The sequence below is a fragment of the Arachis stenosperma genome, chromosome 4, assembly GCF_014773155.1.
Source record: "Arachis stenosperma cultivar V10309 chromosome 4, arast.V10309.gnm1.PFL2, whole genome shotgun sequence".
Taxonomy (NCBI): domain Eukaryota; kingdom Viridiplantae; phylum Streptophyta; class Magnoliopsida; order Fabales; family Fabaceae; genus Arachis; species Arachis stenosperma.
In genome coordinates this window covers 133,362,706-133,506,884 of record NC_080380.1, presented here as the reverse complement: position 1 = coordinate 133,506,884, position 144,179 = coordinate 133,362,706, and the positions used below count along the sequence as shown (strand labels likewise).

The following is a 144,179-nucleotide window of genomic DNA, read 5'->3' as shown; positions in this document are numbered from 1 at the left end:
CTATGGTCTCATTTTGAGCCTCAGATTCCCATGGTTCCTCATTGGGGAACTCATTGGAGGCTAGTGCACGCCCTTTGAGACCTTCCTCAGTGGCGTCCACTTCCTCTCTTCCCTCTCTAGATTCGGCCATGGTTATGGCTTTGCACTCTCCTTTTGGATTTTCTTCTGTATTGCTTGGGAGAGTACTAGGAGGGAGTTCAGTAACTTTCTTGCTCAGCTGTCCCACTTGTGCCTCCAAATTTCTAATGGAGGACCTTGTTTCAGTCATGAAACTTTGAGTAGTTTTGATTAGATCAGAGACCATGGTTGCTAAGTCAGAGGGGTTCTGCTTAGAATTCTCTGTCTGTTGCTGAGAAGATGATGGAAAAGGCTTGCCATTGCTAAACCTGTTTCTTCCACCATTATTGTTGTTGAAACCTTGTTGAGGTTTCTCTTGATTCTTCCATGAGAAATTTGGGTGATTTCTCCATGAAGAATTATAGGTGTTTCCATAGGGTTCTCCTAGGTAATTCACCTCTTCCATTGAAGGGTTCTCAGGATCATAAGCTTCTTCTTCAGATGAAGCATCCTTAGTACTGCTTGGTGCATTTTGCATTCCAGACAGACTTTGAGAAATCAAATTGACTTGTTGAGTCAATATCTTGTTCTGAGCCAGTATGGCATTCAGAGTGTCAATCTCAAGAACTCCTTTCTTCTGACTAGTCCCATTGTTCACAGGATTCCTTTCAGAAGTGTACATGAATTGGTTATTTGCAACTATTTCAATTAGTTCTTGAGCCTCTGTAGGCGTCTTCTTAAGATGAAGAGATCCTCCAGCAGAGCTATCCAAAGACATCTTGGATAGTTCAGAGAGACCATCATAGAAAATACCTATGATGCTCCATTCAGAAAGCATGTCAGAGGGACATTTTCTGATTAATTGTTTGTATCTTTCCCAAGCTTCATAGAGGGATTCTCCATCCTTCTGTCTGAAGGTTTGGACTTCCACTCTAAGCTTACTCCATTTTTGAGGTGGAAAGAACTTTGCCAAGAAGGCATTGACTAGCTTTTCCCAAGAGTCCAGGCTATCTTTAGGTTGTGAATCCAACCATATTCTAGCTCTGTCTCTTACAGCAAAAGGGAATAGCATCAGTCTGTAGACCTCAGGGTCAACCCCATTAGTCTTGACTGTGTCACAGATTTGCAAGAACTCAGCTAAAAACTGATGAGGATCTTCCATTGGAAGTCCATGGAATTTGCAATTCTGTTGCATTAGAGAAACTAATTGAGGCTTAAGCTCAAAGTTGTTTGCTCCAATGGCAGGGATAGAGATGCTTCTCCCATAGAAGTTGGGAGTAGGTGCAGTAAAGTCACCCAGCACCTTCCTTGCATTGTTGGCATTGTTGTTGTTTTCGGCTGCCATGTGTTCTTCTTCTTTGAAGAATTCGGTCAGGTCCTCTAAAGAGAGTTGTGCTTTGGCTTCTCTTAGCTTTCTCTTCAAGGTCCTTTCAGGTTCAGGGTCCGCTTCAACAAGAATGCCTTTGTCTCTGCTCCTGCTCATATGAAAGAGAAGGGAACAAGAAGATGTGGAATCCTCTATGTCACAGTATAGAGATTCCTTGAGGTGTCAGAGGAAAAGAAAAATAGAAGAAAGAAGGTAGAAGAATTCGAACTTGATGAGATAAAGTTCGAATTGTGCATTAAGAAGGAGTAGTACTCCATAAATAGAAGGATGTGAGAAGGAGGGAAGAGAATTTTCGAAAATTAATTAGAAAGATGTCAAAAACATTTTAAAAATTGATTGATAATTTTCGAAAATTGAAAGTGGAAAAGAAATCAAGTGATTTTTGAAAAAGATTTTGAAATTAGAAGTTAAAAAGATTTGATTGAAAACTGATTTTGAAAAAGATGTGATTAAAAATATATGATTGAAAAGATTTGATTTAAAAACAATTTTAAAAGATATGTTTTGAAAACAATTTTTTTTTTTAAAAGATTTGCTTTTGAAAATCAATGACTTGTCTAACAAGAAAAGATATGATTCAAACATTAAACCTTCCTCAACAGAAAAGGCAACATATTTGAGATGTTCAATCAAATCATTAATTGTTAGTAAGTATCTTTGAAAAAGGAAAGGAATTGATTTTGAAAACATTTGATTGAAAAGATATGATTTGAAAAAGATTTGATTTTGAAAAGCTTAGAAAACTTGAAAAAAAAATGATTTGAAAAACAAAATCTTCCCCCTTTGCCATCCTGGCGTTAAACGCCCAGAATGGCCTCCATTCTGGCATTTAACGCCCAAAATGCTACCTCTTTGGGCGTTAAACGCCCAACCAGGTGCCCTGGCTGGCGTTTAAACGCCAGTCTGTCTTCTTCACTGGGCATTTTTGAATGCTCAGCTTTTTCTGTATAATTCCTCTGCAGCATGTTCTGAATCTTCAATTCTTTGTATTATTGACTTGAAAAGACACAAATTAAAAATATTTTTGGATTTTTAATAATCAAAATGCAACAAGAATGAAATAACAATGCATGCAAGGCACCAAACTTAGCAGTTTGTATACTACTGACACTATATGAGACACATAAACACTCAAGCCAAAAGAATTCAAAGATCAGAGTAAGAAATCATCAAAAATTACTTGAAGATCCTTAAGATACATGAATGAATGTATGCAATTGACACCAAACTTAAGATGAGACTAGTGTTTCAACAAGGAACATAACATATTTTTGGTTTTTTTTTATGAAATTTTTGATTTTTTTTTTGTGTTTTTCGAAAATTAAGTGGAAAAAGATATCAAAATTCTTAATGAGAATTCCAGGAATCAGTGCAATGCTAGTCTAAGACTCCGGTCCAGGAATTAGACATGGCTTCTGATGAGCGGATATTTTATACGCTTTTTGGGGGTAATTTCATGTAGATTTTAGCATGTTTTAATTGGTTTTTAGTTAAATATTATTAGTTTTTAGGCAAAAATCATATTTCTGGACTTTACTGTGAGTGTGTGTATTTTTCTGTGATTTCAGGTATTTTCTGGCTGAAATTGAGGGAGCTGAGCAAAAATCTGACTTGGGCTGAAAAAGGACTGCTGATGCTGTTGGATCCTGACCTCCCTGCACTCGAAATGGATTTTCTGGAGCTACAAGAGTCCAATTGGCGCGCTCGCAACGGCGTTGGAAAGTAGACATCCAGGGCTTTCCAGCAATATATAATAGTCCATACTTTGCGCGACGATAGATGACGTAACTTGGCGTTTAACGCCAAGTTCATGCTGCTGTCTGGAGTTAAACGCCAGAAAAACGTCATGATCCGGAGTTGAACGCCCAAAACACGTCATAACCTGGAGTTTAACGCCAAGAAAGGCCTCTACTCGTGGATAGCTTTAATCTCAGCCCCAGCACACACCAAGTGGGCTCCAGAAGTGGATTTCTGCACCAATTATCTTAGTTTACTCATATTCTGTAAACCTAGGTTACTAGTTTACTATTTAAACAACTTTTACAGACATTCCTTATACCTCATGATATTTTCAGATCTGAATTACATACTTTGTGACGGCATGAGTCTCTAAACTCCATTGTTGGGGGTGAGGAGCTCTGCAGCGTCTCGATGATTTAATACAATTCCTTTGTTTTCCATTCAAACACGCTTGTTCTTATCTAAGATGTTTATTCGCGCTTAATTGTGAAGAAGGTGATGATCCGTGACACTCATCACCTTCCTCAACCCATGAACATGTGTCTGACAACCACCTCCGTTCTACATCAGATTGAATGAATATCTCTTAGATTTCCCAACAGAATCTTCGTGGTATAAGCCGGATTGATGGCGGCATTCATGAGAATCCGGAAAGTCTAAACCTTGTCTGTGGTATTCCGAGTAGGATTCCGGGATTGAATGACTGTGACGTGCTTCAAACTCCTGAGGGCTGGGCGTTAGTGACAGACGCAAAAGAATCAATGGATTCTATTCCAACCTGATTGAGAACCGACAGATGATTAGCCGTGCTGTGACAGAGCATAGGAACGTTTTCACTGAGAGGATGGGAAGTAGCCACTGACAACGGTGACACCCTACATAGAGCTTGCCATGGAAGGAACTTGCGTGTGAGAAGAGGATTTCAAGGAAGAGTTGAAGTTCAAGGACAAAGCATCTCCAAAACTCCAACATATTCTCCATACTGCACAACAAGTAACGCTGTTATTCCCTATTATTTAACTTACAACTTTAAGTAGTTTGTAGTTTGGCTTTTTACAAATAAATCCAAATAACTTCCTTAGCCTCCTGACTAAGATTAATAAAATAACATTGATTGCTTCAAGCCAATAATCTCTGTGGGATCGACCCTTACTCGCGTAAGGTATTACTTGGACGACCCAGTGCACTTGCTGGTTAGTTGAACGGAGTTGTGAAAAGAAAGTAATCAGTTAGTTGAATTAGTTCTTTTTGGCACATGCCAAAGAGCCATTAATTAAGGATCACAATTTCGTCCACCAAGTTTTTGGCGCCGTTGCCGGGGATTATTGAGTTTGGACAATTGAAGGCTTATTTTATTTCTTAGATTAGGAATAATTTATTTTTGTTGTTACAGAGTCATTAAATTTTGATAGGATAGTTTCTTTTCAAAAATTTCTTGTTAATTTTTCGTGAAGTTTAGTGTTTTATTCTAAGTTTGGTGTTAATTGCATATTTCATTTTCTTTAAAATTTCGTGTTAGTGTTCTTGGTTCTTCCTTGATTTTTAAGTTGTTCTTGATAATTGGTTATACCCTTTGGAACCTTTTTCAAAAATATATCTTCTTTGATTTAATCTTGTGCCAAACTTCAAGTTTGGTGTTTTCTTGTTAATATTTTCATATTTTTTCGAAAACTTTATTAAAGTTTCTAAAAATTTTAAGTTTGGTGTTCTTCCTTTGTTCTTGGTGTTCTTGTGAATCTTCAAAGTGTTCTTGAGTTTTCTTGTGTTTGAATCTTAAAATTTTTAAGTTTGGTGTTCCTTGGTGTTTCCCTCCAAAAATTTTCGAAAATAAGGAACATTAGATCTAAAAATTTTAAGTCTTGTGTCTTTTGTGTGTTTTTCTCTTTCATCATAAAATTCAAAATTCAAAAAAAAAAATAAATAAATATATATTTATTTTTTCTAACTAATTTTGAACTACTTTTTTTCGAAAATTTTATATTAAAAATTCAATTTTCAATTTCAAAATATTTTCACTTTCATTTATTTATTTCGTTTTTATTTTATAAAATTTTAATTTTATAAAATAAATAATACCAACATATTCCACAATCCTTTATAAACAAATAACTATTGTTCAATATGGAAGCAAGTGGGAATGAACAGTCCAAGAGGACCCTGGGGTCATATGCTAACCCCACTACTGCTTCATATGGGAGCAGTATTTGTATACCCTCATTGGAGTTAGTAGCTTTGAGCTGAATCCTCAGCATTATCATGGTGCAGCAAAACTGCCAGTATTCCGGTCTTCCACATGAAGAACCTACAGAGTTCCTGGCACAATTTCTGCAAATTGCTGATACAGTACATAAGGAAGTAGATCAGGATGTCTACAGATTATTACTGTTTCCATTTGCTGTAAAAGATCAAGCTAAGAGGTGGTTAAATAACCAGCCTAAGAGCAGCAAAAACATGGAAACAGCTGTCAAAAAAATTCCTGAATCACTATTTCCCTCCCAAACGGATGACACAGCTAAGGCTAAACATCCAAGGCTTCAAACAAGGAGATAATGAATCCCTTTATGATGCCTGGGAGAGATACAGAGAGATGCTAAGAAAATGCCCCTCTGAAATGTTTTCAGAATGGGTGCAATTAGACATCTTCTACTATGGCTTACAGAAAAAGCTCAGATTTCTTTAGACCACTCAGCTGGTGGATCTATACACATGAGAAAAACAATTGAAGAAGCTCAAGAGCTTATTGATACAGTTGCCAGAAATCAGCATCTGTACCTAAGCAGTGAATCCTCTATGAAAGAAGCTAAAACAGTAACTGCAGAACTCAGTCTAGTGGATCAGGCTAATGAATTCAATCAGCAATTAGATTTTCTAACTCAGCAACTAGCCGAATTCAAGGAAATATTACAGGAAACAAGAATGGCTAACAGGAACATGGAAGTGCAATTAAAGCAGACAGAAAAGCAACTGTCAAAACAAATAACAGAAGAATGCCAAGCAGTTCAATTAAGAAGTGGGAAAACATTAAATACCTCACTTCAAAGCAGCAGGAAACCAAGAAATGAACAAGAGGATACTCAAAATCCCTCTGAGGACAATCAGAGCCCAGAGAGGAACAAAGCTGGCGCTGAACGCCCAGACCATGCTCATTCCTGGCGTTCAACGCCAGAAACAAGCATGAATCCGGCGTTGAACGCCCAAAGGGAGCATGGTTCTGGCGTTCAAATGCCAGTGACAAACAAGGAAGTGGCGTCTAACGCCACTCCAGCTCCTACCACTGGCGTTCAATTGCCAGTGGGGAATCAGTTACATACAAGTACTGATAACAACCCTTCTAAAAAGGCTTCCCAACCCACTGTAGGTAATAAACCTGCAGCAACTAAGGTTGAGGAATACAAAGCCAAAATCCTTATCCTCAAAACTCCGCCAAGCGGAACAGGATAAGCAATTTGCTCGCTTTGTAGACTATCTCAGGACTCTTGAAATAAGATTCCGTTTGCAGAAGCACTTGAGCAAATACCCTCTTATGCTAAGTTCATGAAAGAAATCTTAAGTCATAAGAAGGATTGGAGGGAAACTGAAAAAGTCTACCTCACTGAAGAATGCAGTGCAGTCATTCTGAAAAGCTTACCTGAAAAGCTTAAAGATCCTGGGAGCTTTATGATACCATGTACATTAGAGGGTAATTGTACCAAGCAAGCTTTATGATCTTGGGGCAAGTATCAACCTAATACCTGCATCTACTATCAGAAAGCTTGGTTTAACTGAAGAAATTAAACCAACCAGGATATGTCTTCAACTTGCTGATGGCTCCATTAAATACCCATCAGGCGTGATTGAAGACATGATTGTCAAGGTTGGCCATTTGCCTTTCCTACTGACTTTGTGGTGCTGGAATGGAGGAGCACAAGAGTGCAACTCTCATTCTAGGAAGACCTTCCTAGCAACTGGCCGAACCCTCATTAATGTCCAAAAGGGGAAGTAACCTTGAGAGTCAATGAGGAGGAGTTCAAGTTAAATGTTGTCAAAGCAATGCAACATCCAGACACCCCAAATGACTGCATGAGTGTTGATATTATTGATTCTCTGGTAAGAGAGGTCAATATGGCTGAGAGTTTGGAATCAGAGCTAGAGGACATCTTTAAAGATGTTCAGCCTGATTTGGAGGAGTCAGAGAAGATAATAGAACCTCTGAAAATCCCTCAGAAGAGGAGAAACCTCCAAAACCCGAACTCAAACCATTACCACCATCCCTAAAATATGCATTTCTGGGAGAAGTGATACCTTTCCTGTAATATAAGCTCTACCTTAGAGCACAGGAAGAGGAAGCACTAATTCAGTGCTAAGAACGCACAAGACAGCTCTTGGGTGGTCCATTAGTGATCTTAAGGGCATTAGCCCAGCCAGATGCATGCACAAAATCTTGCTGGAGGATGACGCCAAGCCAGTGGTTCAACCACAAGGCGGCTGAATCCAGCTATGAAAGAAGTGGTGCAGAAAGAGGTCACTAAATTACTAGAGGCTGAGATTATTTATCCTATTTCTGACAGCCCCTGGGTGAGCCCTGTCCAAGTTGTCCCAAGAAAGGAGGCATGACAGTGGTTCATAATGAAAAAAATGAACTAGTTCCTACAAGAACAGTTACAGGGTGGCGTATGTGCATTGATTATAGAAGGCTCAATACAGCCACCAGAAAGGATCATTTTCCTTTACCATTCATAGACCAGATGCTAGAAAGACTAGCAGGTCATGAATACTAAAGCTTCCTGGATGGATATTCAGGTTATAATCAAATTGCAGTAGATCCCCAGGATCAGGAGAAAACGGCATTCACATGCCCATCTGGAGTATTTGCATACAGAAGGATGCCATTTGGCCTGTGCAATGCACCTGCAACCTTTCAGAGGTGCATGCTCTCCATTTTCTCTGATATGGTGGAAAAATTTCTGGAAGTCTTCATGGATGACTTTTCAGTATTTGGAGACTCATTCAGCTCCTGCCTTAACCATTTAGCACTTGTTCTGAAAAGATGCCAAGAGACTAACCTGGTTTTGAACTGGGAAAAATGTCACTTTATGGTGACTGAAGGAATTGTCCTTGGGCACAAAATTTCGAACAAAGGAATAGAGGTGGACCAAGCTAAGGTGAAGTAATTGAAAATTGCCCCACCTGCTAATGTCAAGGCAATCAGAAGCTTTCTGGGGCATGCAGGATTCTATAGGAGGTTTATAAAGGATTTTTCAAAAATCGCCAAACCTCTGAGCAACCTGCTAGCTGCTGACATGCCATTTATCTTTGATAAAGAGTGTTTGCAGGCATTTGAGACCCTGAAGATAAATTGGTCTCAGCACCATCATCTGCACCAGACTGGACATTACCATTTGAATTAATGTGTGATGCCAATGACCATGCCATGGTGCAGTATTGGGACAAAGGCATGACAAGCTTCTGCACGTCATTTACTATGCTAGCCGTGTTCTAAATGATGCACAGAAAATTACACAACCACAGAAAAGAGCTACTTGCAGTGGTTTACGCCATTGATAAATTCAGATCCTATTTAGTAGGATCAAAAGTGATCGTGTACACTGATCATGCCGCTCTTAAATATCTACTCACAAAGCGGATTCAAAACCCAGACTCATCAGATGGGTGTTGCTTCTGCAAGAGTTTGATATAGAATAAGAGAGAAAAGGGACAGAAAATCAAGTAGCAGACCACCTGTCCCGAATAGAACCAGTAGAAAGGGCGTCCCTCCCTCTCACTGAGATCTCTGAAACCTTCCGGATGAGCAACTGTTCGCCATCCAGGAAGTGCCATGGTTTGCAGACATTGCAAACTACAAGGCAGTGAGATTCATACCCAAAGAGTACAGTAGGTGCAATCAAAAAAATTAATCACAGATGCAAGTACTCTTTGGGATGAACCTATCTCTTCAAGAATGTGCAGACGGAGTAATCCGTAGATGTGTGCCCAAGAGGAAGCACAAAAGATCCTTTGGCATTGCCATGGATCACAATATGGAGGACATTTTGGAAGTGAGCGAACAGCCACAAGAGTCCTCCAAAGTGGCTTCTATTGGCCCACTCTCTATAAAAATTCCCGAGCATTTGTGCTAACTGTGACAGTTGTCAAAGATCAGGCAACCTACCTCACATTATGCCATGTCAACAAGGAATCTTGAGATTGAGTTGTTTGATGTATGGGGTATTGACTTCATGGGACCCTTCCCACCATCATACTCAAACAACTATATTCTGGTGGCAGTGGATTATGTATCCAAATGGGTGGAGGCTATTGCAACACCCACTAATGACACTAAAACAGTGTTGAAATTCCTCCAGAAACATATCTTTAGCAGATTTGGTATCCCTAGAGTGTTAATCAGTGATGGGGGTACTCATTTCTGTAATAAACAGCTTTACTCTCTCTGGTACGTTATGGAGTCAACCACAGGGTGGCTACTCCATCATCCACAAACTATGGGCAAGCTGAAGTCTCAAATAGAGAACTCAAAAGAATCCTGGAACGGACTGTAATTAACCGTAGAAAGGATTGGGCAAGAAGCTTGGATGATGCTCTGTGGGCATACAGAACAGCATTTAAGACCCCTATAGGAACCTCTCCATACCAGCTTGTGTATGGAAAGGCGTGTCACTTGCCAGTGGAACTGGAACACAGGCCTACTGGGCAACCAGATTCCTGAACCTTGATGCCAAGTTAGCTGGAGAAAGACGATTACTCCAGTTAAATGAGCTAGAGAATTTAGACTCAATGCTTTCGAAAATGCAAAAATTACAAAGAGAAAGCAAAAAGATGCATGATAAGAAATTGTCATCCAGAGTCTTTGAGCCAGACAGAAAGTTCTGCTATTTAATTCAAGGCTCAAATTATTCCCTGGGAAATTAAAATCCGGTGGAGAGGTCCATATGTAATTACAAGTGTAACCATATGGATACATAAACTTCAGGATAGTGACTCTAACAAAAAGTTCATTGTTAATGGACAAAGAGTCAAACATTATCTTGAAGGCAATTTGAGCAAGACTGCTCAAAGCTGAGACTCGAGTAAAAACTCAGTGATAGTCCAGCTAATGACAATAAAGAAGCGCTTGCTGGGAGGCAACCCAGCCATTTACAAAGTTTAATTACTAATGAAATAAATTTTCTCTTTTTTACAGGTTTAAGTCCAAGTATCTCCAAGGTAAATAGCAATAGTTGGATTCAGAGTTATAAAGGAAATTGGAAGCTTACTGGCGTGAAAAAGCCAGTAAGAAACATTTTGGGCGTTGAACGCCCAAAAGAAGCACCCACTGGGCGTTCAACGCCAGTAAGGGTAGCCTTCTGGGCGTTAAACGCCAGAAAAAGCACCTTCTGGGCGTTTAACGCCAGTTTGGCAGCATCCTGGGCGTTTAGAAAAAACGCCCAGTAACAAAGGACTTCCTGGCGTCAACGCCAGAAAGATGCAGCAAATGGGCGTTGAACGCCCAGGAGAAGCAACTATTGGGCGTTAACGCCCAACACATGCATCATGTGGGCGTTTAACGCCAGGATGGTGGGAGGAGGTAAAAATTCGTTTTTCTTTACAAATTTTCTAAATTTTTAAGTTTCAATTCATGATTTCTTGCATAAACATGTTTCAAAATGTCATCCTTCAAAATCAAATTGGTTTTCTAAGAACCCTAATTTCTAAAATCCCTACTTTCAAAATATCAAATGTATCTTAATTCATAAACACAAATCTTTTTCCAATCCAATTCTTTTTCAAATATTTTTAATTTCTTCTCATATCTTTTTCAACTCATCTTATCTTTATGTGAAAATGCCTTTCCTTCTACTCCTCTCCTTTCTTTTTTTGCTTGAGGACAAGCAAACCTCTAAGTTTGGTGTGATTTGCCATGATCACTGAGCTAAAACTCATTAAGATCATGGCACCTAAGAGAACAGGAAGAGCAAGGATGTGAACTTAAGGGAGCTGAAGCGTCAGAAATTTATTCTTGAAGGCACCCCACAGACTGAGGAACACACTTCCCAAAATACAGGTTGTTAAGTTCTAATTCCAGCTTTAACTCTGTGATAGATTATTATAGGATTTTATCTTAGGAGATATTTAGTTTGTCTATTTTGATTTTATTTCCAATTAAAGCTATAATTTATTTTTCTCATCATCAGGCATGAATAAAGTAGTAGAATTTTTTTAGAATAAAGAAGTAATCTATTTATGAGTTCTTAGATAAAGACTATAATTAATTATATGTGGTGGCAATACTTTTTGTTCTCTGAATGAATGCTTGAACAGTGCATAAATTGTACTTTGAATTTGATGAATATTGGCTCCTGAAAGGATGAGGAACACGAAAATATTATTGATGATCTGAAAAATCATGAAATTGATTCTTGAAGCAAGAAAAAGCAGTTTAAAAAAAAAAAAAAAAAAAAAAAACACAACAAGCCATGAGCACTAGCCAAGAGTAAAAAAGGGATCCAAGCTTTGAGCATCATGGATAGGAGGGCCCAAGGAAATAAAATCCAGGCCTAAGCGGCTAAACCAAGATGTCCCTAACCATATGCTTGTGGCATGCAGGTCCAAGTTACAAGCTTGAGACTGAGTGGTTAAAGTCGTGATCCAAAGCAAAAGAGTGTGCTTAAGAGCTCTGGACACCACTAACTGGGACTTTAGCAAAGCTAAGTCACAATCTGAAAAGGTTCACCCAGTTATGTGTCTGTGGCATTTATGTATCTGGTGGTAATACTGGAAAACAAAGTGCTTAGGGCCACAGCCAAGACTCATAAAATAACTGTGTTCAAGAATCAACATACTACGTTAGGAGAGTCAATAATACTATCTGAATTCTGAGTTCCTAAGGATGCCAATTATCCTGAAAATTTAAAGATACAGGGGGATGCCAAAACTGTTCAGAAACAAAAAGCTACAAGCCCCGCTCATCTAATAAGAATATGAGCTTCATTTAAAACTCTAAAATATTATTACTTATTAATTTCTGCTAAATCCTATTTTATTTATCTAGTTGCTTGAGGACAAGCAACAGTTTAAGTTTGGTGTTGTGATGAGCGGATATTTTATACGCTTTTTGGGGGTAATTTCATGTAGATTTTAGCATGTTTTAATTGGTTTTTAGTTAAATATTATTAGTTTTTAGGCAAAAATCATATTTCTGGACTTTACTGTGAGTGTGTGTATTTTTCTGTGATTTCAGGTATTTTCTGGCTGAAATTGAGGGAGCTGAGCAAAAATCTGACTTGGGCTGAAAAAGGACTGCTGATGCTGTTGGATCCTGACTTCCCTGCACTCGAAATGGATTTTCTAGAGCTACAAGAGTCCAATTGGCGCGCTCTCAACGGCGTTGGAAAGTAGACATCCAGGGCTTTCCAGCAATATATAATAGTTCATACTTTGCGCGAAGATAGACGACGTAACTTGGCGTTTAACGCCAAGTTCATGCTGCTGTCTGGAGTTAAACGCCAGAAAAACGTCATGATCCGGAGTTGAACGCCCAAAACACGTCATAACCTGGAGTTTAATGCCAAGAAAGGCCTCTACTCGTGGATAGCTTTAATCTCAGCCCCAGCACACACCAAGTGGGCCCCAGAAGTGGATTTCTGCACCAATTATCTTAGTTTACTCATATTCTGTAAACCTAGGTTACTAGTTTACTATTTAAACAACTTTTACAGACATTCCTTGTACCTCATGACATTTTCAGATCTGAATTACATACTTTGTGATGGCATGAGTCTCTAAACTCCATTGTTGGGGGTGAGGAGCTCTGCAGCGTCTCGATGATTTAATACAATTCCTTTGTTTTCCATTCAAACACGCTTGTTCTTATCTAAGATGTTTATTCGCGCTTAATTGTGAAGAAGGTGATGATCCGTGACACTCATCACCTTCCTCAACCCATGAACATGTGTCTGACAACCACCTCCGTTCTACATCAGATTGAATGAATATCTCTTAGATTTCCCAACAGAATCTTCGTGGTATAAGCCGGATTGATGGCGGCATTCATGAGAATCCGGAAAGTCTAAACCTTGTCTGTGGTATTCCGAGTAGGATTCCGGGATTGAATGACTGTGACGTGCTTCAAACTCCTGAGGGCTGGGCATTAGTGACAGACGCAAAAGAATCAATGGATTCTATTCCAACCTGATTGAGAATCGACAGATGATTAGCCGTGCTGTGACAGAGCATAGGAACGTTTTCACTGAGAGGATGGGAAGTAGCCACTGACAACGGTGACACCCTACATAGAGCTTGCCATGGAAGGAACTTGCGTGTGAGAAGAGGATTTCAAGGAAGAGTTGAAGTTCAAAGGACAAAGCATCTCCAAAACTCCAACATATTCTCCATTACTGCACAACAAGTAACGCTGTTATTCCCTATTATTTTAACTTACAACTTTAAGTAGTTTGTAGTTTGGCTTTTTACAAATAAATCCAAATAACTTCCTTAGCCTCCTGACTAAGATTAATAAAATAACATTGATTGCTTCAAGCCAATAATCTCTGTGGGATCGACCCTTACTCGCGTAAGGTATTACTTGGACGACCCAGTGCACTTGCTGGTTAGTTGAACGGAGTTGTGAAAAGAAAGTAATCAGTTAGTTGAATTAGTTCTTTTTGGCACATGCCAAAGAGCCATTAATTAAGGATCATAATTTCGTCCACCAGCTTCACAGCCAGCCAAGCTTTCAAAGAAAGCTTCGGTCCAAGACACTAGACATGGCCAAAGGCCAGCCAAGCCTTAGCAGATCACTGCTCCAAAAGCAAGATTGATAAAAATCAACAAGCTCTTGTGATGATAAGTTGAAACCTCGGTCCAATGAGATTAGACATGGCTTCTCAGCCAGCCAGATTTCAACAAATCATCATGAAACTCTAGAATTCATCTTCAAGAATTTCGAAAAAAAAATACCTAATCTAAGCAACAAGATGTACCGTCAGTTGTCCAAACTGAACAATCCTTGGCATTGTTACCAAAATCTTGCTCAAAACTTGAACAATCCCCGGCAACGGCGCCAAAAACTTGGTGCGCGAAATTGTGAACAATACTTTTCGCAACTCTCATAATCCCCGGTCATGAACCCCAAAAACTTGGTGTTCAATCCCATGGCATTACACAACTTCGCACAACTAACCAGCAAGTGCACTGGGTCGTCCAAGTAATACCTTACGTGAGTAAGGGTCGATCCCACGGAGATTGTTAGTATGAAGCAAGCTATGGTCATCTTGCAAATCTTAGTCAGGCAGACTCAAATGTATATGGTGATGAACGAAAATAACATAAAAGATAAAGATAGAGATACTTATGTAATTCATTGGTAGGAACTTCAGATAAGCGCATGAAGATGCCTTCCCTTCCGTCTCTCTGCTTTCCTACTGTCTTCGTCCAATCCTTCTTACTCCTTTCCATGGCAAGCTCGTGTAGGGTTTCACCGTTGTCAATGGCTACCTCCCATCCTCTCAGTGAAAGCGATTGCATATGCTCTGTCACAGCATAGCGGAATTCAGCTGTCGGTTCTCGGTCAGGCCGGAATAATATCCATCGATACTTTTGCGTCTGTCACTAACGCCCCGCCTGCTAGGAGTTTGAAGCACGTCACAGTCATTCATTCATTGAATCCTACTCAGAATACCACAGACAAGGTTTAGACCTTCCGGATTCTCTTGAATGCCGCCATCAGTTCTAGCTTATACCACGAAGACTCTGATCTCACGGAATGGTTGGCTCGTTTGTCAGGCGAGCACTCGGTTGTCAGGCGATCAACCATGCATCGTGCAATCAGGAATCCAAGAGACATTCACTAGAGCCTTGGTTGCTTGTAGAACAAAAGTGGTTGTCAGTCACCTTGTTCATAAGTGAGAATGATGAGTGTCACGGATCATCACATTCATCAAGTTGAAGAACAAGTGATATCTTAGAACAAGAACAAGCGGAATTGAATGGAAGAACAATAGTAATTGCATTAATACTCGAGGTACAGCAGAGCTCCACACCTTAATCTATGGTGTTAAACTCCACCGTTGAAAATACATAAGCATAAGGTCTAGGCATGGCCGAATGGCCAGCCCCAATGATCTAAGATAGCATAAATGAAGAAGCTACCAAAGTCCTCTAATACAATAGTAAAAGGTCCTACTTATAGATACTAGTAGCCTAAGGTTTACAGAAATGAGTAAATGACATAAAATCCACTTTGGGCCCACTTGGTGTGCTTGGCTGAGCATGAAGAATTTCGTGTAGAGACTCTTCTTGGAGTTAAACGCCACTTTTATGCCAGTTGGGCGTTTAACTCCCATTTGGGTGCCAGTTCCAGCGTTTAACGCTGGGATTTCTTGAGGTGACTTTGAACGCCGTTGGGCCATCAAATCTTGGCAAAGTATGGACTATCATATATTGCTGGAAAGCCCAGGATGTCTACTTTCCAAAGCCGTTGAGAGCGCCAATTGGGCTTCTGTAGCTCCAGAAAATCCACTTCGAGTGCAGGAGGTCAGAATCCAACAGCATCTGCAGTCCTTTTCAGTCTCTGAATCAGATTTTGCTCAGGTCCCTCAATTTCAGCCAGAAAATTTCTGAAATCACAGAAAAACACACAAACTCATAGTAAAGTCCAGAAAAGTGAATTTTAACTAAAAACTAATAAAAATATACTAAAAACTCAACTAAAACTACCAAAAACATACTAAAAACAATGCCAAAAAGTGTATAAATTATCCGCTCATCAAGTACCCGGATTATCATCAGTATTTTGATGCTGATTTTCTGCAACGTGTGCTTGATTGTTATTCACCATTTTGAATCTACAATCTGCTGCTTTGTGTCCATACTTTCCACAATGAAAGCAGTTGAAATTGGTTCTTTCTTGATGAAAATTTCCTCGACCTCTTCCTCGGTTGACAGGCCTGAAATTCGTTCCACCTCTTCCTTGATTAGGTGGTGTAAAATTATTGTAACTTCCTTGGTTGTAATTGCCACGACCTCTACCTCTGAAACTTCTTCTACCTCTACTTTGAAAATTAAAACCACGACCTCGTCCTTCTTGTGTACGGTTTGATTCTGCAACGTTGTTGAAATTCACTCGGCTTTTCAGGGCTTCCTCGGTTGATTTTTCAGACTTCTCTAGTATTCTACTGATGTGGCTTTCCATGGTTCCTTGCAACTCTGCAATCGTCATGGTGTCCATATCGTGTGACTCTAGTATCGTAGTCACCACATGGTCATACTTCATCGGCATGGTGCGAAGAATTTTCTCCACCACTTTGCTATCGGGCATATCTTCTCCATAGACTCTCATCTTATTGACAAGATCTGTAACACGAGTAAAATATTGCTCAACAGTTTCTGAGCTCGACATCTCGTACATTTCATATTCTCTTCTCAAAGACTGTAGCTTTGCTTTTTGAGCTTTATCTACGCCTTTGTATGACAGCTTCAACGTGTTCCATGCTTCCTTTGCACTTTTGACATTTGCTATTTTGCCAAATACCGTATAATCTACTCCTTGATGAATTTGAGACAGCGCCAATTGATCTCTCCTTTGTTGGGCAGCATCTGCTCCTTCTTGCAAACCCGGTTCAATGAAATTCCACAAGTTCTGGGCCTTCAAATGGGTAGACATCAAAGTCTCCCAATAACTATAATCGAGTTTCCCATCTAATTTGGGACCGGACCACACAATATTGAAAGTGTTTGCCATACCGACTCTATGAATCAACAACTATGTGAGAACTCTCCCACACCTCGCAAACTCTCACACACCAGGCGCTGGATTAACCAGCTCTGATACCAAATGTTAGTATAATACCCACAACTAATTGGCCCTAGGATCACTCACTCATATAAATGACACTATCATATTTTTCATCTCTCAAACTCACTAACACTCATAAAACAAGGAGAGAATTTCAAAACATACTCATTTCATTATGGAACACACACATACAATACACAAGGCATATGTGCCTTTATATAGGCAATGCTTCCTACTAAAATAATAATTTATGAATCACAAATCAATTTTGTAATGACTACCATTTATGACTTGGTTTCATGAATCTTCTTTCAATTTGCATTGTAGCTTCTATAATCTTCTAATTTCAATTCAATTTGATTTTGAATTCTTCAATGTTGTAGAATGTTGTAGTTATACTACTCTCTTGAATGTTCTTGGTTATTCTCCAAATTTCCAACATCTTCTAGTAAATTAATGATTATTGTTTTCAATTCAAACTTTGCTTCTTCAATTCTTTAACCATGCTTCATGAAAATTTTAATCTATGCAAGTTGATTTAAAATTTTTAATCAACAATAGATATAATATTTGCTCATTAAGTTGTAAAACTCATCCTATTATATTCTTATATTTTTTAGATATAGGTATCATTCTAGGTTTTATTCCACCTGCCCCTCAATAGATCTTAGTAATTTTGGTGAGTCCTTCTTTGTTTCAAGAGCTATGTGTTTACATAATGGAACCTTTGCACAAAACGCTTATGTCAATGCTCCATATGTCACAAGTAGTTAAGATCTTCTTATGAGTTATGTTATTTTGAATCTCGAACTGTTTAGATAGTTATTATAATTTGGTTATGTAAGACGTATGAATTTAACTATATACTTTAGTTAACAACTTAATATATATAATGCGACTTTTAACATGTTTGATTGTAAATATAATTAAAATATGTTGTTGTTATTATCTTTGAAAACAGATATTTATTATTGATATAGAAAAATAATATTCATGTTGATAAAATTTTAGAAATAAAAAGGATTCTATCCATTTTTCGGACAATTTAATCGCTTGACTTGTCGAGAAACTTGTCACTTGAAAAACAGTTGTAGCTTCGGCCACGACAGCCTTAAATCTCAAATATCAATAAAATTGATAGTCAGTATAAGACTTTAGACAGCTTAATAATTGAGTTAAAGATTTCTTATTCAAAACTCATTAAGGTAGAAAAACACCTTAGTAAGTAAAGTAAGGATTAGCTTTATATAAAAAGACAGATAATGTTATTCTTCTGATACTGGTGGTTAAAGTAGTTACTGGCTGTGGCACAAGTCACTGTATCTAACTGCACTCTATAGTCTATATACGTGGGCTCTCATTAGAATCAATCATCAAGTCACCACCAATCTAATTCACTCTTAATCTTATGAATCTCACTCATTTTCAAGACACTTAGGCGGTGTTTAGTGAAAAGACAGAAATAAAAAAATTGAGACTGAAAGACAGAGACTAAAAGATATAAATTGAAATAAATTTTAGTATTTTGTTTGGTGTAAAGTAAAAGATAGAAATTGAAACAAGAATAAAACTCTAATTTAATTTGTACAAAGAGTAAAATTAGAATTAATTAATTGAAATGGGAGTATTTTAGATATAAAATGTTATTAAAATTTTCGTCTCTATTTTTAAAAATTTTAGTCCTTTCTGTCTCTACTTTTTAAAAGTACTAAAATATTAAAATTTTAGAGAAAAAAACAGAAAATTTAGTACTAGTCTCTAAACTAACAAACATAATATTGAATTCCAATCTCTCCGTCTGTGTCTTATTACCTCAAAATAAACGCTATTTTAAGGAAAAGCAAACTTTAACACGGTTAAAATTGTGGCTAAGACTGGGGGAGAAAAAACCGGTGCTAACACATTAGCCACGTCTAAGGCAGAGTAATTAAACAGGTGTTTCTTTTACTATTTGTTACCGTTTGAGTTTTAACAACAACTAGAAAGAGTCTCGCGCATCGGTAAATTAATGATAGTATATAATAAATATTAGAGTAAAGTATATTTTTGTCCTTAAAATTTGATAAAAATTTTAAAAATATTCCTTAGTTTTATTTTGTTTCAATTTTATCCCAAAAGTTTTCGATTTGCATCAAATATATTCCTAACGGCTAATTTTAAGACCAATTTAACAACAATTTCATAAGAACAACCCTCAACACAAGCAAATCAAGCATAATTTTCATGCATTATTGTTAGATTGGTCTTAAATTTTTTGAAAATTTAGCCGTTGAGGGTATATTTGATGCAAATCGAAAACTTCTGGAACAAAATTGAAATAAAATAAAACTTAGTAGTATATTTAAAATTTTTGCCAAACTTTAGGAACAAAAACTATACTTTACCCTAAATATTAAAAATGGTTATATTTTATAGAATTAAATTAAATGTGTAAATTAAAGTTAAATTTAAAAGGTATTTTATTTAAAATAATTTGTAGTACAAAAGATTTGGATATTAGAGTTGTATGTACAAAATGACATTTTTATTTGGTGGTTTGATTTTTACATTTGTTTTAGTTGATGAACTTAGTCTTCTTATGTGGCGCTCGTCTTCCTTTTTTTTTTATTGGTTGTTGTTAGAGTTGTTACTTTCTTCTTTCTGTGTAGGTTATTGTGAAGACATGTTCTTTATGAATTGTTGAGTTATATGTACTTTCTATTGTGTTGTTTGTTCTATTTTTGCAAGTGTGTTCTTCTTCCGAATATGTGTCTTGTATTTGTATAGTTTTCTTTCTCCTTAATCTCTTAATGGGTATGTGATCTTCTTCTAATGATATTAGTGTTGGCGAAATTAGTTCCTATAATCAATGAATAATTTAAATTAGAAATAAAAATGATGTCTAAGATAACTAAAATAAGTGATTTTTTTAGTAATACCTGTTTTATTTGTTGTAATGAGTATTGAGGTTAGTGTTTTTTGTTGGAACAAATGTCTTGATAAAAGTGTATTGTTTAAAACTTTCTTTAAGAATAAAATCATTTACATTGACTTCAAATATAAGTGAGGTTGTACAAATATTTCAATTGAGGTGGTGTTTCAATGTCATTACTTTTCTGGAGTGCCATTAGATTTGAAACAGTTGTACCCAACAATTTTTTTGCTTCGCCATCAAATAGTAAAAAAGTTGTTGTACCACTTTGATTTGAAACTTTTAATTGAATTTCGAACCTAAAATAAGTATTGAGTTAGTAACTAATAATTTGATAGATGTGATTATGAAAAATATATAGAGTTGCCTTATTGTTGGATAGTATGGTGTTTGATTACATGTGCCACAAATGTAGTTATCTCCTTTTTCATATGCTTTCTTCTTACACTTTTTACATTCAACATCATTATATCCATTGAGTAAGTTTGAGATGGTGTGTAGTTAAGAAAAAAAAATTTTGTGCTAAATTTGATGTTATTTGAAGGAATAGTAATAAAAGACTTATTACATTGAATGAGTTATTTATAAAAATTAATAAATTAATTATTAGAATTATAAATTTATTGTATTGTTTAAAACGGTAAGATATAATAAATATAGAAATATGGATTTAATGTCTTTGTAAGTTACAAATTTAGTTAGACGCCATTAATTTCTAATTATTGTTGTTGATAATTATTGTATTGTTTTTTGTATATTTTGTTTTTTTTTTTTTTTGCTAATTTGGAAATAATAGATGATTTGGCAAAAATTGAGTGGTTGATTCTAAAATTTTGCCAAGTAAGCGATGTTACTAACATAGCATTAGTAGGAAAAGAAAAATGTCTTAAAAATAATATGGATAAACTTATGTATCTACTTTTATATATTAACAAGTGTATTAACCCGTGCCATGCACGTGATAAGATTGAAATTATAATTTTAAATTATTTTATTAAGATTAATTTAAATTATAATAGTTTGATTAATAAAAATATAACATGTGATGTATTATTTGTTTTTTCTTAAGTTAATGTTAAATATATTAATTCTAAAATAGTTATTAATTGGTTTTAGTAATCTACTTTTTTCAATAAATCAAATATATATACTCAATGTGACCATAAATAACTTAATAATACTTAGACCCACCAACAAATTTTTATATGTTGTTTTACTGTCAAGTAAGAACATATCAAAATTAGCTCAAAATAAATAATAAATTATTAGAAAATTCTAATGCACAAAATTCTCTAATAAATAATAAATAATTTAAATCTACTAAAAAATAACTCAACACTTTTCTTTGATGCCTGCAAAACATATACCTGAAATAATATTATATCAATGTTAATATACAGTTTTACAATCATCGACCGTATTTACTATACATGATTCGATTCCTTCTTAAAAAGTTATTCTATACACGTGTGTAGTCGGAAGATAAATCACTGGACTTTATTTTATTTTTCTAAATTATTATAATTATGCATTATTCATTAAATCCTAATTGTAATATTGTAATATAATTATAATAAATATATTTTTCTAAAATAAATTTAGAAGAGAGAATAATACTTTCATTTTGGAGGGAAAATGAATTCATGAGGAATTGACACCTCACTTTTATTAGTTGATAATGTATTAAATATTGATTTTATATAATTATAATAAAAATATTTCTCTAAATTAGTATAATCATGCATTATTCGTTAAATGTTAATTGTAATATAATTATAATAAATATACTTTTTTTAAAATAAATGTAGAAAAGAAAATAGTAATTTCATTTTAGAGAAAAAATGAATTCATAAAGAATTAACACCTCACTTTTATTAGTTGGAAAAAAAATACAGTTTTAATATATTTTGTCATTATTATACATTTTTCTCTAATCATATATCCACTATTTTCTTTTCTTTGTTTCAGCATTTTGAACTTGGGTTTAACTTCTCGTAGTTCTCACTTCTCAGTCATTCTATTAGATGTAGTTGATAACTATTGAAATTCTTTGATTAATATAGGAGAAACATATATTATTATATGATAGAATTAATATGAGTATATTTTATTATTAAATAAATAAGTTAATATAAAATAAAATTATAAATAAAAAAGCAAAGAAAATAAAATTAAAATAGTGATAAAAAGATTATTTTTATAATTTTGTTTTGTCATTTTTATGTATAGAAGATTAGAAAATAGTAAATTTTTAACTAAATTAATTTATATTTGTTGTATTCAATTTAAATAAGTAATAAATTATCTTATTTTAATTTATTCCTTAAATTTATATATCATAAAAATTAAATCAAATAATTAATATACATAATTTTAAATTGTGTGATACTTAAATATCTATTCAAATCAATTAGTTGATATAATTAATTCATCATAATGAATTAACTTTAATGAGTTAAACAAAATAAAGTAGAAGCATGCTACGTTGATTTTATCATTAAAGGTAAAAATTCGATTTTTATATAATAGAATAGATAAAATAGATATAATAGACGGCGAGAAAGAGAAAGATAAATATTTTAGATCCTAAGTTATTTTATTTGGATGTTGCAATGTGGGTATCACATTATTTTACTTATTCTATCCTATAGACCCTTTTGTAACTTTATTTTAATGAAATTTCACTACCTTTGAGTACTAAATTAAAATTCAAAATGAAACTGAAAAAAAAGTAAAGAGTATAAAATTATTGATTGAAAAATACTTTAAATAATAAAAAGCCAAATTAACTTTAATATTAAATTCATTAATATAATTTTAATTTTATATAATAGTTAAAAAATAGATTAGTAAAAGCAAATGAAAGAATGGCTTTAATTAGTATTTGATAAAATATTTATTTAGAATAATTAAAAAATATAAAATTATGATATTATTAAAAATAATACATTTTTATGTTAAAAATTATATTTAAATAAAATATTTATAAAATATAAAATTTAGAGTAACATAGCTTCATGAACATTAATCATTAATCAATTATGAACTAACATAAAATTATAATATAATTTATTTATGAAAAAATAATCAATAATTAATATTAATAAATATAAAAATCATCAAAATACTTTGATTAAAAGTATGAGTGGTTAATTATTATTCATTATTAATAATATTTTGTTCATAACAAAAACTGAAAATATAATTATTCAGATTTAGATTTTAGAAAAATAAACGTATAAATAACAAATGATCTATTTTATCATGTATATTATAAATTAATAAATTAAACTAACTAATATAATAAATTATAATTAATTAATTGGTATAAATTATAATAAATTATATGATATTTAAAAAGAAAATAAAATGAATAAAAAAATAGAAGAATAGAAGACTACAATAAAATAAATTGAATGTAAGTTTTTTTTTTTCTTTTTACAAATTTTATATCACATCTGCTTCAATAATAATAAATAAAAATACATCAACTTAATATCTAAGAAAAAATGATAAGATAAAATCATAATACAATTATAAAATAAAAGCTTAAATTAAACTATAATATCATTGTACAACACAAATTAAAAGTAATTTCACACTATAATATACCATACAAATAGGTAAATGACTTAAGCTTAATTACGGATTTTTTTATTTATGCAAACATGATAACACTATGGTCTATAAATGCTTAATGGATCACATATCATATATTGCTCTGAATGATGAGCATGGGAGTTGAAGAATGTGTGCTGATTTGTGTCCATGATAGTTGCCTTCTTGTGACGACGCTTCGTAGGAAGAAAAAAAATTGTTGTAAAAGCTACCCAATAAAATAGTAATTGGTAAATGAATGATATTTTCTTCTAGCATATATGATCTTTTATAGTGATAAAATAAAAATAGAATGAATAAAATTTTGTATTTTTATATTAAAAATAGAATTTGATATTTATCCTAATAGAATTAAATAACTAATTAGTTATATTTAAATAAATAAAATAAATTAAACAAAAATATTTTTAAGAATTAATCAAATCAATTAGTCAATACAAATAATTAGTATAATTAATTTTATTTAATTTATTGATTTCAAAAAATAAATTAGAAAATAATTGATTGAATTAATTAGTTGATATAATTAATTTATTATAATTGATTGGATTTAATGAATTAAAAAAATAGAAAAATATAGGAGACAATAATTTTTTTAACTAAATTAATATGTATTTATTGTATTTAATCAGTATAAGTAACAAATCATCTATGTTATTATGTACCTTATAAATTAATGAATTAAAATAATTGATATAATAAATTATAATTATTTGATTGATATAAATTATAATAAATCGTGTGATATTTAAATACCTAATCAAATCAATTAGTTGATATAATTAATTTACTGTAATAAATTGTATTCAATGAGTTATAAAAAATAATTTAAGAAACACGCTAAAAAGTATGTCACGCCCATCATGAAGTGCAGAAATTTAATTTTTATATAATAAAAATATACATTCTTATATATGTTAGAGAAATATGATTTGATTCCATGAACTTGCTTATTTTTTTTTAACTTGCCACCAATATTCAGCATGGAATTTTAATTTTTTTTTAAATAAATTTAGAAGAGAGAATAGTACTTTCATTTTAGAGAAAACATGAAGAATTGACACATTGCTTTCATTAGTTGATAATGCATTAAATATTAATTTTATATAATTATAATAAATATATTTTCTTAAATTAGTATAATCATACATTATTCATTAAATGTTAATTGTAATATAAATATAATACAGATATTTTTCTAAAATAAATTTAGAATAGAGAATAGTGCTTTCATTTTAGAAGAAAAATGAATTTATAAAAAAATTGACTCCTCATTTCAATTAGTTAGGAAAAATACAATTTTAGTATACTAAGTAGAAGTATATATTATTATTATTATTATTATTATTATTATTATTATTATTATTATTATTATTATTATTATTATTATATTATTATTATTATTATTAAAAATATTTTTGATTGATAATTGATAAGTAGTTTACTAATGTATTAAATATAAATTTTATATAATTATAATAAAGATATTTTCCTAAATTAATATAATTATGCATTATTCATTAAATGCATTTATTTTGGAAGGAAAATGAATTCACGAGGAATTCACACCTCACTCTCATTAGTTGAGAAAAAATTCAATTTTAATATATTAAGTAGATTATATAAATAGAAATACTTGCTAAGTATATATAAAAGAGGAGATATATAATTATATATAATATAATTACTATATATGTAACAGATATAAATTGTTATAATTATAGAGACTTATTATAATTATATTAAATTTAATTATGAATGTAAATAAATAAAAGTAATAATAATTAATATTATTTTTTTTGGCAACTCACCTAAATAAATTGTTTCACCTTTAAAATTACGTAAATACATTGTTTCCAAAACGAAGACGCAAATGCATTGTTTTACATATCTATGGAAACCGCTACTGGTAGTAGCGGTTTACACAAACACAGAATCTGCTGCTGCCAGCCGCGGATTACGTTGAGTTGTGGCAGCATGAAAATCGCTGTTGCCTGCCGCAGTTTTTGCATGATTATGATTGGTCATAAATCGCTATTACCAATAGCGGTTTACGTGCATTGGGACACAGGTAATGTAACACCCTACCACACTAAACTTTACACTTAAGCCGTAAAGCAGAGGTGGTGTGGTATTACGACCTCTAAAATAAAATGAGTACATATAACAGCAGAAGAATTATAATATGCTAGGATCCTTGAAGAATAGGGGAAATAAAAATCGCGAGATAAAAGCGCAACGCTCAAGGAACGAGTTAACTTGCGTGCTAAGAAATCCGTAACTATCAAACATAAGATAACAGAAGTGGGAATAGAGTGCCAACGATACAAAATATCAAGCTCCTAACTCAGCCTGCGAAGTCAAGACTGGCCGGAGAAATATTTACACATATATATACATACATATCCAAAACCCAAAAGTACATATACACAATCCTGTCTCTCCATAAACCTCTAGGAGGATCAAAAGAATAAGTCATGCGGAGAGAAAGCTAAGTACATATATATACATCATAGCATAACAAAATATCCCAGTAACCACTCCGCCTCAAGAGTCCAGACGCCTAACGAGATGCCTCTCGACCTGCATCTGAAAAACAACAACATAGTATGGAAATGAGAACCGGAGGTTCTCAGTATGGTAAAGGTGCCACACACATAATATATAAGGTCCTGGGAATGCCAGAGGCAATCCTAGAACACCGATACTCAGATTATAGAGCTTAAAGTATTAAACAGAAGCCATAAAAGGTGGTTCTCTAAAAATATTTAATCCTAACTTAACTTAACCTTAAATTTAAATCCCATACTGCCAGTCCTCCATACCTCCAACTCCATCATGTATTTTCACAGACAACTAAACAAACAAAGACAAACACAAGAAGGTTACAAGTACTGCAAATAACAAATATACATTTAACATGGTAAGTACATTTAAGCACACCCAGTTAATACACAAGCAAGTAATTCAAGTAATATGCATATGATGCATGCCTGTCCTATGGCTGATGAGGCTCATCTGTCGGTTATCCAGCCAACCCGACAAGTCTGAATTGTACTTAGACTGTCCCCCGACGTGCATCCCCAAGAGTCTATGCATAGCTTTATCTCAAATAATCAATATTGCTCAATGGGGGTAACATTCCCGGGAATTTATATAGTGCCCGGTCACACACTTACGTCGTAGGGTCAACAGAGTATCGAGTTTTCAACCTGATACACGTGGTGGCAAGCCACGACACTTAATCCAGGGAATCTCGTATCTCAGATTATTAAAATTCATAAGCCATATAAATAATTCAATTATAATTCATCAACATCAACATCATTCTCAATCACATTTCATTCATCATCATACATCAATCATATTCAATCCTTATCCTTCACTATCACACCTCCCATTCCATCCATCAATAGTTTCAATTCAAAACATAAGTCATTCTTTTCTAAATGAATCAAACTTAAAACATGCTTATTTTCTTAATAACTCTAAATCAAACCATATACCCTTTGAATTTAAATCTTTTTAGATAATCATATAAACAAAATCTCTAATTTCTATAAAATTTCGGCAGCATCTCCTCTAAAACTCGGATTTTGCCACCCTTTTCGGGTCCAAACCTGCATTCTTTTCAATTCAACATACCCTTCCTTATCATCATAACAATCACCACAATAAATCTACCTCATATCAACAATTAAACTCATACAATATTCAAATCCAACAACCAAAATTCAACTAAGAGTCATAGTTCACAAATCCTAGGCTTTTAACACAAAATACCTCAAATCAATAATTCACCGAATCATTAATTAATCAACAAGCACCAAACCAACCATGTTCATCAACAATAACATTCAACTATAATTCTCTCCAAATTAACATAACAACATTGACCATCCAAAATTAATAACTAATTATCCAATAAACTTCAACCAAATATATATTCATCGATAAATTACTAAATATTAAACATACACCTGCATTCCAACTTATCCTATGGTCATCTAGCCTAAGTTTTCACAGAACATTATATATTAAATGCAAGAAACCTAAATCATACCTTAGTCGATTCCCAAGTATTATTCCAAGAAAATTTTCCTAAAAGAACACAGCCCTCAAAACCTCAACTAATCCGCTTCCTCCAAGTTCCAGTATTCACAATTTCAAGCTCCAATTATCTATTTTCAACCTAATACACATTCATAACACATATATACCCAATTTAATACTCAAAGCTCAAATTTAATGAAAATAAAATATAATTATCGTATCCTCACCTTACCCAAGCTTCACATAAGCAAGAGTGAACGTTTTCCTCAAGCTAACTGGATCCTAAAACATCAAAAATCAAAGAAATTCAACACCCCTTCTCAAAACTCGAAAATTGGGGGAAATGAGAGACTGAAGTGGAATATCAAGTTACCTATGAAATTGTTCCAGTAGAAATGTAGAGCTCAACGCGGTGAATGCGTGGCCGCAAACGGTGCGGCGATCGGAGAAGTTGCGGTGTACGGAAGTTAACGGGAGGGTTTGACGTCCTTCCTTTTCTCTCTTCTGTTGCCCTTCGATGCAGCCAAAATGAGGACAAGAAGGACGTGGCCTTTACTTAAAGGGCTGGTCTGGTTGGGCCCACGGTCCGGTTTGGGCCCGGTTCAACCGGTTCGGCCCGTTCGGTCCAATTTTGGACCGATTTCTTCAAAATTAGTGTCAAAATTCTCGTTTCGATGAGCTCTATCATAATTTAATATAATATTCACATTTCTAATCTTCCTTATTAAAAATTAATTTATTAACTAATTATCTACTAATTTAACCGGGGTTTACATCCTACCCACCTAATAAAGAATTTTGCCCTCAAAATTCAAATCTAGTTACCTGAAAAGAGATGTGGATAGTCCTTTCGCATATCTGATTTGAGTTCCCAGGTATGTTCCTCGATACCAGCTCGACTCCAAGCTACTTTTACCAATGATACTTCCCTTCCTCGTAATCGTTTAACACTGGTGTCATCAATCCTCACCGGAATTACTGGGAGTGTTAGATCTTCTCTCACTTGGATTGGTTCTGGTTCTAGAACATGACTTGCATCAGGGGTATACTTTTGAAGCTGTGATACATGAAATACATTGTGCAAATTCGAAAGGTACGGTAGTAAGGCAATTCTATAAGCCACTGGTCCAATTCTCTTCAGAATCTCAAACGGTCCAATATAACGGGGATTCAGTTTCTTGGTCCTAATAGCTCTTCCCACTCCAGTGGTTGGTGTAACTTTCAAAAAGACATGTTCTCCTTCTTCGAATTCCAAAGGCTTTCGCCTCTGGTCAGCATAGCTCTTTTGGCGGCTTTTGGCTATAAGCATTCGACTACGAATCTTCTTTATCTGTTCAGTAATTTCAGCTATCATCTCAGGCCCTAATAAACTCCTTTCTCCAGTTTCATACCAACATAACGGAGACTGACATTTTCTGCCATACAGAGCCTCATATGGAGCCATTCCGATGCTCGCATGATAGCTATTATTATAAGCAAACTTTACTAATGGCATATACCGATCCCAGCTTGCCGGCTGGTCCAAAACGCAAGCCCTTAGCATATCCTCCAAGGTCTGAATAGTTCTTTCTGACTGACCATCTGTCTGAGGGTGATACGCAGTACTCAAGCTTAGTTGAGTCTCAAATGCACGCTAAAAAGCTCCCCAGAATCTTGATGTAAAACGAGGATCCCTATCAGATATAATGGTAGAAGGCACGCCATGCAACCTGACCATCTGCCGTCTTTCAGGCTCTATAGGAACGAACTGCTCTGATACCATAATGTAACACCCTACCACATTAAGCTTTACGCTTATGCCGTAAAGCAGAGGTGGTGTGGTATTACGACCTCTAAAATAAAATGAATACATATAACAGCAGAAGAATTATAATATGCTAGGAGCCTTGAAGAATAGGGGAAATAAAAATCGCGAGATAAAAGCGCAACGCTCAAGGAACGAGTTAACTTGCGTGCTAAGAAATCCGTAACTATCAAACATAAGATAACAGAAGTGGGAATAGAGTGCCAACGATACAAAATATCAAGCTCCTAACTCAGCCTGCGAAGTCAAGACTGGCCGGAGAAATATTTACACATATATATACATACATATCTAAAACCCAAAAGTACATATACACAATCCTGTCTCTCCATAAACCTCTAGGAGGATCAAAAGAATAAGTCATGCGGAGAGAAAGCTAAGTACATATATATACATCATAGCATAACAAAATATCCCAATAACCACTACGCCTCAAGAGTCCAGACGCCTAACGAGATGCCTCTCGACCTGCATCTGAAAAACAACAACATAGTATGGAAATGAGAACCGGAGGTTCTCAGTATGGTAAAGGTGCCACACACATAATATATAAGGTCCTGGGAATGCCAGAGGCAATCCTAGAACACCGATACTCAGATTATAGAGCTTAAAGTATTAAACAGAAGCCATAAAAGGTGGTTCTCTAAAAATATTTAATCCTAACTTAACTTAACCTTAAATCTAAATCCCATACTGCCATTCCTCCATACCTCCAACTCCATCATGTATTTTCACAGACAACTAAACAAACAAAGACAAACACAAGAAGGTTACAAGTACTGCAAATAACAAATATACATTTAACATGGTAAGTACATTTAAGCACACCCAGTTAATACACAAGCAAGTAATTCAAGTAATATGCATATGATGCATGCCTGTCCTATGGCTGATGAAGCTCATCTGTCGGTTATCCAGCCAACCCGACAAGTCTGAATTGTACTTAGACTGTCTCCCGACGTGCATCCCCAAGAGTCTATGCATAGCTTTATCTCAAATAATCAATATTGCTCAATGGGGGTAACATTCCCGGGAATTTATATAGTGCCCGGTCACACACTTACGTCGTAGGGTCAACAGAGTATCGAGTTTTCAACCTGATACACGTGGTGGCAAGCCACGACACTTAATCCAGGGAATCTCGTATCTCAGATTATTAAAATTCATAAGCCATATAAATAATTCAATTATAATTCATCAACATCAACATCATTCTCAATCACATTTCATTCATCATCATACATCAATCATATTCAATCCTTATCCTTCACTATCACACCTCCCATTCCATCCATCAATAGTTCCAATTCAAAACATAAGTCATTCTTTTCTAAATGAATCAAACTTAAAACATGCTTATTTTCTTAATAACTCTAAATCAAACCATATACCCTTTGAATTTAAATCTTTTTAGATAATCATATAAACAAAATCTCTAATTTCTATAAAATTTCGGCAGCATCTCCTCTAAAACTCGGATTTTGCCACCCTTTTCGGGTCCAAACCTGCATTCTTTTCAATTCAACATACCCTTCCTTATCATCATAACAATCACCACAATAAATCTACCTCAGATCAACAATTAAACTCATACAATATTCAAATCCAACAACCAAAATTCAACTAAGAGTCATAGTTCACAAATCCTAGGCTTTTAACACAAAATACCTCAAATCAATAATTCACCGAATCATTAATTAATCAACAAGCACCAAACCAACCATGTTCATCAACAATAACATTCAACTATAATTCTCTCCAAATTAACATAACAACATTGACCATCCAAAATTAATAACTAATTATCCAATAAACTTCAACCAAATATATATTCATCGATAAATTACTAAATATTAAACATACACCTGCATTCCAACTTATCCTATGGTCATCTAGCCTAAGTTTTCACAGAACATTATATATTAAATGCAAGAAACCTAAACCATACCTTAGTCGATTCCCAAGTATTATTCCAAGAAAATTTTCCTAAAAGAACACAGCCCTCAAAACCTCAACTAATCCGCTTCCTCCAAGTTCCAGTATTCACAATTTCAAGCTCCAATTATCTATTTTCAACCTAATACACATTCATAACACATATATACCCAATTTAATACTCAAAGCTCAAATTTAATAAAAATAAAATATAATTATCGTATCCTCACCTTACCCAAGCTTCACATAAGCAAGAGTGAACGTTTTTCTCAAGCTAATTGGATCCTAAAACATCAAAAATCAAAGAAATTCAACACCCCTTCTCAAAACTCGAAAATTGGGGGAAATGAGAGACTGAAGTGGAATATCAAGTTACCTATGAAATTGTTCCAGTAGAAATGTAGAGCTCAACGCGGTGAATGCGTGGCCGCAAACGGTGCGGCGATCGGAGAAGTTGCGGTGTACGGAAGTTAACGGGAGGGTTTGACGTCCTTCCTTTTCTCTCTTCTGTTGCCCTTCGATGCAGCCAAAATGAGGACAAGAAGGACGTGGCCTTTACTTAAAGGGCTGGTCTGGTTGGGCCCACGGTCCGGTTTGGGCCCGGTTCAACCGGTTCGGCCCGTTCGGTCCAATTTTGGACCGATTTCTTCAAAATTAGTGTCAAAATTCTCGTTTCGATGAGCTCTATCATAATTTAATATAATATTCACATTTCTAATCTTCCTTATTAAAAATTAATTTATTAACTAATTATCTACTAATTTAACCGGGGTTTACATCCTACCCACCTAATAAAGAATTTTGCCCTCAAAATTCAAATCTAGTTACCTGAAAAGAGATGTGGATAGTCCTTTCGCATATCTGATTTGAGTTCCCAGGTATGTTCCTCGATACCAGCTCGACTCCAAGCTACTTTTACCAATGATACTTCCCTTCCTCGTAATCGTTTAACACTGGTGTCATCAATCCTCACCGGAATTACTGGGAGTGTTAGATCTTCTCTCACTTGGATTGGTTCTGGTTCTAGAACATGACTTGCATCAGGGGTATACTTTTGAAGCTGTGATACATGAAATACATTGTGCAAATTCGAAAGGTACGGTAGTAAGGCAATTCTATAAGCCACTGGTCCAATTCTCTTCAGAATCTCAAACGGTCCAATATAACGGGGATTCAGTTTCTTGGTCCTAATAGCTCTTCCCACTCCAGTGGTTGGTGTAACTTTCAAAAAGACATGTTCTCCTTCTTCGAATTCCAAAGGCTTTCGCCTCTGGTCAGCATAGCTCTTTTGGCGGCTTTTGGCTATAAGCATTCGACTACGAATCTTCTTTATCTGTTCAGTAATTTCAGCTATCATCTCAGGCCCTAATAAACTCCTTTCTCCAGTTTCATACCAACATAACGGAGACTGACATTTTCTGCCATACAGAGCCTCATATGGAGCCATTCCGATGCTCGCATGATAGCTATTATTATAAGCAAACTTTACTAATGGCATATACCGATCCCAGCTTGCCGGCTGGTCCAAAACGCAAGCCCTTAGCATATCCTCCAAGGTCTGAATAGTTCTTTCTGACTGACCATCTGTCTGAGGGTGATACGCAGTACTCAAGCTTAGTTGAGTCTCAAATGCACGCTAAAAAGCTCCCCAGAATCTTGATGTAAAACGAGGATCCCTATCAGATATAATGGTAGAAGGCACGCCATGCAACCTGACCATCTGCCGTCTTTCAGGCTCTATAGGAACGAACTGCTCTGATACCATAATGTAACACCCTACCACATTAAGCTTTACGCTTATGCCGTAAAGCAGAGGTGGTGTGGTATTACGACCTCTAAAATAAAATGAATACATATAACAGCAGAAGAATTATAATATGCTAGGAGCCTTGAAGAATAGGGGAAATAAAAATCGCGAGATAAAGCGCAACGCTCAGGAACGAGTTAACTTGCGTGCTAAGAAATCCGTAACTATCAAACATAAGATAACAGAAGTGGGAATAGAGTGCCAACGATACAAAATATCAAGCTCCTAACTCAGCCTGCGAAGTCAAGACTGGCCGGAGAAATATTTACACATATATATACATACATATCTAAAACCCAAAAGTACATATACACAATCCTGTCTCTCCATAAACCTCTAGGAGGATCAAAAGAATAAGTCATGCGGAGAAAGCTAAGTACATATATACATCATAGCATAAAATCCCAATAACCACTACGCCTCAAAGTCCAGACGCCTAACGAGATGCCTCGACCTGCATCTGAAAAACAACAACATAGTATGGAAATGAGAACCGGAGGTTCTCAGTATGGTAAAGGTGCCACACACATAATATATAAGGTCCTGGGAATGCCAGAGGCAATCCTAGAACACCGATACTCAGATTATAGAGCTTAAAGTATTAAACAGAAGCCATAAAAGGTGGTTCTCTAAAAATATTTAATCCTAACTTAACTTAACCTTAAATCTAAATCCCATACTGCCATTCCTCCATACCTCCAACTCCATCATGTATTTTCACAGACAACTAAACAGACAAAGGCAAACACAAGAAGGTTACAAGTACTGCAAATAACAAATATACATTTAACATGGCAAGTACATTTAAGCACACCCAGTTAATACACAAGCAAGTAATTCAAGTAATATGCATATGATGCATGCCTGTCCTATGGCTGATGAAGCTCATCTGTCGGTTATCCAGCCAACCCGACAAGTCTGAATTGTACTTAGACTGTCTCCCGACGTGCATCCCCAAGAGTCTATGCATAGCTTTATCTCAAATAATCAATATTGCTCAATGGGGGTAACATTCCCGGGAATTTATATAGTGCCGGTCACACACTTACGTCGTAGGGTCAACAGAGTATCGAGTTTTCAACCTGGTACACGTGGTGGCAAGCCACGGCACTTAATCCAGGAAATCTCGTATCTCAGATTATTCAAATTCATAAACCATATAAATAATTCAATTATAATTCATCAACATCACATCATTCTCAATCGAATTTCATTCATCATCATACATCATCATATTCAATCCTTATCCTTCACTACACACCTCCCATTCCATCCCAATAGTTCCAATTCAAACATAATTCATTCTTTTCTAAATGAATCAAACTAAAACATGCTCATTTTCTTAAAACTCTAAATCAAACCATATACCCTTTGAATCTAATCTTTTTAGATAATCATATAAATAATCTCTAATTTCTATAAAATTTCGGCAGCATCTCCTCTAAACTCGGATTTTGCCACCCTTTTCGGGTCCAAACCTGCATTCTTTTCATTCAACATACCCTTCCTTATCATCATAACAATCACCACAATAATCTACCTCAGATCAACAATTAAACTCATACATATTCAAATCCAACAACCAAAATTCAACTAAGAGTCATAGTTCACAAATCCTAGGCTTTTAACACAAATACCTCAAATCAATAATTCACCGAATCATTAATTAACAAGCCAAACCAACCATGTTCATCAACAATACATTCAACTAATTCTCTCCAACATAACAACATTGACCATCCAAATTAATAACTAATTATCCAATAAACTTCAACCAAATATATATTCATCGATAAATTACTAAATATTAAACATACACCTGCATTCCAACTTATCCTATGGTCATCTAGCCTAAGTTTTCACAGAACATTATATTAAATGCAAGAAACCTAACCCCTTAGTCGATTCCCAATTATTCCAAGAAAATTTTCCTAAAGAACACAGCCCTCAAAACCTCAACTAATCCGCTTCCTCCAAGTTCCAGTATTCACAATTTCAAGCTCCAATTATCTATTTTCAACCTAATACACATTCATAACACATATACCCAATTTAATACTCAAAGCTCAAATTTAATAAAAATAAAATATAATTATCGTATCCTCACCTTACCCAAGCTTCACATAAGCAAGAGTGAACGTTTTTCTCAAGCTAATTGGATCCTAAAACATCAAAAATCAAAGAAATTCAACACCCCTTCTCAAAACTCGAAAATTGGGGGAAATGAGAGACTGAAGTGGAATATCAAGTTACCTATGAAATTGTTCCGGTAGAAATGTAGAGCTCAACGCGGTGAACGCGTGGCCACAAACGGTGCAGCGATCGGAGTTCGAACGGAGAAGTTACGGTGTACGGAAGTTAACGGGAGGGTTTGACGTCCTTCCTTTTCTCTCTTCTGTTTCCCTTCGATGCAGCCAAAATGAGGACAAGAAGGACGTGGCCTTTACTTAACGGGCTGGTCTGGTTGGGCCCACGGTCCGGTTTGGGCCCGGTTCAACCGGTTCGGTCCATTCTGTCCAATCTTGGACCGATTTCTTTAAAATTAGTGTCAAAATTCTCCTTTCGATGAGCTCTATCCTAATTTAATATAATATTCACATTTCTAATTTTTCTTATTAAAAATTAATTTATTAACTAATTATCTACTAATTTAACCGGGGTTTACAGGTAATTCGCTGGAAGCAGCAGCGGTTTACGTTGAGTATGAAAACAAATAGTAAAACTAATCTTTATCTAAAAAATAATTACAAAACAAATAATTAATGGTATATACTATTTAAATAATATCATAAATAAAAAATTAATATATCATTTCACAATATAATTTAAAAAATATAAATATGCATGTAATAAATTTTTTATTTGTATTTATTATTAAAAGTGAGACTAAATTACAAATAAAAAAATACAATACTCAAAGTATTAAATTATATAAATCAAGACTAATTTTTTTTATTCTCATCTCTTTTAAAATTTATAAATAATAAAATACTTTATTTTTAGCCAAAAGTTCACTAAATCATATATTTTTCTCTTTAAAAATCACTTCATTCTCTTTTATTTATATCAACCATACAAAGGAGATTCGGAGAGTTTGAAACATGGGTTGTGTTATTTGCTGCTGATTTGCATTTGAGGTTCTAGCTAAATAAATTTTTTTTATTTGTGCAACTTTGTTGTCTTATGCCAAAAAATAAAAACTATTTGTATATTATAGTTGATTGATTGAATAAATAATAGTGATAGCATCATAATTCTTATTTGATGAATAAAATAAAAAATATAAATATGCATGTAATAATTTTTTATTTGTATTTATTATTAAAATGAGACTAAATAGCAAATCAAAGAAGGAGTATTTACAGAGTACTAAAATATATAAATTAAGACAAATTTTTTTAGTACTCTGTCAATACTCACTCTTTGATTTGCTATTTAATCTTATTTTAATAATAAATACAAATAAAAAATTATTACATGCATATTTATATCTTTTATTTTATTCATCAAATAAGAATTATGATGCTATCATTATTATTTATCCAATCAATCAACTATAAAATATAAATAATTTTTATTTTGGCATAAAACAACAAAGTTGCACAAATAAAAAAAATTCATTTAGCTAGAATCTTAAATGCAAATCAACAGTAAAGAACACAACCCATGTTCCAAATTTTCTGAATCTCCTTTGTATGGTTGATATAAATAAAAGAGAATGAAGTAATTTTTAAAGAGAAAAATATATGATTTAGTGAACTTTTGACTAAAAATAAATTATTTTATTATTTATAAATTTTAAAAGAGATGAGAATAAAAAAAATTAGTCTTGATTTATATAATTTAATACTTTGAGTATTGTATTTTTTTATTTGTAATTTAGTCTCACTTTTAATAATAAATACAAATAAAAAATTTATTACATGCATATTTATATTTTTTAAATTATATTGTGAGATGATAAATTAAATTTTTTTTATTTATGATATTATTTAAATAGTATATACCATTAATTATTTATTTTGTAATTATTTTTTAGATAAAGATTAGTTTTACTATTTGTTTTCATACTCAACGTAAACCACTGCTACCTCTAGCGGTTTACATACGTATCCTAATGCACATAAACCGCTACTGGTAGTAGCGATTTATGACCAATCATAATCATACAGAAACCGCTGCTGGCAGCAGCGGATTCGTGTTTGTGTAAACCGCTACTGCCAGTAGCGGTTTCCATAGATATGTGAAACAATGCATTTACGTATTCGTTTTAGAAACAATGCATTTACGTAATTTTGAAGATGAAATAATTTATTTAGGTGAATTGCCCTATTTTTTTCTTTTTTACATTTAATATTTACCGTAAATATAAAAAATATTGAAAAAAAGTATATACGGACTATTTTATTTTATTTTACGTCATGGATTTCTTTATCAAAATTAATGGAGGAAAAAAAATCTTTATGATTATATATTAATCTCAATCACAATAAATAAGATGAATTGGTTGAGCAACTAACAAATTTAACGGGTAAATATTATTTTCCATTTATGAAAAAAATGAGGTAACATGCATGCGTATATTAATATAGGAAGAATATATACTCACAGCTTTAAAATCTTCAAGAATATTCGATTGTATTATCTTTCAAGGCAAAAAATTTATCCTTTATTTTCATTAAATATTTATATTAATTCAATTAGCTGAGTATTTTAATAAAAGGAAAGATTATTATTATTATTATTATTATTATTATTATTATTATTATTATTATTATTGAATAATAACAATAATTATCGTTATTAATATTAGATTGGTTATAATATATTATATATATATATATATATATATTATATATTTGTTGCTTCTACAATCGTGCACTAATATTTTCTTTCATTTGTTAACTAATTAAATTTGGTTATTTATATTAAATATATTTAATGATTATTAAAAACTAATCATATAATTATCATTATTAATAACTAATTATTAATAATTAATTTATATTTTTCTAAAATATAATTTTCTATCTTATTATTATTATTATTATTATTATTATTATTATTATTATTATTATTATTATTATTATTATATAGATCACCATTAAGATAATAACTTGTCACTAATAAAATTTTAGAATAATGAATAAAAAATATAATTATATCAATATAATTAAAATCAATATAATTAAAATAGTTAAAAATATTTTTGATTGATAATTAGATTAATAATATATTAATTATTGATTTTATATAATTATAATAGAGATATTTTTTAAATTAATATAATTATGAACTATTCATTAAATACTAAGTATAATATTGTTATATAATTATAATTAAGATAATTTTCTGAAATAAATTTAAAAGAGATTAGTATAATTATAATAAAGAGATTATCTTAAATTAGTATAATTATGAATCATTCATTACATACTAATATAATTATATCAATTAAAGATAATTTTTAAAAATAAATTTAAAAGAGAGAAATAGTACAATCATTTTGGAAGGAAAATGGGTTCACCAAAAAGTGACACCTCACTTTCATTAGTCGGAGAAAAATTCAGTTTTAGTATATTAAATAGAAGTAGATTGGTATAAATTATAATAAATTATATAATATTTAAAATAAAATAAAATGAATAAGAAGAAAATAAAAAAAATAAAATAGATAGAAGACTACAATAAAATAAATTGAATGTGAGAGTTTTTTTTTTTGTACATTTCATATCACATCCGTTTCAATAATAATAATAATAAATAAAAATACGTCAACTTGATATCTAAGAAAAAAAATGATGAGATAAAATCATAATACAGTTCTAAAGTAAAAGCTTAAATTAGAACATAATATCATTACACAACATATATTGAAAGTAATTTCACACTAGCTACAATATACCACAAATAGGTAAATGACTTAAATTTAAATACGAAACATTTTTTATTTATGCATACATAATAACACCATGGTCTATAAATACATCATAGATAACATATCTTATATAGCTCCGAATGATGAGCACGAAAGTTAGAGAGTGTGGTAGTTTGTGTCCACGATAGTTGTCTTCTTGCAACGACGCCTCATAGGAAGAAAAAAATTGTTGTAAAAGCTATCAAATGAAAGAGTAATTGGTAAACGAATGATATTTTTTTCTAGCATACATGGTCTTTTATAGTGGTAAAATAAAAATAGAAGGACTTAAATTTTATATTTTTATATTAGGAATAGAATTTGATATTTATCCTAATAAAATTATTATTATTATTTTCAATATAAATGGGTTAACAACTTGCCACTAATAAAATCATTGGATAATGAATAAGAATTAGAAGGATATGAATATAATTAAAATGAATATATAATTAAAATATTTAAAAATATTTTTGATTCATAATTAATTTAATGATACATTAAATATTGATTTTATATAATTATAATAAAGATATTTTCCTAAATTAGTATAATTATGCACTATTCATTAAAATAATTAAAAATATTTTTGATTAATAATTGATAAGTAGTTTAATAATGTATTAAATATTAATTTTATATAATTAAAATAAAAATATTTTCATAAATTAGTATAATTATGCATTATTCATTAAATGCATTTATTTTGGAGGGAAAATAGATTCATGAGAAAGTAATACCTCACTTTTATTAGTTAGGGAAAAACTCAGTTTTAATATATTAAGTAGATAATAGATTCTTAGTTGGGTCGAGTTTAAAATTTTACAATATTTTTATTTTATAGGAGAAGGTAGATGAATAGATGATGATATTATGTATATGGCGATTAATGCAGTAATATTAATTATTATTGTTGTAGTAACCCGAAAATACACACAATTAAATTTCCTTTCCTCATCCTGTTCCTTTTCGTCACGTCCATGATGTTAGCCTTTGCTTCTGCAACTTCAATGATACTGAAGGGACACAGAGGAGTTATAATCGCAGTATTTTCTCTTGTGATTATTCCAGTGATTTTGAGATTTTCATATCTACAAGGAGATCACCTAAATTTCTTGCTTCTAAGAACAAAAAGAGTATAGATTATTGAATAAAAGAGTCTTTGGTCCTTCATTACTCATGAGACTGCTATTGGTTGAGTTTTCTGTATACTTTTGTCCAGGAATTCAGGATTAAGTTAATCCAAGATTAATTTTCTTCTTATGCATTTCCTAGAGACTTAAATCAGTAAATTAACTTTACCATATGTCTTGACAAAAAATAAGAGTAAGCTTTAGGTGGAAAAGTAAGAAATATAATTTCTTTATCTATTCAAGTGTTTTACGTATCGTTATTCATTTATTCTAAAAAATTATGTGATAACTCACTTAGATACTAGATTAATTTTGAAGAATAGGAGATGATAATAACCTATGACAGTAAGTCAGTAACTAAGTGCTTCATCATCAATGGTACATAAAGTGGAATATAGCATCTCTTCTTGTTCCATTTCAAAGTCTGAAAAAATGTACTGTCAAAAATTGAATGTATATCTCATATTCTCATGTGAATTAAGATGAATTGAGGAAAGAAAGTAATCCACACCTAAATTAGTTAATTAATTAATTAAAAGGAATATTGTGGAATGAATCACCACAAGCTAAGTGCCGTACAATATAAAATATAAAAGACTTTCAGAAGTACCAACCAAGAGGATATGTTTGACATGCTTAATTTTTGGTCAATTTGACACCTTGGTAGCAAAAATGAGCAATTCATAATGGGTAACCTGTTTAGAGAGGGAGGTTCAGGTTACTCATTCCTTTGGGAAGCAAAGCTATTTTTTGGCAATTTGCTCAAATAGTCCAAGAGTCTCTGTTCAGCTGCATTAGATGCTGTGTATGTGGAAACCATCCAGCACTAGAAAGTATCTGCTTCCACTACGGATATATCTAGGACTATGAGTTTGATAGAGGGAATGTAGAAAGTAAGAAGACATTCTCAGATATTCAATTTATTATAAGCTACTAGTTTCTGTTAAGGAGTATCTCTAGTGTCCTCTACTATGTGTATATGGGTCTTCAATTTGTGTACATTTATATTACCAATAAATTCCTCTGTTTCCATTCTCTGCTTCTGCTTCTGCATTATATTAGCCTTGAAACCATCACATTCTAAAGATAGTGTTAAAAATTATATACACATAACATACAGATACAAGATATGTCAAATGATGGGGATGATTTTAGGCTCATTAGGACAAATTGAAGATAAGAATTAGGCTTCACTCCTTTTCTTCTTAGCAGTGAGTAAATTAGGTCTTAGTGTAGATTTTAAAATCTCTAAGGAAAGACTCAACAATGTAGGAATGAGAACCAATACTGGAATAATGGCAAGTGACATTGCCGCTATCACAACACCACGATATCCCTTGAGCATCATAGAAAGTGCGGAAACAAAAGCTATCATCATGGATGCAACGGAAAAGAAGAGAGTGATAAGGCCAAACAGCAACTTGAGGGGCAAGCTTCTGAGAAAATCTTTTTCAGCATAACGCGATGTAAGGATTCCAATAAAGATCAAGACCGAAGAAGAGGAAGTAATGAGAGATACTGCATCAGCTAAAATGAAGACAGTAAAAGCACGCTTTTTCAAGAAAATCGGTATGCCGGTATATTGGTCATTTCCTCCGGGGACAGTGAAGGCTGCGGCAAACATGATGGTGATAATGAGGGTGCCAACAAGTGTGAATGAACTTGCAGTATCTCTTGCCCATTTTTCTCCACCTTTTACAAGACTCTCATGGTTTCTGCTAAATAGTTCACGGGCCTTCTTTCCATCTGCATTTTTCAAGTCTTTGCATTTAGGAGGCACAATTTTTTCCACTGCCTGCATTCAGTAGTCGTAATAATTCATCATTTATATGACTTGGGAAATCAAATATTCATAATTGAGGATTTTAAATGAGATTAGCACTTACCATATACCAATGAAGTTCTCTTTGCATTTGTAATGCTGCGTTGGATCTGGTGTCAAGATCGGAAGAGGGTCCTAATTCTGCTGCTAAATGCAACATGTTATTTTTGAACACATCTACACGAGATGCAATCATCTCTGTGCGCCCTTCAATCTCATGAATCAGTTCAAAAACCTTTTCTTGTCTATTCAGAATCGCATGTGAAAATATTCCACGTTTATTTTTGTCCATGGCCCACAGAAGGTCAAGGTTTGCATTTCTCATTGAATTTATGAACTCAATAGTTCCATTTTTAGCCGCCACTAACATTGTGTCGTAAGCTAAGCATTCATGCAGCTCTGATTCTTCTAATACCGATATCCTTCTACTCAAGCATTTAAGAATCTCAAGTACTAGATAATGGTTCATTTTCATCTCATATATTTGATCACTTCCTGAAATAATTAAGCTTTGGAAAGTTCAGATAGAGATTTACTTTATGCTAATTACTCACATAAACTTGGCTAAAGTTGTCTTCAGATGAAGATATAGTTCAATAATTGATACTTGTCTGTTGTAACATTATGGTTCAATAAATTAGTTTCGTTTGCAAACTATAACATGACACATCTCAATAATTAAACCTGTATCTTCACGTAAGTTTTTCACTTTATTTAGTTTATGATGTATAGTTAACAACTAAATGCATTATGCTAAATTACTTAAAGCGAAGCAGCTAGATTACTTTATTTTAAAGCATTCATATGAATCTCTTTTATATATATGCATTATATGAAAAGAATTTTATATTATCATCTATAACATAGAAAACCTTCAGATTATTTGTATTACTTTAAAGATGGTTATGAATTATTTTTTTAAATTCAAAAATTTTGTTGACACGTGATAATATAAAACTAGCTGTGGATATCAATTTTCTTTTTATATAGACAATAAAAAAAAATAAAATAAAATCCCTCTTACAATGTACGTACCAGGAAGGTTTCGAATTATTGAATTTTGAACGACATGTTTAAATCGTCCAAGAAGTCGACCTACATTAAAAGTGACATTGAGTTATTTTTTTCCTTCAAAAAATAAAAAAAGTAATCACATTTATGTGAAGGGAGATTGAGAAACAAGTTACCTAGGTGTTTTACTAGCAATAAGGCTGAAATGGTTCTGAAGATTCTGCCTAAAGGATGAGTTGCCAAAAGATCTGCTAAAGTATTTGTATCTGCTGGTTCTTCGTCTGCTTCAATATGTAAAACGATCTCAATACTTCTGCCGTAGAGGTTTATTCGGGTCCGCAGCCTCAAAGCTGAATAGATCGATTATAGCTATTACATTTTTATAATGAGAAGATCTTTTCTTTTACAAAATTTATGCCAGTATAACTTTGAATTATAAGAAAAAAACTGACGTTGTCTTATAACTTTCAAGAATTAAAATGAACATTTAGTTGATTAAAAAGAATAATAATCACTTTATCAGTAATTCAAAGGTAAGGAGAATAGAAAGATCATAATAAACGGACCATTATAGATAAGTTGCTGCCACCACTGAAGCTGGGCACCGCTGCGAAATGCATAAGGCATGTGGGCTAATGCGTGTACTATGGACCTTAGACCGCTGGCTTTATGAGTCAGAGATGTTTTCTTGTTAAGTCTATGTTGGAGCAATATAACGGCAACATCTAATAGACAAGCATGGATTTCCATTAGTATATGGTGTGTTTGACAACTTGAGAAAGCGTAGATAATAAGACACAAATTTGAAGTCTATTTTAAGAAAAGTGTTCAAAACTAAAATATAATTATTACTTCGTTGAAAATAAATACTTTTATGACAATGAAAGAAAAAACTGATTATATATATATATATATATAGTTATAAACTTATGTGTGTGAATGGTTAGGGAGATATAGACACTCGAATAGCTATTTATGATCCATGGATACACGGACACGACACGATACAGGATATGAGACATATAGACACTCGAATTTAAAATTGTTATAAGATATAGAGACACGGCATATATATAAAATATAAAATATTTTTTAAATGAATTATAATAATATTTTAATATTTTATTGATATTAAAATATAAATTAATTTTTTAATTATTTTTAATATTTTTTAATTATTTAAAATATATTTTGTTTTAATAATTAATAATATATACTATTTTTAAACTCATTTCAAAAATATATGTTAAAAATAAAATTAGACACGCTGATACGAGATGGTATTTAGGTGTATCCAAACGTATTCGCAGAAGAATTTTTTGTTTTTAATTAAGACACGGTTGGACACAAAAAACACACGTGTCGGACGAGTGTCAATGTGTGTTATGTTCAAAATATGTTCGACACAAAAACATGACAAATCAAGAAAATGTCCGTACTTCATAGATAACTATACAATTTTAGCGATACTTAAAATGTGTTGCTAGAATTAAAGTAACATTTTTTTAATTATCTCTCATGAGACACACACATTCAAATACACATATGAAAAAGGAAAAGTATAAGGAACCAAAAGCTTATCAGCCAAAAGCTAAACAAAACTACATTAATTCATATTAATAATTAATTAATTTTAAACTTTTTAAATTTAAAATTTAAAAAATTTTAAATTAATTAACTAAACCTAATTAAAACCTATAAAAACCTTCCTCTTTTCTCTCACATTAACTTATCCACCTCCAACAATCACAAATTCGAAAAATATATAAAAGAACATCCATTTAATATGAAAAAGAAACATTCTGATACTTAGTAGAAGAAACATCCATATATATTAATTCGTAGAGATTTTGAATTCATCCAAAGGTATTTGGCTGAGTTTTGGCTGATATGCTTTTGGTTCCTAGCTTTACTCTATGAAAAAAGGTTATAATTAATAAAAAGTTGCTATTTTCTTTATTTAAATCTAAAACCTTTTAGTTTAACAATTATGTTACATGTATTTCAAAATCAGCCACCAAAATTAACTATCAGTATAAAATATATGTTAGAATATAAATACACCACGTAACCTCTTAGGTGAATATGAGAAGATTATGTCATTTAAGTTATAGTTCGTTGACAACCATTTACCATCTCAATTAATTCAATCTTAATTATTTTTATACACACTTAATAAATAAAGAGTAAATACCTTTTTAAGTTTGTGATCATCATTTGTTTAAAGGATAATGTGCCTCTCTATAATTTAAAAATTTTTAATCTATTTTTAATTTAAATAATTAATCTAAGTGATTTTATTACTGGTTTCTTAAAGGAATAATTTATTTTCCAAATAACTAAAGCATTTACTCATAAATAAAACAGTGAATAAAACGTATTGATATACTAGTATATATAATACTAAAGAAAACTTCCCTATATAAGAACTCTTTTTCTCGACATACAAGTTTAGAATCTTCTTTTATTATTTAGGAGATTTTATAATGCCTTTTAAATTGTTATCTAATTTGTCTAAACATGATTAATTTTTTGTTATGAGAAAAAATTGTTAGTGAACTCTATTTTTTTATGTTTGTGTTAAACATTTACTCATATACACTATAACAATCACCTTATTATTATTCCTAACTAAAATTTAAGATGTAATGAATAAATAATAAGTCTTAATTACATATTGAGACATTACTATATATCGTCTAATATTATTTATTTAATTTCTAGAGTAAAATAATAATTAAATCCTTGAAGATATTAACTTTAAACTAATTAATTTTAAAAGAAAATACCAATTAAATTTTTTAATAAATAAACGGTAAACATGTATGTCTTTCTCTTAATAATGATTATCCTTGAAAAAAAATACTAATTAGATTTTCTAAAATAGCAAACGTGGATATATATGTCCTTCTCTTAATGAATAGTGCAAAACAAAATAGATAAAATTTCGTTCCAAAATTTGTTATCTACGTGATTATCTTTCATATATCAATACGTCAAAATAATTAACAATATATATAAACATTACCGTTAAATTTTAGTTGATAAATTAATAGAAGGACATTATGTATTTACCGTCTGCTATCCTAAAATTTCATATATCTTTTATCATCTATTTTCTATTTATTACAAATTCTATCAAAACAAATAAAATTTCGTTCTAAAATTTGTTATCTAAGTGAATATCTTTCATAGATAAATACGTCAAAATAATTAACAATATATATAAATATCACCAATAAATTTTAGTTGATAAATTGATAAGAGCACATCATGTATCAACCGTTTGCTATCCTAAAAAACCAAATTAATACCTTTTTTTCTTTAAAAATTAATTAATCCAAAACCAAAATTTTCAGAGACCTAATTATTACTTTACTCGTATTTCTATCATCTCTTTAGGCGTTGCAGAGTTATCTACAGAATATGTAAGAGATGAATTTGATAGTTACCGAATATTTCTGCAGAGATGCATCGCCTGAGAAGCAAAAGACCATAATAGCCACCATTATCGAAGAGAACGTCAATGGGAGTTTGGGAGAAGAGATACCTAGTCATCTCTTTGTGACAATTCGCTGATGCTAAAAGTACCGGAATCTCCCCTTTACTGTCCTCCTCCTCCTCTTCTTCCTCCCCATCTGTGTTTTTCTTTGCTTTATCGTCCTCATTCTTTTTAGCATCACCATTATAATCGCCACAGTCATCACCACCCTTGGTCTTGATAGTTAGCATCTCGTTCCCACCTTTCTTAATAATCCTCTCCGCCATGTTTATGTTATCCGTTAACTTAGCAGCAAGAGCAAGAGCCGTGTAGCCTTGTTTGTCCTGCATCCTCAGCAACCGTCTGTTCCCCATTTTAACCAACTCCTTCACTATCCTCGCTTGTCCGGAAGCCACTGCAACGTGAAGAACAGTCCTTCCCGCAGATGGTGTGGTGGAGAAGATCGAATCGGGGTAGCTGCTAAGGCGCGATTTTGCGTCGTCCCAGTTCCCTCTCTTGACGTCACTGTGGAGTTTGTAAATGTATCGATCATCCTCGCTTCCTTGCTCGATATCTGGAAACGCCCTCACGTCTTCGCTGAATGAGATCTTCAGGTGGTTCCATGCCTCTCTGGCCTTCTCAAATTTTCTTATGTTGGAGAGGTTCTCTGATCCACACGCCAGTTGAATTGCGTGTAGAGCCTTTGCATTCTTCGATCTCCATTCATTCTTGCTATCGTTGTCTTTTTCGCCATAATCAGGTTTATTAGGATCTGACTCCACGATGCCGTGCCAGAGACCTTCACCCACCAGATAGTTTTTTACCAGAGTGCTCCAGTTCTCGTAATTGTCTTTTCTTAGTGCTTCAAGAACGATACCTGTTGATGCAATACTAGCAGCTGCCATAACTAATCTCTGCTCCTTAACGAGAGAGCTAGCTGAGGAGCGAGCTAAAGTACTGTTCTTCGATTAAATATGATAAGTTAAAAACGGAAACGGAAAAAGAAGAAAAGAGATAAGGCAGTTTTACTGATTTAAGTGACTTAGTCTTAGTGTACCTTAGCCTCTTCACTTCCTTGATGACATGATTCAATAATCCAGCACAAGTGGAAAGCGCGTGTTTGGTTTTACGGAAATCCTGAAAATTGAAAGATGGTCCGGCTAGTTTGCATCATCTGAGCTAGTTTATTCTTACCATAAAGTAAATCTCCTTTCAAACATCATTAGTTTTATTTGATCTGTTTTAAACTTTTAATTATCTAATTATAACACATAAATATAATCATTCAATTCAAATCTCGAGTACATGTTTGGAGACGCAACATTCTTGTAAATTGTAATCCTTCCTTTACGCTCGGAGGCTTTAGTTTGTAACAATTATGACCCTATGTCCCTAACTCAAGTAAGCATGGATCTTAGGAGATACCAATCAAGGTAAAGATCACACTCGAGAGGTACTATTGTTGTATCTAATCTGAGATTTATTTTACGAGCATAGGTAGTAAAAGGAAAATTCCACATGAACAGTATTTTTTTAACAATATTTGTCAACATTTTGAATTAACATTTTATTTTTATATTATTAAAATTTAAAATTTAGTATTTAGAATTTAGAATTTATTTTTAGTATTGAGCATTGCTCAAATATTGACAAAAAATAATAAATTTTGTTTGTTTTATTTAATAATTATTCATAAAAAAATATCAAGAGAACTACTAATCATCATAGTAATCCAAGTCCGGTAGTTATGTGCTCATCATCAAAGTTGTCCGAGTAGGATTGGAGTGGTAGCCTTGCCAAGCCTTCGATCTTCTCTATTCTGTGAAAATAAATTGCCAAAAAATTAAAAGGTTTGAATTTCAAGCTCTAAGCTCCAATATATCACAACCATATTTCAATCGGCTTGTAGGTTCTCATTTGTCAAGGGTGAGGATTTTGGCGTCCAATGCCTTCTCCTTGTACAATAAATCATTATCGTCTTAAACATGATTTCATTTCGACTTTATGAGGAACTTTATTCTCTTACAAGCATTATTGAAAACTTTTAACAATTTTGTTATCTCAACTTAGCTTTCCTTTATTGGACAGTAAATATGTTACATACTGTGGTTGAAGAATATTTTTTAGAAAGCCAATTCGATAAAGATGTCAAAAACGTCTTTTTTTTAAAGATATTTTTTAAAACTTAAAATTTAATATATATATTCAATTAAATTGTGTTATTTTTATTAAAATTAGATCGAACAAATCAGTTTAGCCAAAAAATTAATAAATTAAATTTTGAACCGGTATAAATTAATATTTTTTATAAAAATGACTATATTCCTATTATTAAAAATAACTAAAATACACACATATATATATATATATATATATATATATATATATTTGAAAATTCTAAATCCTAACTCTATGACAACAAAAAAGAAAAAGGCTAAAATTTAGGATTCTCAAAATTAATAAGAGTATTTTAGTCATTTTCTATAATAATAGGAGTATTGTAGTCATTTTTTATAAAAAATAATATTAATTTGGATTGATTCAAAATTTAATTCACCATTTTTTGGTCAAATTAATTTGTCTAATCTAATTGTGAAAAAAATAACACGATTTAATCGATTATATGTGTTAAATTTTAATTATTAAAATTTTTTTTTAAAAAAAAGACATTTTAGACGTCTTTATTGAAGTGGCTTCCTATTTTTTAATAAAAAATAAAAATTATTTTTTATAATAAAAAACAAAAACATCATATATAAATTTTAGTTATTATAGTTTTTATTATTCACTCGGTTTTAGGTTTTAGCAAAGAAAATTCCAATTTATAATTGATGCAGATGCCAAAAATAAATTCAATTATTGTTTAGTAGTTTTCATGGCGAAACGGACAGCATAGGCCCATAGGACTAATTATTGAATCTTTAATAACTTTGTCTTTTGTAAAGATTATTTCAACTTCGTCCTTTTGTAAACATTATTGCACGGCTAGTCAATTACCCACAAATATAATGCTAAACTTAAGGGTGTTTCTTTAGGAAGTCAATAAATTTTTGCTAAAACTTTCTCTTTGCGTGCTATTTATTTTTATGTAGAATAACACTACTAAGTATATACCAAACACTTTTAATATATGTATAAAATATAATCCATGATATACGGATATTGACACAAATACTTGATATAATACAATACGAGATATACAAACACATGAAAATTAAAAAAAAATTTAACCTAAAATATAGAAACACGACATATACATAAAATATAAAATATTTTTCAGATAAATTATAATGATATTTTGATAATTTTTTAATATTAAAAGATAAATTTAGTATTTTTTATTTTTTAATTATACAAAATATTTAAAATAATATTATTTTCATAAATAAAAATATTTATTATTTTCAAACTCATTTCAAAAATACATTTTAAGAATAAAGATAGACATATTAACATATAATGGTATTGAAATATGTACAAACGTGTTTAAAAAAATATTTTTTATTTTTACTAAGTCATAGTTGGATAGTGGATATATATCAAAGATATGCATGTTATATGACATGCTGACACAATAACTCAGTGAAGTATTTATACTGCATAAAGTATAATTATTAATTTATTATCATTTAATTATATATTTAAATTATTTTTATTTAATAAAAAATAAAATACTTATTAGTTGTTAACAAAACATTAATATCAAAGTTAAAATTATTAGATATATGCATAGCAAAATTGTATACAAAATATACCACTAGTTTATATAAAAAAATATTTGACAAAAATATGGGTAAATAAAGAAAAAACATAAATATTTGACATGATATGTTATTTATTTTATTTTATTTTATTTTAATTATTTTAATAATTTTTATAGTTTTATTAAATTTATAATTAAATTTTTATAATTTTTTTAATTAGATTCATACACTATTTTTAATTTTATAATTAGGTTCTTTCTATATAAAAAATATTAAAATTAACAGAATATTCACCTTAAAAATATATGTAATCAAAGATCTAATTAGATTTTTAATTATAAGTATCTTTAATTTAAGAAACAATATTCTATCTATTAATTCTAACATTTTTTATATCGACAAAAATTTAATTATAAAATTAAAAAATAATATAAAAATCTAATTAAAAAATATAAAAACTTAATTATAAATTTAATAAAATTATAGAAATCAACCGATTAATTAAATTTTTTATTTTATTAGTATGAAAAAACTTTTTTTTCGTGATAATTTTCTTTCAATTAATTATTTAATTTTGTAAAATATGAAATTATACTATATAAAAATGTAATGAGATTAGGTATAAGAATTTATGTGTCCACTAAAAAATCTAACAGGAATTCAATTGGCAATCATCCACATGGTTTTTTAATTTTTACTCTCAAGATGTAATTCCAAAAAATCCTGAACAGAGAATTAATATCCCCAAAATACACCTGTATTCTCAAAGACTCAAAGCCCACCTCTTTCTTCTTCTTGCTCGTTAACCGCTATCTTGGGCTTCTCTGTGCCGCTGCTACTCTCTGTTTCGGAGCTCGCCGCCGAGCTGCCGTTTGACGCCGGCAAATCTCATTGTGCGTGCCGCTAATCCATCTCTATACTGCGTTCATAATCTACGTAGCTGTGCGACCTATCACTGTTTTTCGGCTGCGCTGCCGTGCTTTTGCCGCACCTCCGTGTCCATCAATTGCCATCGCTGTGACCGGTGCTTCCCCTTCTTGTAAGTGACCTGCTTTTATTTCTTTTTGCCTTCACGCTTCTGTTACAATCTTTATATCCAAAATAAGGCATTGAACATGCTTTCGCCAGGTGCTTCCATGTTTCTTGATTTCTTCCTTTCTGCCATTAATGTATTGGATGCTTGATACCCTACTCCTCTGCTATGTAGTAATCAGTGTCTGTGTTCGGATTCATCGTTAAAATTCAAATTTTGTAGTTAATTAATTTTTAGCTTCTTTTTTGGAAAATAATGTTGTGTTTGTGTAATAATTTTTATTGCAGATCACTTAAGTTATGTTTTAATCATCTCATGTTATTTAAAAAATATTGGAATATCTATTTAATTGTGAAGTAGTTACCATCTTAACACCTTTTTACACCAGTTATTGTTTAAAAGTTTCTTAATATGGATATCCTTATAATTGTAACGGAAATATATAGGTTAATAGTTTGCAACTGAGCCTGATATTTCTTACAAAGTTTAATTACCACTTAGATTGTTATAATTTTATCAAATTTCTTATATTTTTTTAATTAGATTTTTATATTGTGTTAAATTTTACAATTAAGTCCTTATCTATAATAAAAATGTTAGAATTAACAGAATATTTGGTTAAATTATACAAAATATTCATTTAAGTGTTAGATATATTCGTTTTGTTTAATAAAATATTCTGTTAATTTTAACGTTTTTATCATAGTGTGAACTTAATTATAAAATTTTATATGACATAGAAACTCAATCGAAAAAAAAAAGTATAAGAACCCATAGTTGTAAGAACTTATCGATGATCAAACTGATCGGGTATTGGTTCACTCTTAATTTGACACAATAGTATTTTATTTTGTGCTCTGCCTTCTATACTCTAATTGTTTTTGAAAGATGGTAACATTAAAGTCTAGCTTTCTTTTTATGCCATTATTTTCTAATGTTGTGATCATTTGTACTCTCTGTCTAAGTTCATTTCAATGTTCATTTTTTGGTAATGTTATTGAATAATTCAATGAAACGTTGCATATGCCACATTTAATAACTATCTCTCAAGATAGAAATAAGAAAAACACTGGGAAGCACAAAAATTAATTTGGAGTAGGAGATAGATACAAAATCATACATCATGTCTTTATTCTGGGATAAAATTTGACTAATTTTTTATCCATCAAAAAACTTTTTATCTTGTGTTTGATTTTTGACTCACTATTATTTTTGTCGAGACACATATTAAAGACAAAAAAAATGAACTTGTTTGCTAACACTTTTTCTTGCACTTATAAACAAATAGCTTTATTGTAGTTTGTTATGTGTTTCCAATGTTACTTGGAATAACTCCTGATGTTATGCAATAATATTTTCAGTGCTCATCAACAAATTATAATTAACAATATAACATAAACATTTATAATCAACAATTCAATATCATTAAGCAGTTACTCACCCACTTAATTAAATTAAAATCCAACTGAATAACTAAAAAAACAGAGATGATGAATTTCACTTCACGAACGCATAAAAGTGAGAAAACCAATCTGTCCAAATACGGCAAAACAGACTTTGGCAAGGGAGAGGCAGTAGCGACGGAGAAGACGCGATGATGACGACGAGAGACGTGGAGCAAGGAGATGTGACGAGGTAGGTTGTTTGCGAGCCAAAGACGCAACGGCGTAGAGGAGCCACAAACGCGACGTAGTCGAAGACGTGCCGTAGTATGAAGCAGAGGAGACGGCCGGCAATCGTCAGTTTTGGAGTGAGATTGCGAGAGACTGAGAGACTATGATGTGATGAGGTAAGAACGAGAGCCTTCGAGCCCGAGAAGGAGGGGTAGCCATTTCGGACATTAGGATAAGGGCTTTTTTTTTGAACGACCAAAATGATGTCGTTTTGATAAGGGAAAAAAAGAGAGTTTCGAACTGGCCGAATTACACAAAATCGTTGGTTCACCAATTTTCATCAAAATTAAACGTTCAAATTGGTTCTTTCTGGTTGTTTATCTTGTGTGGTCAGATTACTCAATTGAACCGACCAAGTGCCTGGTTTACCAGTTTTTCAGTTAGATCGACCAGTCCGGTCTAATTCTTAAAAGAAATCAAATCTTGCATAAAAGCTTGTTATTCCTTAGTCCTTGCTGTTAGAAAAGTATTAAAAAAATACAATATTCCTAAGTATATTTTTGTGGGAACTTAATTAAAAAAAAACATAAATAACAATACTGATCTTATTAATTTTCTTTTTCAAATTAGAGAAATGTTAATACTAAAAATATTGTGCCCTACTGCTGCTAGGGTTTCAGTGTTCTGCTAGGATTTCAGAATAATACTAAAAATTGCTAGTCAATTTACGTCAAGTGCTTTAGGTTTTATCATGGCAGCCAATGCTGCCCCTCTAAATACACAAGAAGGTATGAGTGATGCAAAGGAGAATAAGGTGATTTCGTACGCTGATGAAGATATCCAAGAAGGGATAGAAAAATACTCTAAAAGTTTGATTGGAAGACTCCTCGCTGATAGACAATTCAGTAGAGGCACATTGGAGGCAGCCCTCTATGCCATTTGGTCCCAACCAAAAGGTTTCAAAGTTCTAGAGTATGGAGGTAACCTTTATTAATTCTTTTTTGAAAAAGAGATTGACGTTCTACAAATAGAAAAGGGAGCTCCGTGGCTTTTCAAGAATTATATTCTTAATCTGAAGCAATGGAGGGAGAATTTTCTGATATGTGATGCAGAATTTACCTCTGTACCCATCTGGATTCAGATTTGGGGCCTCCCAGAGCAGTGCAAAATAAAAGGTCTGGGAAAAAGGATAGGAGAGACCTTAGGCGAGGTGTTAGATGTTGGCATTTTCTCTATACGGAGTAAGGAAGGAAGCCTGCTAAAAATTAAGGTCAAGCTCGATATTACAAAGCCATTGCGAATAGTGCTGAAAATCTCTGGCAGCAATAACATAGTTACTGAATTCCAACTCAAATACGAGCGCATTGGTAACTTTTGTTATTATTGTGGGAGTATTGGACATGAAATCAGAAATTGTCAACAGCACTTGGAGGATGTGGCGACTGGAAAGGAAATAGAGGAGAAATGGGGAGGATGGCTCAAAGTAGACCAAATTGGAAGAAGAGTGGAAGATGAAACAAAATCGGAATCTAAACAGCGATAACAACAGATCTGAAAAAGGCAGAGAACAGAAGCCAGTACCTATTAATTTAATGTTGGAATTCGCAAACCTCTCTGTCAAAGATAGAAGTTCACAAAAAAGAAAAGAGGAGAATGAGGCTCAAAGCTCTTGCAGGATCCTGACCAATAAGGAAAAAGAAGGAAGAGAGACTGAAATAATTAAAGGAGTAGAGGCTATAAGGAGTGGGGGAGAAGAAAAAAAGAAAAATTGCAAATCAGAACAAAATGGAGGAGCTAACTTTCTCCATTGGGGTGATGGAGGCGAAGGGAGAGAAGGAAAATTCGAAGAAATTGAAACTGAAACAGATAGCTAGAAGGAAAAATTCGTATAGTGCAATCTCAGGGAGTAAAAGGAGAACAGAAGGGAGCAGCGATATAGCAAGCTATAAGAAATAGTGCTCAGAGGAAATGGCTGAATCAAAACAGGGAGTGGGTGCTACCCAACAATTGGCGCCTAAGGAGGTATGAAGATGGTGATGTGGAATTGTCGAGGTTTGGAAAAACCCTTGACAGTTCACAACATCAAAGGGATTAATAAATTCCATTCCCTTGAAGTATTTATTTTTATCTGAAACAAAAAATAATATCTCGACTGTGGAAGGAGTACTGCGGAGGATAGGTTTTCAGTCTTGCTTTGCAGTGAACCCTACTGGAATGGTGGGAGGTTTGGTCGTGACATGGAAGGAGGGAGTTAATGTACAGATTTTGAACCATGATACGTTTTTCATTCACTTTATCATGGAAAGCCAACAGGAGGGTAGGAAATGGGAAGTTATTGGTATTTACTTATACACTGATGAGGCCGGAAGAGATGAGCAATACACTAAGTTACTGCAAATTATAGCGCATGGGGGAGACCAAGTGTTATTAATTGGGGATTTCAATGCTATCAGAGCACACCATGAAAAGGAGGGTGGTAGAGCTAAATCAGCTGGCTCCATTCAAAAGTTCAATGATTTCATTAATGCGGGAGAACTGGTTGACATAGGGTTTAAAGGAGAAAATTTTACTTGGAATAATAGGCAGTTTGGAGGGAATTTTATACAGGAAAGGCTGGACAGAGCTCTTGTTTCAGTGGCATGGAAGTCTGAATTTTCTGATACCTTTGTCAAACATCTAGATGACTTAGACTCGGACCATAAGGCATTGCTATTATGCTCACACAAGGAGGAAAGGAGATCTAAAAGAAGATTTCGATTTCAAGAGCGATGGTGTGAGCAAGAGGAGGTTGGCAATATAATCAAGCAAGCTTGGAGGCACGAGGTAGTGGGGTCAGCAATGTTTAAGTTGGCTGAAAAGTTAAAGTCTTGCAGGCACAAGCTAGTGGAGTGGCAAAGAACCTTTAATTCCAATTCAAATTCAAAAATCATGAGCCTTAAGGAGAAGATATCAGACGAAGCAAACAAAGGACAGTTTGCAAATGGAGCAACAATTCGTATTTTAGAAGCTGAACTTGAGGAAGCTTGTGAACAAGAGAAAAGATACTAGAGAGAAAAATTTTGAATACAATGGCTGAAATGGGGGGATAAAAATACGAAGTTCTTCCACTCCAAGTTTCAGGCTAGGAACAAAAGGAACAAAATTAAAGAGCTTAGAGATGAAGATGGGGGGACAGCATCGGATGCGGTGGGCATTGTTGAAATCGCTCAACGGTATTTTGAAAAACTTTTATCAACCAGCTTTCCTAAAGATCCTACTGAAGAGTTACAAGGAATGCCTAGGAAAATAACAGCAGCAATAAACCGAACTCTGGTGAGGCCTATTTCAGAAAAAGAAGTCAAATCAGCTGTGTTTTCAATTAACCCTTTCTCAACTCCGGGTGAAGATGGTTTCACGGCTAAATTCTTTCAATACTTTTGGGAGACTATCAAAGGACATGTGCTCTGTGCTGTCAAGAGTTTTTTCGGTGGAGGTAGAGTACTAAAAGTTTTCAATCATACAAATATCTGTCTAATCCCTAAGGTGCATGATACTAAGTCTTTGAAACAGATTAGACCTATAAGTCTTAGCACTGTAGTTTATAAAATTATTTCAAAGATAATTGTTCACAGATTGCAACCAGTTATGCACAAGGTTATTAGTGACTCACAAAGTGCTTTTATAAAAGGAAGACTCATTAGTGACAATGTTTTGATAGCCCATGAATTTATGCTCTCTGAAGAATAAAAGATATGGAGATCATGAATTTGCTCTGAAACTTGATATAAGTAAGGAGTATGACCGGGTTGAATGGAATTTTGTCTGGACCATGATGGAGAAACTGGGTTTTTGTAAAAAGTGGGTGGATTGGATTAAGGACTGGTGACTACGGTTTTCTACTCTGTTACTGTGGATGATGCACCTCATGGTTATTTTAGACCATGTAGAGGATTGCGACAAGGCGATCCTCTTTCCCCTATCTCTTTTTATTCTGTGCAGAGGGTCTATCCTATCTGCTCCACAGAGGAGAATAGAGCCTAGAGTTTTCTGGGTTGAGACTAAATTGCAGATGTCCTAAAGTCAGCCACTTATTTTTTGCAGATGATTCAATTTTGTTCAGTAAGGCTACGGTCAAGGACTACTAGAGTTTACTCAGGGTCTTAAGTAACTATGAAGAGATTAGTGGACAAACAGTTAACTTGGACAAATCTTCAATCTTTTTTAGCAGGAACATGCTCACCCAAATCTGAGATATGTTGTCTGAATTACTACACATTCCACACGTGGGTAACCAGAATAGATACTTAGGCTTGCCGGCTATAGTGCAGAGGTAAAAAAAATCTACCTTTAATTACATCAAGGATAAAGTGCTACAGAAACTGCAACATTGGAAACGAACTCTACTATCATCGAGTGGAAGGGAGGTCCTTATTAAGGCGGTGGCTACAGCAGTGTCTATTTACACTCTCAATTGCTTTAAACTCCCAGAGACACTAATAGAAGACGTACAAAGAGCCATATTGCAGTTTTGATGGGGCCAAAAAGGATCAAAAAGGAGGATGCAATGGATTGGGTGGAGAATTACTTGTAGGTCCAAGAGCCAAGGGGGTCTCAATTTCAAAGATATTAAAGCTTTCAACCTTGCAATGCTAGCCAAACAAGGATGGAGACTACTTACAAGAACAAACTCTCTAATCTCTAGGGTGTACCGTAGTAAATATTTCAAAGACTCAAATTTTCTCCGAGCAGAAGTTGGAATCAACCCTTCTTGGGGATGGAGGAGCGTAGTAGAGGGTAGAAAAGTTATGGAAAAAGGTATCCTATGGAGGGTAGGCACCGGTTCAGATATCAGAATAAGAGAAGATTCATGGGTTCGTGATTATCTGGCTATTACTCCTACTACAGAGACTAATTCAGAGTACAATCCTACATGGGTTTCAGACCTAATTTTACCAACCAGATCATGGAACCAGATACTAATACAAGAACTATTCAGACCAGATATTGCAGAGGCAATCATAAACACTGAAATCCAACAAGGTGATGATGAGGTTACCTGGCTAAAGGAGAAAAATGGATGCTATTCAGTAGCGTCTGGATACCAGCTAGCATTCCAATTCTTCCAACCCCCCCCCCCAAATAGAGTTTCTGCCAGAATAATGTCAAAATAAGCAATTATGGTCTGATATTTGGAGCATCAAATGCCAACTCAAGATAAAAAATTTTCTTTGGAAAATTATGCACAAAGGCCTACTTGTTCAACAAAGGCTAAGTGAAAGACTTCCATCAGTGAGTCTATTATGTCAGCGATGCAACAGGTTCCCTGAAACGGTTGCGCATTGTCTTTGGATGTGCACCGACACTGTTGAGGCCTGGAGAATCACTAATCTACCTGTTCTAGCTTCAATTGAAGAACCATGGATTTGGTGGAGTGAGCTTGACAAAAATCTGAAATTTGTGAGCAATGCAACGAAGAAGAAATAATTCGCAGCAAATGTATTATGGCAGATTTGGATTACCCGAAACGAGAAGCTATTCGAGAACAAGAGACGCCATCCTCTTCAATTGGTTGATGCTGATGGGAGAAGACTGACACCGTCCTTGACCTTTCTTCCTGGAGATCTTCACTTTTATTCACTTTACCTTTTGATTTTTTCTCTTCTATTGAATTATGTATTATGACTAAAGTTGGATCGTTCCAACCTTTCTCTTATTATGCTGTCCTTTTTTGCACCACTCATTTTTATTTAATGAAATGAATTTTATCTTGAAAAAAAATTAGAGAAATGTTTTGGGCCACCAATTTTTTGTGTTTTTTGTCATCATTTAACCACCACAAACACTAAATTATCTTTAACAAATAAATTTTATTAATTCAAATGTACAAATTCTCATAAATATAGATGCAGACTATGCACTTATTGTGCAAAATTTCTGTAAATATAAATATAAATTATTGTTAGCCAAATACTGACAAAAAATTAATAATATTTACTGATCATATAACATTGCTCTTTAAATTATTCTCCACTGATATATGTTTAAAAGTATTTTATTTATTTTAATATTTTTATAACAGGAGAAACCTTTTATACACTTCTATAATATATGAAAATTTAAAACTAACGTTTTTTTTTGGTGTCTTAATACTAACGTTTTAAAATATAATAACTTATTTACAAATTAAAAAATATCATTATTTTAATTAATCACGCACTGTATATATAAAAAATCAATTTTTATATCAATCAAAATATAAAATATATATTAAAAATAAGTTAAACAACATATCTATAATATTTTGTATTCTAGTACATAAAAAATATTTTTGTTAAATGCTAGCTAAGATTTAATAGTGTTTTACCAGTGAAATATTTCCGTATGCAAGATAAAGCAAGTGTTGTCTAAAAGAAACTGACTCTAAAATTTATGTTTAAGAAAAATAACACGGAAAAAATCATCCACAAAAGAACAAAACTAAACTTATACCTATAAAAGAAGAATTTTATGCGACAAACAAAACAAACTACCTCAAAATTTTTGTTGATTTTTTTAAAAAATTAACCAAAATTTTCAAATTATCCCTCTTTTTTTATCTTTAATCACTTGCAACACCCTAATATCACTTCACTAGACCACTACCATCAATACTGTCATCACTACTAGCACCACAAAAAAAAAACACCCTTTACCAATGAAGAAGAAGGTTCTCATGAAGTTTGTTTTGGATAATGACAACGATATAACTAATACCATGTTAAAACAATACAATATAACTAAGTTAAACAAGATCCTTAAGTGTCAATATTAAAAGATTATCATCAACTTCGTGAACTTCAAACACAGGTGCATAACCACCAAATCCTAAAATTTTCCATTGAATTTCTAGGGCTTTAATCATTCTTAGGGGGCAAATTTCCAACACTCGTCCTCATCGCTGCCATTGTATTTCTCTTCCTCCTCTCCTTCGGTGTCAATGCCACTGCTACTGCAACCTTTACCGATTTTTGGAATCCAATTCGATCTTAACCCTTTTGGAACCGCTTTTCTTGGATTCCTTCACTTTTCAACTACCAATTGCGATGCCATCAATATTGTTGTTATGGTTTCCTTCCCTCTTGCCACCGTCTAGGATTTGGTTAAGAATGCCTTTTTTTTCTTTGGTGGTGATAGCAGTGCTAGTAGTAGTGGTGGCGATGCGGTGATGTTACGGGTGACTAAGGCAACGATAGTGATGAAGGGTTATGGTGCTAGAGGTTGAAGATAGAAGGGAGAGATAATTTGAAAATTTTAGTTAATTCTTTAAAAATATCAACAAAAATTTGAGGGTTGGATAATTTTGTCACATCGAACACATCTTTTATGGATATAAGTTTAGATTTATTATTTTGTGGATGATTTTGTCAACATTCTAAACATTCGTAAGTAGAAATGATAGTTTTTTCTATGTTGAATTACATTAAGGAAAAGTCTAGGGGCCAGCAACTTTTGTGTTTTGTGGCTAGCACTTAACCATCAAAACAAAAGTGAGTGGTCTCCCACCATTAGATGTAATCTCGCACCATTAAAAATACTATTGATGACCAATTGATGGTTACAAAACACCAAAATTGTTGGCCCCTAGCATTCCTCTTACATTAATAGTAAGTTTGTTGGAATCATGAAACCGAATTTAGTTCTCTCATTTAGAAAATTTTGGGTAAAACACATAGTTAAACCACACCATCTCCAATATTTCATGAATGTCCCAAAATAAAAATCGTTACATCAAAGTCTCATGCACATATTTATATAAATTGAATTGACCTAATTTGAATTAGTCTTTTTTGTAGAAAATCGAATTGACCTAATTTGATTTACTACTGAACAACCCATATATAGTAAATCAAATCAGTTTAATTCGATTTAGTACTAATACAGATTATTGACATTAACTAATTTTAAGTTAATTGACTTTAAAACATAAATGTCAATAAAAAAATGCCTCCCATTTAGATTCAAATGAAATATCAAAAAAATCAAAACGAATAAGAATAAATATCCAATTTTTGTGTTTTAGTTCAAATTCTAGAAAATCTACATTTTTATAAACTTATGAATTTAAAACGTAACAATAAACGATTTCTAAAAATTCATTAAAAATTATTATTTGACTCATTAGTATGTAAAGAATTATTACCGGAATTTTTATGTTAAAAAAATTAATATAAAGTATAACCGCCCTTAAGATAACATAAGACTTAAAATTTAAATTTGTTCCCAGTTAAAAATAACAGATAATTATATATTATAATACGATTAACTATATATATTTATACAATATGTAATTTGAAAAATAATATATTTAAAATTTTAATTATTAAAATATATATTAAATGATTAATTATATTTATTTAAAAAATAATATATTTTAATAATTAAAACTTTAAATATATTATTTTTTAAATTATATATTGCATAAATATATTTGATAATGCATAATGCATATCCAACGCAAGATGATTGATGTTTGTGTCTGACATTATAGGTTGACTTAGAAAATAGAACGTGCGAACAAAAGCGTAAAATAGAATTGACACAAAATAAAGCAGAAATTATTTTTAATATGGAAAGAGAGATGGTATTTTGGTTGAATATTGATATTTGAAGTGTATTATAATATTGTGGAAATCATTCAACACGTCTCCTACGTAATGCAACATGCCCCTCACGTGTTGGTCAATATGTTGCCACGTGTCCAACACACCCCATGTGTTAGACAGAATGTTGCCACGTGTCCAACACACCTCTATTAGTCCGCTTAAGCAAGTGTCGGGGATTCGAATCCCGCCTTATGTATGCAGCAACCCATTGGCCAGCGACAAACCCTTAAATGGAGTTCAGTATCGCAACGGATTAGTCTTTGACCTACAACCAAAATTTACATTATTTAGTATTTATTAATTATCGCAACAATTAATAAATACTAAATAAGACAAATTATAACTATTTTTAACTAATTTTCTTTGGTTACCAAACATTTTTAATAGTATAAATACTTAAACAAAATACCAAATCAATTCTTTTCTAATAAAAAATATGACTAATAACTTTGTACATGAAATAAATATGGAAACAATACTTCCATCATCTTAATATCAAATTAAATTAACCAAGTTAAACTTATTTATACTAATTTTATGGTTATACGCAGGAGAAAATGTCACTTTTTTTATATAAAAAATAAAGAGACTCAAATTCATAATTTTTTTAGATGGATATAAAAAAATTATACCACTTAAATTATAATTTATTGACAAATAAAAAATATCTCTTTTTAAATTATATTAACTTGTCATATTAATCACTTTAATAACTTATCATGGTGTGTTATAAGTTACAAACTTGTATGAGTTATAAAATAAGTTAGAAATGTGAGTAATTATCCAAATCAATTTCAAAAATTTTAAAATTAGACGCTTTAGCATTTTTTTATTTTTAATATTGGATTAATAATGGTATTTTTTTAAAATGTGATCTAATGTGGTATTTTTCTAAAATGTGAGATGATTTAATGTACGGAGTACAAATCGGACCGTCCGATTTTTAAGAGGTACACGGACCGTCCGATTTTTAGGTACACAAATCGGACCGTCCGATTTTTAGGTACACAAATCGGACCGTCCGATTTCTGTACTCGGACCGTCCGATTTGTGTTGAAAAAATTAAAAAAATTTGGAATACACAAATCGGTCCACTCCAATTTTTTAAAATTTTTTAATACAAATCGGACACCGATTTGTGTACTCCCATAATTTTAAAAAACACAAAAAATCACCATATTAAAATATAATACTCATTCTACTACCATATCAAAATTTTTTAGTCACGCTTTAACCTCTAAAAAAAATTAATACACAAATCAGTTCCATAAATTTTTTTTTTCGGCGGCCAAAACAATCTCCAGACTCATTTTTCCGTTTTATGCCACCGGAAAAAGATGAAGCAGCATGGTTACTCTCCTGTCCAGCATGGTTACTCTCCTGTCCAGCAACATTTACAGATGTTATAGAAGAACAAATCAATCCCTAACCACCTCATGAAAACGGCGCCATTTAGAGCTCGGCACCAAACGTTGAGTTTTAGTGGGAGACACAAGGTTGTGCTTCTTCTCCTCTGCCTCAAGCCCTCAACCCCTCTCTACTTGAATAGAAACCAAACCCCACACATTCTTCAAACTTTTACAGAGACGGGTGCAACCCCGAATTTTGCCATATACACAAAGCAATTCCTTGCCGTTTTCAGATCCCCCACCACTTTGCACAGAATATCTATCATAGTAGTAAATGTGACAACATTAGGGTGCAATTCGTACCAGAGCATTTCAGCATACAACTCGAAAGCCCAGATCACATTAGCTACCTTGCCATAACCATCCATGAGAGTCTTATAAGTGTACAAATTAGGCGTCACTCCGGATTCCCTCATCAAACGGAAAACGCCCTCGGCATCTCCCATTCGACCCTCATTGCAAAGAACACGGATCATAATAGTGTAAACCACAACAGTTGGTTCAATTTTGCGGTGGAGCATTTCATCAAATAGCTTGCGTGCACCAACAGAATCAGCTTGGCTGCAGCAGCACTGCATCAAAATGCCGTAGCTCACAATGGTATGGGAGAATCCACGCGACACCATGTCCCCATAGACCTCCCACAGTGAATCAAATCTATGGGTGTTGACGAGGGCGTGAAGAAGCGCATTGCAAGCCTTCAAGAGAGGCAAAGAAGAGACGTTTCTATACACCGAAAGAGCTTCTTGGACATGACCCAATTCGCAGAAGGCAACTATGAGGACGGAAACGAAGTTGGGGGCTTTGGAGTGGGTGAGCGCGTGGAAGAGGGAGGAGCAGGCGGTGTGGGAATTGGAGAGGACACTATTATGTTTGGTGCCAAGCCCTAAGCGGCGCCGTTTTCATGAGGTGGCTGGGAACTAATTTATCCTTCTATGACACCTGGACATGTTGCTGGACACGCTTGAGAGTCTTTTTTCGTTGGCATAAAACAGATAAATGAGTCTCGGGATTGTTTTAGCTGCTGGAGAGAAATCATGAGACTAATTTGTGTATTAATTTTTTTTGGAAGCTAAAACGTCCCATTTTAAAATTCTCCAAAACTGATTTGAATAGTTACTTTAGAAATTTTTACTAAGGATCACCATACTGATCATATCACAAGCTTTTCAAAGTTCAATCTAAAATGATTTTGGATTCATCACAATGAAATTAACCTTTTTTTTAAAGTTACTTATTCTTTTTAATCCAAACTAAGTTGCTTAATTATCAAAATTGATTTTGCTTTCTTCACAGGTTAAGCTTCCAGTAATTTTCTCTCCTTCTGCTGTTGCGAGAGAAGACTTTGCGGGGAAAATGGTTGCGAGCATTGTTGGCGATACCATCGCTAAAATCATAGAGAGGTTGAACTCTCTCAATATTTTTGGCAAAAAGAGCACCACCATCGCTGAGAATATCAAACTTCATCTGTTATGCATCAAGGAGGAGCCAGAGAACAGTGATGCTGCAACACCTCGATGGATTACAGATGTCACGGATGCCGTCATCGATTTGTGGGACTTGTTGGACGATCTAAATCTTCCTCCAGCTGATGCCAGTGTGCCTCCAAAACAGAGCACCATGGCAACATTCTTCTCTCTTTACAAGCCTACACCTCCTGGCCTACTTCTTAAACTCGAGCAAATTGAGAATCGACTACAACGCATTGCAACCGACTCAACCAAGCTTCCTGTGAAGAGCAGCAAAAAGCTAACGGACTCGGATGTGCAGGGTGGAGAAATAGAGTTTGTCGGGAGAAAAGAAGATAAGGAAGGATGGATAAAGAGGATCTTGGAACCGACAAGAGTGGATAATGGCAACTTTCCAGTCTTTGCCCTTGTAGGGATTCAAGGGATAGGGAAGACGAAACTTGCTGAACATATTTGTAGTGATGATAGTGTTAGACGTAAGTTCGGTTCGGTGATTTGGATTGAAGGCATCCGTGACGATGAGTTCTATGCCGAGTCTGTTTTGAACCGTGTGAATGGGGGGATTCATGAATTCGTAATGAAGAAGAAGATGAAACTGGAAGAGAAGGAGAATGACTCTATTGTCATGGAGGAAAATCTTGATCTTGGAGAAGCCGTGAGCGAAGAGAACAGATTCCTTCTTGTGCTGGATGACTTGCAGAATGAGAACCGTGAGGAATGGGTCAAGTTGCAGCAGAAACTGGTGGAGGCACATGGTTCATCTGGAGGTGCAATCCTTGTAACTACACGGAGTTATCTTGTAGTCGATATCATTAGCCCAAAATTTCGTAAAAACCTAAGAAAGCTGAGCGAGGAAGATTCATGGGCTCTATTTGAGCAAGTTGTAGGAGGAGGTCCAAATGAATCGAATATCAGAGACACTCAAATGAAGATGGTAAAAAAATGCTGTGGTGTCCCGTTAGCAATAATAAAAATGGCAAGAATTCTCAGGTCTCGTGAGGTTAAAGAATCAGAGACAGAGTATTTAGTGGAGGAATTCATGCAGGAGATGCAGTTGATGTATTACAACGAGCTCCCCTCTTGGCATCTAAAGCAATGTTTTTCTTATTTGTCATTTATATTCTCTACGCCATATAACGTTGTTGATGCCGAGATGTTAATTAAGCATTGGATGGCGGAGGGATATCTTGGACCTGTGAATATGTATTGTTGTTCTTCTCCTCAATACCCACAACCAGAAGATTTGGGTCTCGACTGTATACGAGAGTTTTCCCGAAGGTCAATCTTCAGGGACACTAACTGGTGCTCTGTGCGTTATGATCTAATGAGAGAACTGTCAAAATATGTGGCTGGCAAGGAGAACTTCCATATCCACATGTACAATAATGACAAGACTGTCAAGGAAACAATCCGACGAGTGGAGCTGACTGATGACTTTGATGTTTCAAATAGCAGACTCAAATCACTCCTTTCTAACAACACAAACCTGCGTGCAGTCTCCTTCAACATGTCCCTCCTCGATACATGGTCATTGCGGATTCTAGACGAGGTGAAGTTAAGTTGGTCTCTTTGTGCGTTCAAGAGCTTGCGTGTGTTGAAACTATCAGAGCTGGGTATGAAGATGTTACCCATTTCAATTGGGGAGTTGAAGAGTTTAAGATACCTTAACCTATCACGCAACAACATGAAGAAGCTTCCCAATTCCATTTGTAAGTTGAAGCATTTGCAGACGTTAGTATTGTCTCGTTGTCACAGGCTCAGAGAGTTGCCCCATGATTTGAATCGTTTGAGGAGTCTTAGGCACCTGGAGATAGAGGAATGTATGCATCTGACACACATGCCTTCTAAGATGAAAAAACTGACAAATCTTCAAACATTGTCACAATTCGTGGCCAGCAGCAGCCAAAATTACAAGAGCATTCAAGATTTTGGGGATCTCATTAGTCTGAACAACTTGAGAGGGAAGTTGGAAATTTCACATTTGGAGCGATTGAAATTTAAGGAAGGGGAGGATGGACATGCCTATTTGAAAGATAAACAGTATCTTAAGCACCTTATTCTGAAATGGAATCATGAAGACGAGGAGGAGGAGGAGGATGACAATAATAAGAACCATGACCAAATATGCCTAGGACATCTTAAGCCACATGCACATCTACAAGAGCTACACATTGTTGGATATAGAGGTAAACAGTTTTCAGATTGGCTCTGGTCCCTTGAAAATCTTGTTGAGTTCAATTTGTACAACTGCTCCACATGTGAATCTCTTCCTCCGTTAGATCGATTTCCTAAACTAAGAATTCTCAAACTTCAGAGATTGGATTCTCTGCAGTACATAACAGACCGAGTAGGTGATTGCAGTGAGCTAGGACTGGAACTCCTAAAAGAACTTTCAATATCAGATTGCCCAAAGCTCAGTAGCTGGTGGAAAGGTAGAACTTGCAGCATTGCTATGTTCGGTTCCATATCAGAAATGATTATCAGATACTGTCCAGAATTAGGATGTATGCCACTGTATCCGAATCTCGATAACAGGTTGGTGCTAGAAGGCTCCAGCGTGAAACCATTGCTGGAAACCATCAATCATACAAGTGCTAGCAATAGCAGTCTGCTACCAGATTCAGACCTGGTTTCAAATTCTTCCCCACCCCTCTCCAAGCTGAAATATTTATCAATGATAAATGTGGAGGAACAATCTCTCCTTCCGGAGGATTGGCTGAAAAACACCATTTCTCTTGAACGTCTTTATATTAGTGACCAAAAGTCTCTCACTTCAAGGAAAAGAAGTGAGAAAACTTCTCTAATGAGATGCTTCAAACAACTCAGCTCACTTAAAAATATGGTTATCACAAACTGTAGAAGACTTGATTTACCTGATGAGGAATGGGAGGGCCTGCAAAGCCTCAAATACCTGGCAATGGAGGAAATAATGGAGCTAAAATCTCTTCCTGAAGGAATTAAACATCTTACGTCTCTAAATTCTCTATCCATCAACAATTGTCCTGAGGTAACAACTTTGACTGAGGTCATAGGCCACCTGACATCTCTCGAACAGCTTTCGATCAGCAAGTGCCACAAGTTAGCTATGCTTCCCCAAAGTATGAGCAAGCTCAGTTCTCTAAGGTGGTTATGGGTTGACAACTGCCCGCTGTTGCTGCCAAGATGTCAAGAGGAAACCGGCAATGATTGGCCACAAATTAAGCATATCAAGCATATCTCTGTCACTGCTACCTCTCAAGCTTATGAGTAATGATATTACCGAAGCCAAACTGGTTCATCTCGGCCCCCATATGTAAGCAAGCCATCAACTCATTCACTCTTCAAGCTATTGCTTTCACTAGGCAAATCTTTTAGTATTACTATTTTTTTTCATTGTGATTTTCAGGTTATTTGAACAAAGAACAAGATGGAGACTTGGCATTACAGATGAAGATCAATGCATGTTACTCTTGGATTTTCCAATGTGAGTTGATTAAAATTTATAAAAACTGAAAGTGACTATAATTTATACTTCTTTTTCAATTTGCTGAAAGTTATTTCCTATTAAGCTTTTCGTTTTTGCTTGATATATGTTGGATGAAACTTTGTTTTTATAATCAAGAACCAAGCTGTGTATAAATCATAGCTGTGTCAATGTTGGTTGGAAGATAACACCTCTCTTGTGTTCTCTCGAATTTCAGGGGCTGGTATAACAATAATTGTTCTCCTTTTTTATCAAACACCAGCGAATAAAAGAGAAACTTTAGAAACACATTTTTAATATTTCGCTGCTCTGATTTTTGAATGTTGAAAGATGCGACATTACTCTCTTCATTAGTCCTTTGTGGATCCTCTCCACATGCTAACAAAAATTGACACAGTCCAATTGATATATACTTTGTCTTATTGATTGATAATTCTGAACCTACACCTGTTGAAGTCATATATAAAAATAATGGAGAACATAAGAGAGATGGTAGCTTATAACAAACTTAACTAACTTCTCTTAAATATTTGAGAATTGCTTAACTAACTATCTTATCACTCTATGCATCCCCTCTCAAACATAATCTTAGATATATAGTTTACTAATTGAGAGTGAGTTTCGCTTTGGCTTTGAAACTCTCTAAAGTTGGTGCCTGGTTCATAAGTTTGTATAATTTAAAACTTTATCCCCAATGCTCAGTAAATAAGTCAAAACGTCCAATTTTCTCTTAAATTTGTATAATTTAAAAAGTTTATAATCAAAACCCGTTTGTATAAAATTTAGTCAAATCTCTATAGGTTGAACGCTTTCAATTAAGGGGGTTTTTTTTTTTAATAATTTATTGTGTTTTCTGTCTCTTATTCAATTGATTTGGTCTTCTCTAAGTAATTTGTTCCTTCAGAAAAGATTCCAGCTTATTGTAAGTTTAGCCGTAAATAAGTTGTCAATGAAATAAAGCTTCAGCAATTTGGCATGCAATGTTATTTGTAAATTATTTATACTGATGAGAAACCAATTAGCATTTAATACAAAAATAGATTTGAGAATTGAGAGAATATACTTCCTTGCAGGTTTTTGTTTCAGTTTTCTTATTCAGGCTTACAATCGTATGATCTCATGGAACACGAATAAGTTAATTTTCTTAATTCTCTTAAACACATTCACATATGCTGCGGATCGTTTCTAAATTTACTTTATTCTCTTAATAATACAAAAATTATAAAATATCAATTTAATTAGGTACAGAGCATTGGCAAATGATTTGATAAAGATTATAAACAAGTTAGATTTAAGTCTATTGTCGTGAAAAATATTTTAAATACACAGTAATTGATAGAAAAAGGTTTAAATAAGTTTTTAATTTTCGCGAAATATGTGATTTTTTTGTTTTGGTACCGTAACTTTTTTGTTTTCTTGTGGTCTTACAATATTAAAAAAAATGATTTTGTTCTGGTTTAATGTTGTAACAACTTAAATTAGACATGTTAACTGTTAAGACATATTAAGACTTAGTTTAGTAAAATTTTACTTTTTAAAAATAGTTTATAAAAGTTAATTTTTAAAAAATAATTTTAGTATTTATATTTAGTATATTAAATTAAAATTAATTTTTAATAAATATAAATAACAACAAATGTATTTGATAAAATAAATTTAAAAATTTAAAAATATTATAATAGACATTAATCTAAAAATTAAATTTGGATATTAATTAATGTATAAAATTATATTAAACTTCTGAATTTTGATAAGTATAAGTCAACTTTAAAAAATTTTTCTTTAGATACTTTTAAAAGCCTCTAATTTTAAAAAACGGCTAATATAAACACATGAACTTTTTAATTTACCAAACACAAAACGAAATATTTAGTATATTTTCAAAAAACTTTACCAAATCAAGTCTAAGTGTTGGAATCTAAACACAATAAATAAATAAAATTAATAAATTATTAAAATAATTTCTGAAAATTTATATTATTGACAAAAATAATTTTAAAAGATACAAACAATCAATAAATCGCCAAAATATTTAAAAGCATAACAAAAATAACCAAATATTAGATATATGTCTCAAAAATGGTTTTTGATATCGAATTTTAATGAGATTATTTTGCATATTAGAAAATTAGATCTTTTCCTACTTAAAATTTAGTGATTTTATATTAAGCAAATTTTTTTATGATTTTCCTTTTTTTTTATAATTGAAAAAAATTTAAAAACGGAAAAAAAAGAGGTATTAATGATTGAATTTTTCTTTGATTTTTGCATACAGTTAAATACCTAACCAAATAATTTCACAAAAAATCGAATTTAATGCACAAGTTGTTTGACAAATCAAAAATTTATTTGCTACTTATAAAAGAAAAAAGATGTCTTTTCGTTCTTTTGAAAACTATGTTAGTAGTTTATCCAAACGATATTAAAAATATATAAAAAATATTATGTGTATACTAAAATTAACTATATCAGATTTAGTCATTATATATATATATATATATATATATATATATATATATATATTATTTAACTCATTTTTAATTTATATTTTATATTCTAATACTATTTTATACTAATAACTAATTTTAATATCTGATTTTGATACACATCTAACATTACCATATATAAATTATTTATTGAAAAGGTTGTGTTTGCATTTTTTTAAGAGTATAAATTAATATTTTATATTTGATAAATAAAAAAAGTAAACTATTAAAATGGTACTTGAAAGTTCATCTCAATGATAAAAAAAAAATTAAAAGCTGCTAATGATAAATAAGCACTAAAAAAATTTTAAAATGTGACAAAAAATTAGATATTAAATATATATTCTAAAAAAATACTAAAGGTAAGATTTTGATGTACATTTTTATAATTATTATTAAAAAAATAAAATAATTTTATTTTTAAAATAGTAATTTTATGTAAAGTATTTTTTTTTAAATATTGTGAATGATCAAATTTTTTTGAAAAGCAAAAAAAAAAAAAAAAAATTAGAGATCAAATTTTACTTCAAATTTTTTGTGCCATTTCTAAATATTTACTCAAGTAGTCACAAAAATTTGGATCAAATAAATAAATAATTTTTTAAATATAAATTTTTTTACTTAAAAAAATATAATATTTATTAGTTATTTTTATCTTATTTTCAAATTATTTAGGATAACATCTTTTAAAATCTATTTTACTAACGGCTAATTTTTTTTTATAACAAATTGGTGGTTAAACCCAAACAAAAATTGTTATACTTATACTGATTATACTTGACAATAGTTATTTGAATTATTATAATAATTTTAAGAATAGTTCCTTTTTAATATACTTTTTATTAGTAGTATTTAATATTAGTTAGTATAATTTTTCAAATAAGGTTGTGACATTAAAAAATTTCTCTCTCATATGTTAATTAAGGATATTTTAATCATTTTAAAGCAAAGTTAATTAAATAGGACATGACAATGGCATCTCCTTGTATTATAATATAATTTATGTTTTTATTCAAAAGTATATATCTTAATAAATATCATAATTTATTTTTATTATAGTTATTTTAGATTTTAAAAACATATTTCATCAAACATTATCTTTGTTACTTTTATTTATTAGAAGCAAACTTGTGTTTTCATTCACATTATAACTTTTAAAAAGAAAAATACTATTTATCTTTTAAAATTTAATTTTTGTTCAATTTTTTTAAAATTTATTATTATTTAATTAATTTAAATATCCACTTTTACATATTAATTATTTAAAAAATCAATAAAATTATTTTTTTCTTTTAAAAACTGAATAAAAAAAATCATATTTAAAGAATGTTGTGATAGAAACAAATTGAATGTCCATTTATGAGATTGGGCGGCTAACTATTTCTATACTAAAGGAATAGTCTTTCAAAGCAAATAGAAAGTTAATGAAAGATTGAATGGTTGAATATTTGTATGTATAAATAGAGGATGAATCATCTCGTAACATACACACAAGCAATAATAACAACTACAATCTTCTCTCTCTTTTATATTATTCTACAATTTTCTCTCTCTCTTCATATATAATAAATATATTAATTATATCTCTATTATATAGTAGTTCTAGTGAATATTATTATTATAGTTATCTAATTATATTTTCATATTTTATATTTATTATCTCTTTCTTATTTATTTATTTAGTTATTTTACAACACGTTATCAGCATGAGACTCTGATCAAAATTTTTAAGGAAGACTCAGGTAACAAATTTTCATTATGTCGAAACTCTCTCATCTTGAATTCATTGCTCTTGATATATCTGGAAATAATTATTTATCATGGATATTAGATGCTGAAATCCATCTTGATTCAATGGATCTTGGAGATACCATTAAGGCTGAAAATAATGCATCCCAAAAGGATAAAGCCAAAGCCATGATTTTTCTTCGTTATCATCTTGACGAAAGATTGAAAAATGAATATCTCACATTAAAAGATCCTGCATATCTTTGAAAAGACCTTGAAGAAAGGTACAATTATCAAAAAACGGTGATACTTCCTCAAGCCCGATATGAATGGACGCACTTGCGTCTGTAGGATTTTTTTAAATCCATAAATGAATATAATTCTGCAATGTTTCGAATCACCTCACGAATGAAATTATGCGGGAAAAAGATAACTGATCATGATATGTTGGAGAAAACTTTTTCAACCTTCCATGCCTCGAATGTGCTCCTACACAGCAATATCGAGAAAAGGGGTTTAAAAAATATTCTGAGTTAATTTCTTGCCTTCTTGTTGCTGAACGCAACAATGAGCTGCTATTGAAAAATTATGAAGCGCGCCCAACTAGCGCCGCCCCATTTCCTGAAGTAAATGCGGCAAATCATTACCCCAGAAGAGATAAATGACAAGCTTTTAATAACAAAAAAAATTATGGAAGGAAAAAGAATTATATTCAAAAGAGAGGATCTCACCAGAAGTGGGATAAAGAAAGAAATATCGGGCAGAATAAATCAACAAAGGATAAATGTTTCCGTTGTGGTGGAAAGGGCCATTGGTCTCGTACCTGTCGTACCCCAAGGCACCTAGTCGATCTTTACCAGGCATCTTTGAAAAAGGACGACAAGGGAAAAGAGTCAAATTTCGTTTCAAATGATGCTGAAAATTCCACCACTCATTATGATGTATCTGATTTCTTTGAGGATCCTGAAGGAAATATTGGTCATTTGATCAATGATGGAATAGTTTAATGTGTGATATTGTTAATTATTCATGTAAATAAATAATGTAAAGAACTTATTGTTAAGTTTTATTTTCTATGTATTTAAGTTTCAAATATGATCTATAAATGTTTATAAATTTTGAAATCATTAAATATGTCATGTTTTAAAATAAAATTTTAGTATATGACATTATTTTATGTGCAGTATTTCTTAGAAAAATAATTCCGATCAAGTATTCAGTTTAACTGTGCATACTACTCATTTTATTATTATTTGTCTTTGAAGAGAATGGCAAGAATATGTAATGAAGATGTATGCCTTGCGGATAGTGCAAGTTCGCACACTATTCTCAAAAGTGATATATATTTTACCCATCTTGTACCAAAAGAAGAATGTGTTAATACTATTATTGGCTCAAGTAATGTGATTGAAGGCTCCGGAAGAGCTATAATTTTGTTTCTCGAAAGAACAAAATTTATAATAAATAATGCACTGTTGTCTACCAAGTCTCGAAGAAACTTGTTGAGCTTTAAAGATATTTGTCGAAATGGATATCATATTGAGACTATGAATGAGGGAAATCATGAGTATTTATGTATCACAATTCATGATTCAAATAAGAAAGTTATATTATAAAAAATACCCTCACTTTCATCTGGGTTGTATTATACCAAGATTAGTGCAATTGAATCACATGCCACTGTAAACCAGAAGTTTACTAGCCCAAATAAATTCATAACTTGGCATGATAGATTGGGTCATCCGGGAACAACCATGATGAGGAGAATTATTAAAAACTCCCATGGACATTCACTAAAGAACCAGAAGATTCTTAAAACTAGTGAATTTTGTTGTGTTGCATGTTCTAAGGGAAAGTTAATTTTAAGACCATCACCAATAAAGGTTGGATTTGAGTCCCCTGAATTCCTAGAGAGGATTCAAGGTGATATATGTAGACCTATTCATCCACCATGTAGATCTTTTAGATATTTTATGGTCCTGATAGACGCATCTTCGAGATGGTCACATGTGTGCTTATTGTCTTCTCGCAACCTGGCATTTGCGAGATTAATACTAGTGAATTTACTTCCCAAGCTTTTGATGCTTATTGTATGGCTAATGGAATAAGTGTTGAACATCCAGTAGCTTATGTTCACACACAAAATGGGTTAGCAGAATCACTTATTAAACGCCTCCAATTGATTGCTAGACCCTTGCTTATGAGAACAAGTCTCCCAACCTCGGTTTGGGGGCATGCTGTTTTACATGCCGCAACACTTATTCGTTTGAGGCCAACGAGTTATCATCAGTTCTCTCCTATGCAATTGGCTTTTGGCCAGCAGCCAAATGTTTCCCATTTAAGAATATTTGGGTGTGCGATATATGTTCTCATTGCACCACCTAATCGCACCAAAATAGGACCCCAAAGAAAATTGGGGATATATGTTGGATATGATTCTCCCTCTATAGTGAGGTATCTTGAGATACAAACTGGAAATGTATTTAAAGCCCGGTTTGCGGATTGTCATTTTGATGAATGACAAACCCCGTTTTGACGGTTTGTCTTGTATTAATTTTAGGAGATTTTATAACCTTTTACCCACATTTATCCATTGAAATAGCATGGTTTTATAACTTCTCCTTTAATTGTGCTTAAGAGTGAAAACATGCTTTTTAGGTCTTAAAATAGCTAAATCTAATTCTCCTTGATTCCATTAGATGCATTGATATGTTTGTTAAGTGATTTAAGGTTTAGGAGGCAAAGATTGGATCAAGGGAATGAAGAAAGAAGCATGAAAAGTTGGAGAACTCATGAAGAAATGAAAGAACCGGAAAGCTGTCAAGCCGACCTCTTCGCACTTAAACGACCATAACTTGAGCTACAGAGGTCCAAATGATGCGGTTCCAGTTGGGTTAGAAAGCTAACATCTGGGGCTTCGAAACGATATAGGATTTGCCATAGTTGCCACACGTATGGTGGCGCGCACGCGCAAAGTACGCGCACGCGCCGTTGCTGCCACCTAGTTCACTTAAAGCAACATGTGGCCAGCGATTTTAGAAGCCCTGTGGGCCCAATCCAACTCATTTCTGATGCTATTTAAGCCAAGGATTGAAGGGGGAATGAACATACTTTTCACACTTTAGATACTTTTGATCATTAGTGTATTTTAGTAGTTTTAGAAGTTAGTTTCTAGAGAGAGAAGCTCTCACTTCTCTCTAGAATTAGAATTAGGATTAGGATTAGTTCTTAGATCTAGGTTTTAATCTTTGCTTTCTTCTACTTCTACCTTTCAATTCTTTGTTGTTAGATTCATCTTCTTCTACTCTTTTGTTGTAATTTCCTTTATGTTGTTCTTACATTTTGTTGTAGATCTAGTATTGTTCCCTCTACATTCTTTCAATTCAATAAGAGGTAATTCATAATAATTGTTCTTCTTTGCTTTTCCATTGTTAATCTCTTGCCTTTGTAGTTAGATCTCTCTTTAATTCTTGCAATTTATGTTGTTTACTTTTATTGCACTCTATGTGTTTGTTAAAATGTCTCTTTTAGTTTTAGTGTAGATTTTGTTCCTCTTGGCCTAGGTAGAGTAATTAGTGACACTTGAGTTATCTAATTCCTTTGTTGATTGATAATTGAAGAGATTGCTAATTGGTTTGGAGTGCACTAAAGCTAGTCTTTCCTTGGGAGTTGGCTAGAACTTGTGGCTCAAGTCAATTCATCCACTTGACTTTTCTTTATTTAGTAAGGGTTAACTAAGTGGTAGCAATGAACAACTCTCATCACAATTGAGAAGGATAACTAGGATAGGACTTCTAGTTCTCACACCTTACCAAGAGCCTTTTATAGTTGTTAGTTCACTTTTCTTGCCATTTATAATTCTTGTTTAAAAATCCTAAAAACCCCAAATATAACTCACAACCAATAACAAAACACTTTATTGTAATTCCTAGGGAGAACGACCCGAGGTTTGAATACTTCGGTTATTAATTTTAGGGGTTTGTTACTTGTGACAAACAATCTTTTGTATGAAAGGATTATTGTTGGTTTAGAAACTATACTTGCAACGAGATTTCATTAGTGAAATTCTAAACCGTCAAAAATCCAATTTTCAATGAATCAAAATTTTCAACATTAGGGGGAGAGAATAAGCTTCCTGAAAAGGAACTTAATTGGAATACATCATCGTTAATGCATTTAGATCCTCGATCAGGGTAATGTGAACTAGAAGTTCAAAAGATTATACATTTGCAAAGAATAGCAAATGAATTGCCTGATGTATTTTCCGATACAAAGAGGATAACCAAATCTTATATACCAGCAGAAAATGCCCAAATTCGAATTGATGTCCCAGTTGGACAAATTGCCACCGAAGCAAATACACGCCAGAAGCGTGGCAGGCCTGTCGGTTCCAAAGACAAAAATTCTCGAAAGAGAAAAGAGACAAATAATATTCCTGTTGAAAAAGACATAGTAGAGACACTTGCAGTTGTCCAAAATTCTGATATAGTGTTAACGCCAGAAGACGTTCAAGTACCTGAAAATTGTGAAAATGACGAGATCTCGATAAATTATGTCTTTACAGGAGAGAAATGGGACCGAAATAAGACAATTATCAATGAAATATTTGCATATAATGTGACATTAAATATCATGCATGAAAGTAAGGATCTTGAGCCAAGATCAGTCGAAGAATGTCGACAAAGGAATGATTGGCCAAAATGGAAAGAAGCCATGAAGGCTGAGTTAGACTCACTTGCAAAACGTGAAGTCTTTGGACCTGTAGTCCGTACACCAGAAGATGTAAAACCTGTTGGATACCGGTGGGTATTTGTGAGAAAACGAAATGAGAAAAATGAAGTTGTGCGCTACAAAACCTAACTTGTGGCACAAGGTTTTTCACAAAGGCCCGGTATAGATTATGAAGAAACGTATTCCCCTGTAGTGGATGCGATAACATTGCGTTATTTGGTCAGTTTATCTGCATATCATAAACTGCATATGCATTTAATGGATGTGGTAACAGCCTATTTGTACGGCTCATTAGATCGGGATATCTATATGAAAATCCCTGAAGGACTAAAGATATCTAAACCATCCAGTGAATATTCGCAAGGGTTATACTCAGTTAAATTGCAAAGATCTTTATATGGTCTAAAGCAATCTGGACGAATGTGGTATAATCGTCTTATTGAGTATCTGGCCAAAAACGGATTTAAGAATGATGATATTTGCCCGTGTGTTTTCATAAAGAAGTCTACATCTGGATTCATTATAATTGTTGTGTATGTTAATGATTTAAATATCATTGGGACTCTTGAAGAGATTCCAACAATTATAAAAACTCTAAAAGAAGAGTTTGAGATGAAAGATCTTGGAAGGACTAAATTTTGTCTCGGCCTGCAGATCGAGCATATAAAAAATGGAATCTTTATTCATCAAACAACATACACAGAAAAAATCTTGAAAAGATTTTATATGGATAAGTCACATCCATTAGGTACCCCAATGATCGTAAGATCTTTGGATGTGAAAAAAGATCAATTCCGTCCTAAAGAAAAAAATGAAGATATCCTTGGTAGGGGTGTTCGCGGTGCGGTTTGGTTCGGTTTTTGAGAGAAAAGTCATCCGATCCGATTGTCCAATTAAACTGCGGTTCGGTTTGGTTCGGTTTTTTTATCGAAGCCATCCGAACCAAACCAAACCAATTAAAATCGGTTTGGTTTGGTTCGGTTTGTTCGGTTTTTTGAATCAATTCAAAAAAAAAATACTAACATACTATTTCACAAAATCATAACATTGAAATTGACAAATACAAATACAAAATAGCTAACAACGTCTTGGTCTAATGAAATTTAAGGACAAAAGGAATTCAAATACAAAAATTAAAGAAGTTTAAAAGTTCAATAGTCAACACAATTAAAAATATAAATAAATTTCCATTAAAAGATAGCCAAATTATAGTGTCTCCTCTCCAGATTGATTGAGTCCTTGAACTTCCCATACAAAATCTTCTTCAGTTCAGCCATCTGAGCAACTTGCTTATACATACATACCCTTTCAGATGAAATGAACAAAAGCACGGGTTATTAAAATGTTGATAAAAATTAGTTAACAAAGGAGTTGAATCATGTAAAATTTTATTCACTAGAAAAAAAAGTGAGAGGACATGACAACAAAATAATTTATGAAGTTTTGATGTGTACTCTGATATTTATTAAGTTTTGATGTGTACTTTTATCTCTTTCAAATTCTTTCATTTGTACTTTTGTCTATTTATTGAAATTCTAATACTTTGTAAAAGTGTAAATCTTTATTATTCCCTCTCCTTCTATGCAATAATGCCCTCTTTTTTACCTACTCTGCATACATAAATTCACATGCAGTGTTGAAGAAACAAATAAGTTATCTATATAGACAAGGAATGCAACAATAAGGGTCCTCCTCCCCCATCAATTTGTTACCATTAACAAAGTTTTGATTTTAGAATAGTAAATTTACAATTGGTGTAACTAAATAATAAATGGAGAAGGTCATGCATCAACTTTGGTCCCTGCTGTGTGAATACTAACTAGGCTAGATGTTCTCCATGAATTCCAAGGATTTCATTAGCACATTATGAGGGAACATAGATCGCATTTAACAGTGAGCTGTGGATACGGCCATAGAATAAGTATATAAACTGATTTAAAGTTTTCTGATTTAGAGTTAAGCATTTACATATTTGTCAAAGCTGTCATATTGGCAACAAAAGGAGACAAAGATCTTGAAAGCTCCATACTTGTCAAATTTATGAAAACAACAGGAAATCATAAGTAATATCGCATTTACAGAGTACAGTAACATTAGAACTGGAAGGACAAAGTATTGTGTCAAATTAAAAACCAGCAAAAACACAACAACAAATAAAAACCAGCAAAAACACAACAACAAATAAATTAAAAACCAGCAACAATCAGCAACAATACCAATAATAAAGTAATTCAACAAAAGCAATTCAACCAGCAATCAACAATAATACACTAATTTCAAATCTACTCCAAATTTAATTCTTCAAATTTGCTTCAAATCTGATTTTAATATCTTCCTATCAAGATCCAAAACCAGTTTATCTGATTTCAAATCTGATTTCATACTAAATCACTTCAAAAGTTTCTTATATTATTCTTCCAAAAAAAACTAATAATAACCAAAAGCAGTTTATATTATTTTTCCAACAATACCAAGCTACCAACAATACAAACAGAAGTACTTTCAGTAATTCAAAAACTTAGCCAAAAATTGAACCATTAATACTTACACTAATGAACAAATCAACAAAACTTAGCCAAAAATTGGTGGTCAGATACTCAGATATATAAAATTGGTGGTCAAATATATGAAATTTAAAAAATTATAAATTAAAAAATATCAATTTTGAAGATCAAATTTGTTAGTCGTATGTATAATTCTACTCGGCCAATTGCACATAGTTCATCTTTTTCTCCTCAACTATTTTGTTATTTTTCACCTTCTATTAATAGTGTAAGAAGTTCAACACTGAGCCAGCAACAAAACTTAGCAACAAATCAACAAATCAACAGTAGCAACAAATCAACACTAATGAACAGAATGCAAATGATAAATATTACCTGAATCGGTGGCTCGGGCTCCATATTGACTTGGGAGGAAGGCTGAGTGGGAGACTGGGAGGTGCTGCCGTGCTGGGTTGAACTGATGGGTTAGGGTGGTGGGGTCTCAACGGCGGCGGCATGGTGCTGTGCTGCCGTGTCGAGTCGGTCGGTGGTGGCTTCGTCTTGACCTGATGTGCGACGGCGTGGCTTCGTGTTGGCCTGATGTGCGACGGGCCAAAGGCTTCGCGGTGGTGGGTGGCTGGGTGCGCAGGTCGGCAGCCGGCAGGTGTGGAGATTTGGAGAAGAGGGAGCGATGAGTACTGAAGGTTAGGGTAAGGATTGTGGATTTGGGATTGTGGGTTAGGGTAGACGCAGTTTCATTTGGGGGTGGGGGGTTTCGCGCAGTTTCGTTTGAAGGGGGTGTGGGGGATAGTAACGTTTACGTTTAGGGTTTTTTTTCCTAACCGGTTCGGTTTGGTTCGGTTAGGGTTTTCAGATTCAAAATCGAAAACTGAACCGAACCGGACAAAAAACAGCAAAATCAATTTTTTTCGATTTTTTCGGTTATCGGTTAATTCAGTTTTTGATTTTTTCGGTTCGGTTCGTCGATTTAGTTCGGTCCGAATCGGTTTTAAACACCCCTAATCCTTGGTCCTGAAGTATCATATCTTAGTGCCATTGGAGCGCTAATGTATCTTGCTAATAATACGCGACCTAACATATCATTCGCGGTGAATTTACTAGCAAAATATAGTTCCTCTCCAACCAGAAGACATTGGAGTGGAATCAAACAAATTTTTCGATATCTTCATGGAACGGTTGATATGGGATTGCTTTATCCCTATGGATCCAAGTCACAACTAGTTGGCTATGCAGATGCTGGATACTTATCTGATCCACACAAAGGGAGATCTCAAACGAGATACCTGTTCACATATGGTGGTACAGCTATATCATGGAGGTCCACAAAACAGACAATAGCAGCAACCTCCTCTAATCATGCTGAAATACTAGCAATTCATGAAGCTAGTCGCGAGTGTTTTTGGCTAAGGAGCCTAATTCAATATATTCTGTCATCATGTGGACTGATTGATCATAAGATAGCTCCAACTGTCCTGTTTGAAGATAATACAACATGCATTGCTCAACTTAAAGGCAGATACATTAAAGCTGATAGAACAAAGCATATTCTCCCAAATTCTTCTTCACTCATGATCTTCAAAATTAAGGGACAATTGATGTCCAACAGATCCGTTCAAGTGACAATCTGGCAGATTTATTTACAAAGTCACTCCCAAAATCCTCCTTTGAAAGATTGGTATATGAGATTGGGATGCGCCGATTTCGAGACATTAAATGATGTCGACAAGAGGGGGAGACTGTACTCTTTTTTCTTTGGTCAGGTTTTTTCCTATTGGGTTTTTCTTGACAATGTTTTTAATGAGGCAGTCCCATCACTAAAGGATATTGTACTCTTTTTCCTTCACTAAGATTTTTTTTTTTCCATTGGGTTTTTCTTTAGTAAGGTTTTAACGAGGCATATTCCTAAATGGACATCTAATGGGGAGTGTTGTGATAGAAACAAATTGAATGCCCATTTATGAGATTGGACGGCTAACTATTCCTATAGTAAAGGAATAGTCTTTCAAGGCACATAGAAAGTTAATGAAAGGTTGAATGGTTGAATATTTGTATGTATAAATAGAGGATGAATCCTCTCGTAACATACACACAAGCAATAATAACAACTACAATATTCTCTCTCTTTTATATTATTCTACAATTTTCTCTCTCTCTTCATATATAATAAATATATTAATTATATCTCTATTATATAATAATTTTAGTGAATATTATTATTATAGTTATTTAATTATATTTTTATATTATATATTTATTACCTCTTTCTTATTTATTTATTTAGTTATTTTACAACGAAGAATACATAGTTACACTTTTTTAAAAAGCAGCTCATAACATAATTTCAAAGAGACACTTGACCTTCTTTGTCTGTTAATACAACAGTTAATACTTAATATAGGCTTTTACATCTTGGAAGGAATGAAATCGTTAGAACTTAGAAGATAGAGAAAAGAGAAAAATGCGGTTATATAAAATCCCAAATCAACCGGTGGAGAACTCAACTTTTTCTTCATTGATCCAAAATTCTCATCATACAAGAAGTTCCACCGGTACCCCAATATACAATGGTGTGCGGTTGGGGGAAGGCTTCTTCTATACAATCTATACCCATTTTCACATTAACATACTGTCTCTTACTCTGCTAACAACAAATAATAGTGGCAATAATTGAAACTTGATACTTTAATCAAGAACTATGCTAATTAACAACAGTTGTCACTACAACATAACGCAGCGCAGAGGCCAACAAAGCAACCCACAGTAGCGTCTAAGCAGACAGTGCAACTGCATATATAATTAATTAAAGAGAACTCAAATCAGATGCATAACAAATTAATAAGTTAAAAAAAAAAAGAATAATTACCAAAATTACCATAGTAACTACTCTGCTCACCAGTCATTGATGCACCTGTTATCGAAGCACTTCTCATCCACGCTCTTCTTGGTGCTGGAAACATCAATGGATTGTACAGCAGGGGGATCCATTATCACTCTCTCCCTCGCAGTGTGTGTCTGTTGAAGATAAGAGTATGAATATAGTGGCCCGTGTTGGATCTCGTCATAAGATGTGAACGCTCATCCTTATAATGTATTGGTCTTTAAGTTATCCAGGCTATACCAACCGTTGACCTTACAGGACCTGTGAATAAATCATTTTTGTTAATCAAGTCTTCATTTTTTATATTTTTAAATCCATTCTTTTCATATTGCAAGCACGTTAAAAATATAATAATAAAAAAATTTAAGTTTAAATATATTTAATATATAATTTTTTTTAATCCAGTGTGTTTTTTTTTATAAAAAATTCAGATACCATTAATTTTATGTGAAGTTAATAAATGAGAGTTGTTAGATAACAATTTAGTCAAATTTATCAAATCATTTAACAATTTTATCAACTATCAACTTTACATTAAGTTAACTACACATAAGTTTTCAATTTTTTATAATATTTTTAAAAATTAAGACACAAATAATAAGACGTAATTTAGTTATCCAATTATAATTAAGTTGGATTATATATATTGAACAAATATTTTTTTTGTGATTTACTGAAAAAATATTTAATATATAAGGTTAGATTTTTTTTTGGTGACTATAAAAAGATTAGATTTATATTAATCAAATCTCTCCGGTATTAAAATAATGTGCGTAACTACCAAACATGGACACTAAGCGAGCTAGTGGATTATTTTTTATTTATATTCTAAATTTTTTTAATAAAAAGCAAGCGGGTAATCACTGATATAAATAAAATTACAAGTAGAACTAGCTATAATAATATGAAATTTTCTAACAAAATCTAATTATAACCAACTTTTGAAATAAAGAATAAAAAAGAAAATAAAACTAGTACTAAAAATAGTTAAAATATTTGAGAATGTCTAAAAAAGAATAGTAAGAAAATAGTAAATATCTACTCCTTTAAATTGAAGAGCCAATCCCTTCATAGCAAGTAGAATTTTACAAACACCAATTAACCTGGTTTCTAATAGCCAATTTTTTAATGCACGTAAATAGAGTAAGAAGTAATCTAGATCATTTTTTATTTGGATTAATAGTTAAATTAGTCTTTAAAAAATAAGATATTTTTTAAATTTATTTTTAAAAGATGTTTTCAATCAAATTGATCATTTAAAGATTACGAATTAATCATATCTATTCTTCAATTATTCCACTTACAATTTTCGTCAACGATTGATGATATGAATTATAAAATGTTAACTAATAGCATATATGACACATAACATGTTTAATTGGACACTAATTAAATATGTTTATAAAAATTTATCAATTTAATCACTAAGTTATATTGGGAATAAGATTTTTGTAATTAAAAAAAATAATTAAATTAATTAATTGTTATAAACATATTTAGTCAATATCCAATTAGATATAGCAGGTATTATATTTTTTTTAACTAAATAGAAAAAAAAGGAAAAAGGGCAGAGACAAAACAAAATTAATTGGCTAGGTTCATATCAAGTATTATATTTGTTATCAATTAGAGTTTTACCATATTAATTTTTGAAAAAAAATTATTAATAAAGTGACTATAAGATAAATATAATTAATTCTTAATTTTTTTAAAAACTAATTTAATTAAAAAAAATTTAGAAATAAATTGAAGAATGTCTTATCTTCTACTGACTCATGTGACTATAAATCCTTTTTTATTTTATTCCATATGATTTTCTGTCGTATTTTGTTTTGATTTTCTAACTCCATTTTCTTTTTAATTAAGACACAAGGAAATTGAAAAACAAATATTAAAATACAGGAGTGCATTGAGACAAATTAGCTATAATAATGACTAAATTTCCATTTTAGCCCTTGAGATTCACGTGATAACTCATTTTAGTTTTCGAAATTTAAAATTATCTATATGAGTCTTCCAGATTTAAGTTCGGGCACCAATGTGGTCCTTCGACTCTTTTTGACAATGACTAGACAAACGAAATACTAAGATGGCATCCTCTTTGTCACGCTAGATGATGAATAAACGACTTTGTTTACCCTTGGCACCTAAACAAGTCAGAAATGTCGTCGCTTTGTATATGAAGTGAGAAGAAACGATGGAGATCCAAAATAAAATATTCTTTTTCTTCTCTACCTCCACTATTCTTCATTTTTGACTTGTTAGGCCACCAAGAATAAACGATGTCGATTACTCATCATCCAACGTGGTAAGGTGGGTGCCATCTTAGTACTCCGTTTGCCTAATCATCGTCGGAAAGAGTCGAGGGACCAAATTAGTGCCTTGAACTTGAATCTGGAGAACTAATATAGGTAATTTTAAATTTCAGGGACCAAATTGAATAATCGTGTGAATCTTAGGGACCAAAATGGGAATTTAGTCCTACAATAATTAACAAGCTACGGAGGACTAAAACACCTATAATGGATGATAACGAAGGCCACTAATACAGCTTTTACAAAAGATTCTCATAGTGGCAACCCAATCGACGGAAAGACAACATAGGAACTAGGAAGAGGGAATATGAGGACATCCCCACTCACATATCCCCTGAAATGCAAACAGGACAACAAATTCTTTCTGTCTCGTAATAAATTAATTTAGTTGAAATATATTTTATTTATATTTTAGTTTAAAAAGAATAAATGTTATAATATTGGCAGGATGGTAAGGTAAGGCTATTAGCTATGCATAATCAATGGTTGTGGGTACAAATTTCATTAATGGCAAAATATTTTCTTTTTCAAAGAAAGTAAGAGACCAAAAGGCAGGTTATCAAGCTAAGAGAGACTAATATTCTTTAGACTAAAATATCAAAAGGATCCATGAAAGATTGATGTTCTGTAAAAGTAACGAAGATCATAATTTCTGATATATTTACATAAGTTTAATCTTGCGTACAAAATTAACTAAATATGACTGACAATTTTTTTTTTTACATTAGCACGTGTTGTTAACCTACGTATATTTAGCATCAATTGAAAATAATATGAACCTTAATTCTTTATTTTTTATTGGAGCCTAATGTTTGCATAATGAAATTCTTTCTCGACACGGTCATTCATCATTCTCAGCTACTTAACATTAATATAGTTGGAAGAATTTTAATAATGCTAAAGAAAAAAATAACCATAAGCAAGTTGCAGTTTTTTAGGAGCTTCAAATTTAAAGATAAAGAAAAAATTCCTAGACTAAAGATGTCACTATGGTGAGTATAATGTGTTGTTGAAATTTTTGACGGTATAGTTTATTTGTTGTTTTTTTTAGAAACGGCTCCGCTAGGTAGATAACGAATAATCTGAACAACGTGAATAATAGACTAGAAATTTGGCCTAATGAAGTTAAGAAAAAAACACTTCACTCAAATTACCCAACAAAAAAATCTCATTCAATAATTCAAAAATTTTAACTATTCATTATACTCTAATTTACCAAAGCATCAGTTTTTCTCCCAAATCCTCTGCTGTCGCCATCGTCGCTTGGTCTCCAACCAGTCCCATCGTCGCCGCTGGAATTCTCCTCATCGCTGCTGGTTCGTCAATAAAGATCCTCATTGACGTTGCTCTCCTCCAGACCAGAAACGAATGGCGCCACCGGACTCCTCCTCGCCGTTGCTGCTTGGCTTGCCACGCACTAGCGTCGCTCACTCCTAGTGAAAATAACTATCCACTTAAGTATAAAAATAATCATTCGCATATCTAGTGAATTGAACATTTAGCATATTTTAATTATATATAACTAAACCCAATCCAATAAAATAACCATCTACATGAGAATTAAAATAACTATCTGTATACCTACTAAAAGAACCATCCTAAACTAACCATGTTGAATACCAAAATTTAAACTCGGAAAAGTGATGAACGAAGGGAACGGAACTCATCGGAGCCCCTACTGGGGAGAGTGGCACCGTCGTAGAGTTCCTAAATTTCAGGACCAATCTTAGAAAAAAGGAAGCCGTTGAGGAAGTTGAGTATGTAGATTACGAGGCCGTAGGAAACGATGTAGAAGTCTTAAATCAAGTATACACGTAGAACATAGATACAAGCAATGATCAAGGAACCAATCCAGCGGCAGAGCATGTGTAGCGTGGTCTTGTTGAAGAAATGTTGATATTGTCGCAACACCGTGAATATTCATTGCGATATGACGCTGTCTGATGAAAAATAGTTGGCGAAAATGAAAGAAATTGACGCCAATAAAGAATGCAAAATGGCATCACTATCCGGATTGGAAGAGAATCTGCTGTAGTGGTGAGAGAAGCAATAGTGTCAAGACCTTTACAGAAAAATCGACACTGTTGAGAAAGGTAGGGTGCAAAATATATAATATGTAAATGTGTAACTGTACGTAGTGGTTTAAGTGTTATTCCTAATGTTTTTAAATTTTAAAATTTATTCGTAATGATTTAATTAATTAAAAATATGATTTTTAATTTTAAATTTATCTTATTTTTTAAACCATTGTTGGTCACATTATTCACTGTATACATTATTCCCCTGTACTTCTCCTTTTTCTGTTACTCTTCCCTCCTTTATTTTCATTTCGATCTTTGCACTAAGAGCAGTCCAACCGTAATAAAATTGAAGCCTCACTTACTATTTGTCAGACAAAAAACAAGCACCTAACATTGGAGAAAAATAAAAAAAAAATTCATTCACGTTATTCTAAGCATTTAGGGTCCTATTAACTCTCCAATTGAATCTGGTAAATTCTTCATTCCTAGATCTGTTAAGGTCAGTGCACGAAGACACATGAATGCACGAAATAGTTCATGACATGCAGACCAACTTAACTTCACCTCATACGGTATTCTTGAAGCAGAATCGATCCTTGGTAGCCACAAATCTTGATAACTCCCAGATCAGTTCGTTATCCATCTTGTAATTGAGTAAGGAATAACAATCACAGATAAGCAAAGCATTGCTTTTGATGTAACGAGGGAAGGTTGTTGAAGTATATAGACTTCATCTCCTGCATGAACTCCTCTTCCAAATGGTCTTGTTTGAGTTTTCAGCAATTCGTTTAGACTTCAACATTCTCGCCTCAAGTAGGGAATACATATATTTTCTTCTTTGCATCTCATACAATTTCACCTATTCATCATCAGTTCTCGCTCCACAAATCATATCCATCACAAGAAAGAAGAAGATGAAAAAGCAAATCAACCTCTTTTACTTCTCTCTTTCAACGTGTATGTATGTATGTGTGATTTCTTAAAACATGAGAAGATATAAGAAAAAAAAGCATATGAAATAAACTGTCGCAGTTGTTGTTGCAATGCGGTTAGTGATTATGTCACAGATATCAATTTATTTAGACCATTATATCTATGCATATGTATATGTAATATCATAATTTTTCTTTCCCAAATATTTTCAGTTGGACTGAACTGTTCAAAAACTAACATTTGCTCTAGAAATTTTGAATATTCAGTAGGAGATATAAATGAGGAAATATCATGCACCACATGCTGGCGGTGGAAAGAATTGTGCCTGCCAAGTGCAAACAAGCCAAAAATGCCTATGGCAAGAAGCCTTGTGAACTATTTACCAAAACCCAATTTTCCTAAACAAACGTGCTTTTGAAGTTTTCATCTTAGCAGATGCAGTATCTCTCATCACATCATCTTCTTCAGTCTTAAGTGTGAAGATGCAGGGCAGTCTTGTGAGAAATGCAAATGAAATTCAAATTATGGTTAATCTCAAGTTCTAACAGACAACTATCTTCTGTTTATATACACTGCTGCTAACTCTACTGCAACTTACTAAACCAGAGCTAAACTAACCAACCATCTAACTACACTACATGGTTAACTTAACCTCTCTCATAACTAACTCAATTCCAACCTGGCATCTAATAACTAACTAATCAACCGAACCTAACTAATTCATGCTCTCAGCTAGTATCACATACCTACAAAACACGCAAGTAGCTGCTTCCTTATCCAATAATAAATATGCACCAATATAATGGATAGCTTGAGACATCGACGGATATATTTAGAACTCTGAGAGCCCATTCTTAATTACAAAGGCAAACTACTGAGTTTATAACAGTAGACATGACTATACGCGGAAAACAAAGTTGGAAAGTTACTTATGAACAAATTTTCAATTTAAGAAAAAAAAGGGTTCGTATAGTCAAGTGTAGTTACTGAATGGATTTGCAGGCTAAACACGAGGGCCAGTGCAGTTACTGAGTAAACCTTTTGTCTCGCTATGTATAGTAGGTGACATTGAAGAAAAGAAGCAGCATTAATAACTAACCAAACAGATTCTGAAATAGAAGGGAAACGGCAAGTAAGCAATAACATTACTAACAGAATTTTGACTTATATATACTTGGATTACTCTCTACAATGAAATGCTTGATTCATTTCAATGTCAAACTTGGCATTATCTGTCCCAACTTGGATTAATTAGTTGCGGATACTACATAGCTTCAAAGTAATGAGCACTCGAGATTTAAAACTAGTGCATCCACGATCAATGTAACAAACAATATCTTCCAAATGTCTCAAAGGAAAGTCGCACCTGAAAATTAAAGAACAGGTAATAACATAGTCAGCTACTTCTAGTGAACTTGGTGATGAAAACATACAGAATTTAGTTATCTTTAAATAGAGATATAACAAAGGGACATTAATTATGTAAGAACTTATAGACAAAGAGAATATTTCTCAAGGCTGGCATGGGTTTGGGTTTGGTAAAGAGGCCTAATAGAGCACAAAGTAAAGAACCTAATACATACAAACCTTAATTGATTAAAAGGAAAATTTAAGAGTGAACCATCACAAGCTCCATAAAGCATGCTTCTTCAAATGAAGGGCGGAATTTTATACAGTTGAAGAACTGCAAATTAAAAAAAAAAAAAAGAGTAAGCCGACTAAATTTATGCAAATTTAAACATTCAATTCAACTGAGTAATTTAAAATGAAATAGAACCAACATGATAATGTTTTCTACTTATCTAATTAAAACCCAAAAAATGTATCTCTAATTAATGTGGATGATAAACAGGCGGTTCTTCTCCCTCTTATATTTTACCTGTAATACAAGTACATGAAAACCACACTTGGACACCAAAACACTTTGTTACGCCAAAATCAGAGATGACATCTATCTGATTCCTATCAATAGCTGGATTCCTAATCAGAATGAAGGTTTAGATCTAATGAGTATAGCTAGAACAAAATTAGAGCTCAGCAAGATAAAATAGTAACTCATAATAGAGTTTAAAAGAAGAAAGAAAATTACAAACGTTAGCATCTGTTTGTGCCTTTTTTGGATAATGCATACAATGACTTACCCAAGGCTAAAGGGATTGAGCCAAACCAATTTGGGCTTGGTTGATGTCATTGGTCGTAGGCTTCAGAGGCACCGACCAACTGGATATCTTTGATGTGCTTAATCTTTGGCCAATCATCACCGGTTCCCCGTTGACACCTTGGCAACAACAATGGGCAGCTACTAATCAATAACCAATTTAGTGATTTGAGGTTGATCATTCCCTTGGGAAGCGAAGCTAACTTGTGACAGTCTATAATGCAAAGCGTTTTAAGGGATTTGAGATGTCCTATTTCCTCTGTCAGGGTTTTTAACTCAGGACAACTCTCAATATGAAGATAAGTCAAAGATGTAAAATGTTTGATTCCTTTTGGAAGAGACTCAAGCTTAGCCAATTGGTATAGTATTAGATCGTCAAGGCTCTGCAGACCCTCCCATTCGTCCCTTGATAAATCAACTAGTGTACAATTTTCAATAATCATGGTTGAAAGTGAATGTAGATGTTTGAAGCCTTTTATTAGTGACATTCTTTCACTAATGCGAATGTATTTGAGAGACACGAAGTTTCTAAGCCAATCTTCCGGTAGAAGAGAATGTTGCTCCACATTTTTAATTCTCAAATATTTCACTCTGGATAGGGGCCAATCAGAACTTGAATTTGATGCCATCCCACTATAGTTTATGGTGTCTAATAATGGTTTCACACTGGAGCCCTCTAACTCCAGACTATCTTCAAGATTAGGAAACAGGGGCAATGAATTCAGTTTGGGACAGTACTTAATTTCCATTTCTTTTATAGTGCCAAACAATAATGCTTTGTTGTGAGTATTCCCTTTCCACCAACTCATCAGATTTGGGCAATCAGTTATTGACAGGGATTGCAGATGTTCCGGTTCCAGCCAACTGCAACGGTCATCTTGATCTATTACATATTTCAAAGAGTCCAGTCTTCGAAGATGGAGATATTTCAGTTTCGGGAATTGCTCCAACGGAAGAGATTCACACTTGGAGCAGTTGTTCAAACTTAAGCCAACGAGATTGTTCAGAGACGAGAGCCAAGATGAATACTTGACACCGCTGTATCCTACTATGTGTAGCTGCTGTAGGTTTGGATGTGGCTCCAGTTGTTCCAATGATCTTTCATCGTGCCTTTTGTTGTCCTCATGGTCGTTGTCATGATTCCAATTCAGAATGAGACGCTTGAGATGTTGTTTCTCTTTCAAATATGCAGCAGCATCATGATGTCCATCCACAAACTTCAATCGCTCCAAATGTGAAATCTCCAACTGTCCACTCAAGTTATTCAGATTAACAAGTTCCTTGAAGCCTAGAATGTGCTTGTGGTTGTTGAGAGTGCTAACCACAAAATTCGATAAAGTCTCAAGCTTTGTGAGCTTCTTCAAAGTTGCTGGCAGATATGTAAGGTGCAGGCATTCATCTATTTCAAGATGCCTAAGACTCACCAAGTACTTCACCTCATTTGGCAACTCTCTCAGCTGCAGACAATGGGACAATATTAAGGTTTGCAAAAGCTTCAACTTACCAATGGAACTGGGAAGTCTCTTCATGTTATTGCGAGAAAGATCGAGGTATCTTATACTCTTCAGCTCCCCGATTGAAACGGGTAAGATCTTAATGCCCAAATCTCTTAGTTTCAACACACGCAGGCTCTTAAATGCATAAAATATTGCATCACATGCAGAAAATCTTAAGTTTACCCCGTTTGGAAATTTCGAAAGCTGCCCATCCCATTGAAGGGTACGCAAACTTTTGTTATTTTCAATGAGGGATGAAAGAGTCCCATTTGAAACATAAAAGTTTTTACTGGTTAATGCCACTCTTGGGATTGTTTCTTTGACATCCGCGTTTCCATCGTCCATGCAAAAGCGGTCTTTACCAGCCACAAATCTTGACAATCCCGACATTAGCTCGTCATCCAAATAGCACTCTGTCATGTTGTATCTTTTGTTTGTGTAGACCCTGAGGATTGACCTACGGCGGAGTTCTTGTATGCAGTTATGCGCCAGATCTTCCGGTTGTGGTTGAGGAGAGCAAGAAGATGAAGACGAATTTGAATCCACATGAACAGCCCCTAGAAACCCTTCAGCCATCCAAAGCCTAGCTAGTTCATTTTCCTCAACACTCGAGTATCCCCAGGGGAATATGAATGATAGATAAGCAAAACATTGCTTTAGATGCCAAGAGGGGAGCTCGTTGTAATATATCAACTGCATCTCCTGCATAAATAGCTCTTCCAAATCCCCTATTTCTGAATCCTCGGTAATGTCTCCGCGAGACTTCCACAGTCTTGCCATTGTTAGTATCGCTAGAGGGACTCCTCCGCACTTGCTTAACATCTTTTTCTGGGCATTTTTAATGTTTAATTCACTTGGATGTTCTCTTACAACTTGCTTAAATAGAGTCCACGAATCTTCTTCACTCAGCTTTGGTGTTGTATAATAATCTCCGCATTTCTTAAAAGATAATTTTGCGCTGTTACAAGAACCGCAGCACTTGATGAACTAGCTGCCTCTTTCAGTTTCTCCTTCAACTTGAACCATTCATCACGGTTCTCGCTGTGCAGACCATCTAGCACAAGAAGAAACTTGTTTCCACCTATGGATTCTTGAAGATTAACATTTTCAATTGACCCATTGTTTTCAACTTTCTTCTTCTTTGTTGCCAACTGATGAACCATTTGTTGTACAACGTAATCTGCGTAAGACTCGCCGTGGATATTGTCGATCCAAAAAACCATATCAAAATGGTTTTTCACTTTCTCATCATCATCACAGACAAATTTAGCCAGAGTTGTCTTCCCTGTCCCTCGTATCCCTGAAATTACAACCACTGCAACAGCACCTTTTGCTTTTGTTAGAGCCAACATCCTCTCTATGATAGTTTCCTTATCATCTTTGAAACCAATAGGAATCTCCATCTCCCAGTCCTTCATGTTTCGGTCAATCTTCAACAGCGGCTGCTTTGTTAAATCATCAACAATACGTTGTAATCGCTTTTCGATAGAGAGAAATGATGAAGACTTGTTACATTGTTTTTGATTCTCCAACAAATCCCACAAATCGGTGGCCACATCTGCGAGTGGGATGTCCATTAGCCAAGCAGGTGTAGGTGCACCAGCATCAGCATGCTCCAGCTCTACCATTTCTTTGATGGATAACAAATGACGTTTGATATTGTCAATGATGATTGTCGTCTTCTTGCCAAAAACACGTAGCGTGCTCAACCTCGTGATTTCAGTGATGATATTTCCAATAGCGCTTGCAACCATTGTGGCGGATTTAAATGCAGACAAAAAATCTTCTCTATAATGCCTGTAGGAGAAGTATAAATAATGGAATCAATGGCTAGCAACAAAAGCTAGGATTTTTTTTCTATAATCAAATAAAAAAAACTTTATTTCCAAAAAAAAAATATTTTCATTTTATTTTTGAGGATCCAATTTTTTTCCGTGTCTGGGACAAATTTGTCGCCATCATAATTTTACTCTAAACTATAAGTAGTTCAAATGAAACAATAATTTAAATAAATTTTTTATTAACTAACATCTATTAATCTCCTACTATAATTGATAGTAGATAGTAATTTAAATTAACTATATTATCTAATTATCAAACTAACTAACATGAAAATTCATTCTAACTAAATAAATATGTTAAAATTATAAAATAAATAAAAATAATTAAATTTAAAAGAAATAGAAAAATAAAATTATTTGGAGTTGACGAATTGCAAAAATAAAAAAGTAAAAAATAGTCGAAATAAAAAGAAAGAGAAGAGAGAATAGTGAAGAGTAAAAACTAAAAAAGAATAAATTATCATTTGTACCCATAAAAGATACAGACATTGATAAATGTACTCATATAAGAATAAAATGACAATTGTAACCTTGGAAGATAACCTTCGTGTGCCAAGAGTACCCAAATGTTGGTTACGTAATTGGTCAGTTAGGGTACTCTTGGCACACGGAAGCCATTTTCCATGATTATAATTGTCGTTTTATTCTTATATATAGGTACATTTGTCGACCTCTGTATCTTTTATGGTACAAATGATAATTTATTTAACTAAAAAAAGTGAAAAGTGAGGGACCACGAGTTTTTATATTTGGAAAACCTTGCTTGAAGTTTGCGAAGGGGTATAAGGCTACACACGATCGGATTAGATATAGCCTATAATTTTATCCGATCTGCACTGCACTCATTGAATCAGATCGGATATCGGATATATCCGCATAATTAAAAAAATAAATAGTTTTAAGGCCCTGTTTGGCTGTTTTTATAAAAAATGTCTAGAAAATTTATTTTTTCACCTTTTTAAGCCTATTTACTTCTAAAATATTATCAATAAAAGTTCTCTTGAATAACAAAAAAAAATCACAAATTTTAAGTTTAATTATTTTAAGTTGAAGTACAACATCAAAAATTAAAAATAAGATATCATAAAATTCGTAAAACAATGCACTAAAATTCATATCATATTAGGATTTACTTTCTTAAACTATGCTATTTATATGAGACGTGCAGATATGCGGATCCGCAGATATCACTGCCAAATTCGCAATCTGATCCTACCATAGTGCTGGTCAAATCCGATCCGATGGCTCTATGGATCGAATAATATCTTCAAAATTCGGATCGGATACGGATTATTACCACAGATATGCAGATATTATCTGATCCATGTGCAGCCCTAGAGGGATATGCCGAACTTCATTGATTACATGAAGTTGATGGAGCCGACAAACCTTGTGAAAGTGACGAGATTCGCCGAGCAGACAGCAAACTTGCTCCATGTGCCAAAAAAAGAAAAAATCCTTGAAAATAAAGTGAAAATTATTTTTTCTTTGGAAATATTTTTTTATTTTGTTATGAAAATTCCCAAACACTATGTTATAATTTATAATGAGAAAGTTTAGGAGGCCAGCACTTAACCAGCAAAAGAAAAGTGAGTAATCTCACATCATTAGATGAAATCGCACACCATTAAAAATATCAATGATGGCTAATTGATGGTTATAAATCACAAAACTTGCTGCCTCCTAGCACTCCTCATTTATAAAAGTGTTTTTGTTTAAGGAAAATAAAAATTTATTTTATATTAACAAATTATGTTTAAATTAAGAGGTAAATACTAAATCGGTACCTGAAAGATTTTGGCGCTGATAAAATGGTACTTAACTTTTGTTATTGACAAAATAGCCCCTAAAAGATTTTAAAATTTGACAAAATCACCCATCCGTAAAAAGATTATGTCACAGTGAACGGAAAACGCTGATGTGTCCGTCGTAAGAGAGCTCCAATGATGGCAGAGAACTTCGACGATATTTCCAATCTTCTTCTTCTTCTTCTTCTTCTTCTTCTTCTTCTTCTTCTTCTTCTTCTTCTTTGCCATGGAGGAAGGGGACGCAGCGTCTAGGTGCTGCCATGGCCTTCTTCTTCTTTTCCATGGCGGAAGGGGACGCTTCTTGCCGCTACGTTAAGGTGCTGCCATGGCGGAAGGGATGCTTCTTCTTCTTTGCCACTTCTTCTTCTTCTTTGACATGGCAGTATGGGACACAGCGACGAGGTGCTGCCATGGTGGAGAGGACACGGAAAGGACATAACGACATGTTGAAGAAGAAGAAGCGGCGAACACAAGAACGCTGCGAGGTACTTCCATGGCGGAATGAGATGCCAAGGGGACGCAACAGCATATTGAAAAAGAAGCGGCGAACACGAAGAATGCGGCAAGGTGCAACGGCATGTCATGACAGTCTTTTTCTTCAGCTGCCATGGCAAAAAGGCAAGCAGCGGTGTGTTGAAGAAGTAGAAGCAGCGAACATGAAGAAGAAGAAAAAGAACAAAAATATTGTTGGAGCTCTTTGCCATCATTAGAGCTCTCTTTCGAGGGCTACATCAGCATTTTTCGTTCACTGTGACATCATTCCTTCATGGTTGGATGATTTTGTCAATTTTTGAAATCTTTTAGGAGCTATTTGGTCAATAATAAAAGTCAAATATCATTTTGTCAGCGACAAAAATTTTCGGGTACCAATTTAATATTTATCTCTTAAATTAAATGTAGTTTTAAGATTTTAACTTTTTAAAGTCTACTTAAATAAATTTAATTTAAACTAACTATCAAACTTTAAATTTTAACATTTGAATTTAGAATTGTATTTATTAGTTTCAATTAAGTATTCTTTAATTGTAAATTATAATTTCATATGTATTTTTAAAATAATACTATTATTAATTATTAATTTTAAAAATAATTAAATTAAATTAAACTCTAAAAATTTGTCTCTATTAATTATAGAAATTTGATTACTTAATTATATATATATATATATATTAAAATAATAAAAACAAAAAACAAAATCAAAATCGAGTAGGATTCATTTTATTGTCGCCCAAAATCAAGTGAATCTACCAGATTTTCATTTTCTAAAAAATGAATATTGAAATTAAATATTGTTTTATTTTATTTTTAATTTTTTTATTTATTTAAGACAAAATGTACTGGAGATTCACTCCTGTGGTGTCAGAGTCTTAGGTTTATTAGGAGGAAGAAGGTAGTACTGGCCAAAGCAAATAAAAGAGAATTCACTAAATATAGACATTTCATCATCTTTAAGCTCTTATGAGCCTATACATCATTCTGCTTCACTAAGCATAGATCATTTACCCTCTAATCTAAAGAAAACCCTTGCCAATAAGATTTATCAATTAGTAGAATTCACCGATGTCCCAGAAGACACTCATACACGAGCCACTGAATATTCACTTATAAGCCCCTATTCCTTCTTTCAAAGACAAAATAAATCAACCCTCACCGCCATCCGCCATCTTATCACTAGAAACCATTTTTCTCCACCAAAAGAAGTCATCCAATCTTCTCATTTACAATAGTGTGATTTGAAAGCCACTACTACTGAATAGTATATAACCCTGAAAATTCTGCAAGAACTCATCCAAAATTATCAAGTTCAAGGCTACACTCATTTACATCTACGAGCAGTTAGGCTTGTTCTAATTCTTCATGGAAGAAGATCTCTTCTTGTAACAGCCAAGGTTGCTCTTTTGAATACTACTTTCAAGGATTACCAACATGCCTTGATTGGAGCGTTCGTCACTACACTTTCAAAATGGAAGTGTTATCCTTACTATAGCTCTTAATTTCACCATGAGGTTATCAGACCCAACGATACCTCATAAAATGAAGATTCAAATACAGCTAGTCGGAGTAATCTAAGACTCCAATACTGAACAAGCTACTTTGCACCACCAAGTCCTCTACAGAGTCCAAGACCATGTTCTTGATTTCAATCTCTCAAACACCACAGGAGAATCATTATTCATGTTCACTGAAAATGCCAGAGGACCAGTAATTGTAAAAATTTCATGGATAATCACCACTGAAGAACTTTCTTCTATTATTCCATTGGAATGGATTACTGATTATAGGAAAGCCTTCCCCAAGAAACAGATTGATGTTCATACTACAGCTACACCAACTATTACCTACAACAGTGATGGAACGGTGACTATTATTTTTCAGAAACTAGGAATAGTCAAACAGACTCCCCTGCGAAGATCATCTTTCAAAAGGATTAATATAATCTCTCTAATTCGAGTACAAACTACTCACGATCAAGATGATTCGTCGGTGCATTTCTATGAAAACGGAAGACCTGTCTATGTTTCTCATATTAATGACCATTTTACCTCGGATGTTGATCCCTCTATGTGTGACTCTGATTATGACTATGCTGACTAATGGAGTGACATAGATGATCATTATGGCAGGCATCAGAGGAACAAGAAAAAGAAGAAAAAATCATAACAAGCTTCTTGGTTTTGCAAAAGACATGAACCCTCTGAAGATGCAGATATAGCCCCAAAGTTCAAGAGGAAGAAACTATCCCAAAAAGGTTTCACAGATTATTCTTATCAGTTAGTTGAAACTATCCCATGTTTTGCAATCCTCAGGCCTTATGATGAAGAATTCTCACCTCTAGTGACACAGACTAATGAAAAGAAGATCACTGGAAGACCTTATGTAGTCCCTTAGGGAATTACTCCACCGGACATCAAGCAACCACCCCTCAAGAAAAAGTCCTTAATTGCCATACAGACAATGCAGTCAGTCAAAATAAAGTATTACTCCATATAGACTACACTTTTGATGCTATTGTAAAAAAAATAGAAGGATTTTCTATGCAAATAGATTCTGTAGCAGAACAAATTGGTGAACTCAGATACCAGCTTTCCAAACAAGATTTTCAGCTTGATCAAGAACTCAAAGCCTGTATTGAGAACAAGTATTTTTGCCCGGAGTTTCACAAAAAAAGACAGAGAACTGAGCCAAGTTAAAGCCCAGCTTCGCCAAATTGAATTGGATAGAGACAGAACGGCTGTGCCTCAAGCATTGACCATAGATCCAGTATCCATGTATTCTAAATCCTATTCATTATATTCACCTGTCTTATTTCCTTCAACATATTCACCACCTAAAACTCCAAATTATAAATCCATATTCAAATCCACTTATCATTTAGCCATACAAGTCAACACCAAAAAATCTGTCTCTCCCTAAGGACGACATTATTAGTCCCAAACCCAGCCACAGCGACCTCTCTAACTCAGGCCTCACCCTCTCTGGAGGCCAAGAAATTTTTTCAGAGAAACTACATCCACTGATCCTCCTTCAAAAGACAAAGACATTAAAGAAGGATCACCTACCCTAAGCCAGACAATTAATGCTCTCGCTCTGAATAATCAATCAGATGTTGGAAAAATCACTGATGAATCTACAGAAAAAATCACTGAAAATTTAGCTGAGTCTGCTGAATCGTCTGAAGAAGACTATGTGGCTGACCTTTCAGCAATAGCCGTGGTCAATCCAGTAGAAGAAAAAGAGGAAGAAATAGTCTCTGAAAAAGATGAACCAGCAACTTCAGTTTATCCTCCACAAACAGAATTTTTTGAAGTAAAAACTTTTAACAAATGGTTCACCTTTGATGATATTCGACCTTCAAGATATAGAGAAAGGCTGAATGAATTCGGTGCTTGGATTGAAACCAACATGGCTAATTCAAATCTTTCAAACAGACAAGTCCTTACAGACTTCATAAATTGAATAAATGGCAATCTCTGTGAATGGATTAACAACCTTTTTGAGTATGACAGACTTCAACTCATCAATAGTACTTCCCCTCAGTTTTTGGGAGTACTACACCAAGAGTTCTTAGGAGATATCACAATCATCCAGAAGAGAAACTCCCAAAAGTATTTTGAAATAAAATACTGCTCACTCAACAAGAAGGACTTAGAAAAGTGTTACAAGACGATGCCTGCTAAATATTATCCTCTTGGAGAAAATTATAATCTACCCCTCAAACAAGTCTTCATGGAATTCTTGCCAGATAAACTCCAGCAATAACTATAGCAGATGACGATGACTCTTCGTAAAGAAGTGGCTACCCCACCATCGGAGAAATATATCAACTGGCTCTAGCTGCCTTGGATAAGCTATATGAACAACAACAAATGTTCAAAAGGCTCACTCAAAATTCAAGCAAACTCAAAGAAGCATGCAGTAAATCCTATATGAAGATCAAATGTAAAGAATACGGGATTTGTGAGTGCAAGCCAAAAAAGAAAACACATTGGCAGCAGCAATCCAAGACATTTTAATAGAAAATATTCAGAAAAGGTAGAAAAAAACAAAAACTTTCCGCTATTTCAAAAGAAAAAAAACATCTATAGCAAGAAGCTAAACAAATGCTTCATTTGCAGAAAATAATGTCATTTTATTAAATAATATCCCAGCAAGACAAAGAAGGAAATAAAGATGCTTCAATCTTTAAAAGATGAAGAGGATCTTGAATCAGTACTTGAAGAGTAAGATGACAAAGATGGTGATACCCAATATATTTTTCAAGACTTTGATCCAGAAGAAAGTAGTCCAGAAGATGATTTTTCACCAGAAAGATCAGTCTTTACAATATCTTCCATTACTGCAAAAATTTCTAAAAGACCAAAATTTTCGAAAAAAGAACTTGGATATCTTGGGTCCTTGGGAGTGAAGCAGATTGATGGTACCCCTCGATCCCATTTCTATTTAAAAATCAAGACTTCTAAATATGACAAACCACTGAAAGCTATTGCACTTATGGATACTGGATCTTGTGCCACCATTCTAAAACCGCATGTCTTACCAGCAAAAATGTGAGCACCTTTTCATAAAAAGTTTTTGGCAGCTAATAAAGAAGTCTTCACCATTGATCTAATTTCCAGAAAGTCCATTAGATTTGAAATATTTACAGGCCAGACTACTTGGCTCAGGGTATTGGAAAGTTATCTCCCAAAAAAGGATGTCCTGTTTGGATTTGATGCTTTTTATTGAACCCATGGACTACAAATCAAGCCCACTGAATTGAGTTACAAAAGACAATTCTTACCTTATACATGGATACAAAGCATCCTTGCAATCCAGGAAGCTCTAGAAGAATATAAGGAGATCCAGCAACAACTCCTCAATGCTTGTTGCGATTGTCATGATCAATTCAACTACCCTGTACCCCTGTGGAAAAATCCAGATTTTTACATTCGTCTTCCTTTCAAAAGGAATGAGGACATTAACCCAACTAAGGCCGTCCACTCCGGGATGAATCCTGAAGATCTCAAATTGGCATGAGCGGAATGTCCAACACTTTTTGTCCAAGGACTCATTGAACCAACCAATTCTAACTAGGTATATCAAGCTTTTTTATATTGAGAAAAGAGATGAGCAAAATAGAGGAAAAAAGAGGCTTGTTATTGATTACAAACCACTCAATCTCTTTTTGCAAGACGATAAATTTCCTCCACCAAGAATGTCAGTTATTACACAAAGGCTAAGTGAGACAAAAATATTTATCAAATTTGATCTAAAAGTTAGATTTTGGTAAATTGGACTCCATCTTAAAGATAGATACAAGACAATTTTCTGTATTTCTAAATCCCAATATCAGCGGACAGTAATGCCATTTGGACTCAAAGTGGCCCCATCTCTCTTCCAAACAACAATGATCAACATCTTTGAGCCCATTTTACATTCCACACTAATTTACATTGATGACATCCTATTGTTCTCAAAAAACAATGAGGCCCATAAGACACTCATAGCCCAATTCACTCAAGTTATAGAAGATAAGGGAATCATGCTGTCATATAAAAAGAGTTTTATTGCCTAAACAAAAAATGAGTTCCTTGCAATGGTTTTCTAAGACGGGTTTTTTCAACCAAGGAATCATATTGCTAAATAATTAATCCATTTTCCTGATGAAAACATGACCGTCAAACAGATTCAACCATTCTTAGGAATTATAAACTACATCAGAGACTTTATCCCAGATGTGATCAGACACACTAGCCAACTGTCAAAATTCTTGAGAAAAAACCCCACCATAGGGACTTGAACAGACCACAACTGTAAAAAATTTGAAGAAAATAACACAAGATCCTCCTCCTTTAAAGATTCCTATCACAGGAAAAAGGATACTACAAACAGATGCTAGTGACGAATTCTAAGGAGCTGTGTTACTTAAAGAAACTAATGGGACAAGACATTACTGTGTGCATACTAGCAGATAGTTCAAAGAATAAAAAAAATACTATGCCACTTACAAAAAGATCTTTGCTGTCAAGCATGGTATAGAAAAATTCAATTTCTACCACAGTTCCTATCATTTCATTGTGAAAATAGATAACACCTCTTTTTCATTAATGCTGGAGATCAAGAAAAAGATTCTGCCAGACTCCCAGCTCTTGCGATAGAAAGACTGGTTCTCCCGTTATAAATTTGAAGTAAAACACATAAAGGGACATCAGAACACTCTTGCTGATTTTTTTTTAGACCTACCAAAGAATCAATCCTAAAACCAGTCCTTTACATCTGCACAATGAATACACACAATTCTCTATACACCATTCTATTACCTGACCGTCTGCTCCATAGAAGTCCATACAGAAGACAGATTAACCCTTTTCCCCTAAAAACAAGACCCAAGATAGAGTTTCAAATAGCCAGCCTAGCCAGATAAACCCTATTTTACTGATTACACCAACTTCTTGTCATAACCCACACCCATCCAAATCCAATGTACTTCAGCATGGACATACCTTTCTGCACTATTCCAATAATCTAAGGACATATACCAGAAGAAATGATGTGGTACGTCTGGGCTCTTTCTTTTATATGTATATGTGCCATCATAGTCACAATCTTCCCCATATACCATATCTTGTGTAATATCACTCAAGCACAATCCCATCTGGTCCGATCATTCTCTATGCTTTACTTGATGCATGGAGAGGAATGTTATACAATATGCTAGACTAATATCAACTGTGCTACAAACCTTCTTAGGCAAAATAGAAATTTTGTTGTTTTGTCACTCCATAGAGAAGTTACTTTAATAGTAGCCCATACACCATGAGCAGAATCGGTATTGTTGGATATTTTACCATATGGCCAACAGATGAAAAGTCAGTCTTAAATGTCTTGGCCAAATATCTTTGTCAACTCTAGAAACCTGGAATATATGGAGAAAAAGAGGTAATTGAAGGATTCTCATTCAAACCAGTTGTTTCAACCTCACGCTAAGAGTTTTAGTCTAGATTCATAACCTCAGAAATAATTATTCAATTTGGATAGTACTCTTTCTACACTCCGAGATCAAGACAGAACTTCTCTATTTAGCCTAGCACATCCAGACATCTCTCAACTCTAAGCAAAAATCTTGATGAAGATCTGAATTCTAAAGATCTAAGTGCTAGAGTATATGCCTTACCATCTAGCCCAACTGGGATTAATGCAGGGATATCCAATGACACTGAAAACCTATATTCAGACCTATATGACCCATATCTATAAAATTCCCAAGATCCTAATGAGGAGAACACTAAACACTTGGACATCTTGTAGATATGGGTCATATAGGTCTGAATATGGGACTTCAGTGTCATTGGGTATCCTTGCATCAATCCTGGTTGGGCTAGATGGTAAGGCATATACTCTAGCACTTAGATCTTTAGAATTCATATCTTCATCAATATTTTTGCTTGAATTTAGGAGATGTCTGGATGTGCTAGGCTGATCAGAGAAGTTATGTCTTGACCTTGAAGTGTAAAATGAGTACTGTCCAAATTGATTAATTATTCCTGAGGTTATGAATCTGGATTGAAACTCTTGGAGTGTGGTTGGAACATCTGATCTAAATGAGAGTCCTTCAATTACCTCTCTTTCTCCATATATTCTAGGTTACCAGAGTTGACAAAGATATTTGGCGAAGGCATTTAAGATTGACTTTTCATCTGTTGGCCATATGGTAGAATATCCAACAATATCAATTCTATTTATGGTGTGTGGGCTATTATTTTTATTAGTAAAGTAACTTCTCTGTAGGGTGACAAAATAACAGATTTTCTGTTTTGCTTAAGGTTTGTCCCACAGTTAATGTTGGTCAAGCATGTTGTATAACATTTTTCTCCATGCATCAAGTGGAGCATACATAGAGAATAATTGGACCAGATGGGATTGTGCCTGAGTTCTATTACACAAAATATGGTATATGGAAAAGCTTGGGACTATGATGACACGTGTATATATAGAAGACAGAGCCCAGATGTACCACATCATTTTTTCTGGTATAGGTCCTTGGATTATTGGTATAGTACAGAAAAGTGTGGCCATGCTGAAGTACATTGGATTTGGATGGATTTCAGTTATGACAAGAAGTTTGTGTAACCAGTAAAATAGGATTTGTCTGGCTAGGCTGGCTATTCGAAATTTTGTTTGGGGTCTTGCTTTAAAAGGAAAAGGCCAGTCTTTCTTCTGTATGGGTTTTTGTGGAGCGGGCATTCAAAAAATAGAATGGTGTATGAAGGATTGTGTGCATTCATTGTGCCGATGTAAAGGACTGATTTTGGGATTGGTTCTTTGGTAGGTCTAAAAAGAAAATCAGCAAGAGTGTTTTGATGTCCTTTATATGTTTTACTTCAAATTTATAACAGGAGAACCAGTCTTTCCATCGCAAGAGCTGAGAGTCTGGCAGAATCTTTTTCTTGATCTCCAGCATTGATGGAAAAGAGGTGTTATCCATTTTTACAGTAAAATGATAGGAACTGAGATGAAAATTAAATTTTTCTATCCCACGCTTTACAGCAAGGATTTCTTTGTAAGTGTCATGATAAACTTTTTTTTATTCTTAGAACTATCCACTAACATGCACACAGTAATGTCTTGTCCCATCAATTTTTTCAAGTAACACAGCTCCCCAGAATTCGTTACTAGCATCTGTTTGTAGTATTCCTTTTTCTGTGCTAGGAATCTTTAAAGGAGGGAGGTCTTGTGTTATTTTTTTCAAATTTTTTACAGTTGTAGCCTGTTCAAGTCCCCATGGTGAGGGGGGTTCTTTTTCAAGAGTTTTGATAGTTGGCTGGTGTGTTTGGTCACGTCTGAAAAAAAGTCTTTGATGTAGTTTACAATTCCTAAGAATTGTTGAATCTGTTTGACGATCATATTTTCATCAAGAAAATGGATCAATTCTTTAGAACTATGATTTTCTAGTTGAAAAAATCCGTCTTAAAAAACCATCCCGAGGAACTCATATTTTGTTTAGACAATAAAACTCTTTTTTGATGACAGCATGATTCCCTAATCTTTTATGATTTGAGTGGATTGGATTAGGAGTGTCTTATGGGCCTCATTGTCTTTTAAGAATAGTAGGATGTCATCAATGTAAATGAGGGTGGAATGTAAAATGGGCTTAAAGATCTTGATCATTATTTTTTGGAAGAGAGATTGGGCCATTTTGAGTCCAAATGGCATTACTGTCCACTGATATTGGACTTCAGGAATACAGAAGACTATCCTGTATATCTATCTTCATAATGGAGTCCAATTTGCCAAAATCCAGCTTTTAGATCAAACTTGCTTAATATTTTTGCATCACTTAACCTTAGTATGATAATTAGAATTCTTGGTAGAGAAAATTTATCATTTTAGAAAAAGACATTGAGCGGCTTGTAGTCAATAACAAGCCTCTTTTTTTCTCTGTTTTGCTCAGATTTTTTCTCAACATAAAAGGCTTGACATGCCCAGTTAGAATTGGTTGGTTCAATGAGTCCTTGCACAAGAAGGGCTGTATATTCAGCTCTTGCTAATTTGAAATCTTCAGGATTCATTCCAGAGTCGGTAGCCTTAGTTGGGTTAATGTCCTCATTCCTTTTGAAAGGAAGGAGAATGTAGAAATCTGGATTCTTCCACAAGGGTGCAGGGTAGTTGAATTGATCATGACTGTCGCAACAAGCATTGAGGAGTTGTTGCTAGATCTCCTTATATTCTTCTGGAGTTTTCTGAATCTCAAGGATGCTTTGTACCCCTGTGTAAGGTAAGAATTGTCTTTTGTAACTCAACCCAGTGGGCTTGATTTGTAGTCCATGGATTCGATAAAAAGTATCAAATCCAAATAGGACATCCTTTTTTTGGGAGATAACTTCCCAATACCGTGAGCCAAGTAGTCTGGCCGGAAAATATTTCAAATCTAATGGGCTTTCTGAAAATTAGATCAATGGTGAAGACTTCTTTATTAGCTGCCAAAAACTTCTTATGAAAAAGTACCCACATTTTTGCTGGTAAGACATGTGGTTTTAGAATGGTGGCATAAGATCCAGTATTCATAAGTGCAACAGCTTTCAGTGGTTTGTCATATTTAGAAGTCTTGATCTTTAAATAGAAATGGGATTAAGAGGTACCATCAACCTGCTTCATTCCCAAGGACTCAAGATATCCAAGTTCTTTTTTCGGGATTTTTGGTCTTTTAGAAATCTTTGTTGTAATGGAAGATATTGTAATGACTAATCTTTCTGGTAAAAAATAATCTTTTGAACTGCTTTCTTTCGGATCAGAATCTTGAAAAACATATTTGGTATCACCATCTTTGTCCTCCTACTCTTCAAGTACTGATTCAAGATCTTCTTCATCTTTTATGAAGGCTGCATCCATTAAAGACTGAAGTATCTTTATTTCATTCTTTGTCTTGCTGGGACATGATTTAGCAAAATGACCTTGTTTTCTGCAAATAAAGTATTTGTTTGGCTTGTTGCTATGGATGTTTTTTTCTTTTGAAATAGCAGAAAAGTCTTTGCTTTCTTCTACCTTTTCTAAATGTCTTTTGTTGAAACGTCTTGGATTGCAGCTACTAATGTGTTTTTTCTTTTAGCTTGCACTCACAAATGCCGTGTCCTTTATATTTGATCTTCAGATAGGATTTTCTCTTTATATTTTTTGAAACGTCTTGGATTTGCTGCTACTAATCGGTTTTTTTGGTTTTTTTCGAAGTAAACCGATCGGTTCGGTTCGGTTTTTGGTTGGCTCAGCAAAAACCGAACCAAACCGAATCGAACCGCAGAAGTGATTTAGTAATACATTGAAATAGAAATTTTAGACTTAACAAATGTGTTTGTTATATGTTTAGTTGTTGGAATGAGTTAAAATTGTGTTGAATTTGAATGTAATGTAATATTATTTTAGTTTATTGATTCTTTTGAACATCATTTTACTAAGATTAATTTTCTATTAGTTAGGATTTAAAAACCAAAAAAACCGACCGAACCAAACCGCTTTTGGTTCGGTTTGGTTCGGTTCGGTTATTACACAGACAGTAAACCGATTGGTTGGTATTATATAAAAATCGAACAGATCGGTTCGGTTGGTTTTTGGTCTAAAACCGAACTAAACCGAACCGATAACACCTCTAGAGAAATTACTATTGATGAGTTGAAGCCTTTCATACTAAAAAAGGTTGTTAACCCATTCACAGAGATTGCCAGTCATTCAATTTATGAAGTCTGCAAGGACTTGTCTGCTTGAAAGATTTTGATTAGTCATGTTGGTTTCAATCCAAGCACCAAATTCATTCAGCCTTTCTCAGTATCTTGAAGGTGGAATATCATCAAAGGTAAATCATTTGTTAGAAGTTTTTACTTCAGAAGATCCTATTTGTGGAGGATTAACTGAAGTTGTTGGTTCATCTTTTTCAGAGATTATTTTTCTTCTTCTTCTACTGGATTGACAATGGCTATCGTTGAAAGGTCGGCCACATAGTCTTCTTCAGAACATTTAGCAGACTCAGCTGAATCTTCTGTGATTTCTTCTGTAGATTCATTAGTGATTTCTCCAACATCTAATTGGTCATTCAGAGTGAGAGCATTAATTTTTTGGCATGGGGCAGGTGATCCTTCTTTAATGTCTTTGTCTTTTGAAGGAGGATCAGTGGATATACTTTCTCTGAAAAAATTTCTTGTCCTCTTCAGAGGGTGAGGCCTAGGTTGGAGAGGTGGATGTGGTTGGGTTTGGGACAAATAATGTCATCCTTGGAAAGAGAAAGATTTTTTGGTTGACTTGTCTGGCTAAATGATAAGTGGATTTGAAGATGGATTCATAATTTGGAGTTTCAAGTGGTGAACATGTTGAAGGAAATAAGACAGGTGAATATGATGGATATGGTTTAGGATACATGGATAATGGATCTATGGCCAATGCCTGAGGCACAGCCACTCTTTCTCTATTCGTTTCAATCTGGAAAAGCTGAGCTTTAACTTGGGCCAGTTCTTTGTCTTTTTTGTGGAACTCTGGGCCAAAATACTTATTCTCAAATCTAGGTTTGAGTTCTTGATCAAGCTGAAAAGCTTGTCTGGAAAGTTGGTCTCTGAGTTCAGCAATTTGTTCTGCTACAAAATCTATTTACGTAGAAAGTTCCTCTGTTTTTTCTATGAGAGCATTAAGAGTGTGGTCTATATGGAGTAATACTTTATTTTGGCTGAATGCATTGTCCGTATGCCAATTGAGTACCTCTTCTGGAGGGGTGGTTGATGATGTCCATATGGAGTAATTCCCTGAGGAACTACATAAAGTCTTCTAGTGATCTTCTTTTCATCAGTCTGTGTGACTAGAGGTGGGAATTCTTTCTCAAAAGTCCCGAGGGTTGCAATACACGCGATAGTTTCAACTGACTGATAAGAATAATCTGTGAGGCATTTTTGGGATAGTATCTTCCTCCTGAACTTTGGGGTTATATCTGCATCATCAGGGGGTTCACATCTTTTTTAAGAGCAAGGAGTTTGTTGTGACCTTTTCTTCTTTTTCTCATTTCTCTGATGCCTATCATAATCATCATCTGTGTCACTCCATTTGTCAGCACGGTCACAATCAAAGTCACACATAGAGGGATCAACATCCTAGATAAAATGGCCATTAATATAAGAAACATAGACAAATCTTTCGTTTTCATAGAAATGCACTGGTAGATTATCTTGATTGTGAGTAGTTTGTACTCGAACTGGAGAGATCATATTAATCCTTCTGAAAGACGATCCTCACAGGGACATCTGTTTGACAATTCCTGATTTTTGAAAAATAATAGTCACTGTTCCATCACTATTGTGGGTAATAGTTGTTGGAGCTGTAGTATGAACATCAACCTGTTCCTTGGGGAAGGCTTTCTCATAATCAGTAATCCATTCTAATGGAATAATAGAAGAAAGATCTTCAGTGGTGATCACTCTTAAAATGTTTACAATTGCTGGTCCTCTAACATTATCAGTGAACATGAATAATGCTTCTCCTGTGGTGTTTGGGAGATTGAGATCAAGAGCATGGTTTTGGACTCTATAGAGGACTTGGTGGTGCAAAGTAGCCTGTTCAGCATTGGAGTCTTGGATGACTCTAACTAAATGTATTTGAAACTTCAGTCTATGAGATATTGTTTGGTCTGATAATCTCATGGTGAAATTAGGAGCTATAGTAAGGACAACACTTCCGTTTGAAAGTGTAGTGACCAACGCTCCAATCAAGGTATGTTGGTAATCCTTGAAAGTAGTATCCAAAAAAAAAAACTTTGGCTATTACAAAAAGAGATCTTCTTCCACATGAAAAGTTAGAACAAGACTAACTGCTCCTAGATGTAAATGGGTCTAGCCTTGGACTTGATAATTTCAGATGAGTTTTTACGGAGTTTTCAGGGTTATATACTGTCAGCAGTATTGGTTTTCAAACTACACTATTGTAAATGAGAAGATTGGATGATTTTTTTTTTGGTGGAGAAAAATAATTTCTGGTGATAAGATGGCAGATGATTGTGAGGGTTGATTTCTTTTGTCTTTGATAAAAAGAGTAGGGGCTAATAAGTGGATATTAGTGGCTCGTGTCCGAGAGTTTTCTGGAACATGAGTGAATTGTACTGATTGATCATTCTTATTGCAAGAGTTTTTTTTAGATTAGAGGGTAAACAATCTACACTTAGTGAAGTAGAATAATGTATAGGCTCAGAAGAACTTAAAGATGATAAAATGTCCATGTTTAATGAATTCTCTCTTACATGCTTTGGCTAGTACTATCTTCTTCCTCCTAATAAACCTGAGACTCTGATATAATGGGGTGGATCTCCTGAAAAAATAAAAATGGATGGTTGGTTAAAGCCCAACCGACCATTTATATTTTCTTTTCATTCTCTTTCATTTGCTATTAACTCAAGCCACGTAACACTTCTTTAACTCATTTTTTCTTCTCTTTGTAACATGCATTGTCAAGTTAATTTTAGGAGGTTACATTTAACGGTTTTTATACAATATTTTAAAGTATTTAAAAATATTTTGAATGAATCCAAAATATATTAGAATATCCTAAAAGGTTTTGAGAAATTCTAGAAAGTTCTAAAAATTTTTTATGTCATAATATTCTACAACAGTATGAATATATATAGAAGTATAAAAAGTGATGTAGAATAATTTATAAATATTTAGAAAAATGTGGTATATTAGATATTTATAATAAAAGTTCTGGACATTCGATCTTTGGATCGTTGATTAATTAATTACCGATTTGGTATAAAAAAGATTTAGTCGCTGATAAAAAAGTCGCTGAAAAATGTTATCGACAAAACAATCTTTGAATAATTTAAAAATACGACAAAAAGAACTAATAAATACTATAATTTTTGTAAATAATAAAAAAACTTTCATATTTAGCAAATGACTTATCCATTAGATCTAAATTTTTGTGGCAACATTTGACAAAAATAATTCACTTGACAAAAAATTACTCAATCTTAAGGATGAAAAGATCTTATTTTCTAATACTGGTTGCAAAAATTTGCATCAAAATTTTATCTCTAAAGTCATTTTTTAAAATATATATTTAATATCTAGTTCTTTTTGTTGTGTTTTTAAATCTTTCGGAGGCTTATTTATCGTTAGCGTCTTTTGGGGTTCGTTTTGTAAGTGATGCAAACTTTTGGATACCATTTTGGTAGTTTATTCGATTAAATCCTTATTGTCCATTAAAGAAGTGGGTGACTATAAATAAAAATGAGAGTTTGAGTGGTAAGTGAGTGAGTCATTTGTAAAAAAACACTACTTGTGTAGTGAAGTGTTCTTTCTATCAAAGTTTTATTTCTATTGTGTTCTCTTGTATTTTTAACTTTCTTGCTAAATATTGAGAGTTAAGCTGTCTTAGTCTTAACTTAAAAAGTTAATTAAGTCTAACTGATGGCACTGTAGTGTTGGAATATGTTTAAGACTGTGACAAACATATAGTATGCACACATAATACACACTTTGATTCTCAAATATTTTCAATTATTTGGTAAAATATAATTTTTTATATTTCATTACCTTATTTTACATAATTTTTTTAAATAAAAGGCTGAGAAAAACATTTAAAAAAAAAAACCAAGAGTGATTTTAGAATTTTTTTGTTGTATTTCTATTTTGTGTCATTTACTTGAGAAGTATCTTTTACTAAATTGGATAAGTATTTAGTGTGTTGAGTTTAAGTAGTTACATAATCAAATAAAATTTATGTTAAACTTGATATATCTTTGATAGAATTATGTCAAATCTTTGATATTAGTATATGTAATACTTAAAAAGATAACTTAGTAAAAATTTTACCAACATTATAGTATAAACTGAATATAAATTACATTATATTAGACAAGTGAACCATAATATATATAATTGTATCATTTTTTTTCTCTATTTCAATTTTGTTCTTCACGATTTATAAAACAAAATAAAATTATCTCTTCAATACGTAAACCAAACAAAAACTATGTTCTAAGTTTTGGATAAAGACTTTATTAATCAAATTTTAAAAAAATTATAAATTTAATCTCTTTCTTTAGACTATCAAAAACCTTTAATTTACATCATATTAACGTGTATATGCTTGGAAACTGAAAACCTGGTAAAAATTGTTCTAAATAAGTTTAATATGTAAAATTATAAGTGTAATTGATTAATAAAAATATTTATTTTTTATCCTTAATCCCTCAATAATAACTCAGTCTAAAAGTGGACGAATAAAGCAAAATGATAACGACGGATTCTATCATTATACACCAATATAAATATACATTAAAATTAACTACTAAAATTAATTATTAATATAAAATATATATTAAAAATAAATTAAATTATATATATATTTATAAAAATTATATATAATAACTAATTTTAATATTTAATTTTAATATATAAATAATATTTTTTTATCAATACAAGTCAATTATAATATAAAATAATTTGATCTTCATATATATATGAATCTGAGTTATTGGTTGGTTACATTAAAAATATATTATAATATTTAAACATAAATATTTTAAAATTAGTCTTATATGCTGTAGAGATAATTTATTGCATTTAAAATCTATAAATATTAGTCAATTTTTTTCGGACGTTTCCTATAAAATTATAAAAAGAATATTAAAAATATATTTATAGTTCATGTAAATATTTTGACAAAATCATGTCTAGTACTCTCTAATCTCCTTTGCACATATATAGCTAAAAACAAGAAACTTTCAATTTTAGTTCAAAGAATCAAAGACAGGATACCAAAAATTTATTATTATTATTATTATTATTATTATTATTATTATTATTATTATTATTATTATTATTATTTAAACTTGTACACTAACTAATGCTCGTAATTGTTATCGTCTTAAATTTTGTAAGAAACTGATAAAAACCTAGATTAATACTATAAGTTAGGTACATAGATAAACAAAATAATAAAAGAAATAAACTCACAAAAATATAAAGAAATTAGTTAATAACTATAAATCTAAAAAAAAATAATAATAATAATAAAAGAAAGAAATTAGTACCTGCAGTGGTATACTTTTTTACTGAAAGTCTGGAAGAGTGCTAGAGAGTGAGAGACCGAGAGTAGAAGAGTGCGAGACTCGAATGCAAGCTCCTACGTACTAAGTTTCGCCCAAGTAAAGTAAAGTTTCTAAAGTCTGAAATCTGAATACACCACCAAAGTGAAACATAACGAACTAATCTCCATGACATGAGAATAGCAGTAATAATTTTTTTTGGTGGGGGGAGGAAAAGAAAGCACAAGATGAGAGGGGGATTGTTAACATTACCAATAGGGCAGTAAAAAGTGGAAGATTAAGAAGACAAGCTCAGCTACTCGTCGATCTCTCTTGATTTTTAATTAGTAATTAAGAATGAGCACTCAAATAGATCCAGAATGACTCGTTATATTATTGGTGAGTCCTCACCGCTCCAATCAAGGTCTTCTTATAAAGCACTATCAGCTGTATTCCATGACACCATCTTCTCCTTATCTTTATCTTTGCGTAACTTTTTTCAGGGCCTATACTTTTGCATAAACGTGAGAATTTAATTTTAATGTACGGTATAGTTTAATTGTATTTGATTTTTGAAATTTATTTTTTATTTTATTTTGAGTTTTTTTGTTTTAAAAAAATTCGTTCTTTTAGGGATGATCATTATTTATGTGAATAATAAAAAAGATTTTTATTTTTTGTTATATAATTGAACGTGTAAAAATATTTTATATTTATATGTATTAAAATTAAATTTTTTAAAATATTAGGTGTATGGTTAATTAAAAAAGAAATATGTGGATTATGTTATTTGTATTAATATTTGATTTTATTCATTCTCGCGCTATGTATTTATAATCCTTTTTAATAAATACTATTTTGATATTAGCATTTTTTAACAACTATGCATAAGTTTTCTTTGTTTTGTTAATTAAAAAATAAGTTAAATACATGATTTTTTTTAACAACTATGCGAATAGTATTTTTTATTTTTATTTATTTTTAAAAAAATATAATTATATTGTTTTTATATTAAAATATTTTATTATTAATAATTGAATGACTAAAATATTTTTGATTAATTTTACAAAATGATTATAATATTCTTTTTAATTTCTTACGAAAAATATTTTTGATTTATTTTGCGAAAAAGAATGTCTTTTTAATTAATTTTTTAAATGATTAAAATAACATTTAAATTTAATTTTGTTTAACTATATATATTATAAATAAAAACTATGATTTTAAAATGTATAAATTATTCTTTTAGTTCATTTTAATTCTAAAATATTCCTTTAAATTTAATTTTTAAAAAATAAAAGTTACTTAAGTTAAGATATAGTTCAATATGATTTCCGATCACAAATGTTTCAATAAACGATAATTAACTCAATTACGTGAAAATTCAAAATGCATTATCTTCAAATAAAATTGATATTGAGAATCATACCATGATTTAATGGATTTGGCTAAATTATTATTTAAGAATTTTTAATTATTAACTTTACATAAAAATAAATATGTTAGTTTTTGTCCCTTCTCAATCACATATAATAGAAAATACAGAAAAATTCTACATCCATGTAATTTTTTCATCCAAACTATCCAAGTAACTTCAATCAGACGCGCCTTTCCAATCCCTTACACGTTTGTTATACACGCGCCTCATATAACGTAAACCTTGTTCTTTTTTCGCGTTTTCATTTTTCTTCTTTTTCTTCTTCTTCTTGAACTTAATAAAATTCGTCGTTCTCCTCTATTCCCGTTTTTCTTCTCTACTCGCATTTTTCATTATTGATCTGCATTGAATTTAACGTAATAAGCTCTGTCATTCTTCTTCTTTTTCGTTTTCTTTTTCGATCTACACTTCTGAATGGAAACAATGAATTATTCAATTTCAAATAAGTTGAATGAGGTTATTGCGTTGAGATAGTTAGGAAATGATTGTTGCATGCTATCACAATAATCTTAAACACTGAACAAAGTAAAAGGAGGCCACCGAACCAAATAACATTTATTTGGTGATGAATCAAAATCACAAAGGCCACCGAACCGAACAATGTTCATGTGGTAAATAAATGGTGATCAACTTTCAATCAACAAGAATAGTATTTCTACTCCTCTTCCTCCTCCTCCTTCTTCTTTCAAATTCGTGCACTTAGGTTCTTCTTCTTCTTTCGTTATAATCATCACCAGCAACACCAACATTTTGCTCGGTTAAGTGGAATTGCTCATTTTGATTCACTTGATTGTTAATGTATTTAGTTGAGTCCTTGTGCATGCAGAAATATTTTTCTTACTGATTGAATGTTTATCACATTTTATTCAGCACATGATTTGTGTTCGGTTCAACGGTGTTAGTCATTTCGATTCACCTGATTGTTATGTGTTCAGTTGACTTCTTTTGCATGAAAAAATGCTATTCTTGATTATTGAATATTTATGGTGTTTTATTCAGCACACGAATGTTGCTCTGTTCAGTGGAGTTGCTCATTTTGATTTACTTGATTGTTAGTGTGTTTAATTGAGTCCTTGTGCATGTAGAAATATTTTTCTTGATGATTAAATGTTTATATGACATTTTATTCAGCACATGAATGATGTTCGGTTTAATAGAGTTGGTCATTTTGGTTCATTTCTGTTTTGCATAATTTAAAACTCTTCCTCCTCACCTTCTACTGCTTCTTCACCAGGGAGAGAAAGAGGAAAAGACAAAAAAAATACAGCAGCAATAACAACAAAAAGAATGAAGATAAGGAGAAAACATGTGAAGAAGAAGGAACACGAAAAAGAATGAGGAGAATGAGGAGGAGGAGGAGGAGGAGGAGGAAGGCGAATCTCTGTTGCTGTTTTTGTTCATTTCTGGTTGTTCCTTGCCAAATCTTCTCGCGATTCTGCTCCAGTAGTGATTTTCGCAGAGAACGTGACTGAAGTTTGAGTGATTTTGGGAGAGATTCGAAGAGAATGAGCGGTTTTGTGTTGAGGAAGAAGTAACGTTTTTACATAATGAGCGCGAAGTAACGAAAGATTTTTGAGCGCGTGTTTTCACTCATCATTAATGCGCGTGACTCTATTTAGACTTGGACCAACTTGGTTACATGGTTACATGGATGTGTAGCGCGTCCGTAGAAAATATTGTTAATCGATCAACATGGCGATAAAATTGTTAGTCGATCGATATTGCAAAAAGGTCTGAGTGGTGACTTAGATATGGTCAAAAAGGATACTGTCCAAGTGACATTTAAGAAAGTTTCAAATTGAGAGGTGGTCGAGGATAGGAGGTCAGACGAGTTTGGCGCAAACAATTATTTGTTTTGGTAATTGTCAAAAAAATTTGTCAAGAAGAGATTGACTGGCTAGAGATGTTTATAAATATGAGTTTCAGAAAATACTCACATACCCACATTTAGGGGTGGCAATCAAAAAAATCGGCTCTGCCTCCCGCCAAAAGTTTGTTTTTTGGCGGGTTGATTCGTCCCACTCCACCTAATGAAGTGAGCCTAAAATCTCATTTCGTCTCGTTTAACCGCAGATTGACAGGTCAAATTCGGCAAATCATCTCTTTTTTTAACTATTAATTTACAATCATTTTAATAAATTTATAATATCTAAAAATATAAAAAAATTATAATTTTTAAATTCACAAACCTTAAAATCTTTATAATTATAAATATGTAATAAACATAATTATAAATCAAGTTTTTTTGGGAGAAGTTGGATTTTGGGCCAAAAAAATTGTAAAAAATATCTCTGGCAAAAAAAATACCGAGCCTGTTAGGAAAGCCTGCCCCACCCCGTCCCGCCAAATCCCACAGTTTAAGCGGTACATGTTAAGCAGACTTTTGATATATGACAGTCTCAATTTTCCAACTCAACCCGTCTTTTTTAGCGAATTATGCGAACCGATCTGACGAATTTAGACTCGTTTACCACCCCTATATCTACATCTTACAAAAATTTTTTGAGTCTGCCTAAAATTAATTTTTGTATGTTTCTTTTGATTCTTTTCTTTTATAGATCTTTCTCCATTCTTTTCTTATTCTTTATGATTCTGTAATTTATTTTTCTTGAAAAGTCTAACTTAAGGTTGCGAGAACCGGACCGGTCAAAAAATTAATGAGGTCATTGGTTCAATGATTTACTGATTTGACCGGAATTCAACTGGGATTCAACCGATTTAATTAAATATTAAATAAAATTATTAAAACACCTAAAAGTAATTTTAAATATATAAATTTAATAATTTCTAACTTAATAAAATTTAAAATTTCACATAATAAATTATCCATAACTTAATATTAGAGGTTCACAAACAACTTCAAACATCAAAGTTTATAACTAAACAACTTCATAGATCATTAAGGAAGAGAAATATAGTGATACTAAGAATTTGAAAAGTGCCACGTTCAACTCTTAAGTAGCAAGTTTAAGAACAGAATAATTTCTAGAAATTTTGGCAGCAAGTAGCAGCAAAATATAAGCACATGAATCCAAAAATTGCAATTAACATGAGAAAAGCATGGATTGTATGTACAGAGGCAGCATCAAACTTAATTTCACAAGTACAGTTCAGTAGGGCAGCAGGTAGAATCAGGTCACATGAAACAGAAACAACACAGTAATGATCACACCAACATCATTCAGCAAACAAGTAGTATTAAGCCATGTTGGATAATCAAGAACGGAGTAATTATCAGGCCCACAATTCTCTAACCACAACCTAGCTACATAACAACATATATATCTATCTATCCTAACAAACAGAATTAATCAACAATCTAACTAAAATTAACAACAGAATTAATAAAAGAAAGTAAAGAAATAGAGCAGAAAGCAGGGATGAGGCAGGAGACCTAGAATGTAGCAGAGACAGACTGAAAAATAAAAAGAGAAAGAAGAGCAGAAGTAGTGCCGCCCAGAGCTGGTGGTGGCCAGCTGAGCTCGCGGCGGTGCAGAGAGCGGCGCGAGAGGCGGAACGATGCAGGGCAGAGAGATTTAGCTTCTCTCTGTGGCAGTGACGAGAGCCCGAGGGGGGGGGGGCAGAAGCGTTCGAAGGGAAGAGGAGAAGCGAGAAGAGAAGAGCGAAGGTAAGAATGGTGGTCAGCTTGTCGAACGGTGGGTCGTCGGACGGAGAGCACGGAGAGAGAGGAGCGGTGAGAGGTGGGTGAGAAGAGGGAAGAAAAATATGTAGAGAGGGAGGTGATTAATTTAGGGTTCAACAGCTTTGTTTAGTTTAGCCTTTCTTTCTTTTTTTTTAAGAGACAAAACGACGCTGTTTAGGGGTATTACTTTCAAACCAAAATTTGGCTAAAAAATCAGATGATTCTGTCGGTTCACCGATTGACTGCCGATTCGACCGATTTTTCATCGATTTTTTACCAAGCAATTTTTGACCTTATCCGGATCGATTAGATGACCGGTTTTCAATTATTCCAGTTGAACTGGTCAGTCCGGTTCGATTTTCAGAACCATGGTTTAACTCCTTACTTCTTTTGATGTTACTTTATTAATTTCATTTGCTATTTAATTATTTTAAAATTTTTCCTATCTTTATGATTTTCGAGCGCTTTATTTGAAATTTTGTGAAGTGTGTTTTAATTTCGTTTGCTAACCAAATCCATTTATTTTCATCTACATATTTATGACTATGCGAATTTTGCCATCTTCTTTAATGATATGTGAAAAATTTTGATGCACATAAAACTGATAGTCATAAAATACTCATAAAAACAGTAGATTTCGCTTTTAAATATTAGATTTGGAATTACCATTTGTGTTTTATTTTAATTTTATTATTGTTTGCAAAATATAAAATTTGCATGATATATACACATGAAATCAATTATCAAATCAGTTACTATGTATTTATATATAAGTAAAATTTTAAAATGGTATTTGAAAATTAACAAAACAAACCCCAAAAAATATTAATGATAAATAAACTCCCAAAAGAGTTAAAAATATGACTTAAAAATTAGATATTAAAATATTAAAATATATATTCTAAAAAAATAACTTTAGAGATCAAATGCTGATACAAATTTATACAATAATTATTAAAAAAATAAGAATTTTTTCATCCTTAAAATTTGATAATTTTTTGTCAAATAAATTTTTTTAAAAAAAATTATTGTGAATGACTATATTTTTTTGAAAAATAAAAAAAATTTAGAAATCAAATTTTGTTCCGTTTGTTAAATATAAAAATTTTTTGTTATTACTTACAAAAATCATAATATTTATTGGTTCTTTTTGTTATATTTTAAAATCATTCAAGAATTGTTTTATCGATAACATCTTTTAAGGACTTTTTTGTTTGTGGCTAAATCTTTCAAGTATCGAATTTATAAATAATGTTATATAAGTATACGTGAATCTTTATATGCAATTGTTTTCATATAAAGTTAATAATTAAAAGTCGTTAGATAATAATTTAATCAAACATATCAAATTATTTTCAAATGACAGTTTTGCAGAAAAATATCTACACGTAAATTTTTATTATAAATATATATATATAATTTAATTTATTTTTATATATATTTTATGGTGAAAATTCAGGTGCAGTTGATTTCACGTGAAGTTGATATTTGAAAGCCGTTAGATGATTTGACTGATTTGACTAAATTTTCTTATAATGGCTCTCAAGTATCAATTTCAGGTAAAGTCAATTTCACCTTAATTCTTACCAAATTTTATATTTTAACATATCTATTTAATATAAATAATTAATTTAATAATTGATTTTTCGAGTATACCTATCATGATACTACTTTCGTTGGACCAAGTGAAGAGGCCAAGGTACTATCATTCTCCCCTTAATTATAAATTGTCATGGTTACCATCTGATCTATCTCTGATTATCTAATGTTATATCAATTCGCTGATTTCGAAATTCTTATAAGTCCCAATTTTTGAACATCGAAAGTGCTTTAATTAAGTAGCGTCGTCAATTGATCTTGTGTTTTATGAGAAGAACAGATCAGACATAAAACAATGGCAGGAACTGGTATTGCGTCAACAGGGATCGTTCTTGAAGCACTGAGAAAAGATAATTACGAGAATTGGAGCGCTCTGGTGGAGAACTATCTTGTAGGGCAAGGCCTCTGGCATGGAATTGTTGAGGCTGATCCAAAAAAACCAGATCACAATAGTGAAAAAGATGACGAGTGGAGACTGAAGAACGCAAAGGCTTTACACGCCATTCAACTGGCGTGTGGGTCAGAGAATCTGTCGAAAATAAGAACATTCAAGAAAGCCAGAGAAGCATGGAATCACTTGAAGATCTCCTTCAGCGAGGACGTTAGAGCGTTCCCAGATATCGAGCAAGGACACGGCGGTAGTGAAGCATCTTATTATGATCTCCACGATAACGTGATGAGAGGCCAGTGGGATGAAGCGAAATCTTCAATCAACAGTAACCCTGATGATATTTTCGAAATTGCATCCTCTACGGGGAGGACGGTACTTCACATTGCAGTGGCTTCAGGACAAGAGGAGATTGCAAAGGAGTTGGTTAGCATGGGGAACAAACGGTTGCTGAAGATGCAAGACAAAAATGGATACACGGTTCTTGCTCTTGCTGCTAAATTAACCGACAATGTAGACATGGCAGAGAGGATGGTTCGTAAAGGAGGAAAGGAGCTGCTAACCATCCAAATCAAAGCCGGTGATGACGACGGCAAAACTAGTACTGATCCTAAAAATGATACAAACGGGGATGCTGAATCAACCGATAACAAGACTACTACTGATGAGGATGGTGAAGAAGGTGAAACAAACGAGAAAAAGGGGGAGGATGGCGACGACGATGGTAATAAAGAAAATGATCAGAAAATGGAGGGGGATGGGGTTGAGGATGAGGATGTTAACAAAGGCAGAGGGGAGATTCCGGTACTTTTAGCATCAGCGAGTGGTCACAAAAAGATGACTAGGTATCTCTTCTCCCAAACTCCCATTGACGTTCTCTTCGATAACGGTTGCCACTACTGCCTTATGCTTCTCAAACGATGCATCTCTGCTGAAATATTTGGTGAGTGATATATTATACACTTTACTTGTGATGATAATAGGTGAGAAGTCATTATTAAATTATCTTTAAATAATTTTAATTATTAATTTTATATAAATACAACCTATATACAATTGTATATTATTTGTTTTGGATAAATGTTAATATGTATTTTTTATTATAAATAATTGGAAAGATGTAGTAAAAAAATAAAAATTTTGATAATTATTAAGAGATATACACAAAAATAGTATTAATTTTTTTTTCTTAATTGTAAAATACAATTTTATGTTTTTTGTGTTTTAGACTTAGGTGTGCAATTTGTTTGTGTTCGTTTGACTGGTTTGAAAGTTATACTTGTCCATAATGACTTGCCCCCTCCTGTTTTTGTTTTGGGTTAGTGGTGTTAAAATTATTTCAAAAGAAAAAAAGAAAACAGAGTGAAACTAAAAGAAAATAGTTTGTGAACTTAGGAAATAAGTGAAAACTAACCACAATTGTTTCGATGAGAAAAAGAAGTTAAATATCTGTTATTATTTCGCTTGAGCTATACTATGCATTTTCAGATATTCCCGCCTTACTGCTCCAACACCGACGTTATGAGGAGATACCTCTGACTAATAACCCCAAAGAACTAGAAATTGGTACATGCATTAGCTCACATGCCTTCATCATTTCCCAGTGGTATCCAGCTTAGTCGGTGGCAGCAATTTATATATAATTGTGAGTTTCTTTTAGACTTAAAAACCGTTTCCTTATAAAATAATGTTGAAGGTGCAGCGAGAGCAGCAAGAGAATGTGCAGACTCAGAGAAAACAGAGAAGAGAAAGATGGAAATGTGACTTGAATCAGAAAATGGCAAAACTCAACTAACTGTGAGGCATGACAAGCCTTATATACAAGCATAGATACAATGAGGTTCACTCACACACTATATTATCATACACACGCATAGCACTCTAACCACTTTGTGATAAATATCTCCACTAGCTAACTAATTCAGCTATTTAGTAACTAAATGGTTAGTTTGTTAGTCTCTCAACTCATATGTCAGGTAACACCTTCCCTCAAGTTAGGAGTACAAATGTCTAGTAGTCCTAACTTGCCGTAGAGAGTGGAGAAGGTTTTTGGTGCAAGTGGCTTTGTCAATAGGTCTGCTATTTGTTCATGAGTCGAGATAGGAAGTAGGTGGATGAGTTTCTCCATCACCTTGTCTCTTACCACATGGCAATCAACCTCAATATGCTTCGTTCGTTCGTGAAAAACTGGATTGTGAGCAATGTGGATGGCTGCTTGGCTATCACAGTATAGACTTATAGGTTTCTCCAGCTCAAAACCCAAGTCACTTAGGACTTTCTTTAGCCAAATTGCTTCTCTAGTGGCTGAGGCCAACGCTCGATATTCTGCTTCAGCAGAAGATGATGCCACAGTCGTTTGCTTCTTACTTTTCCATGAAATAATTGAATTCCCAATGTAAAAACAGTAGGCAGATATGGATCTTCGTGAGTCAGGGCACGCTGCCCAATCAGAATCACTAAATTCTGATACTAGCAGGTCAGATTTGGACGGGAAGAACAACCCAGTTGCAGGTGCCATCTTGATGTATCTCAAAATTCTATATGCTGCCTTGAGGTGTAAAGTGGTTGGTTTTTCAAGAAATTGGCTGAGCTTGCCAATTGCAAAACTGATTTCTGGCCTTGTGTTAGCCAGGTAAAAGAGTTTGCCAATTAACTTCCTATACGCGCTGTTGTCAGGTAGTAATTCCCCTTCATCTTTTGTCAACTTAGTGCCATAATCCATTGGGGTCGAAGCTGGTTTGCACGCCTCCATTCCAGAGTCTCGTAATAAATCCAAGGCATATTTCCGTTGGTATAAAGCAATGCCTTCCCTGCTTCGAGCAACTTCCATCCCTAGGAAGAACTTTAAATCACCAATGTCCTTGATACGAAATTTCTCATGCAACAATGCCTTAATGGAATTGATTTCACTCATGTCATTCCCTGCCAACACCACATCGTCTACGTAAACCAGTAGTGCAGTGAAGCCACTGCTTTGGTGTTTGGTAAACAAGCTGTGATCAGACATTGATTGGCTGTACCCACTCTCTAATAGAACAGATTTCAACATGTTGTTCCACTGTCGGCTCGCCTGTTTCAGGCCATAAAGGGACTTCCGCAGCTTGCAAACATGATTGGGCGGGGCATCCAACCCGGGGGGGATGCGCATATAGACCTCTTCCTCCAACTCACCATGAAGGAAAGCCGTGTTGACGTCAATCTGCTTAAGAAACCAACCTTTGGCAGCAGCCAATGCAAGTACGACGCGAAGCGTGCTGAGCTTTAAAACAGGACTAAAAGTATTGAGGTAGTCAATGCCGGGTACTTGAGTGAATCCTTTCGCGACGAGTCGCGCCTTATGTCTTTCAATGCTCCCATCGGGGTTGTGTTTGAGCTTAAAAACCCATTTGCAGCCGATGGCTTTCTTGCCAGGAGGGAGAGCTTGAATTTCCCAAGTCTGTAGATGCTGTAGTGCATCGAGTTCATCTTTGATGGCATTCCTCCAACAAGCATGAGCTACGGCATCCTCATAGGACCTTGGTTCTTTGTCAGTGGAGATGACTAGGGAGAAGGCTCTATGTGATGCTGAAAGTGCATTATAACATAAGAAGTGTGTGAGGGGATATTTGCTTGGTGGGGCTGTGGAGACACTCATGCACTGGAAGTCTTTAAGATATGCAGGTTTCCTATGCTCTCTTGTGGACCTTCGTAAAGGAATAAGATGTTGAGAGTCAATGGTATGAACAGGATCTATATATGTATGTTCAGTTGTGTCTCTGTTTAAATCATTACTGATGCATGGATCAATGACGTGTGTGGTGCTCTGTGTTAGTGGAGTAGGTGCAGAAATCTGCTGTTCAGGCAGATAGTCGTGTGTGTGTGGATGCTCGACTTGTGGTAAAGTGTATGAATGTGTATCATATGTGAAAAGGTCAGGCATGGAATGAATCCGTGATGATATAGGATGTGAAGGTGTATCAACCATTTTGGTGAAAGGAAAAATAGTTTCATAAATATTTACATCTCTGGACACAAAAATTTCATTTGAGCAAAGATCTAACAGAACAAAACCTTTAATGCCTTCCCTAAATCCCAAAAAACTGCACTTCCTTGCCCTTGGGTCAAGTTTTTTTCTCCCTGCCGTAATGGTATTAGCATATGCTAAACACCCAAAGACTCTCAACTGGGATATAGGGGGCAAGGAATGGTGCAAAATCTGGTAGGGTGACTGATTTTTTAAGAAAATAGATGGCAGCCTATTTATCAAGTGAATTGCATGTGCAGTGGCATAATTCCAATAGCACTTAGGAATGTTTGAGTGAAATAAGAGGGCCCTGGTTACAGCAAGAACATGTTGATGTTTCCTTTCAACAATGCCATTTTGTTGAGGGGTCTCAACACATGTTCTTTGATGAATTATGCCACTGGATGCATAGTAATCTGGCATTAAAAATTCAGGTCCATTGTCAGTTCTCACCTTTTTTACAGTTTGATTAAATTGTGTTTTAGCAAAGTTGACAAAAGATTTTAACAAATTTGTGGCTTCTGATTTAGCTTTCATGAAATACAACCAAGTGTACCTAGACTTGTCATCCACTATTGTTAAAAAATACTTATGACCCCCGGTGGACAAAATAGACAAAGGTCCCCAGATATCCACATGAATGAGTTCTAGGCAATATGATGCAATCTTATTACTTGCTGCAAATGGCAGCTTTCTTTGCTTTGCCAAGTGGCAAGCGTTGCAGGGTAATATCTCAGTGTCATTACAAGTAGTGAAATGATAAATTTTTTGTATTGATTTCAAGCTATTTAATGATGGATGCCCTAACCTACAATGCCAAAGACTTCTATCCTGAGTGCCTTGAATGCTCATGATGTATGGTGCAGAATTTGTATGCAATGAATGTTCCTTATTGAGTGTGTAGAGGCCTCCAACAACCTCAGCTTTGCCAATCATCCTCAAGGAGCTACAGTCCTGTATCTCACACAATTTTTCAGAAAAGTTCATAGTGCAATGTAGTGTGGCTGTAAGCTTGGATACTGAAATTAGCTTGAAATTGAATGAAGGAATGTATAATGCATTTTTCAAATACAATTTTTCAGAAAATATAATAGTTCCAATTATACTACTTGTAGTGTAAGAACCATTTGGGAGTTTTACAATAATTGGATCTATTTGTTGATAGCTTTGAAAATCATCCAAGGTATATGATACGTGATCTGTAGCACCCATATCAATTACCCAGGATTTGCACTTTTGTTTTGAAATGTTTAAGGCTTTAACACTTGTTTTGAAATGCAAAACATGCACCAAATTACCTTGATGAGGTGGTGACTGCTGTGAAGTCACAATTTGGCTGGTACTATGAATGTTCCTTAGTTCATGAGTGTGAAGTAATGCCAATAAAGCTTCTTTCTGTTCTGCAGTAAATCCAGAATTGGAAGTCTCGGACTCTCCCAACTGCATACTGAGTTCTCCATTTGCAACCTCAGTATCTGCTGTGGCTATTATGTTTACAGCAGCTTCTCCACCATTCCTTTGCCTCAAGTGTGGTGGAAGGCCATGCTTTTTATAGCATGTCTCTACGGTGTGTCCCAATTTTTCACAGTGTGAACACTGCATTCTCCCTTGTTGTCTTCCTCGACCACCTCTCCCTCCAGCTTGTTGCCTACCTCCTCTACCTCTTCCTCTTCCTCTATTCTGACTGAAGTCCATAGTGTTTGAGGAAGTTGCAGAGTATGCCACGAGTCTATCAGTTGAGATAGGTTCCAAGCTATGTTGCTGTCTTTCCTGCTGAGATAGCATTGAAAGAGCTGTGTGGATATTGGGGAGGGGATCCATGAGCATAATTTGGGACCTTACAGCCGAGTACTGGTCGTTCAAACCCCTCAAGAAACGGGTAACTTGATCCTTAGACTTGTATCTTCTCGTAACACCTAAACCACACTTGCAATCCTTTCCACATTCACATGAAGGAATCATCCTGAAATTCTCTATGTCTTCCCAAATTGATCTCAATTTAGTGAAATAGGTTGTGACATCCATGTCTCCTTGTCTAACTGCATAAAACTCCTCATGCAATTCTGCCACCCGAAATCTGTCACCATGATAATACCTGCGTTTTAGGTCATTCCATAGATCGCTAGCAACGTTCATCCATATTACCGATTGCGAAATGCTAGGGCTTAACGAGAGGTTTATCCAGGCTACGACGTAGGTATTGCATCTTTCCCAAGATTCGAACACACTATCATTTTCATCAGGCTTTGGTAAACTACCATCTATGAATTTCAATTTATTCTTAGATTTCAATGCCAATAACATCGATCTACTCCAAGAGCCATAGTTCTTGCCATCCAAAATAGCAGGGATAAGAGGAGTACCAGCGCTCTCAGAAGGATGAAGAAAGTAAGGGTTTGTTGGATCTTGACTCGGATTGGCGCTGTTCCGAGTTAGTTGGGCTTGAATTGACGCGATTTGATTCAGAACTTCAGTAATTCTTTGTAACTCTACCGCAGAATGTGACGAACCCGAGTTTGCAGCGAATGGTTCCGCCATTTCTCCCCTAATTTCACTAATTTGTGAAATTGGAGTTCTGTGCTCTTCGAATTGATGATTGAGGCACGGAGATCAAGCCTTTTCCTCCTCAATTCCTTGTTTCTTGCACATGCTACCCTCTTTGGGTCCACGCTCACCGCACCATGTTGAAGGTGCAGTGAGAGCAGCAAGAGAATGTGCAGGCTCAGAGAAAACAGAGAAGAGAAAGATGGAAATGTGACTTGAATCAGAAAATGGCAAAACTCAACTAACTGTGAGGCATGACAAGCCTTATATACAAGCATAGATACAATGAGGTTCACTCACACACTATATTATCATACACACGCATAACACTCTAACCACTTTGTGATAAATATCTCCACTAGCTAACTAATTCAACTATTTAGTAACTAAATGGTTAGTTTGTTAGTCTCTCAACTCATATGTCAGGTAACAAATAAACTACTTTAATTAATAGCTAACTAACATAATGTTGCAAAAGAACGAAAAGTTTAAAGGAACAAAATAAAGACACTCAACTTTTTTTTTTAAAAACGAAAAGAAAGAAGAAAGTTCAACACACGTGGGAGAAGCATACAGACCAACCATAACAAATAATAAAGTAACAAGAATTAAAACACCTAAAATATTCCTATGTTATTTCTGGCATAGTTTTTTTTTTTTTTTGACAGAAATTATTTCTGGGATAATCATCAACGCACTAGCTATCACTTTACTCTCTAGAGTATATGATCGACCTATCAATGCAATCTATCACTTTTGCTGGCTTGTCCTAAAATACAACTTCATTCCTTCTCAATCAAACATTCCACACAACAAAAAAAGAAACCAGTTAACTTTTTTTTGCACGTATACTTTTTTATTGGCACAACTCTTCAACTCTCAAATAAAAGTTGCTCTATGATTCTTAGGATGGTTCACGGTTATACCTACCAAGTAAAGTAGTCAAAAGTAACAAATAAATGTTGTAATATTTTTATGTAAAAGTTTAGGACCAGCAATTTTATTAAATTTTGAACAGCATGTAATCAGTAGAGAAAGGCGAGTCATTGGATAAAATTTTATACCAATCTCACACTATTAAATCATCATTGATGACTATTTAATGACTACTAATCACCAAAATTGCTCGCCCCTAACATTGCTCTATTTTTATTTCGTTCCTACATAATACGCATGCAATATCCCTTTGTTTAATCACACATAATTTATTTAGATAGTATTTAGTATTAATTCGTCCAACTAAAATAAACCATTTAAATAATTCAACTCGTGATGAAACTAATTCTTTCTAAATTGGATTGATAAATTTATAATATTTCTTCTTGTAATACGTAACAAAAGAGTTAATAAAATAAATAACATTTTTATCAAATTATACTAATCTATATCTCTTTCTCACACAGCAACGAAGCCACAGGCACACATGGTCCTTAATGACAAAAGAATCAAGATCCTATTATATGCTGAACCAGAAGACGAGAACTCATTTTCAAATAGCTGGGCAGATTTTATTGCAACTCACCCTTTGGGCAGAATCTTCAGGGCAATTTCAGTCTTATTGCTCGTAAAACAATTAAGTAAGTTGAATCGTAGCAACTTTAAAGTATGAGTAAATTCATACTTTATATATATACATGCATATTATTTATTGTCTTCAAAATTTAAAATGCGAAATCTCATGTATGTTCTTTTCCATTTTTTTATTAGGCGCACTTCTTGAACAAGTTAAACACGTCGCTCAAACTATAATACTTCGAAAGCTTCCTGGTACGTACTTTTGCCTTTGGCTTATGTGAGAACTAGCAACGTAATTACCTAACTAATAACTCTAGATCAATAATTAAGGCCCTTTCAAGATTTTCAATTTTCAACACTTTCAGGAAGTGAGAAAATATACGATATGAAAAAGGACCATCATTTAGTACTTGAGATTCTTAGATGCCTGAGCATGAGAATATCAGATTTAAGTGAAGCAAGGATACATGAGTGTTCAGCTTACGACACAATGTTACAGGCAGCTAAGTCTGGAATTATTGAGATCATTAAATCAATGAGGCATGCAAACCCTAATCTTCTATGGGCCATGGACAAAAACAGAAGAGATATATTTTCTCATGCGATTTTGAATCGTCAAGAGAAGGTGTTCAGACTCATTCATGAAATTGGGGGGCGAAGAGAAATGTTTGCATCCCGTTTAGATGTGTTTAACAATAACATGTTGCACTTGGCAGCCGAGTTAGGTCCTTCTTCTGACTTAGGCAGTAGATCCAATGCTGCTCTTCAAATGCAAAGAGAACTCCATTGGTATATGGTAAATAAACTAACTGCACATTCCTCCTGGATATATATAATATTGAATAAATTTATGTATTTAAATATTTAATCACATTTTTAATACACTTCATACATACAGAAAAGATTAAGGTATATCTCATATATCAATGAGTTATAGTTCAAATAATATAGTCTCTTCATATTTACCTAAGAAATCGCAGGTTTGAGACTCACTTCTAGTCCTCTAGGTGAGGAGAAGAGACTATGACATTTGAGTTATAGTTCACTCAATATTATGTGTATTAAAATATGGGAGCCACTCAGATAAAGACGTCTAAAATATCTTTGTTGATGATGTTTTTTAATAATTAAAATTTAACACATATAATCAATTAAATCGTGTTATTTTTGTCGAAATTAGGTTAGATAAATTAATTTGACCGAAAAAATAGTGAATCAAATTTTAAACTTATCTAAATTAATATTATTTTTTTATAAAAATGACTACAACACCCTTATTATAAAAAATAACTAAAATATTTCTATTATATATATTAATTTTAAAAATCCTAAATTCTAGTCCTTTTACTTCTCTGCCATTATAAGATTAGAATTTAGAGTTTTTAAAATTTATATATATATATATATATATATATATATATAAACTAAGGATATTTTAGTTATTTTTTATAATAGTAATATTGTAGTCATTTTCTATAAAAAATTATTAATTTAAATCGATTCACAATTTAATTTATTAGTTTTTTAGCTAAATTGATTTATCCCATCTAATTTTAATAAAAATAACTCAATTTAATCGATTATATGTGTTGAATTTTAATTATTAAAAAATATCTTTATAAAAGATATTTTTAACATCTTTATTTGAGTGATTCTCTTATTAAAATATAAAATATATTTTTATTTATATAAATAGCAGTCCTCGAAAAAAAAATCTCTTAGAAAATTGGAGAGACATAAAGTATGGATTGTCACTGGATGCAGGCGGTGGCGGAAATAGTGCCTCCCAAGTGCAAAGAAGCAAAAAATGCTGACGGCAAGAAGCCCCGTGAAGTATTTACCAAAAATCATGAGGATCTGTTGAAATCTGGAGAAAAATGGGCAAGAGATACGGCAGGTTCTTTCACACTTGTGGGCACTCTCATTATCACCATCATGTTTGCCGCAGCCTTCACTGTCCCGGGAGGAAATGACCAAAATACCGGCATACCAATTTTCTTAAAAAAAAGCACTTTTATTTTTAATATCTTCATTTTAGCTGATGCAGTATCTCTCATTACTTCCTCTTCTTCTGTCTTAATCTTTATTGGAATCCTTACATCGCGTTATGCCGAAAAAGATTTTCTCAGAAGCTTGCCCCTCAAGTTGCTGTTTGGCCTTATCACTCTCTTCTTTTCCGTTGCATCCATGATGATAGCTTTTGTTTCCGCACTTTCTATGATGCTCAAGGGATACCGTGGTGTTGTGATTGCAGCCATGTCACTTGCCATTATTCCAGTATTGGTTCTTATTCCTACATTGTTGACTCTCTCGTTAGAGATTTTGAAATCCACCTTGAAACCTAATTTGCTCACGGCTATGCAGAAGAAGAAGAAGAGTCCACCCTAATTAATAATATTATTATCGTTCATTGTCCCCAACCCCCCTCCCCATCCCCCCCCAAAACCCCGGCTGGGAAAATATTATTGGTGTACACTATGCATGACATGAATTTGATATTCATAGCATGAAAGAGTGCATAATATGTACTTATTACTTTTGTTTAAATTATAATTAAAAACTGTATTCATAGCATGAAAGAGTGCATAATATGCACTTATTACTTTTGTTTAAATTATAATTAAAAACTGACATTATTTATTTTAGTTATCAAAGTAATATATAAAAAGAGAGTTTTTTGGTAGCATTAGTTTTGATGATTAAAAGTGACATGAGTTTGACTTACAAGTAAAATAATGAGATAGGACAAAAAAAATTAAATCTAATATAAAGTTAAAGGTGATTAAAGGACCTAATTAGTTAGGATAATTTTGAGAAACTAACATCAAAAGATTCTCTCTCTTTTATAATTTTTTATGATTATTTTTATTAAAATAATTTTTTATAATTATAAAAAATAATAAATAATTTTTTAAATTATATTTATATTTATTATTTTATTATTATTTTTATTTTTAAAAAATAATTTTTTATAATTATTTTTATTAAAATGTTTTTTATAATTATTTTTGTTTTTTAGTTATTTTTTATTATTATTATTTTTAATAATTTCTAAAAATAACACTAAAATTTTTATTAATTATTTTTATTTTTAAAAAATAATTTTTTATAATTATTTTTTTGTAAACTTTTTTTGTAATTTCGAAAAACTAACACTAAAATAATTCTTTTTCTTTTATAATTTTTTATGATTATTTTTATTAAAATAATTTTTTATAATTATTTTTATTAAAATAATTTTAAAAAACTAATACAAAAATGATTCTTTCTCTCTTATAATTTTTTATAATTATTTTTATCAAAATAATTTCTTATGTTACCCAGTTGTTCAATTTTAATTAAGGTTGTGATTTTACATATTTATCTTCATAATTTGTCATTTTAATTAAGTGTTTAATATTATTTGTTTAATGTTCCAATAGATTTATTCTTGGCCACTTTAACCACCTAACTTTTACTATCACCACACATATTTCCTAAAAGAAAAGTATAGATAACCAAGATACTGTGACATTTATCCAAAGGTTTTTCATTGTTTTAAATAAAAAATAGTTAATTATCCATTTATTTTTTTTCAATTATGTTAAATCTTTGTGTCATCTAAAAAATTGTTGACAATGTCAAAGTACTCATTCATAAAGCTAGAAGTTAGTGAAGCTACTTTGAGATTTGATTAGTTAATTTATTAAGCTAAGATTATAAATTTGTGAGTCAAGATTATTAAGCCTAAATTTGAATTCATATATTAAATGAGTTAAATTTACAGAAATGTTTGGTAATAAAAAAAAATCAGCTAAAAATAGTTGTAATTTACCCCTTTTAACATTCATTAATTGTCGTAACAATTAATAAATGATAAATAAGGCAAGTTAGCTATTTTTTTATCTACCTAACATTATCCTAAATTTAAATGAGTAAAACCATTTCATTTTTTCATATATATGCATAATATATCATATTTATGATTTTTGAGTCCGCTAGTGAACTCAATCTAGTGGTGAATTTTTGGTGGATCGAGTTCAAATTCCATGAATCAAACATAAATTGGTCCTGACTTGACTAAACTAGGCTGAATTCCACCCTACCTGCAACTGCTGCTGCCGTTGCCATGGACTCCCTCCTCCACTGGCACCCACTGACCTCTCGTTAAATGCGGCGCGCCAAAGAGAATCGCAACCATCGTTTTCTTACTCCTCTCTAAGTTGTGTCCTCTCACTAATGGTTGTCGAGTTCCTTTCACCAGCTGTCATCGGCCACCTCTCTGTCACGTCCTCCTCCTCCTCTCACCGTCGCATCTCTTTTTCTTTTGTCTTTATTCTTTAATCATCTTGTTTATTTTGTCTTTTTTTTTTGTGGGTTACATTCTTTCTTTTTCTTTTTTGCTTCAAGAATCTTTGGAACTTTTTTCTTATGAGAGAAATGAATTCTATTCTCTTGATTAATGAGTTGTGTTTTATTTCAAAATCAATTTTTTTTTATTTTGGAACAACAACTTATTATATAGTAGAATTGATGGTTTGATATTTAAAATATTTATTTTGTCCTTAAATAAAAAAACTATTATACTAAAACATTATCCCCTTATAGCTATACTATAACTACAAAAGATCAGATTTCTCGGTCTTCACCCAATCATAATCTCCCACCATGCACAACCAAAACTTTTTCATTAATTTTTTTCATTTTCACCTTGAAAAAGTATAAGGAACCAAAAGCTTATCAGCCAAAAACTAAACAAAATTATATTAATTTATATCAATAATTAATTAATTTTAAATTTTTTAAATTTAAAATTTAAAAAATTTTAAATTAATTAAGTAAACCTAATTAAAACCTATAAAAACCTTCCTCTTTTTTTTTCACATTAATCTATCCACTTCTAACAATCACAAATCCGAAAAATATATAAAAGAACATCCATTTAATATGAAAAAGAAACATTCTAATACTTAATAGAAGAAACATCCATATATATTAACTCGTAAAAATTTTGAATTCATCCAAAGGTATTTGACTGGATTTTGGCTGATATGCTTTTGGTTCCCTAGCTTTACTCTTTCACCTTTATCAAATGATGTGCTTGCATCTTTGGTAATTTTTTTTGTATTTTTTTGTGTGTATTTTTTATTTTTAGTAATTTTTTGTATTTTTTTTAAGTTAATTACAATTTATTTTATCTAAATCGATTAATTTAAAGTGTTTTTTGTTGTTAATATATTTTTTTAAGTATTTTTAATGAAATATAGATAAAAAAAAAAACCAAAAAACAAGTAAAATAAGCATCATTCAAATCTAAAGCATAGGAACTGACGTCTAACGTCCAAAGCGTTTAATGTCCAAAGAAGCCAATCAAACTGGTGTGGGCGTTCAATGTCCAAAAAGCAAATCAAACTAGTGTGCAATGTCAAGAGTGGCGTTTAACGCCATGAAATCAAGCTAGGCATTTAACATCTTCAAAGACAATCAAGTTGGCATCTAATACCACAACTTAACGTTTAACGCCCACGAAAGTAAGAAAAATGGCGTTCAATGCCTGGGATCTAAGTTAAGCACCAAGACCAAACTCAAAGCCCAAGTTAAATGCCAAACCTATGAAATTAAACGCCAACAATACTTAGTACGGTCCACTCCTGAGAGATGTAATTTCGATTAAGATTAAGAAATATTATGTTAAAATAGGATTTGATTTAAATCTGTTAATTAAGCTATTAAAAGATAAGATTTGGTTTTAGTTTTAATTAGAATTTGAATTATTGTTATATTGGTTATCTTATTCTTCTTAAAAATAAGATAAGATTTAGTTTTTGAATTTATAAAAGTAGAAATAAATAAACGTAGTTCATAAGGGAGACATATCCGGAAGTCTTCGATCGGATTCCAATCCAAGATTTCATACCTTCATCTTTTTCTTTTGCTTTATTTTTAATTTACCATGAGTAACTAATTCTTTTTTGTTAAGGGTAAGGAGCTCTGTTTATTTTATCATAGATTATTAATCTAAGGTTTTATTTTATTTTGAAGTTATGTATTGGCCTACTTTCAAGATTAAATTTTCGTTCTTTCTTTTTCAAAAGTTAGAAGTATTGAAAAATATTCTAGTTCTGTTTGGATGAATTTTGTTATTACTTTTAAAAATTTAATATCGAAAGTAGCTTGAAAACTCTTCTCGTGACTTTTTAACTTGACTAAAAATAGTATTTTAAAAAGTATTCGACATTTTCATTCTCATAATTTTCAATTGTTTAGGACCAGCTTTGAATATATGACATATAATTCGAACTGGAAATACTTTTGAATATTATGTGATATTAAATTAGAATTATGCATAACCTCTTTTCTTAATTAGTTGACCAAGGAATTGATGATTAATTAGTTAAAGAGAAATTGAATTGTCAAGGAATTGAAATTTAATTATATATGATTTGTGTCGTGGAAAGATCTTTGTATGCATCAAAATAGATAAAGCATAAGGATTTATTTTTCTGAAAAGTTAACATTTCTAAAACCTTTAACATTCACATTCCACTGTCTTCTTTTAAATTCATAAATGTTCTTGCTATCACTGCCATCATTCTCGGTTTACAAGTGTAACATCCTACTACACAAAACTTTACGTTTAAGTCATAATACAGAGGTGGTGAAGTACTACAACCTCTAAAAAATAAAATAAGTATATATATGAAGGATAATTTAACTAGGAGCCTTGAAAACAACGGTATACAAAATGGAAATATCACATTGCTCACGAATATGTTCAAAAGAGAAGCATCACCAAACAGAAATGACAAAACGGATCTATCACATTGTTCACGAATATGTTCAGAAGAGAATCACGAATGCGTGTGTGTGTGCGCGAAGCCAATGCTGTCTAGAGTATATATTGTTGAGTTTGGAAAACTAATATGATGATCAAACGTTATTAATTATTAATTGAGTGTATAAATATTTCCAATTATTTTGTTTGATTTGTTTGGTTTAGTGTGCAGAAAAACAAATTAAACAAAAATAGACCAAGAAACTTGAGATGCAGTCCAAACCCCGTATGGTCCATGCATACACACAATATGTATCACACATTGATTATTCATTAAACCTATTCTATTACTCCAAGTCTTGATCTAAAATGGAAAATGGCTGAACCAAGAAAAAGGAAACAAGTCATATGTTATGTGTAGAAAATAAAAGTTGGCCCAATTAAGCAAGCCCATCTTGGTCCATAATCAAATTCAGCTATTACACCAAATTGATCCCAAATTAGTGGCTGATGAAAGAAAAACATAAAGGGCCAAATAAATGGAATCAAGCCCAATCAGCAAAGTAGCTCAAGAACCAAGTGTGATGAATTAAAGAAAGAAAACCCAAGAGACCAAGCTTCATACGTTTCTCATTCATTAGTAACTGAAAATTAAAATTCAATCCAATTTAATTCCTTGAAAAGCTTCCACCGAAAGCTTCTCTCTTCTCTCTCCTTTCTCATGCTTTGGTTACCCCATATCTTGGTAACTGAAAGTTAAAATTCAATTTGATTTAATCACATTGAAAGCTTCACATGTTACTTCACTTATTGGGAATTGAGACTTGAAATTCAATTGAGTTTAATCTGCTTTGATAGCTTCCATTGAAAGTTTCTCTCTTCTCTCTCCTCTCTCTCTCTCTCTTTCAGTCACGTCTATAATCAGAAAAGAAAATAGAAGAAAAATGAAGCCTTAGAGAAAAGGCTATGAAGAAAGGCTCAGAAAGATATTTTCTACAGAAGGAAAAATTTGAAGAAAGGCTTCAAGATTTTGTTGTCAAGAAAAGGAAAGGATCGGCCTCGGTCAGGAAGTAGATCTACCTTGGTAAAAAGTTTATTTTCGTTTTTGTTCCATCAAGAAGAAGATCGCCTCTGAGTCTCAAGCTGATAGAAGTAAAAAATGGAAAGCTTGAAGCTGTCCAGAGTCAGAAGTCCATCAACGATCAGAATCCATTCTTGGGGCTAAAGTCAAGATCAATGGCCAAGATGGAAGAAGTTTGAAGAAAAAGGGTGAGAGTGATGAGGTAAGCGTGCATGCATCAGCCTCGGTTTTCTCAACCCCTTCTGATGAAGCCGCTACTACTCTTTGGTAGGAGAAGAAGTTGTTGGGTTAGGGTTTCAACCTTGGAAGCTTTCCCTTCTATATTAAGGGTGAACGGCCAAGGATTGAAGATAAGGAGTGAGAGCACATGTTTGGGTTTCCATAGCTCTTTGAGCTGCTTATTCTTCTCCTTCATAGCTTTCATTGAATATTTTTTTCTCAATTTAGTCTGTCCGTGTTTCATAGTGAAAAAGACAAAAATGGTGAGGTTTGTAAGAAAAAGCCAATGAGTGAAAAAAGACATAGAGTTAAAGAAAAAGCCATAGTTATCACAAAAACTCTTTGTATGTATTTCTATTTTGTTGTCATGATCTTGAGAGGATTCCCTTACAAGTTGAGTTAGTACTTTGCGGTTGAAAGCTAGGTTTGAGTCCTAGTCAAGTTCAGGTTGGGTTAGAATCTGGACTTGTTCCCTTGCAAGGTGGGTGAGCACTTTGCTGTTGAAAGCTAAGGTGAGTCCTAGTCAAGTTCAGGTTGGGTTAGAATCCGAACTTGTCCCAGATAAGATTGGGTAGATCCTAGGAAGAATTGGTGAATGTAATTCTATTGAAAGATAGTAAAATTCCGTCACTGTTATGATGGAGATTGGATGTAGGCTGCATTACACTTAGCAGCTGAACCAGGATACATCTTTGTGTGATTCTCTCTTCTCTGCTTCGTTTCTGCTTCTGGTACTCAGGAGGCAAAATGAAAAATGTCTCTCAATCTATTACGAGACAAAATGAAAATGTCTCTCAACTTCTTATGAGACAAAAGTAAAAATATCTCCTGAAGTTTCTTTACAAGGGCAAAAGTAATATTCTACAAAAAAAGGTAGCTAAGATTCAACCCCTTTCTCTTAGCCACTGATTATCATCATATATATATAGCCCCAAAAGAACAACAAAAGCGTAAATGTAAATTCTATTTCTTCATAATCAACCTCTAAGAAAGATATACAAATTAAAGTACAAAAGTGGAGAACAAATATAGCTGAATGAAAAATATAGAAGTCCCAAAAGTAAATTTTTGCTTCCCAGAGAGAATCCAGGACACTCAGTGACGTGCCTCACATCTTACATCTGTAAAATAAATAAATTCCAACATAGGTGAGAACATCATCCTTTCGAGTTCTCATTAAGGGTAACAATTCCAAATAGAGGTAATGAAACTACCCAAACCTACTAGGCAATCTTATACTTCAGTCAACCTAAAGTTCAAGCCTAGGGTCCTTTCTAAACCAAACAGAATAATTAGGAACTAATCTCAGAAAACTAGAAATCTCAAATTTTCAATTTTCTCCCAATACAAGACAACAATTCTCTCAATATCACAATGGTTCAATTTCAGTTATTCAATATCATTTTCTCTCTCAATACAAGTCATAAGTCTTCTCATTATCACAATGATTTCAATTTGGTAATTTCAGTGTTAAAACTCATTTAACCACAAGCCTCCACTCGTCACATCATATTAGAAACAACCCTCAGCATCACCACTGCCAGCATGAGGGATCTCTCAGTTATGCAAGTACAGACAAAATAATACAAGAAATATACAGATAGAGAGAACAAATAAAGCATTTAGATTAAGTAGCATATAGATACATTCAATCAAGAAGGTAAACCAAATACAAGATGCACACCAAAACAATACACACAAATGCAAATGATGCATGCTTGTCCTACTGGCCATGAGCTCACATATCAGTTATACTACCAGAACCCGACATATCCAGTAGCTAACCCAGACATTGTTTCTAGATTGTACATCTCTAGGAAAAAACATATTCTGGAGTATAACAAGCCGGCCTTGTCTCAGAGGGAGGGTGCCTTGTCACCTTCCAGCTGGAGGTATCATTCTGTCTCATCAAAGAGAGAGTGCCTTGTTATTTGTCTCAGAGGGAGAGTGTCATGTCACCTTACAATCAGAGAGAACATGGACAAAACAACCCATCACATACCAAAAAAGAACATTCTCAGTTTATCACAAACTGGTCTCAAAGGGAGAATACTCTGTCACCTGTCTCATTGATGCTATCATTCTGTCTCAGAGAAAAAGTATCCTGTCACCTTTCCCAAATCATACCGCAACCACAGAACAAGTGGGATTAACCACTGTCCTTACCCGGTGCAGATGCCAACATAATAACTAATCAACATGCAAGTGGGATAACACCTAAACCTCGGCAATAAACTAATCCCCAAATAATACACAAGCAGGATATTACCCAGACCTTGCCATCTCAACCAATCTGACTATACTCAGTCATCATTACTCTCATCGACTCATCATTCATGTCTTATCTCAATCTAGTATTCAAAAAACTCGTTGCTCACAATCTTTCATCAATGTCATCACTTTAACCCACAATCTCTTCTAATTATCAATTTAATCTAATCCATGTGTTCACACTCATTCTCAAGCCTAAAAATAAGTATTTGGACCATGATTAGTGGTTACATAAGTTTACAATCTTGCTGGAAAAGCCAAACTATTAAAAGCAGAGGTTTAGTTTGAAAACAGGGTATCGTGCGTACACATCATACTATGCATACACATGCATTAGAAGCGTTTCCCAACTTGTGCATACGCACAACTCGTAAAATCCCATTTTTACATACACATCACCCTTATGTGTACGTATGACCCTCAACACTCTTTCTGTATTGTGCGTGCGCACGACCTTGTGCGTGGGCACACATATCAAAATTTTTGTTTTTTTGCAACACTCAAAATTTTAGTTTTTAAATCCCAGCTTCAAACTCTCATAACTTCCTCTACAAAATTTTATTTCTCTTCATTTTTAAACCGTTTTAAAGTTCTCATCATCAACTTTAGTTTAAGATAAATCTCATCCAAATCTAAACTCCAAGCGCCAAGTTATGACCTGTCGAAGTTGGTTAAAAACTCATTTTTACCATACTTCCCAAATATTCTTTTTTACCAACTTCTCAATCCAATTTAACAAAAAATAATACCAAAACCTTTTTTCAAAATACTCAACATGCATACATCAATTCACTACCCTTCCTAACTATTTCTACACCTAATCAAGCAATTCTAACTCCAACTTTTAAAACACACATACTCAACATCCATAATTTACAACAAAATTATAATCATTCACTTATTAATGTTCAACCATTTCAAATCTAATCAAACCGTTTTCAAACTTATTTAACACACCCTATCAACTATATTCATTATTAACAACAATATAAAATATTCATATACCCAATTTCTCACTCAATCTCCAACTTACATATTCAATCTCATCAGTCATTATCATAATCATAATCATAATCAATAATACCACTCAATATACAATGTCACGATCAAATTATCATCAATAATTTATACTGCATACTGATGAGCGGATAATTTGTATGCTTTTTGGCATTGTTTTTAGTAGGTTTTTGGTATCTTTTAGTTAGTTTTTAGTATATTTTTATTAGTTTTTAATAAAAATTCACTTTTCTGGACTTTACTATGAGTTTGTGTGTTTTTCTTTGATTTCAGGTATTTTCTGACTGAAATTGAGGGTCCTGAGCAAAAATCTGATCCAGAGACTGAAAAGGACTGCAGATGCTGTTGGATTCTGACCTCCTTGCACTCGAAGTGGATTTTCTGGAGCTACAGAAGCCCAATTGGCGCGCTCTCAACGGCATTGGAAAGTAGACATCCTGGGATTTCCAGCAATATATAATAGTCCATACTTTGCCCAAGATTTGATGGCCCAAACCGGTGCTCAAAGTCACCTACAGAAATTCCAGCGTTAAACGCCAGAACTGGCATAAAATTTGGAGTTAAACGCCCAAACTGGCATGAAAGCTGGCGTTTAACTCCAGAAAAGGTCTCTACACGAAATTCCTTCATTGCTCAGCCCAAGCACACACCAAGTGGGCCCGGAAGTGGATTTTTCTGTCATTTACTCATTTCTGTAAACCTTAGGACACTAGTTTACTACTTATAGGATCTTTTGACATTGTATCCGTACCTTATGACCCCATAACATTTTGTAAACATTTCTTTCCACAGTATGAGTCTCTAAACCCCATGGTTGGGGGTGAGGAGCTCTGCTGTGTCTTGATGGATTAATGCAATTACTACTGTTTCTTATTCAATCATGCTTGCTTCCATTCTAAGATAACACTTGTTCTTAATCCGGATGAATGTGATGATCCGTGACAATCATCATCATTCTCAACCATGAACACGTGCCTGACAACCACCTTTGTTCTATCTTAGATTGAGTAGTTATCTCTTGGGTTCTTTAATCGGAATCTTCGTGGTACAGGCAGGACTTGATGGCAGCATTCAAGAGAATCCGGAAGGTCTAAACCTTGTCTGTGGTATTCTGAGTAGGATTCAATGATTGAATGACTGTGACGTGCTTCAAACCTGTAACCTACTGGGCGTTAGTGACAGACGCAAAAGAGTGATTCTATTCCGGTAGGGGAGGGAACCAAACCGGTGATTGGCAGCACTGTGACAGAGTGTGTGCATTAGCTTTCACTGCGCGGATGGGAGGTAGCTGCTGACAACAGTGAAACCCTATACGAGCTTGCCATGGAAGGAGACTTGCGTGTTTGATGAAGAAGACTGTAGGAAAGCAGAGATTCAAAAGATGGAGCATCTCCAAACCTCAACCTGTTCTCCATTACTGCAAAACAAGTAACCATTTCATGTTCTTTTGCTTTTCACAATCAATCCTGATAATTTCTGATATCCTGACTAAGATTTACAAGATAACCATAGCTTGATTCAAGCCGACAATCTCCGTGGGATCGACCCTTGCTCACGCAAGGTATTACTTGGACGACCCAGTGCACTTGCTGGTTAGTTGTGCGGGATTGCAAAAGTGTTATTGCAATTTCGTGCACCAAGTTTTTGGCGCCGTTGCCGGGGATTGTTCGAGTTTGGACAACTGACGGCTTGTCTTGTTGCTTAGATTAGGACTGTTTTATTTTTGTTGGTTTAGAGTCTTTTAGTTGAGTCTAGTTTCATATTTTAAGTTTGGTGTCATTTGCATGCTTTTGTTTTTCTTTTTGATTTTCGATTTTTGCATGCTCTTAGTCCCTTTTTGATTCATAAAAGTTCTAAGTTTGGTGTCCTCTTTGTGTTTTTCCTTTAAAATTTTCGAAAAAAAATAGTGTTTGATTTTCTAAAATTTTAAGTTTGGTGTCATTTTGTGTTTTTCTCTTTCCTCTTTTTTAAAAAATCAAATCTTTTTCATAAAAACTTTTCAATCATATCTTCTTAATTGCTGTTTTCAAAATCTTTTTAATTAACTAATTGATTCAGTTCTCAATTTGCTTTGATCTTATTTTCTTTCTAATTTTCGAAACCTTATTTTATTTTCCTTTTGACTTTCGAATTTTTATTTTAAATTTCCTTTTTGTTTTTATTTTTATTTTTCGGTTATTTCAAAAAAAAAAATAAACAAAATTTATCTCTTTGCAATTGTTATCATTTCCCTTTTGTCCATTATGGACTTAAGTGGAATTAACCAGTCCAGAAGGACTCTGGGGTCCTATGCCAACCCCAATACAGCTGCATATGGGAGTAGCATCTGTGTACCTCCCATCAAAGCAAGCAGCTTTGAGCTAAACCCTCAACTCATTATCATAGTGCAGCAAAATTGCCAGTATTCCGGTCTTCCAGAGGAAGAACCTACTGAGTTTCTGGCACAGTTCTTACAAATTGTTGACACAATACATGATAAAGAGGTAGATCAGGATGTCTACAGACTGTTACTGTTTCCATTTGCTGTAAAAGATCAAGCAAAAAGGTGGTTGAATAACCAACCTACAGCAAGCATAAAGACATGGAAACAGTTATCAGAAAAATTCCTGAATCATTTTTACCCTCCAAAAAGGATGACACAGCTAAGGCTGGACATCCAAGGCTTTAAACAAGAGGATAATGAATCCCTTTATGATGCCTGGGAGAGGTATAGAGGTATGCTCAGAAAATGCCCCTCTGAAATGTTTTCAGAGTGGGTACAGTTAGACATCTTCTACTATGGGCTTACAGAAAAAGCTCAGATGTCTTTAGACCACTCAGCTGGTGGATCTATACACATGAGAAAGACAATTGAAGAAGCTCAAGAGCTTATAGACATTGTTGCTAGAAACCAATACTTATATTCTAGCAAGGAATTCGTTCCACAAGAAGAGGTCATGGCAGTAGTCAATGATCCTGATCCTCAAGAACAGATGAATGAGCTTAATCAACAATTGCTCCTGATGACAGAACAGTTAGCAGAATTTAAAGAAATGCTCCATGATACTAAGGTTGCTAACAAGAGCATAGAACTGCAGTTGAATCAAGCAAAACATCAAATATCTAAACAAATAACAGAAGAATGTCAAGCAGTTCAACTGAGGAGTGGGAAAACACTGAATGCCACTGCTCAAAAGAGCAAGAAGTCAATTAAGGAACAGTTGACAGAGGATGACCAAGCCACTGTTCAAAATCCCTCTGAGGACAGTAAGAGCCCAGAGAGGAATATTATTGGCGTTCAAACGCCAGAAAGGGAAGGAAAGTTGGCGTTAAACGCCCATTCCTTGCCCAATACTGGCGTTCAAACGCCAGAACAGGGAGGAAAGCTGGCGTTAAACGCCCATTCCCTGCCCAGTTCTGGCGTTCAAACGCCAGAAAAGGGGGAGAAGTTGGCGTTTAACGCCCAAACTTCATCCACTCCTGGCGTTCAAACGCCCAAGGAGAATCAGGCACCTGAGAGTTCTGATGATTATCCCCCTAACAAGGCCTCTTCAACCATTTCTGTAAGGAATAAACCTGCAGCATCTAAGGTTGAAGAATATCAAGCCAAGATGCCTTATCCTCAGAAACTCCGCAAAGCGGAACAGGATAAGCAATTTGCCCGCTTTGCAGACTATCTAAGGACTCTTGAAATAAAGATTCCGTTTGCAGAGGCACTTGAGCAAATACCCTCTTATGCTAAGTTCATGAAAGAGATCTTAAGCCATAAGAAGAATTGGAGAGAAACTGAAAAAGTGTTTCTCACTGAAGAATGCAGTGCAGTCATTTTGAAAAGCTTACCAGAAAAGCTTCAAGATCCTGGAAGCTTTATGATACCCTGCACATTAGAAGGCGCCTGCACCAAGATAGCCCTATGTGATCTTGGAGCAAGCATCAATCTAATACCTGCATCCACTATCAGAAAGCTTGGGTTGACTGGAGAAGTCAAACTAACCAGGATATGCCTCCAACTTGCTGATGGTTCCATTAAACACCCATCAGGCATAATAGAGGACATGATTGTCAAGGTTGGGCCATTTGCCTTTCCAACTGACTTTGTGGTGCTGGAAATGGAGGAGCACAAAAGTGCAACTCTCATTCTAGGAAGACCTTTCCTAGCAACTGGACGAACTCTCATTGATGTACATAAAGGGGAAGTAACCCTGAGAGTCAATGAGGATGAGTTCAAGTTGAATGCTGTGAAAGCTATGCAGCATCCAGACACACCAGAAGACTGCATGGACGTTGACATTATTGATTCTCTGGTAGAAGAGATCAATATGGCTGAAAGCCTAGAATCAGAGCTTGAGGACATCTTCAAAGATGCTCAACCTGATCAAGAAGAACTAGAGGAAGTAAAGGAATTTTCGAAAATTCCTCAGGAGGAGGATAAGCCTCCCAAGCCTGAACTCAAACCATTACCATCATCCTTGAAATATGCATTTCTGGGAGAGGGTGACACTTTTCCAGTGATTATAAGCTCTGCTTTAAATTCACAGGAAGAGGAAGCACTGATTCAAGTGCTAAGGACACACAAGACAGCTCTTGGGTGGTCCATAAGTGATCTTAAGGGCATTAGCCCAGCTAGATGCATGCACAAGATCCTGTTGGAGGATAATGCCAAACCAGTGGTTCAACCACAGAGGAGGCTAAATCCAGCCATGAAGGAGGTGGTGCAGAAAGAGGTCACTAAATTACTAGAGGCTGGGATCATTTATCCTATTTCTGATAGCCCCTGGGTGAGCCCTGTCCAAGTTGTTCCCAAAAAGGGAGGCATGACAGTGGTTCATAATGAAAAAAATGAACTGGTTCCCACAAGGACAGTCACAGGGTGGCGCATGTGTATTGACTACAGAAGGCTCAATACAGCCACCAGAAAGGATCATTTTCCTTTACCATTCATAGACCAAATGCTAGAAAGACTAGCTGGCCATGATTATTACTGCTTTTTGGATGGCTATTCAGGCTACAACCAAATTGCAGTAGACCCTCAGGACCAAGAGAAAACAGCATTCACCTGCCCTTCAGGCGTGTTTGCCTATAGGAGAATGCCTTTTGGTCTGTGCAATGCACCTGCAACCTTCCAAAGGTGCATGCTCTCTATCTTCTCAGATATGGTAGAGAAATTTCTGGAAGTCTTCATGGATGACTTCTCAGTATATGGAGACTCATTTAGCTCCTGTCTTAACCACCTATCACTTGTCCTGAAAAGATGCCAAGAGACTAACCTGGTTTTAAACTGGGAGAAATGTCACTTTATGGTGACTGAAGGAATTGTCCTTGGGCACAAAATTTCAAGCAGGGGAATAGAGGTGGATAAGGCAAAGGTAGAGGTAATTGAAAAATTACCACCACCTGCCAATGTTAAGGCAATCAGAAGCTTTCTGGGACATGCAGGATTTTACAGAAGGTTTATCAAGGATTTTTCGAAAATTGCCAAACCTCTGAGTAATCTGCTAGCTGCTGACACTCCATTTATCTTTGATAATGAGTGTCTGCAGGCATTTGAGACCCTGAAAGCTAAGCTGGTCACAGCACCAGTTATCTCTGCACCAGATTGGGCATTACCATTTGAATTAATGTGTGATGCCAGTGATCATGCCATTGGTGCAGTGTTGGGACAGAGGCATAATAAACTTCTGCATGTCATTTATTATGCCAGCCGTGTTCTAAATGATGCACAGAAGAATTACACAACCACAGAAAAAGAATTACTTGCAGTGGTTTATGCCATTGACAAGTTTAGATCCTACCTAGTAGGATCCAAAGTGATTGTGTACACTGACCATGCTGCTCTTAAATACTTACTCACAAAGCAGGATTCAAAACCCAGGATTATCAGATGGGTGTTGCTTCTGCAAGAGTTTGATATAGAAATAAGAGACAGAAAAGGGACAGAGAATCAGGTAGCTGATCATCTGTCCAGAATAGAGCCAGTAGTTGGGGCGTCCCTCCCTTCTACTGAGATTTCTGAGACTTTCCCAGATGAGCAATTATTTGCC

General features: G+C 33.4%; 7 protein-coding genes, 3 long non-coding RNA genes and 1 other non-coding gene across 13 annotated transcripts in view; 3 read left to right on the top strand and 8 right to left on the bottom strand.

The window, feature by feature from the left end:
* Nucleotides 1–16,898, bottom strand: part of LOC130975573 (uncharacterized) — a 20,559-nt gene extending 3,661 nt beyond the window's left edge. Inside the window, exon 1 of the mRNA XM_057900345.1 lies at nt 15,932–16,898. Coding sequence (XP_057756328.1) covers nt 15,932–16,898 — 967 coding nt within the window. The remainder of the gene's footprint in view (nt 1–15,931) is intronic.
* LOC130977422 (small nucleolar RNA R71) lies at nt 890–997 on the top strand. The gene has a single exon (XR_009085112.1). It is a non-coding gene; the product is annotated as a small nucleolar RNA R71 (small nucleolar RNA).
* Nucleotides 16,899–28,351: 11,453 nt separating the features above from the next.
* LOC130975572 (uncharacterized) lies at nt 28,352–28,978 on the bottom strand. Its single transcript, XM_057900344.1, has one exon. It carries the CDS (start codon nt 28,976–28,978, stop codon nt 28,352–28,354), a length of 627 nt encoding a protein of 208 aa, XP_057756327.1.
* A 284-nt stretch (nt 28,979–29,262) lies between these two features.
* Nucleotides 29,263–31,561, bottom strand: LOC130976764 (uncharacterized). Its single transcript, XR_009084751.1, has 3 exons — nt 31,504–31,561; nt 31,287–31,415; nt 29,263–29,812 (listed from the first exon to the last, which is right to left on the bottom strand). It is a non-coding gene; the product is annotated as an uncharacterized LOC130976764 (long non-coding RNA).
* Nucleotides 31,562–32,093: 532 nt separating this feature from the next.
* LOC130975571 (uncharacterized) lies at nt 32,094–32,720 on the bottom strand. Its single transcript, XM_057900343.1, has one exon. The coding sequence runs from the start codon at nt 32,718–32,720 to the stop codon at nt 32,094–32,096; it is 627 nt and encodes a 208-aa protein (XP_057756326.1).
* A 2,282-nt stretch (nt 32,721–35,002) lies between these two features.
* LOC130976765 (uncharacterized) lies at nt 35,003–35,488 on the bottom strand. Its single transcript, XR_009084752.1, has 3 exons — nt 35,334–35,488; nt 35,188–35,242; nt 35,003–35,101 (listed from the first exon to the last, which is right to left on the bottom strand). It is a non-coding gene; the product is annotated as an uncharacterized LOC130976765 (long non-coding RNA).
* Nucleotides 35,489–41,069: 5,581 nt separating this feature from the next.
* LOC130976696 (uncharacterized) lies at nt 41,070–47,641 on the bottom strand. Its single transcript, XM_057901610.1, has 7 exons — nt 47,502–47,641; nt 46,416–47,401; nt 43,530–43,688; nt 43,140–43,313; nt 42,988–43,047; nt 42,017–42,447; nt 41,070–41,925 (listed from the first exon to the last, which is right to left on the bottom strand). The coding sequence occupies exons 2-7, from the start codon at nt 47,347–47,349 to the stop codon at nt 41,314–41,316; spliced, it is 2,370 nt and encodes a 789-aa protein (XP_057757593.1). The 5' UTR covers nt 47,350–47,401; nt 47,502–47,641; the 3' UTR covers nt 41,070–41,313.
* A 3,196-nt stretch (nt 47,642–50,837) lies between these two features.
* LOC130973309 (putative disease resistance protein RGA1) lies at nt 50,838–67,952 on the top strand. Of its 2 annotated transcripts, none has more exons than XM_057897778.1 (3): nt 50,838–51,187; nt 64,121–67,585; nt 67,679–67,952. In XM_057897778.1, the coding sequence occupies exon 2, from the start codon at nt 64,181–64,183 to the stop codon at nt 67,541–67,543; it is 3,363 nt and encodes a 1,120-aa protein (XP_057753761.1). In that variant the 5' UTR covers nt 50,838–51,187; nt 64,121–64,180; the 3' UTR covers nt 67,544–67,585; nt 67,679–67,952. The 2 variants fall into 2 exon arrangements, with proteins under 2 accessions (XP_057753761.1, XP_057753760.1); XM_057897777.1 differs by lacking the exon at nt 50,838–51,187 and adding an exon at nt 63,553–63,733.
* Nucleotides 67,953–77,708: 9,756 nt separating this feature from the next.
* LOC130973394 (uncharacterized) lies at nt 77,709–79,967 on the bottom strand. The gene is made up of 2 exons (XR_009084124.1): nt 79,581–79,967; nt 77,709–78,006 (listed from the first exon to the last, which is right to left on the bottom strand). It is a non-coding gene; the product is annotated as an uncharacterized LOC130973394 (long non-coding RNA).
* A 9,107-nt stretch (nt 79,968–89,074) lies between these two features.
* Nucleotides 89,075–112,071, bottom strand: LOC130974345 (putative disease resistance protein RGA4). Its single transcript, XM_057899190.1, has 4 exons — nt 111,961–112,071; nt 111,694–111,835; nt 89,494–92,803; nt 89,075–89,332 (listed from the first exon to the last, which is right to left on the bottom strand). Exon 3 carries the CDS (start codon nt 91,826–91,828, stop codon nt 89,540–89,542), a length of 2,289 nt encoding a protein of 762 aa, XP_057755173.1. The 5' UTR covers nt 91,829–92,803; nt 111,694–111,835; nt 111,961–112,071; the 3' UTR covers nt 89,075–89,332; nt 89,494–89,539.
* A 6,360-nt stretch (nt 112,072–118,431) lies between these two features.
* Nucleotides 118,432–129,295, top strand: LOC130976850 (uncharacterized). 2 transcript variants are annotated; one of them, XM_057901787.1, is made up of 6 exons: nt 118,432–118,467; nt 118,648–119,698; nt 126,706–126,879; nt 127,010–127,069; nt 127,183–127,613; nt 128,582–129,295. In XM_057901787.1, the coding sequence occupies exons 2-6, from the start codon at nt 118,663–118,665 to the stop codon at nt 129,203–129,205; spliced, it is 2,325 nt and encodes a 774-aa protein (XP_057757770.1). In that variant the 5' UTR covers nt 118,432–118,467; nt 118,648–118,662; the 3' UTR covers nt 129,206–129,295. The 2 variants fall into 2 exon arrangements, with proteins under 2 accessions (XP_057757770.1, XP_057757769.1); XM_057901786.1 differs by lacking the exon at nt 118,432–118,467 and having other exon boundaries at nt 118,560–119,698.
* Nucleotides 129,296–144,179: the final 14,884 nt, after the last annotated feature.

Excerpts from the sequence above, each read along its gene's own strand:
- LOC130973309 (XM_057897777.1), top strand. The coding sequence starts at position 63,602 with ATGAGGACGGAAACGAAGTTGGGGGCTTTGGAGTGGGTGAGCGCGTGG. Across the intron at positions 63,734-64,120 it reads AGCGGCGCCGTTTTCATGAG|GTTAAGCTTCCAGTAATTTT; the intron begins GTGGCTGGGAAC and ends CTTTCTTCACAG.
- LOC130975571 (XM_057900343.1), bottom strand. The coding sequence starts at position 32,720 with ATGGCTCCATATGAGGCTCTGTATGGCAGAAAATGTCAGTCTCCGTTA.
- LOC130976696 (XM_057901610.1), bottom strand. The coding sequence starts at position 47,349 with ATGGCAGCTGCTAGTATTGCATCAACAGGTATCGTTCTTGAAGCACTA. Across the intron at positions 43,689-46,415 it reads CATCTCTGCAGAAATATTCG|ATGTTGCCGTTATATTGCTC; the intron begins GTAACTATCAAA and ends CTTGTCTATTAG. Across the intron at positions 42,448-42,987 it reads AATAATTCGAAACCTTCCTG|GAAGTGATCAAATATATGAG; the intron begins GTACGTACATTG and ends TAATTATTTCAG.
- LOC130974345 (XM_057899190.1), bottom strand. The coding sequence starts at position 91,828 with ATGTTAAGCAAGTGCGGAGGAGTCCCTCTAGCGATACTAACAATGGCA.
- LOC130975572 (XM_057900344.1), bottom strand. The coding sequence starts at position 28,978 with ATGGCTCCATATGAGGCTCTGTATGGCAGAAAATGTCAGTCTCCGTTA.
- LOC130976850 (XM_057901787.1), top strand. The coding sequence starts at position 118,663 with ATGGCAGGAACTGGTATTGCGTCAACAGGGATCGTTCTTGAAGCACTG. Across the intron at positions 119,699-126,705 it reads CATCTCTGCTGAAATATTTG|CAACGAAGCCACAGGCACAC; the intron begins GTGAGTGATATA and ends TTTCTCACACAG. Across the intron at positions 126,880-127,009 it reads ATTGCTCGTAAAACAATTAA|GCGCACTTCTTGAACAAGTT; the intron begins GTAAGTTGAATC and ends TTTTTTTATTAG.